The 131,885-nt window shown below is 41.9% G+C and overlaps 1 protein-coding gene across 1 annotated transcript; it reads right to left on the bottom strand.

Moving 5' to 3' along the window:
- Window positions 1-1,837: 1,837 nt before the first annotated feature.
- PHEX (phosphate regulating endopeptidase X-linked) lies at window positions 1,838-115,035 on the bottom strand (the record flags this gene model as incomplete). The annotated part of the gene is made up of 22 exons (XM_082492536.1): window positions 1,838-1,940; window positions 5,551-5,627; window positions 7,625-7,729; window positions 7,825-7,890; window positions 10,892-11,022; window positions 13,183-13,250; window positions 16,408-16,462; window positions 29,380-29,438; window positions 40,404-40,507; window positions 41,984-42,061; window positions 60,903-61,004; window positions 65,464-65,592; window positions 69,914-70,007; window positions 77,214-77,359; window positions 77,663-77,746; window positions 84,054-84,170; window positions 86,373-86,441; window positions 90,337-90,563; window positions 91,643-91,729; window positions 108,274-108,435; window positions 110,657-110,725; window positions 114,924-115,035. 22 exons carry the CDS (start codon window positions 115,033-115,035, stop codon window positions 1,838-1,840), a joined length of 2,244 nt encoding a protein of 747 aa, XP_082348662.1.
- Between the last annotated feature and the right edge of the window lie 16,850 nt (window positions 115,036-131,885).

Raw genomic sequence — 131,885 nt, forward strand, 5'->3', positions numbered from 1 at the left:
CAAATGACAAACTGTAATCCATGGAACTGGAACAAGAGCTGGCTTGAAGGAAGCAAAAGTGTTTTTCCTCTTAAGAAAACTTTCTTTTTCAGGGAAAATTTGACAAAAGAAAGTCCTGGTCCCAAATCACAATATTTTGTTTCTAGGAAGTGGCAACAGTGCCTTGAGTTCAGAAGTCTCAGCTTCCTTCTCTCTGGAAGGTAGCTTGAGGCCCCATCTCCTTCCATAAATTATGTTTCCATGATGTCCCCCTTCTTTATAAAGAAATATAGGAAACTAACCTCATTTGCAAAAACTTAGCTTCAGTTGAACCTTCCTCCACCTTAGCTGTTAGAAAATATTTGATCAAACCTTGTAAAAAAAGTTCATCTTACTAACATTTCTATACCAATAAAATAAAATATAAGCAAATAGAAGAATTTATATATTTTTGTATATATATATATAAAAGTATATACACACACAGATATGTATAGATTTGCAGTAATTAAATCTGTCTAAAGAAGCTCTCTCTCCATTTGAAAAAAATCCACCATGTAAAAATGAATTAATGCACAAGGTATAAATAAATACCAGTTAAATATGTATCTTTCTGATGAGGAAGAAAAGGCTGTTTTGTTGTCCCTGTCTCCTCCTTAGTAATAGTTACGTGTTAAAGGTTTTGTGCTGCAATAAAATTTATTTTTTATGAATCTTGTTAGAAATTAAATCAAATTAAAAACTCAACTGGCCTGTGCATTTACTGTATTTAGTCCCCTAATCCTGAATTGCTCTTTTTATCCAGACAAGTCAAATGCTGCTGGTACTCTATTTTTCAGTCACGTATTGTTCTTTCCTTAAAATCACAAGTCACCCTGTCCTGTCCAGAACATAAAGACAAACATGCACACTATGTACATTCCCCTGTAAGACCCAGACACTAAGAAATCCCTACATTAAAACTGGTATAGTATTTCAGGCTTAAAAATAAATGTAGGTGAAGCTGCCTTCGGCACAAGGTAAAAATCACCCCTTGGGAAAAAAGACTGCCCACACCGTAAACAGTGTTAAATGCCATAATATTTCCGAGTATCATGGTGCTGGGAATTCCCCCTGCAAGCCTCCGGTTTTCAGCATACATTGATTTTTATCATAAGCCGTTCTAAAATTAGAAAAGGCCAAGATCGGAAAAGTATCCTTTCTGTTTAGTCTTAGCAGATGGCAACCATGAGGTGCTTTCTCAGCTTGAAACTGTTCCAAAACCTGAGGCACTAATCTGACATATTAAACCGAATTTATATAAAGTCTTGTGTCTTTACATCATGCGACATCATTTATGGCATGCTGGGCAGTGATAGTTTAAGTTACGAAAATGCTGCATCACACAGCAGATCAGAGCTGGCTTTATAGCAGGTCTCATGAATTTCTTCATCCAGAAAGAATACATTTTATGTGGGAACATTCTGCATAGAACCCCTGCAGAGCAATAGATTAAACCTAGATTTTAGCATTTACCTCATGCTCAACTATAAATCAGGAATTAGAATTGATAATGGCAGTTATCCATCAACAGCAATGACACTGCAGATGAACAGGAGTAGCTTTGTGGAGAAAAGGAGTTCCTTTTTATTATTATTAAAGAAAACCTATCCTCTGCTCCTATTTCAAAAGTTTCTAGGCTCTGGATAGAGAATGATTAGATCCACGCAGGTTATCAGCATGGGTAAGGAAGACGCATTTGAAGTAACACCTCTCCAAAGTTGCAGAACAATATTCTGAAACTCCAGCAGTGGGCTTGAGCTCAGGCGCAGCAGTTCACATTGCAGACCCCTCTTGACAGAAGACCTGGAAGGGACGTCTACCACAGCCGGCAGGATTCTGCCCCTCGGTTCATTGTTGTATTTGTTGGGCAATTGAAAGCTTTGCGGAACTCCTCAAAGTTGCTCATGGCGCCGATAACTCTGCAAAGAGAAAAGTGATTGACGTGCAGATTGTCTTCTGTTAAACACTAGAGGCCTCTAAGTGTCGCAGTGTGTTCACTTCAGGTTGAATTTTCAGGCTTCCCATGTCATTTTTCCACAAATAAAACCAAAAAGTTCAGGAGAAGCACTCCCATTTAAAGTTAATGTGTAGGCAATCTAGTTTCATTTGGTGCTTTGAGAAGAAGCTTACTTTGCTAGAAACTCAACCAAAACCAATCGCATTTTGTGGATACTATGTCACTCAGAACAATTTTGTAATCTGACCCTCAGCAGCAAGGGTGGGAGATCAGCTGTAGCCTTGCACGGTGGAATCCTTCTCCCAGCAGCTGCCAAACCTCTGCAGTCCAGCAGGCAGGAGCGTGTAGGCACATGGCTGTGCTGGAAGTGGTTTGATTTGTTTCTTGCCAGCCCGATTCTTGTAACAACACCCTCTGCCCACCCACGTACACACACAATCCTGCTCCTTGGGACTTTGCAGCCTGAAGCTGGGGTGAGTCGGGCAGAGCCTCTCATCGGCCAGCCCAGCCTTACACCCATGAGCTTCTCAACTCCTCTGATGTTTTGGAAATCCATTTTCTGAGGCTTCTGCCCTGACCAGCTCCCAAACTCTCTTGCTTCCACCACAGATGGTGTGATACTGAAAGAGCAGCGCATCCCTGCCTCACACAAGCCAGACAATGTGTCTGCATTCCAGACTGGCACCTCCAGGCGCAGGGGGAGAGCTCTCTCTTTGTCTGCAGTCGTCCTTGGCTCCTGCTTTTGTGTCTCTATTATTTAATGTTGTCAGAAATTATTATTTTACCATTGCTATATTGGGATTGCGTTGTTTGCTGATTTTTCCAATGCTTTTAAGCCTCTTGGAATTTGCTAACCTGAAATTTGCAATGGTATTAAAGTAAACAGCATCCTGAGTTAAAAGCAGAAAAGTATCCACTGAGATATTAATTGTATGCCTTTCCACCCTCTTTGTTATGCAGTGGGAAGGCATTTTTCTCCATTCCAGACAATCAGCTTCTCAGCATAGCTCAGCATGGTAGAAAACATTCTTATTACATTGATTAGACTTTCTGTGGGTAAGAAAATCTGCAGTCAGCTGGCACAAAAATATCTAAAGGTCAGTTTTGTAGGAAGAATTACAAAATTATATTAGGCTTCAAATAAGATATACAGCTTTACTGTAAAAACATTGCAAATACATATTCAGGTACTGAAACAGCAAGAGCTGGTCGCGCAGAACAGCTGCAGAAGTTGGTGGGAGTTCTGCTTGCCATGCCAGGGATTTCACTCTGAAACTGGCATTCAAAAGTAGCAAAGACTAAATAGTTAATACGGAAAATCTGCCAATTAAAAATAAATAAAACCAGAATCTAGCCAGCGAAAGATATTTATGTGTTCGTGCACGTGACTTTTCTATCCTTGGTTTGATATTGCCACACATTAACTGTGAAATCAGAGTGGGCTGTCTGGATTTCATCCCATTGGACTACAGTAGAGACACCTTCCCCTGAATGGGTTGCCCTGGGCTCCCTTGGCAGTCAATAGAAATATGTACTTGCAGAGTCTAAGTATCCAATTTTATTACTTACAGAAGGAGATATAGATATATATATATAAAATTACTTTCAAAATGCGTATTCTTTTTTGAGTGTGAAGAGAACCTGGGGTGACTAGCTCAGATGTACACACCTATAGTCAGGATACATGTTGCTCACTTCTATCATCTTTTATAGTTACTTTTTATAATTACTTTTGAAAAGGCAGTTTGGGCTTTTTGGATAGCAAGAGCTGTCAATGTTGAAATTAACTGTACTGCTGTTATAAAGGTCTTCGGACATAAAAGAAGCAAAGTTGGGGGAAACAGATAATGCAATTTGTTATCCTGGTTGATAGGATTTGCAGGAAGAGAAAAGCATCACAGTTTCTCTTCGGGTCTGAAAGAGATGCCTGTTCTGAGTACCTCACATAAAAACTACGAAAAGGTTTTGTCTCTGTTTTCTAGACCTGAACTTCATCTAATCTTTTCCGGAATTTTCTTTCTTAGCCGATTCCTTCATGAGTTTTCCTCATGAATACCTTATCCCAGGCTTCACTGTTTATTTTGTGATTTGCACCATCTCATGGGAATGTAGCTATGTAATGATTCAGAATATATAAATATACATATAGGTAAATAAATCTGAGGACTTTAAAAGGCAAGAGATGGCTATTTTACCAAAATCTTAACAAGGGTAGGAATTATAAAAAAAAATCAATCTGTAGGCTGAAGATCAGCCTCCTCATCATCATGATGTATTTTCAACTGTTAAAAGGCATGCCGATTTGCAGCCTGCACTAGTTTTACCCTAGCTAGGCGGTGTGACAGCTACTGCAAAGGTACAGTAGTGCAGGTTTCAATGCAGAGTATAGAAGTCTACCAAGACCAAGCGTACATATCTGCGACGCTAGATTCTATTAAATTTGTGTCATCATGTTTCTAGTTCCATTATTTCTTACCCTATTCTGCTTATAAGTAGCCCAAGGTGTGTTATGCATGCCGTGTTTATATCTTCAGCTTCAGTGTGGCTGTGTCCAGGGAATATGTCAGAATACCTATGAATCAACCTCACAACTCCCCTGTGAAGGGAGTGTTGCTATTTTTACTTTACCAAGAGAGAACTGAGGCAAAGGGGGCTCATCACCTAAATTTAGCCATGGAGAAGGTGGGATCCCAGCTCCCTTTTTAGTCAACAGAAAGCCGTAGGAATCTCCAGGATGCAACTAATCCCATGTACTGGAGACACCCCTGTTATGAACCAGCTTGTGGATTTAACATCCCTCCCCCAAATACAGAGGTATTGTAGCACTTGACTGAGGACAAACACACAATTCTGGGTTAAGTAAATAGGACCGACATGAATCCCAACACAAAAAAATACTTGCTTTTGGTCACACAACTCCGTGGAGATGCGGAGAAAAAAACTCTGTCTTCCTAATTCTTACAAAGTCTTACAAACTTCTTCCTTTCCTTCTTGAGGTTCAGGGGTGTCTGTGGTTAGGAGAGCCTGTGGGAGGCCTTTTGGGCAAGGACACGGACATGCTGTTACAGCTGGACCACAGCTCCTTCAAGCAAAGTGTCTCTTGAAGGGCAACTGAAGAGCTCAATCTTGAACTGAACTTACAGGGCATGTTTTGCCTTGCATTATCAATATAATTCAAAGAACTCACTTTAAAGCTTTTAGTGAACTCAGGCAGATTAAATCAAGGACCCTCCTAATATTCATTGTTTTCTAAAGTAGAATTGCATAGAAAAAAAAGTGATAGATTAGACATTTTAGACACTCAGGCCATGATTATAGAATGTCACAGGGATCAGAGTGTGTTCTGGTTCAACTGCTTTTGAAGGTAGATGCAAGCCCCTCATTTTTACAGAAAAGCATTTGTAATAGTGAAAGATAAGCTAATAAAGCTAGTTCAATTTCAATCTAAGCCAAGAGCACAGTCCAATTTTGTGTTTGCTCTTAAACCTCTCTTAACATGCTAAATTTCTGCACTTGTGTGCTGCAGTGATTGATTCTGTATCTATACTGAGTAAATATATTATTTGCACTACCTGAACTGAGGAGGGCTGTGAGCTCCCATATATATTTGCTCTCTCGCAGATTCTGGTCTAAAGGAGTTGCATCTTACCTAATAAAAGATAAAAAGCAGAAATAGGCACGTTATGTGAGATGACTTCGGAAGTAAAGTAGAATGTAATGTCACTGTTCTTAAGATGCCTATGGCTTACAGAATGCACAAAATAGAAAGACACCACAAACTCCTATTTTGTTTCACCTTTGCTAACTTGCAGTTTTCTGTTGGTATATTTTCTCATTTTTCAAATCCTTTAATGGACCCAGTCTCCACCCAGTGTTATTCTCCACCCACTCATTCCCATCGTCTAAACACAGTCACTTTACTAGCTCTTTTTTTTGAGGTTCTCTATAATGGGAGCTTGCTTTTCAGCATGTGCTGCAGCATCTGACGCCTTAATAATTACGAAGCATACTTCTTGGTCTCAAAGCTATGTAATGTGTACAAAAGGTACACGTAATGATGCTTAACATCTCTAGAATTGGAGCTATACTACCTGACACATTTGTTCCATGTTGGAATGTCAGTTTCTTTTGAAGTTACACATTATGCTGAGGGTGGTGAGGCACTGGCACATGTTGCCCAGAGAGGTTGTCGGTGCTCCATCCCCGTAGATGTTCAAGGCCAGGCTGGACGGGGCTTTGAGCAACTGGTCTAGTGGGAGGTGACCCTGCCCACGGCAGGAGGATTGGAGCTAGATGACCTTTAAAGTGCCTTCCAACTCTAACCATTCCATGATTTTTCAAGTTTCCATCAGTAGTCTGCCATTCACTATTCCTAATGCGATACTTGACCCAATCGTAACTGACCACAAAACAAGGTAGAGAGAATATTCGGACAACTGAAAAATCCCTCTTATGCTGTATCCATTGTGTGAAAAATCTCATTTAAGCAGCCCCTGCCTTACCTGAGCCCCTGTGTTGAATGTTTCCTATCAACAAAATCCTTTAGGCCAGACCACCCATAGGACATGTGGACTTCAGTGCAATTTTAGTCTGGCTGAAGACAACCCTGGCAGTTTGAGTGAATGTGTTGAGAACCTTGAGGCCCGTGGAAACAGGCTGAGCTCAAGGGTACCTGGCATACACTGCTCTCGCTGTGCATGTGCCTCTCCTCAGAGGGTCCACTGGATGTACAATTCATGCACTGGTCCTGTGAGACCCCCAGATCTTCCCTACGGCTTCGAGGTTTTTCTGGGGAAAAACTGACACAGCGTGAAACTCAACTCAGCATAAACAACGAAAGTGGAGTCTTGTCATTGGTCAAAATTGTCAACTCAAGTGGCCATAGACCCACACACTGCTACACTGACTCTTGGCAAAGAAGTGATTTTCAGCCAAGGTTGGTTAAAAAAATACATTGGTTGCATTGGATCCCGTTTCTTCAGTTTTATTCTTTCAACTGGTGGGCAAAGTTTTATAGCTCAAATTTACTCCTCATATAGGGAATTTGTCCCAACTGTCTTAAACAAATAATTCATTTCTGATTCTCTCCCTTGTTCTACACATTTTTCTAAAAAACTCACATCCCCTATCAAGTTTTACTGCAGCATATTTAGTGTACAGCAAACAAAGATGGGAAAAAAAAAACTGAGATTTTCTTCACTGCTGCTTCGTTTTCCTGAACAATATGCTCAGTAAGGAACAGTGGTGGTACATTTGCAGCAGAAGACTGTGGTGGAAGCAGTCAGAAACTGCTGCATATGACAGGCACCAGAAAACTGGGAAGCTAAAATGGAAAGAGGTTAAGGACTCAATACGTGTAAGAAGAGCCTTGCAGTGGAGGGAAGCAGCAAGAGGAAAGAAAGCTGCCATGACAACACTGTGCCAAAACAAGAGTAATTTCAGCGGTTCTGGCACCATGGCTAGATAGATGACAACAAAGAGAGAAAGAGAAAAGAAATAATAGTCCTGGGAGAAGAAGTCTTTGCTTATACCCTTAAAAGTCTGGGTTTGGCTAGTGTAGATTGTTGAAACAAAGCAGTCTCATCTCTGCGCTGTACATTGTGCAGGTTAATAGATGGGGACTCGAAACACATTTGTACTACTCACGTGGGCATAACTCAGAAAGAAAAGCTGGTTGTGTGTGAACTCAAGGCCTGGCAGTAAAGGCTCTTCTTCTCCTCCCCTCTTTTCTGTAATCCATCTCCTGTATGCCTGATAAGAAAGAGATACTGAGTGCCTTTCAGGGACTTTTTCTTTTTTCTTTTTTTCAAATAATACTATGTTTCAGGTATTTTTCACCTACTTACCCTGAAAGCCTCTCGCAAACCACCATTATCGGCAATGTTTTCTGCCAAAGTCCTCTTGCCTTTCACCTGGCAGAATGAAAGAACATCAGTCATTTGACCCATTTCTGAACTTCCTTCTCGATCAACTTCAAGAAAAAGGAGAAAAAATAAAACAAGGCGAGAACAACCTCAGCCATTTTCAACTGTCATATCTCCAGTTAAGAAAACTGGGTTTCAATGTGAAAACTGTCAGTAAACAATTCTCTGTGATGACTTATCCTGGCTCTGGTCCTAGCTCTCTGTAGCACAAAATGTAGTAGATAAAACGCACTCAGGAATCCAGTCTCTGATCTTTGATCTCAGCATCACAAATTTTCCCCTGAAGACTGTTTTTCTCTGGTTACATGTGAGATCCTGTAGCCCCTTTCTTAAACTTTTATCTAAGAGGTTATACTTTCTTGCCTACATAGCTCTTTGTATACTACTGGGATGCTAAAATAACTTTTAAGTCATAACATAAAACAGCGTAATTAAAAAAATGTTAGAATTGAAATTGATAGTATATTCAGTGCTCTAAAAATATCTGTGAAGGAGATTCATGTTGCTTTTCCCCAGTATTGATTCCAAGAGCAAGAGTAACAAGAATAATTTGTGAGAAGCAGTGCTTTCTAAACGTTCTGCAAAAGTCAGTCTCTTGGTATCACAAAGTGCAATATCATTATGAAGAAATCCTCATTTCTGCAAGTGCAGCATTATCTCTGATCACCCAGCCTACCAGGATCTTAGTGTTACCAAACCGTATTTGTAGTTAAGCAGTTTTACTCTCTACCGTGCCTCAAATGAGCAAGGTAATTGAGCAGTTTTGAGCAGAGCTCTGAAGGTCAATGCTGTCCTGCAAACCCTCCGATGACAGGTTCTCCCATGCTGCAGGGATGAGTATAAGGGGGGTGGTGTCAGGACCCACCTTAGTGTCAGGATGGTGAAAGAGGGGAAAATGATGGAGAAGAGGTAAAAGGACCTAGGGGTTACCCAGGTACGTGTGCACAGCCCCACCGCTCAGTGTAGGCAAGCACCTGCATGGGATCCAAAGCATCTTGCTTGATGCTTTGGGTCCAGTGTTACACCCAAGGGTGTGACAAAGGAGAAATGGGAGCAGTAGAGGAAAGTGCAGCACTTTCCTGCCAGTTCTCCCTCCCCTCAGGAGGCTGGAGACGGAGGTGGAAGAGAGGCTTTTAGGAGAAAAGGTGCTGGGGCACCAGGGGACAGCTGCCTTTTTTTCTAGCCTACCCATACGTTTTTCTTGCAGTGGGTTTGTGAAGTAGACTGGTTCAGAGCATAAAACGAGAGGAACCTAGCAGTGGCACTTGGGTCATAGGTCATTTTAATAAGTGGAAGAAGTCTCTCCGCTGATCTCAGGCAGCTCTGGGTCAGGTATCTGAGACTACTCTGTGCAGACAGTTCGTGACAGGACTCAGGGAACACGATAAGCCCTTTATTTGATCAGACGACTTTATGTGATTACTGCACTCTGAAGCTATTTCTATATCCACTTTTTCTTTCATTATGCGTCTTTTCTGGAGACATTTTTATTGTAAACTGAATGAGAAAGAACAGTAAATAGGTTTCTTGATCCACGTAAAATATTCTTACGGGACTAAAAAATCTGCAGAATGTACAAATATTGATGTAAATGACAGGCAAAAAAAAAGCTCTTTGCATGCATACCTCTTCATATAGAAGCTATAAAGTATGGCAGAAAATATCAAGATTCTTTTTCTACCCTCTAACAACTGTTTTAGATTATCGCACAGAAACAGGAGGGAAAAAGCCTTACAGACGACAAGGCTGTGGGTAACAGGATCTCTCTAGTAAGACCATCCACCGGCTTCAAAGGCTGTAGCTACCCTGGAGGGGAAATTCAGATCTATCCCATCTCAAGAGACAATGCAGAAGGTAAAAGGGATGGCCAAGGCAATGGCAGGAGTGTGGGAAGGGCTCAGTCACATCCTTGCAGAAGGTTTTAATGACCTTCTTTAAGTAGCATTTTTGTATTGACAGTTTCTGTCCTACAGATATTCAGGAATGAGCCTAAGAATTTTTATTTGTAAATTAGCTTATACGAAGTATTTCAAGTCTGAGTTGTTGGACTTCAGTCTGCACTACAATATGGCCTTGTTATCTCTGAGACTAACGCAAACAGCTTGGGGAAAGTGTTAAAATTGCTGCTAAGCATTCAATGTGACATCTGTATTCTTAAAAAGCAAAGACATAACTGTATTTCTGATTCTAAAATGTAAGTAGAGGTAGCAGAATTGAGTAGGGGCATGGGTATGTGTTTTATCCTGAAAACTAAGATTAAAACCATATCCCAGCCAACATGAATGGAATTTTAGCTATTGATTTCTGCAGGTCTGGGATTTATCCTACTTACCCTTCATTTTTGACACTTACATAATATGCACATTTTCAGGGAAGCCCACAGCTCTGATAGACAATGAAATAGAAATAATTTCCTTGCGTTTTCCTTCTCAGTACTTTTCTATGAGCTACTACTATCCTACTCCCTTCATTTGAGATACAAATTGGGTCTGTGTGCACACATGGAAGAAATAGCAAGAGTTGAATGTGAAATAAAGTAGGGGTTGTGCATCCATTTTATAGCTGTAATAAATAACGGGCAGAATTGCTAAAGGAATCTATGAAACATGCTATTATATTCTTCTTTTTAAAAAGAGTGGCTGCTCAGTTTTCATTACAGACCTCATCTGCAGAAGACATTTAACACGCTCACAGTAATTAGACCAGCCTTGCTGAGTGGCTTCATCCCCTTCCTCTGATTCCAATATGATGTGATGGGGAGAAGTGGTTTAACCCTGTCACCAGAGTGTGGGTAGTGGTATTTGACTGGACTAATCAAATCTGACAGACAATTTTTGTCACAATTATTCTCTTCAAAAAATGATTTGTTGTGAGAAATGAAGTTGGTAGCCTAATATCCCAATATGTCGGAATTTATAAAAAGATAACTTAAAATAAACCAAAAACCTCCTAGTGCACCACTGCTTCCACTCACTGGTGTTTTACATACATGTAAGCCAGCTTTCTTCCAGTAGTAATTGCTGTATTGATTAATCATGCATTTTGTTTTCTCTTTAAATTTTTCTTCAGAGTCAGTTGTCCACCAAGGGTCTAAATTTCCATTTTTGTCATATTTTCGACCTTAAAAAAGAAAGAAAGAAAGAAAGAAAGAAAACAAATGTTTTTGGAGGAGAAAAACCTATGCTTTTCCAGTTTTGGAATCTATCACCGGCACAGAAATGAAAGGTGAATGTACTCATGCAAATGTGTGTACAAAGTAGATAAGATCAGTGAGAAAAATCTTGACCCCACTCAAGTCAGTGGTGGAAAGCTGGCATTCTATTTATTGTCATAATTTCCATCCTCAGAAAAAAATAGTAATGACTAATGAGTTCTACAGTACATTTTATAATTACATAGTGTGAAAGGCATATGAGCTTTCTTGTAAGTATAATTGTGAGTATTTTTCATCCTCAGCCAATATGTCTTTGATTCTGCAAACGTGATGATAACTAATTTATTATTAATTAATTAATTATACGCTTCACCAGAAAAAAAAAAAAATACGTTTCATGGAAACTTCTGAAGTTTCCATTTTCTGCCTTGAAGCAAAACCAGAACATTTGAACCGTATTCATGGAAACAAAAAGAATACATACATCCCATTCCCCAGGCTGATGGTTACAGCAATGGCTTGTGGAAGATTCAGCCTCAGGTCCCTGCTCCGTCTCATTTATAGGAGATTATTTAATCTCCATCATGTCTCCAAACCGTCAGGGAGGAATCTAAGATTTGCTTCCCCGAGCAGACCGCTATCCCTTGTCCAGGCTCTTACCTTCCAAATATAGAAATAAATACATCTCTAGGGAACTTGTCATCTTGAACAAGACAACACACAGGGAAAAAAAGAAATAAGAACAGGAAAGAAAACATCTTCAGTACTTGGTATCATGTCTACTGGCTGCTCCCTACCTTTCTTTCCCACAGTCATAATGAAGAATCAAATCACAGAGCAAGGCTGCACCCACTCGGGCAGATAAACCTGCTGTGAAAAAAAGTCGTAACACGTCTTCTTGTTTCTACCTTTCTGCAGCAGAAGACTATATAAGACCTGACTGCCGGACTTCTAGGAACACTGGGTCAGCACTGAAGACTAAGTCCAGGCCCTCCACATCCCACTGCAGGATGGAAAAATCAGCCGGTACTCACGTGCTGTCATATCCTCTGCAGCAGGGTCTCTTAACCGTGCTGTGCTCAAATGAAGGTCAGTTCCAGAAGCCAAGTTTATCAAATCAAACTATCCACTCAAATACATGGGTGTACTTGCTACACCATAACCTGTGTGATACGGAAGTAGGAGGGCAGATGGGAGTTTGGGAAGAAACATTTCGCCATTCAGGAGTGTTTGCTTACGCAAAATGTCGTGGAGCAGTGTCAACAGGATACAAGGTTTTCTTTTTGGTTTTTTTTTTTTTTTAAGAGGTATTCAAAATAATGCAACATCAGCAACCTAACTTTTGTGAGGCAGTGAGCTAGAAGCCTGCTTTGCCTTAAACTCCCTATGTTTTCAGTGGAAAGAGGTTTCTCTAGACAGCGAGTCAGAGGGGGATGTCAGTCAGACACTCAAAATTGCTCCTTGGAGGAGGAGGTTCATGTTTCTCCCTCTCCCTGCCCCAACCCCCGCCCCCCTTCGGGAGCCCAATTTTAAAAAGCACTTTACTGAGAGAGCCAAAGTTAGATGGTGGTAATGCCCCACTCCACCCAGTTTTTCAGGACAGTTGGTTTGACATTTTCAGACCATTTCCTTTTTCTCTGTCTGTGTTTGGGTTTTTTGGTTTGTTTTGTTTTTTGTTTTTTTTTTTTTAATATTTTGCAATACGGTTTCTGTTCTACTTTTGTTCCAGTGTTGTATTTTAATATTGGTATGTAATTGTCTTTCAAAAAAAGTCACACTGAAATGAAAAGTTTTCTTGGAAGTATTTTTTTTCAATCAATCAGAAGTTTTCCGCTTCCCCGCAACCAGGGTTTTCTCAATCTGTTGGTGATTTAGTTTCCATTCAAAATAAACAGAAAGTGTCAAACTTGCAGTATTCTTTATCAAACAAAATCTGGTTCAGACAAGCAAGACTGTATGTAAATAAATAAAAAAAAAAATACAACTTTATAATTTTTTTTCACAATTCAGCATTGTTAACACCCAAAACTTAACAATAAAAAAGCTAAAGCATATATGTCAGCTTTCTAATCTGTCAACTCTGTTAAAAAAAAAAAAAAGTTATCAACATATGGACAAATACTCACCATTGCTATCAAATCCATGAGTAAACTCATGGCCAACAATTACTCCTATGGCACCGTAGCTTAATGACCTGTAACACAAAGGATCAGTTTCTTCAAAATGTCCACACTCATGAACACCAAAGGACAGAAGACAGAAGAATCAAACTCGGGAGTGGAATGGGACTAAAAATCATACCTGCACAATTTTGACTTAGCTGTTGAAAGTCTGAATGATAAACTATTACTTGTTTAAAAACAACCTTTAATATCAAACTTTAAAAAGCATTGTGATGGTTCACTCTTCTAACCAAATCCCTAATTAGCATCATATGAGCTTCCAAAATGTCACCTTCAGCTGACTGCATTGTGTATATTCTAACTGAGAACAGGACAAAGTTATAGGTGAAATTATTCTCTTAGCATGATCATGAAAAAAAGGAGAGACTGAAATGGCTTCCGTAATGCCAGCTCCAATCCTTCTTTGCTGGCATGCAACAGACAGGCTTGCAAATGATTGATTCTAGTTTGTAAAGCATTAAATAGACCTCCCTTCTGTTTTATAAAGAGAGGTCATACAATTTCCTTGACTCTGCACAGGAATAGGACAGGATCTACAGTCAGATCTAATGCACTGGAGAAACAGAATAGAAAGAAATATCTTGTATTCCTGATTGATTGACAATTAATTGTATTTTTCGCATTATATCCAAATAAACATGCATCTGGGAAAAATATGGATGAAAGAGAGAAAGATTCAGGGTTTTTTTATAGCAAATGCAGTGGATATTGCAGGGGAAAAGTGTTCTACTAAATGCATCTTTCATTTATTAGGTTGTTCTTTGCAATTTTAATTATTTCAATTATTGAGATGCCATACTTAGAAGTAGCTTATAGTATTTCTAACACATTGTATTGAAATAGGAGAAAGGCAGAGGGTTTTGAAGTAACATGTTATTACTGGACCTAATGATCCATAGCACACTAATTGCTCATCTCAGTCATGCCCAAAAAGTATTATATGATTTAATTCCCCCTACTCCCATGACAATTCTTCACTTTGTTTTTTCTTTCCTGAAAGGTAATTTGCATGTGATAAAATCTTCCCTCTTTTTTTTTTTTTTCCCCCACAAAGTACTATTGCAAACCTTCACTAAAAAATGCTGTTTAAAATTATACATTTCAGCAATGGAAATATCACCCTTTTGTGTGACAAATTTGTAATCTTGTGTAGCACACAGTGATAATTATCCATACTAAATGTACTATGTTAAATTTGTTTTTGACATCTGAGGTACAGGATCTTTTGCAGCTGGAGAACTATGAAAAGAATGGCGCAAAACGTGTAAAGAAGTCGAGAAGAACCAATACCAATTACTAAATACATCTTATTTTTCCTCTAAGATTCTTGGTCACTAGGGGTGGCAGGGACAAAGAACAGGCTGGTGCCTGGGCACTCCTAGGGCTTTCCCCAGCTTCAAAAGATGGGGCGAAGTTTGGAGTGAAGTTTGGCTTTTACTTCTGTGAACCTCCTTCAGCATTTCGTCCAGCTCAACAACGTTTTTGCCAGAAATGCCCCCAGCTCTGTTCATGCTCTTCACTTCTGGGGCACAGCTAGACGCAGATGGAGGAGATTAGGGGCAACCCAGCAGGTACCACGTCAGAGGGGAACTTTCTGGGACTGGGGAGGCTTAAAGGACTGTAAGGAAGCTACCGACTCAGGTGGTCTGAAGTCTCTATTTCAATGTATCTGGCAGTGAAGACTTGTAACTATGAAAGATGGCATTTGAATGGTATTCTATTTCATGTACTGAGATGTAAAGCTTCCCTTTATGCAAACAGATGCAGCTGTTTTATAGTGGTTATGCTGGAACTGGACACCAAAACTCCACTAAATGTTAAATAATTGCTAAATCAGTTTTCCAGCAAGTGCTGATGACTTTTTGATGATATTTCTGTTCCAGTGCCATGTACTGTTTCTTTTAAGCAGACAGAAAACAGATCCAGAATATTTCAAGGACAAAAGCAATCTGTTGTCTGATATAAAACAGCTACATTTGTTTACTAAATTTCATTTTGATATGTACTCAAGCAAAACCAATTTAAGCTCAGGTAACCTTTAAAGAAGAAAAATGAGCAAAGCATAATTCTTTGAAAGAACCACAATTTTATCTCTATGGAAGAAGGTCAGGGTACAGAGAAATCTCTTCAGAAAGCAAAGCTGGAAACAGGTCTGCAATAACCACAGCAGAAAATAAGTTCACCTTAACAAGAAAGGACTTTCTTCTAGCCCTAATTACCGCTTAGAAAGTCACCTGGCTCATAAGAATTCTCTTTGAATGCAAATTCATTTGTTCCTAAATTGAATGTGTCTCTTTACATATATTGCCAAATTTCCTGTTTACAAGGACACATCCAGATTGGAAGATGGCAAACCCAAAATGTTTTTAAACTTTGATTTGTTTTTAACAAAGATTTATTAAAGATCTCTTTCCCCAGTAACTGGCTTTATATAACTGCAAAATAACTTTCAGAAACTGCTGTCAGAAACTTTTCCTGGTCTTATCCTGTCCTAAAATAGAAAGTTATCGAACTGTACAAAAGCGGTGATTTTTCAAAATTAAATATATGTGACCTATAATTACTCTTCCTCAGCTACAGTAGCACATGGGCAATCGCTTATGCACATGGAGATATTCTCATGCACCTCAACAGGCACAGCCGAAGGCCCACTGTTAATCTTAGGTATTAGCAGAAAGTGAACAATAAACTGATAATAAATGGCCTCTCAGGGTATTCTCTTCTGTTCAGGAAGTGTTGGTTACCCGATTTACAATTCCTTTTCATACCTGCCATGTGCACACTGCTGCATCTGCATGCTATAGCATTGAAACACTTCCACGCAGGTGCACTTAATTAGCAATTCCTGTGAGAAATCAGTCATCAGTTTAAGACAACAGCAACACATACAGCTCCCAAGGGAAAGAAAAGTTATCGCACAAAGCAGCAGTTTTCAAAGTCTGGTTTTTCAACAGTAAAAGCAGGACGCAGCAGGGAAGAACACACAACCCAGGGGCCAAGCTTTCCCTAGAGAAGGACAACACAGTATTCCTGTGCACTGCCTATTAGTCTTCTTCAGCAGTGTAGCCTTCTTCTCCACGCCCTCTTCCCTGTCTATATGTGTTTCCAATACCTTTCCCCATTATTACTCATTTCCGGCTGTAAGAAGTTGCCTGGTACAGTACTTACCTAGGATACTCTGTTCCCCAAAAGAAAGGCTTTTGCAGTTCTCCTGCTGGGAATCCTGCAATAGCAAAACCAGTGACAGTGAGGTCCTTAGTTCAATACAGCTGAATAACAGTCACAAGGCCCAAGGGTTTGGGTTTTATGACCTTTTTGGTTTAATATCTGAAGGTTTTGCTAGAGGAACTTTCCCTTGGGTGGTAGTTTCAGAATGCACTAGAGAGCATCTTTGAGAGGAAGCAGAAATCCTCCCACCTTCAGGGCCACAATGGCAACAAGATACTGCACTGCAAGAACTTTATTTTCTTCCGTGGCTACACACATGTCTGTGTGTGTAAGTGCATGTGTTTCTGTGAATAAACACCTGGTGTTTCCGGTCAAAAAGAAGAAAACTATTGGATTGCCCTCAGATGCTGATAGATCAACAGAGAATATATAGGCAAAATGCAACAAGAATTAGGAAACTGTTAGCTTAGTGAGTCTTCTGTGCAGCAAGAGACACGTGGAATTGATAAAATATAAGCCTAATTCTCTGAAAATCAAAGGTAAATTAACATACTTAGGTACTTCAGTAAAGGAGAGCCGTAGACTATTAAGGCTTTAGTCAGTCTAGCTAACAGGACTTACCTGGCTGCTTGTGGTAGACTAACTAGTCACCAAAAACCTGTCAGTGGAGACACTCTACTGAGTGATGATCTATTGATATTGCCCATAGGAACCAAAATTGTTCCTCAAATTCAAAGTCACAGGTCTATTTCTAATTCCTGGACATTTCAGGGAGCTAGCAGATGAGGTCGCTAAGCCACTAGCCATCATATTTGAGAAGTCGTATGTGGCAAGATCATGGAGCAGATTCTCCTGGAAACTCTGCTGAGGCACATACAAAACAAGGAGGTGATTGGTGACAGCCAGCATGGCTTCACCAAGGGCAAGTCATGTCTGATAAATTTGGTGGCCTTCTACAAAGGGGTTACAGTGGCAGTGGACAAGGGAAGACCAACTGATGTCATCTACTTGGATTTATGCAAAGCGTTTGACACTGTGCCACACGATATCCTGGTTTCTAAATTGAAGAGACATGGATTCGACAAACGGACCACTTGGTGGATAAAGAACTGGCTGGACGGTCACACTCAAAGAGTTGCAGTCAATGGCTCAATGTCCAAGTGGAGAGCAGTGACGAGTGGCATTCCTCAGGGGTCGGTACTGGGACCTGTACTGTTCAAGATCTTTGTTGCTGACATGGACAGTGGGGTCAAGTGCACCCTCAGCAAGTTTGCCGATGATACCAAGCTGTTTGGTGAGGTAGACACGCTGGAGGGGAGGGATGCCATCCAGAGGGACCTGGACAGGCTGGAGAGGTGGGCCCAAGCCAACCTCATGCAGTTCAACAAGGCCAAGTGCAAGGTCTTACATCTGGGTCGGGGCAATCCCAAGCACAAATACAGGCTCGGCAGGGAATGGCTGGAGAGCAGCCCTGAGGAGAAGGACCTGGGGGTGCTGATTGACGAGAAGCTCAACATGAGCCAACAGTGTGCGATCACAGCCCAGAAGGCCAACCGTATCCTGGGCTGCATCAGAAGTAGTGTGGCCAGCAGGTCAAAGGAGGTGATTCTGCCCCTCTACTCCACTCTCATGAGACCCCACCTGCAGTACTGCATCCAGCTCTGGAATCCCCAACATAACAAGGACATGGACCTGCTGGAGTGTGTCCAGAGGAGGGCCACAAGGATGATCCGAGGGCTACAGCACCTCTCCTATGAGGAGAGGCTGAAAGAGTTGGGGCTGTTCAACCTGAAGAAGAGAAGGCTCCGGGGAGATCTTATTGTGGCCTTCCAGTACCTGAAGGGGGCCTACAGGAGAGCTGGGGAAGGACATTTTACTAGGGCAAGTAGCGATAGGACGAGGGGGAATGGCTTTAAACTAGAAGAGGGCAGGTTCAGATTGAACATTAGGAAGAAGTTTTTCACTTTGAGGGTGGCAAGGCACTGGAACAGGTTGCCCAGAGAGGCTGTTGAGGCCCCATCCCTGGAGGTGTTCAAGGCCAGGCTGGACGTGGCCTTGGGCAACCCGGTCTAGTGGGAGGTGTCCCTGCCTACGGCGGGGGGGGGAACTCTATGATCTTCAAGGTCCTTTCCAACCTAAACCATTCTGTGATTCTATGATTCAGTGCCACAATTCGGAAGACAGCGGAGCTGAACCTGGTAAAAGTTTAACAGCCCAAAGAACTGTTAAATAAAGCTGTGGTCAAAGTTTTCAAATGCTGGTGAAAAGTGAGGGCTCAAATGGGGAATTTCATTTCCTGTGTCAGGAATTCCCACCTATAAAGCACAGACATGCACCTACTTTGAAGGTTACCTCACCTAGACATCACCTTGTCAATGAGGAACCGGTTTACTTGGGTGATTCACTTGCTTTCCCAGGAACCTTTGCTTCAGCTTATGGGTCTCTTCAAGAAGTCGAGTGGCCACTCAGATCAAAACAAAATCCACTTTCACTTGATTCTGACCCTATTCAGGTTTTTGGTTGACAAATAGGACATGGATTTATTTACATCGGAGATAAATTGTCAGGCAAGATTTTTGTCCTCTCCTTACAAAGTCTTTAAAGAGAGTATGCTGACTAACTCATGTCAAATGATGTGGCAACTGGCAGGTCCTCCTGGCCTGCCCATCTGCTTCTTTCTACTGCTCCTCCCTGGCTGCCTTGACTACCTATTTGCATTAGCTTACGAAAAGTGTGTTTTTCAAACTTATTTTCTGAGTGTTTTTTTCTCTTACTTCTCTAGATGCTGTTTTGTTGTTTCAAGCATGTTATCATTTGCTTTTCCAGTGCTACAAAACACAATTGTAACAGTGTCAAGGACAAAGTTTTCCCGATCCAACTCTCTCTGCCTCCCAGCACACACAGAAGAGTATTTACTATGTATGTTTTTAAACATCTCACAGAAATGGTACACTTATGCAACCTGATGAAAATTGCTTGTTAGTACACTAAGTTAAGAGCTGGTGTTAAGAGCTGGAAATCTACTCTGAACTACATTACCTGGTTCCTTCCAAATATTGAATGTCAGGAAAGGTCTTTGGATGTGCCAAATAGACCATTTAATGAAGGAATCATTAGACTCTGCTAACCCTGAATGATCCTCTCCCCCTAACAGCAGATGAGAGGAACTGTGGCCAAAATGAACAAATGATCCCATATTGAAGATGTTATGAACCAAGGTAGCATAGTCACCCCACAAATCACATTTAGGGATCACACAGTCCTCTGTGCCTGTCACCACACCACGAGGCTATCAAGATCTTGAAAGGAGCTGCAATTATTTTGTCCAGGTATAGACTTGTGTAGTGAATTTGCACTTGTCTGTGTGCCAGGTAGAAGTAATATACATTATTTAATACACATTATTGTAAATGAGGTGCAAATCTTCAGTCAGGCTCATGCATCTAAGAGATACGGTCTAAAGGTGTCTTCATAGGACATTGCTGAAACACCATCAGGTGTGAGATAAGTCATGTGAATGAACTAGAAGAAGCTCCAATCCTGAATCCATACAACAGGGTGATAATTATTTTATTCAAAGTCAGGACCAATTTAGGTAAGACAAACCCAAGCATAGAGCTTGTTGAAGGAGTGGTTTTGGCTTCTGGGCAGCTGTGTGAAACACCTTTGTAGTTTGATTGCACTAAAGGAAGTTTATGAAGTATTTTCAGGCCAAAGCAGTCAAAAGCCACTAGAAGGTAACATATATTTAAGAAAAACTCAGGGAACAGAAACATATTATCAACAATAGGATTTTTTTTTTCTTTTTTTAAGAAAAAAAAAAACAACTAGTTTTGAAAGTGATTCTTGGGCAGGTAGTAAAGCAAAGGTGTCTTATTCTCCACAGTTTAGTAACTAAGTTTATCACTAAATGAGGGAGGGTGCTTGTCCACTACTGCAACACTACAAGGAACAGATTCAGAGTTGGCAACACAGGGCATCCCTCTGTATGCATTGTCTCCCTCAGGCAAGCATCAGCCAGACCATCCTCGGAGGGAACAAGGATAACAATGTCCTAGACCTAGAATCTCCTTGAAATTATAACAGGAGACAGATCACCTGACAATTTCTTATTTTGTGCTGTTTTGAATCCCTCAATTTAAGCAATTCCCTTGTGAAGTCTGTTTCTTGCTTGCTTGGCATATTGTACCTAAAAGAATTAATAACAAAACTCAGAGCTCATAGTTGGCTGTAGAAGCAATAAATACTAATGAGATTATTTATATGCCACTGCAGTTCAAGCAAGCAAAGCACTGATCTGGAGGAGTAAGTCAGCCAGACTTCAGAGAGTTTCACATCTTAAGGAATGGATAGAGGCACTGAGAAGGTACTTTAAGCTAACACTTTACCATAAATTTAGCCTGTAGTGCATCTTTTCATGCTTTCTCCCTCTACACAGCCCCAGAAGAGGGATATGGGCTGAAAGCCTCTTTCTCTGTACACTTTGTCGCTAGTGCTGGCTTGGACCCTACACTCAAGGGCATTACTCACCAACAGCACAGAGAAAGAAAACTGTGTTGTCCTATTACAGACCCCACACAAACCTCTCTGCCATATGTAGGACCTAGACTTGCAGAATCTGCCTTGCCTACCTTCTTACAACCTACCTACTTTTGGAGCAATGTCATAGGACTGCAGCATCGTTCTGAGACAGGCACTGGTGTCACATGTGGCAAGAGCACTGGAGGTCTGTGGACAGCTGGGTCCAAGCTGTCACAGAACAGCACTGATACCCTGCATCCCATGCATCTTACAGGTGGTAAGGTGGGACAGCCAGGCTAGGTCAGCCTCCAGATGGACTTTGTGCCACAACACTTTAGAGCCCAGCAGGTCTGATCGCAGCCCTTTAAATCCAGCAGTTCAACCAGTTTTCATTCCACCTGACTACCGGCTTGTCTGGTCCATTATTCAGCAGTTTGCATTTGAGAATGTTATGGGAAGCAGTGTGGAAAGTCTTCCTAAAGTCAAGATGAATCACATTCACTGCTCCCCCCTCATCCACCGAGCCAGTCATTTCGTCATAGAAGGCTGATCAAGGAAACCTTCTCCAGGATTTACTCCATCATGTACACAGGGACTGATAGGAGGCTGACCAGCTTGAAGTTCTCTGGATCTTCCTTCTTGAAGATAGGAGTGACATTTGCTTTCTTCCAGTCTTCAGAAACCTCCCCCAGTCACCAAAACCTTTCAAAGATAATCAAGCGTGGCCTCACAATGACCTCAACCAGCCCCTTCAGCACTCGTAGGTGCACCCTGTCAGAGTCCACGGACTTGTGTCTGCCCAGTCTGTTTAGATATTCCCTAACCTCCTCCTCCACTGAGGGTAAGTTTCCATACTCCAGACTTCCCCTTTGGTCTCAAGGGTCTGGGATTCCTGAAAGCCACTCTTACCAGTAAGGACTGAGGCAATGAAGGCATTGAGTACCTCATCCCTTTTCATGTCATTTATCACCAGGTCCCCTGCCCCCATTCAGCACTGGACCACATTTTCCCTAGACTTTCTTTTGGTGCTGTTACACTTGCAGAAATATTTCTTGGTGCCCTTCACATTCCTCAACAGATCCATCCCCAGGTAGACTTTGGCTTTCCTAAACCCTGTGTCTGGACCCTTGAACAGTGACTCTTTGCTGAACTTTCCTCTTACTCACCTTACTGCCCTGGAACACAGGGCCATTTCAAGCAGTGGAATATATCTGGCTTACTTCAAATATTTCACTCTAAATTTATGCTGATCCTGAAGCTCTGACAGCACTCTACCTGCATAGGACTACTTTTAACTTAATTGAAAGCTTCTAGATTCATTTTATCCATTATATCAATTTTCAGCCTCTCTCCACAGCAAGGTGCTATAAAGCTTGTTAGAATGTATTTCAAATTCAAAACAATTTTTTTTTCCACTTTTATAGGGCTTTACTGCCATTAATGAATCCATTTGCCAGATAATACCTTTTTGGTATTATTATACACATTTTGCAGACGAACATCCTGAGACTCAGTGTAATATTGTTACTTCACCGAGGAGACACAAGCAATCACATGTCAATCTGACAGTTCACTGAAACGATGCAGACTCATAATGGACGAAGTAAATTAAAAACACATGAGATGGCTCACCAAATCGTGAGGAAATTTGGAGTTCAAATCTAAATATGAATTCAAGCTCTATAGTTCAATTGCATTATTCAGTTATATTGCATGATATTTTTAACTGAGCAAAACAAGATCTAGTAAAGCCTTATTCCAAGTCAGTGCCTTTACAATTTCCAATTACTAGTTGGTTTGTTTAAACAACTTCTGATCGGCTACTGAATCCAGTATGTCATTAGTGGATATGGGAGACAGCTGTACTAAATTGCATGATATACAGAGTACTCTGCCGATGGTTGTACTGGCAATTTTCAGATGTGTTTAAAAGTTTTAACTTGTTTTTCAAGTGTCATTGAATGAATTCAAACAAAGGATATCGAATTTGCAGAAGGAATTAAACACAGGTGACTAGGGTGTTGGTTATCTGAAAACAGCACAAAGGGCAGGATACTTTTTTTTTTTTTTCCCAATGGTTCCACAGACTTCTGTTTGGACAAATCAATCACTTCCCAGTGCACTTTGAGATGACTTTGCATGTACAGCTTGGCCTCTAGCTGCCAGTCTCGATAGGAAAGGGTCTTCTGCAAGTTCTCTCTCAGATACACCAGACATGAGGAAACATATCAGATGCTGTAGAGCATCCCAGACAGCTTTCAACACCTACATGTAGGTGATTAGGATCAAACTCTCTGCCGTAACGTGGACCTGAATCCTATACTTAATTTCAAGTTTTATCCTCTGCACAAGTGGTTAGAAAAGATAACTTGTGTTAGGATAGAAAATACAAATTGTGTAAGTCACGGTAACTGTTCCATGCTATGCATGAATACAAAGCTTAACTTCCCAAGGAGTAGTGAATAAATTCATTAACACATAAAGAGAAGTGATGGCCTTAAGTCAGAGGACTCAGTAGCCTCTGGTTCAATTTTTGGTTCAGGTTCTGCTTCACCTGACAAGAGGCTCTTTGCTGCTCATGAAGAAGAGAGAACCCAGTATTTCCCAATCTCAGTGGGGCAATGTGAGGAGAAACGTGAGGTGGTTTGTGAGGGGCCAAGGAATACTGTGTGCTAAGGGACTAGGAAACCTGTGAAAACACCTGTTTTTATAAGAAACTTTAACCTTTATTTACTAAAGGAAAAAACTCACTAGATTCCCCAGGGAAAAAAAAAAATAACAAAGAAAGAGTTCTCCTGTTTTATATATTCATAGATGAGAATTTTAGGAAGAAGAAATAAAGAATGGATGTAAGGATCACCTGCGACCATAATTAAATAAAAGAGCATAGTAGTCATCGGTAAATAGGGAAAATTGAAAATGAGGGCTCACTTAAGAACACTTAAAGCTTACTTAATAACAGGGTTCAGAAAGTGTTCAGTCCAAATCTGTTACGTTCATTTACCTCCTGGAAACTAATGGCGCACTTGAAACTACTTCATCAATAACCTTCCAATTAGTCTAGTTCTTAAGGGAAGAGAGAGTGCCCCTACACACCGTCCCCTCGTTCTCCCCTGGCCGCAGCACCGTGTGCTGTTTGCCAGCACTTCCCTGGCTCCTGGCAAGATAAGAGCTCTCCCTTGCAACTCACAGCATCAGCAAGCTGCCAGCATCAATATCTGCATGCCGCTTTCTATAAAGATGATACTTATTGCTTAATATGAGCTCTCATCTGTGGTTTTCTCTATGGATGCTAATTCGAACCCAATTTTAAAATTCTGGTTTAGATTATATCTTCTTCCTGTAACATGTAATGAAGCCGCCTTCTAAAGAGGCCTCTTGACTTTCACTAGAGAACCGCAGTACAAGCACAAATGACTTAGAAGGAGCATGGGTATAAACTTACAGAGATAATATCAACAGTAGCTAATTACCCAATACATCTATTCAAGCTTACACCTCATGAGTGTGTTGCTTATATTTGCCTTAGTTCGCTGTAATCTCCCTTTCATTACTGTTCACAACCCACAAACATTACTTTTTTGATATATTCTAGAGCCATATATATTTACACTTGGAAAGAAAATTAAGTACACCAACTGTCTAATAAGCAGTTCCCTTCTATCTTTAACATATTCAAGGGCCAATATTTTAGTGCCATAATGAAATAAAACCTTTTCTTCAACAGAAGCATGCTAGAGTACTTTGATCATCACTTGTATCTATTTACAGCACATATTTATTGACTGCTCTAGAGCTCATTACAATACACAGAGCCTTTTGGAAAGTGTTTTTGTGTTCCAATGATGATAATTAAAAAGATAGTATTCATGCTGCTTAGATTATATGAAGCGTACTTAGATATCTTTTTAGAATCTAAAGGCAATGACATGTACCTGTTGTCTCTGTTAAGTACCTATACTTGAAGGGAAATTGACGAGCAAATGCAAAGAAAATTAAAAATGATCCAAACTAGGATGGAAAAATTATTAACAACTATGATAAACACGCAGGGTTGTTAATCCAAGACACTTTGAATTATGGAAATAAATAAATAGAGCTCATGTAAAGAAAACATCAGGAGTAAACTTGTATAATAATAAGATAAATTATATGTACCATATTTTTTAACTCTGCTCTTTGCAGTACATCTTACCTTGATACATCTACTTATTCCTCCTTTGGAGATATTAAAACAATTGTCAGCCATTCAAATTATCAATAGCTTGGTAATGAAAATGAAATTAAGCAATAGCAAACATAAGAATGTTTGCACTAAAGTGCAGCAAAAGTTGTTACAATCTACTGTGTATGCAAGTTTTGCTGTATTCTTCCAAAATGGAAAATTTCTAAATCATCTAATTTCTACTCTCTATTAATTTTCACTTTTAGTGAATAAAGACCTTTTCTTTCAAGTAGAGTAGTCAAGTAAAAAACGTTAACAGCTTGCCCATGTATGAAGATTGCACGGACTTGTATGGAGACTGCAGCGATTTCTTGTTTAATGCTTATGTCAGTGATACAGACTACAGAGATAGAAGAATTTGTAATTTTTCCATCAGGAGTGTCAGAGACTTCCCTGTGCTTTCAGCACAAAAAGCAAAAGCATCTTCCTAAAGTTCAGAAGTGATCAGGACCTCCACATTCTTCTCCACTTCTGCAGGAACCTAATTATATCTACTTTATGGAATCCATGGTTCAAGGTACTGATTTTGCTTTTTCTCTAAACTCTTTCATTATGCCTTCAGTGACTAATCAAGTTTAGAATTGCTGTGGTTACATTGATAACATCACACAGTACATTTCCCGTTCCAAACTGAACAGTCTTATTTTTTAGAATCAACTTTGGAACCAAGTCTTTTCCAGTTAATGGAGAAGCTTCTTTCCAGATACAATTTCTAGTATGCATTTTAAAATTCTAATTTCTCAAATTCTCCCTGCTAGTGAACTCAAATACCAAGAGCAAAAATAGATGGGCCTTGAACACACTAAAGTCTAGTTTGCTCATTGAAGAGCAGGCTCTTCATCCACTTGAGTGCCCCTATCTGCTTCGTTCTCTTACATTTCCAGCAGTGATTGGTAGTAGACATGCAGTGAAAGAGCATCGGGCACCTGTCTGTGAGGGAATTCTACTAGTATATCTTTCTACCTTCCAGCAATCAGTAGCAGAGGGACCTGTCCTCCTGGACTGAGTTTATATCCGTCTGTTCTTTTGTTCAGAACAGAATGCCCTCTTTTTCAGATCATCTGCTAAGACAGTGACCAGCACAGATCCTCCTAACGCACCCCTCCAACTATTTTGAAAACAAGTAATTTGTTCCTACATAATTTTCTTTTCTCTAATCAGTCGTTAATTTATGAAAGGACCTTCTTTCTTGCCCCATGACAACTTCCAGTTAATAGCATTGGGAAAGAACCTCATCAAAAGTGTTCTGTGGAAATAAACATAATATATCAAGCATACTTACTTGCTTTCCAGATTTCAAAAAACTCTAATAGACTGAGAAAGCATGATTTTTTTTCTAAAAGAAAAGCAAAAACCAAGCCAACGTTGACTCTCCCCCATTATATCATATGCTTATTCATTCTCTTTTATTCATTCATGTTGTGGTCATGACCAGTTTCCTTCATATAGGAGCTAGAATGACTTTTTATGCAGATCCCTCTGGATTCTCTTTTCAAAAATAGGATTTGACTCTTGCCACACCTATTCTTCCTGTGCTAAGGCCACTATAAGATATAAGCTATACATCAAAGCTGGTTGGTTGGCAATTTCTTGTCCAAGTTCCTTTGAAATACTTGAGAGAATATTATCTGGTCCTTATATTTATCACAGTCCATTTTATGAATGTCTTCTAAACTACTGTCTATTGACACTAAATTTGAAAAACTTCCTGGGACTTACCTCCCATAAGAAAAACCTCCAGGATAAGAACTTCCCAAACTCTTCCAATGCAAAGTATTATCTTATATTTATGCCTTAAAGATTCTCCTCTTTTAGTGTATTTGGAAAAAGGTTTTGTTAATACTTCTTATGCTCTTAGAAAGTTGGTCCTCAAAGTCTTTGTGGGCTTGCTATATACTTGCTATATATAGTTTGTGGGCTTGCTATACATACTTTACATTTAACTTGCTAGAGTTCATTCTTATTTCTTATTCTCAAATGACTCTCTTTCGTAGAAATTTCTCTCTGTTGTCTAACTAGGCCTTTAAAAAGACCACAGTTTTTGTAGCATGTTACCAGCCCCTACAGAAATGTCTATGGATTATTACTGAAAACATAGCTGCAAAGCAGTAAGGTAATAACTGCTGGGCATGAGATTGGCCCAGGAGACACAACACGCAATACAAGTGTGCATGGGTTCGCAATCTCAGTCTCCCACCCTGCAGTTCTTTCCCAGCAGCATTAATGGGAACTCAGATGTAATCAGACAAATATTTATCAGCAGCTTCAGACCTAAGCATGTTCCTCCCACATCTTTGTGTGACTCTTTCCCTGCAAATCACACCAGCCAGCAGTGGAAGACCATTTGTACCATGCCTTTCTTTGAATGTTGCCTCTTATTGCGCATTATTTTTAGGGCATGGCAGGGGCGTTGGAACTAGATGACCTTTAAGGGCCCTTCCAACACAAACCATTCTACGATTCTATGATTACATTTGTACCTCGCTCTCTCTCTCAAGTAGGAAAGATTTTTCTTCCTTTTCCTCTTAAGAACAGCCCTAAAAGGACTGCACTATCCAAACTTCAAGGTCAGATGCCAGCAGTACGAGGTCAGCAGTTATGACAGAAAACACAATTGCCTCTACACCCCATGACTGATTAGTTACGTTTGACAGCTCTCTGCTTCGTGACACCGTTAGACACAGCGAGTGTGAAATTTAGCTTCAGTGACTCCAGCCTCTTGTTATAGCTTTCTCTAATGTGCCATGGCAGAGAGGGTGAGAGAGCTGAACCCTGCTGAAACTTGAAAGGGCCCAATATTAAAGAAGACACAACAGCAACGGTTCTTGTTTCATGCTGGCCAAGCTTCCCCTCCATTCACACAATACACCTGAACCAGCAGTGGTGTCCGGTGCTTAGTTCAGCAGGAGAAGTAGCCACCGTGCTTCACACACGCCTCGGAGCTGTGATCAGCTCAGGGAAGTCTGCCTCAAGTGCTCCCTCAGATAACCAACAAAAATGTGGCTGCTTAATGATGGCAGCCCTCTAATTAAGGTGGAACGGTCTAGGACTAGAACTAATTTCAATCAAAAGAACTGTTTAATTATCTTGCTCATTTTACAAATGAGCTTACTAAGACATAAAAGTATTTAAGTGAGTAGTGCGAAGGCAAAAATTGTTTACCGAAATTGGTAGGAGCACATACCAGCAGACCTGCATTGCCAGTCCTCTGCTGTAACCCCTTCAGTGTGATACATTCATTTTGTTCCTTTCAAAAACTACTTCTCTGTGCATCCAAAAGAGATTCAGAGAAAAAAAGGGGGGTCACTCAGAGATTTTTGACACACCTGTCCTCGGGGACTGAGACCATAAAGGTTATGGCAGGTGCTTTCCAGACCCTGACGGCACGCAACAAGAATGGCTCATTTAACTTGCAAAACTAATAAAAGCAAAGAGAAGTGTCAGGGTAAAGATAGCACTATTATCCACAGAAATACTGGTACAGACTTTTAAAGCCAGGTAGAAATTTTGTATGCAAAGTCCCATTAAAGCAAGGGGGAACAAACATCCAAACTCTTGGAAAAACTCAGCTCTTTTACCTCTTGTTCTTCCAAACCAGGATTTATGGTCTCTAAAAACAACCAGTAACTAAAATTAGTGTAAGACAGATTATGCTGCACATAAAAGATAATTTCATCACACTATACAGGTAAGAATTTTAAGTTACCTACCGATACCACTCTTTGTCCTTGAAGGTATTGAACAAATGTACTGGACACCACTTCTTAATTTTTCTGGTCTATATCACAGTCTCCTTCTAGTCATGTTTATTGCTACATATTTATTAATACTAGGGGACTGAGTTGCTATCACTTAATGAGTTACTGTAAACCTACGGAGGTATATATATATGGGTTTTGCTACAGAAAACATAGGACAGAAACATTAAGCTTTATTAAAAACGATTTAAGCTAATGTTTGCAATGGGCAGAGTACAGACACAAGCAGTCACTGCAAGCCAGCTGACATGGGGTAATTCATAATTCAAGCAACAGTAATTCAAATTTGTGGGAGCCCTTGCTTTTTCAGAACTATCCTCTCACTTGAGATGTCTCAGTTGAATTACCAGGTTTGAGCTTTTGATTTTCAATCACAAACACACAAACTGTACTGATATTATCTGCAGCTTCATACATACATTTCCCAAACAGGCACTTTATAAGGAGGCTCAGAAGTCAGATACTCACTGATCTGGTTGGTAGATGCACTATAAAAAGCATTTACAGTAGTTGGGCTTGTAAACCACCTGTAGTAAGAGCAAAAGAAATCAGCTGTCAGTACACTTACACATCTTTATGAATAGAATGAGCAAAGATAAAAGTGAACTCAGTGAAAGGAAGCAAAAATGTGAAAGACCTAGGACACATTAAAGTTTAAGTATTTCCCCATTTCAACACATGCTGCCTATGCTTCACAGAACATTGAAATCTATTGTTTAATGGGTTTAGTTTGAGAGCATACAGTCCATGACTGTTCAACGGGAGCGATTCTTAAGCTTCCTATCACTTAATCTGCTTTATTTCTAAGTGACTACTGTGCTTGTGAGGTCTGCCGTGCCGACTAACCGAAGTTCACCCAACACAGGCTGCAACACTGATAGCAGCTGTGAAAACTCTCTTACATGTCTTTCAACCATGTGTGGAGAAACTCCCTCTTGAAATTAGAAGACAACATTTTGAAAGGAGTGAAGTGGCTTCAGACGCTTTGCTGAACAACTACTTCAACAATTAGGATGATGCCAGCAACACGGGCAGGTGCTTTCTGTGAACCTAAATTCAAAATAAGCAGCTTTACATTCTGTACCCTACACAATCCACACGGCTATCAGTGTGCTCATAAACAAATGCAACTCTTGCAAGGCAAAACATATTTAAAAAGGAACATTAGCATTTCTTCTCATAGTTAGATTTCTCATACTTACTGGAGGGAAACCCAGATTTGAATAGCAAATAGGATTTACCAATCTCAGCCTAAGCTTATCTATATTGACAGTGGTTTCACCCATATGAGTGGAAAATCTCAACTGGCTTCAGAAAGATTGAAATCCCTTCAGATGAAACTCTGACTTCAGTGAGTCCAAGATTTCACTTTATGATTTTATAAAGAAGTGAGATAAAAGAAAACTAATAAAGATTATGATAATTAGTGGTAGTGGATAACCAAGAAGAGTGTGGCCAGCAGGTCAAGGGAGGTCATCCTCCCCCTCTACTCTGCCCTAGTGAGGCCGCATCTGGAGTAATGTGTCCAGTTCTGGGCTCCCCAGTTCAAGAAAGACAGGGATCTGCTGGAGAGGCTCCAGCAAAGGGCTACGAAGATGATTAGGGGATTAGAACATCTCTCTTATGAGGAAAGGCTGAGGCACTTGGGTCTTTTTAGTCTGGAGAAAAGACGCCTGAGAGGGGATCTTATTAATGCTTACAAATACTTGAAGGGAGGGTGCCAGGGGGATGGGAACAGTCATTTTTCAGTGGTGCCCAGTGATAGGACAAGAGGTAACGGGCACAAACTTGAACATAGGAAGTTCCATCTTAACATGAGGAGGAACTTTTTTACTTTGAGGGTGGCAGAGCACTGGCACAGGCTGCCCAGAGAGATTGTGGAGTCTCCCACTCTGGAGACATTCAAAACCCTCCTGGATGCCGTCCTGTGCAACCTGCTCTAAGGTGGCCCTGCTGTGGCAGGGGGGTTGGGCTAGATGATCTCCAGAGGTCCCTTCCAACCCTGACCATTCTGTGATTCTGTAATTCATAATAAGTTAGAAGCAACTCCGGTAAATGTCCAAACAGGAACATCCTGATGTCTTTAGCAATGCATTACTCAGAAGTTTTGTAAAGCCAAATAAACACAATGCAATTGCTTTGGGAAATTTCTTTCAAAGAGAAGAGATGGGAGCTGCAAAACAAAGAGTAAGACAAAGGAAGATCTATCAGAACAGGGAAAATGTGTGATGTCAGTGACATTCACGTACACCATCTGTGCTTTAAAATAGCACCATCAAATGAATGAATTATCTGCAGACCCTGACTGTTTTTCTGGCAACTGATCTCCTCATGTAAAATATGCAACAAAGGGGAGAGTTTTAGAATGGCAGCTTTCTGTCTTTTATCAATAAATTTTTCAGCTTTTCTCATCTTCAAAGCTGAGCAGCTTATTTTACAACGCAGCAACTAGAAAAACTAACCAATGAAAGCAAAGGGTGATGTCATGTAAATATCTTAACCGTCCATCGCATTACAGGCTCTAATTGCCACAGATAACTCTCCCTGATTTGTTTACCTAGGAGATTCTGAAGGGGAGGAGCAGGGGGAGGTTGTTTTCTGATGTGTTTTCTGTTTCCTCTATAATAAAGAGATTAAATGTTAGAGGTAATGTGGTGAGATAATGGAAAATTGAAGAAAGAAGGCTTATGGTGAGGGGATAAAGAAAAAATTAGGGAGCTTAATTAACTACATTTCAATTTCATGTTTGTTCACAGCAGCAATCAACTGAACTGCTTGGAAGGATGCAAGCCACTTGAGCGGTGGGACCTGCTCTCCAGGCTTAGCAGTAGCTCTGGAGGACTCTGCCTTTTTTTGACAAGGAGAGAACCTGTCTGAAAAGGACCCATCTGAAACACTCAACACTTTAAATTAGATTTTACTGTAAGTTTGAATAAAGATACGTAGCGTTGTGACTTCCACCTCACCCTGTTGGCTTGTTCTACTTACAACGGCCTTTCTGTTCTCTCAAACAGCAACTTTTAAGTATCAAAAAGTCTTCCAGCACCATAAATCCTTCCTTTTTGCAAATCCTTCTTAGAGCAAGTGTGTTACAGGGCCTCTCATCTCCAGTCATAGGTTTAAGGGCCTGAGACAGATAGCACATACTTCAAAACAGACTAATGTGCTTTGCTCTTCTCCCCATCCTCTTTGCTGCTGAAGCCCCAGGGGCTCACCACAGCTACTTCAAGACAGGAACCACCACAAGTAGTGGCTAAAGAGCTCTTCACTGACAAGTGACACCTCCTTAACAGTACAAGTTTGCACCCGTTTTTATTAGGTGAAGAGCTAACCGGTGATGCACGTACTTGTCACCACAGGAGCACCTCACTCTGCCCAAGATCAACTGCAAATGCTGTTGCCATTTGGTCCACAGCTACTGAGGGAGGACATCACACCACTGCTGGCCATGCTTTCATACCTATGAACTCATAGACTCGTAGCTCGTAGACAAGCTGCTAAGACTCACCACAACAACCCCATCCCGAGACTGCTTCTTTCTTAATGACCTACCACTGCAATAGGAGACCCCATTCTGTTTCCTGAGCTGAATATGAGCCAGAGACCGATAGCAGTCTCAATTTTCTCACTGCAAAACTGAACTAAGTTCTTTCCAAGTCGCTCTTTCATAACAAGGTCTCAAGAATGACTCTGTATGAAGTTTGTTGTGTTTTTAAGCACCTAGGAACAGGCAACAGCAGCTGTACCAAGGAATCAGGAAGAACAAGAGTTCTCTAGTGACAAGCAGAGTATGCTGCTGAATTTCATATTTGACATTTAGACACTCCGCAAGGAGCATATTTACAGAATCATGGAATTTTCAGAGTTGGAAGGGACCTCTAGAGATCATCTAGTCCAACTCCCCTGCCAAAGCAGGATTGCCCAGAGCACATTACTCAGGACTGCATCCAGGCGGGTCTTGAAAATCTCCAGAGAAGGGGACTCCACAACCTCCCTGGGCAGCCTGTGCCAGTGCTCTGTCACCCTCACCGTAAAGAAGTTTTTCCATGTATTTGAACGGAACTTCCTATGTTCCAACTTGTGCTCATTGCCCCTCGTCCTGTCACTGGGAACCATTGAAAAGAGCCTGGCTCCATCCTCCTCCAACCCACCCTTTAGATACTTGTAAGTATTAATATGGTCTCCCCTCAGCCTTCTCTTCTCCAGGCTAAAGAGTCCCAGCTCTCTCAGCCTTTCCTCATAAGGCAGACGCTCCAAGCCCTTAATCATCTTAGTTGCCCTTCGCTGGACTCTCTCCAGCAGTTCCCTGTCCCTCTTGAACTGGGGAGCCCAAAACTGGACACAACACCCCATCTGTGGCCTCACCAGTGCAGAGTAGAGGGGGAGAATGACCTCCCTCGACTTACTGGCCACACTCTTCCCTATACAGCCCAGGATTCCATTGGTCTTTTTGGCAACAAGGGCACATTGCTGGGTCATGGATAATTTACTATCTACCAGGACCTCCAGATCCTTCTCCTCGGAACAGCTTCCCAGCAGGTCCACCCCTAACCTATACTGATGCTTTGCATTCTTCCTCCCCAGGTGCAGGACCCTGCACTTGCTCTTGTTGAACCTTATTAGGTTCTTCTCTGCCCAGCTCTCCAGCCTGTCCAGGTCACGCTGGATGGCTGTGAGGCCTCTGGAATGTCAGCCACCCCTCCCAGCTTGGTATCATCAGCAAACTGGCTGAGGATACACTCTGTCCCCTCATCCAGGTCATTGATGAATATATTGAACAAGATTGGACCGAGTATTGACCCCTGGGGGACACCACTGGTTACAGGCCTCCAACTAGACTCTCTGCTACTGGTCACAACCCTCTGAGTTCTGTCCCACAGCCAGCTCTCAATCCACCTCACTGTCACCTCATCTAGCCCATACTTCCTCAGCTTCCTAATGAGGATGTTATGGGAGACAGTGTCAAAAGCCTTGCTGAAGTCAAGGTAGATGACATCTACGACTCTCCCCTCATCCAGCCAACCAGTTATAACATCATAGAAGTCTATCAGATTGGTTAAGCATGATTTACCCTTGGTAAATCTGTGTTGACCACTTCCAATAACTTCCCCTTCCTCAACACGTTTGGAGATGACATCCAGAATGAGTTGCTCCATTACATTCCCAGGGACAGAGGTGAAACTAACCAGCCTGTAGTTCCCTGGGTACTCCTTCTTGCACTTTTACACTCCAGCATTTTGTTGTACCATTCTGAGCCACTCTCAAATTGATTTCGGAAGTATTTTCCACAAAAGAGCAGAAATAACTGAGACTGTTTCCACTCAGACTAGAACAACTTCACCTCTTATCTGTCATTCTCCTTCAGTGAGCTCCTTCAAATGACTGAACCTTCAGTGACAGACCTTAACTAATATCACATCAACTTGCTATATCAAGGTCTGTAATAAATAGATGTCACTGTTAAATTTTAAGGTGAAGCAAACTTAGAAATAGCTCACATTCCTGTTTGAAGTCAGGTTCCCTGGGCATTTGCTCTATGCCTGGTTACAACTTCAGTGCATTTGCTCTATTACCAGAAGGATAGAGAAAAACGACAGGCATAAACTCTAAACTCTTATTAATTACAAACTAAATTTTAAGAAATCTAGAATTTTTTAGACTGCTTCCATTTGCTGTTAGCATGTGAAAAAGGGACAGCTTTGAACAATATCCTTTAACATTACCTACCAACTACTGCAGCAGTCAAAACCTAATGCTGCAGACTTGACGCTTGTAAGTTTGAGACTTCTCTGTAGAAATAAAATCTGAAAGCCACACTGAGATAGCAAGTGGGGAGATACTCTCTTCGGTTTGTGTTTCTTTAGGCTACAATTTTCTCTGTGATATCTTCCTTTTTGAGTTATGAATATAGTGTGCTACATTGTTAGTCATGAAAAGGGGTGACTGGGAACATTTACAATACAGGGAAAAGCTTATTAATTTATTTATTTTTCTGTAAAGCACAAGCTGAATTTGCAATTTGTTCTCTCAGCTTCTTGAGTTAGAAGAAATCACTCGGGTGGAGCAGAATTTGGTGTTCAATGTTCCAAGTAAGATTTTTTTGTTTAAAAAAAAATCTTATAAGTAAAGAAAATGAACTTGTGAATGTTTAACACACTTAAGCTGGTTAGAAGTGAAAGGCCACACAAAGTTACTAATGAAGTTGGAATCTGGAAAATCTCTTCCCAATACAGGACTATAAAGAAAAACTTCTAAAGGAGAGGCAATCTTAAAAAGTGTATTACCACTTCTCATTGTTAGTCTGTTTTATACATTTTTCCATGTAGAAATAGAGAATTAGCCTCCAAGGCCAGGCTGTCCTCTGTGTCCCCTGGGGCTGGACAAGAAACTGGGATGGTAAGGCTGGGCCCAGACTCCTGCGCCACAACACTGCTTAAAATTAGGTTCAAAGACCAAGAAAAGGCTCCAGGACCCTCCTTTACAGCCTCTCCCCTTCAGGGCAGGTCCATCCACAGGATTTCTGAGCTCTCCTGACAACAGCCTGCCCAGTGTCTTTCATGGCTGCTTTTCCCTTTTTGCAGAAGGAGCTTCCGCACCGTCCTTAACGGCACCTAACCCAGCCCCTCTCGGAGCTGCCCAACCTGTGGCGAACCAAAAGCCAGGGCTTATAAACAATAGTGTGTGATCAAGAAACTGGAGTAGGTCCCGGAGGAGACCCAGGAATATTCCCATAGTACACATCCTCTGTGCATTGGGCTGCTAGATGCCTACATCTCCAGCACTGGAAGTTGGGTGCAAAGCGAAGAAAGATTTGGCCAGGTCTAAAAGTCTTAGAGGAGATGTTCCTGACTTCAAAGGAGAAAGACTAATAATAACTAGGTGGCATGGTCAAGAAGTCCTCTGATCCCCTGCTATTTGCAAGTATGATGTCAGTGTTAAGGAAGATAGATTCAATGACTGTTAAAAAGGTGTGGGTGTGTGTTTATATATATACACATATACACAGACATGTATGTATATTTGTGTGTATGAACGCATATGATTCCATGGATGGATAAGCAAGCACTACTAAATCCCTGATTATCCTTTATCTCTCCCTTCCATGTGGCCATCACTTCCCCATGCTCTGCCTTTCACCTCCCTCTGCTCTAGTCATGCCTCACCTGGGTTATTATAATTGTCTTCGCGCCTTCCCCTTCCTCCCATACTCCCCCTTCCAGTCTCGCCTCTTCCATTCAGCCCTCTCAATCCAACTTGCACCATTTCGTGCATCATATTCCTCAGCTCCTGCCACAAACCCCTTTCCAACGTCTCTCTCCTGATACCTGAGCACTTTTTCTCTTGTTTGATAGAGCCAGCTGTGAAGACGACAGCCATCTCCCCAGCTAGCTGTTAGGATTGCAGCTGGCATCCAAAGCAGGTATTGAGGACAACAAACTTGAATATAGGAAATTCCATCTTAACAGGAGGAGGAACTTCACTTTGAGGGTGGCAGAGCACTGGAACAGGCTGCCCAGAGAGGTTGTGGAGTCTCCCACACTGGAGACATTCAAAACCCTCCTGGATGCCATCCTGTGCAACCTGCTGTAGGTGACCCTGCTCTGTCAGGGGGGTTGGACTAGATGATCTCCAGAGGTCCGTTCCAACCCTGACCATTCTGTGATTCTGTGACAGCAAGTTGCACCTCCTGTAGCTGCGATGCCTGTGTGGGAACTTGGCCCCCGGGAGCAGCAGAGCAGGAGGCTCAGGCACCCCGATGCCTTATCACAGCTGCTTGGTACCAGTTGGGCTGAGACAGCGTCAAAAGCCTTGCCGAAGTCAAGGTAGACAACATCCACTGCCCTCCCCTCATCCACCCATCCAGTCACACCACTATAGAAGGTTATCAGATTTGTCAGACATGACTTCCCCTTGGTGAATCCATGTTGACCACTGATAACCTTCTTTTCTTCCAGGTGCTTTGAGATGACAACCAGAACAAGCTGTTCCATCATCTTTCCAGGGATGGAGGTGAGGTTGACCGGCCTGTAGTTTCCCAGGTCATCCTTCTTGCCCTTTTTGAAGAATGGAGTGACATTGGCTTTCCTCCAGTCCTCAGGCACCTCTTCTGTTCTCCAGGACCTTTGAAAGATGATGGAGAGTGGCCCAGCAATGACTTCCCCCAGCTCCCTCAGCCCTCAAGGGTGCATCCCATCGGGCCCCGTGGACTTGTGGATATCCAGTTTATCTAAGTGATCTCTAACTTGCTCCTCATCAACCAAGGGGAAGTCTTGCTTCCTCCAGACTTTCTCTGTTACTCACAAACTCTGGGTCTCCTGAGGACTGGCCCGAGCAGTGAAGACAGAAGCAAAGAAGGCATTCAGCAACTCCGCCTTCTCTGCATCATCTGTCACCTCTCTCGTTCAACAGTGGGCCCACATTTTCCCTGGTTTTCCTTTTGTCTCCTATATACTTAAAGAAACCCTTCCTATTGACCTTGACATCCCTCACCAGGTTCAATTCCAAGGCTGCCTTGGCTTTCCTTGTTTCATCCCTGCATACCCTGACAGAATTCTTATACTCTTCCCCAGCAGTCAGCCCCTTCTTCCACCTATTGTAAACTCCTTTCTTCCACCTGAGCTTTTTCAGAAGGTCTCTGCTCCGCCATGCAGGTCTCCTTCTTCCCTTGCCTGATTTCTTTCTCTTCAGGATGCACCAATCCTGAGCTTAGTGATGCTTAAACAGCAGCCAGCTCTCTTGAGCCCCCTTACCCTCTAGAGTCCTCTCCCATGGGATTTGTCCAAGCAATTCCTTGAAGTGATCAAAGTTTGCCCTCCTGAAGTTTAAGGTTTCAACCCTACTTGTCATTTAGTGCATACTGCACTTAATCCTGAACTCAATTTTCTCATGATCACTGCAGCCCAGACTGCCCCCAACCTTAACATCCTGCACCAGTCCTTTTTTGTTAGTCAGTACTAGGTCTAGTAGTACACCTCTCCTGGTGGGCTCCTCCACCACCTGAGTCAAAAAGTTATCATCAATGCACTGGAGGAACCTCCTGGAGTGTACATGCCCAGCTGTGTGGCCTTCCCAGTCCCCCCACCCGTGCCCTGAGCAATGCCTCACCTGACTCCTTCCATTCTCCCTTTTTCCTGTAAGGCAGATAATTGCTAGGGAGGGAGGGAGCAGAGCAGATGACAAAGAATGTTGATAATTACTCCTGCTTTGGTGGATTTTTGTTCCTCTTTTTAGATTAAAAACTCGTTGAATTTCCAGAATAACCTATTTCCACTCTGATATCCACATGACCCGTTTCTTTATCAAACTCTTTTGTCTTGTACCTCCAGGCTCCTCTGTCTGTCCCCTGATAGTGTTTCGCTGGTGCTTTGAGTGAACCATCATTTTGATTTTCCATTTAGTTGACTATGCTGAGGAACGCGAGTCCAGTTTGCGATAATATTGCTGAGAAATTCAGACTGTTTGCTAAATGAATATACTGTTTTAACTTTTGGGTGTAGTATTAGTATTACTTTACTAGCTGGTAACTTATTTCATTTTCTTATTTATCTTTTTCAGTCCACAACTTGGACCATCTATAATAGCTGTCTCTAAATAGAAATGCCATGCTAAAAGGTACCGAACTAGGGAAAAGAAGAAATGAAGCAAACAGAAACAACACCCCAGGGGTAATTCTCTATTAACACAGCGCCAAGCTTCAGTGTAGAGTGAAGATTTGGGGAGTTCTATGAAATATAAAAGCTTAAAAAAAAAAAAAAAAAAGAAAGAAAGAAAAAAGAGAAGTAAAAGCATCAGAAAGCAGGAGAGACTGATAGTTAGAATGTGGCAAGTGCTGATATTTTTAAACTCAGATTTGATATGCCACAGATTGGTGGGTGGGAGTTATTGGTTTATTATAATAAATTTTTAAAAAATGTTATTGGAGGTGGCAATGACTTTCTGTGCCTTGGTACCCCTCAGCAGACACAGCAAAAGCAGACAGTGTAAGGGGACACCACTTTTGGAGCTCTTTTCTATCACCGAGCAGGTGCAAAGGCAGCATAATCTCCCACAAGGAATAATTATGATTGAGGGTTCGGGTGGGGGGTTACCCCCAGCCCCGCAGAAAGCAGAGCATCGCCCTGTGCTGACAAAGGAAAGAGACCAAAAATCAAACTGGGATCTCCCAGGTCTGTATGTGCCCCGTGGGATGACAAGCAGAGCAAGAGAAAGGTGATGAGGGGGCTGCTGTTAAGTAGTCCTTGAAATTAGACGGTAAAGACAAGTCTGAGAAGGCATTCAATCCTGTTGTGGGCAATTGGGTAAAACCTTTTTAAGAGTACCCACTTGATGGGACAGTTCTCAGATTACAGCCTTTGACCCGCCAATTAATTTCCTTACAGGGCAGATTTCCCACCGTGCCAAGAATCTAGGTGGTCTGCGTTAGAGCTGCCGCAACACGGTTCAGGAGGAGGAAGGATCACCGTTGGTACAGAGAGGCAAACGTTATTTCACTCCTCTCATGGACACTGTTGGTCTGAAGAGCATACGCTGCCCTGATCCAGCCCTGGCATCCAGGACTGCAGGAACGCCCACAAAACCATCCCCCGGCATTAACCCTCGCGATGGCAGAGAAAGGTGTGTTAAGAAGTAAAATCCACAATTAACATTAAGGTATAAACCACCCCTTGAAAATATGGGGCCAAATTACAACACTCTAACGAGGAATAGGCTGTGCCTGGCCTGCTGACATCCTCTACCTGCCTCACGGGCAACGCAGAGCCACCCCCAAACAAGGTACGGCTCAGTCTGAGTAGGAATTTCTGGAGCCTTAAGGAAACACCACCACAGAAGCTAAGCAGCAGCACCGATTTCAAAGTCTCCTTTTAAAAGGAGTGATTTTTAAATAGCGTGATTAGACTAATGAAGTTCTGTTTAGGTTTTAATTTGCATTTTAAGGATTTGATTACCCACCAGTAAGAACAGAGACTGATTCTTTCATGTTTTTGATGACAGCACGTGACACAATCTGCACTCTTAGGTTTACAAATAAATAAAAATAAAATATGTAAGTTAAATTACGTCTTATTCCATATCATTGCTATCAACAGCAGGTAACTAACAATGCCGATTGCTGTTACTAATAACAATGTTATCTCTTACTAATGGTTCCATTCTTAGAAAATTTATTTCATAAATCCCTGCTGTACCATTCCAAATTCTAACTGTGACCAAGAGACATAATCCATTTTTAACTGAGATTCAATTACCCTTTTTTTCATTAAAAGTTTAAGCTGCAAGCATATGACTACTGTGCATCAGAACAGGCATATCTATAATTTACCAAAAAAAATATCTACAGCGGTTTCTGAATAACTGGGGGGGGTTGCCAATAGGCTTTTTGTATCATAAGTTGTTGTGAATGTAATTCTATTAAAACACACATTTTATAAATTAAATAATAGAAATTAAAATATTGTTAGAAGATTATGTAAATTTGTCTTTTTTCTACTCACTCTGTTTTTGGAACTTCTTTTCTAAGCCAGTAGAAATCAGATTGGGCTGCATATTTGCGAGTTTGCAACACGTTGCCAAAATAGTCACTTTCTGTAAACTTCAGCTGTATAGATAAAGCACAGACATTTTCAATGCATGTCCAAGGAAACAAAAGCTGACATAAAACAATCAGAACTTTTATTTTAAACAAGATAATCACCTAAGGTTTTAGCCATTATCAAATCAAGGCAAGTAAAATTTTCACACTTGGTAGGAAGAAAAAATATTTTGTCAGCTTAGTTAAAAAACGGTGGCTGAACAGATCTACACGAGAGGCTGCAATACTGAAAAGCTCTTCCCTGCGCAGAGAACAGCTGAGGAAATGAGAAGTACCCAAAGATGAATTGCAGACTGCATGTTTCTAAGGCTGCTATCCAGGCCGCCTCTTTTCCATAAGGAAGTAGGTCTACTTTTATTTTTAAAAGTGCATTTTAAAACCGCTTTCAAAAATGTAACAAAGCCCCCTTTTTCAGTTTGTTTTGTATTTTATTACAAATGCTTTGTACTCCCTGCCCTCCGAGGGTTCTGCCACTGCTTTCTTACTGTTTCTCACATTAAATGCTTGCAGACATAGGGCTCCATGCTTCCATAAGCCTCCGAATCTAATAGGAATGCCACACACACACAACTAACCATGCAAGAAAAAGGGATGTTAATTTTTTATAAATCCAGCTGATATTCCTGTCACCAGTTTCAAGAAATCCCATGACTTGTGAGGGAGTTATATTTCAGATTTAAACTATGGCTTTGCAACCGTGATTAACAAGTGTTTTTCGCTAAACGTTACCACTTATCTGGGCAAATAATTCCATAGGTTGAGTGGAAATTCGTTCCCATCCTCTGTTTCATTGCGTTGCCTTCACAGCACCATCTCACCCTAGTCTGTGTATACCACAGTTACCCCTTTGGAAAATGGCAAAATATATTATCTTCATCATCTGCCTTCCTGCCTTAGTTAGGCTGACCAGATCCTGGGTCAGGAAGGAGTCATCTCCCCCGCCCAGTATCCTTGTCCAGCAGCCAGCACAGTAGGCATATGCATTGGTTAGGACCTCTAGGCATGATTGTAACCATCAAGCATAAATAAAATCATAGCCTGGAGAGGTGGGGAGAGGCTATATAGGGCACCTTGAACTGTGATATTCTGAGGAAAATTGCATTAGTATTTTTGAAGGCAGTTACTTTGAGGATAAATTTTTGGGTTTGCGGTTGTTTGGTTTTTTTTTTTTTTTTTTTGTTTGTTTTTTCATTTTTATAACTAAATGCAAAATTTATGCCAGCGTATGTTTAACCTTTAAAATGCCTACCCAGGCACACTTTACTCCCAGCAGGCCTTGGAGTGATCTCACGTAGACACACTGGCACTGACAATTTAGACATGAGAGCGAGCATACTTAATTCAACATCTAAAAATAACCAGGCAAACCGAACTCCAGAAGCATGTCAAACAAAAGAAGAGCTTTGATTTTAGACAGCAGCAAAACAGAGCAAAGAATGGCTGCAATATGTAAAAGAAGAAAGCTGCAAGTCTGACACTTACTGTTTTGATGTCTTCATTAATATATGTGTCATTCATTATAAATTGAGGGTAACCCACTTTTGCCATAACTGCCTTTGCCTTTGAAAAAGAAAAGAAAGAAAAAAAGCGTTAGCAGATATAACCATTTCTCAGTGTATGGCGTTTTTTCCTCCATTCTTTTTTCACTTTGTCTTATTAAGTCTCCCTGAAGGCATTCTAATTTAACTTCAGACCAACTTGCCTACAAGGTAAACTTAGTGCCACAAATGAGCTTTGTGTCACAACGTGGAGGGTCCAGGTTCTGTCATCAGATTATCACAGTGGGTCTGTTGTCACCTGCAGAGCTTTTGCAGACTTGCAACAGGGTGTTTGAGTGCAAAATCTTAACAGCTGATTTTCCCCACTGCATTTTGTGTTAATCAGATGGTCAAATGCCTGTTTTTACAATGTTTTCCAAAAGATAACAGGAAACTGCCCGTTTTGCTATGGAACAGTAGGTGGTACGCGTCCAACAGTTAAAATAGATTTGATACACAAATATGAGTGAACCTGGGTCCCAGCAAGTGCAGACTGGTGTATTTCCACTGAAACTCACTTCCATTTACACCTGAGGATGGGTGCACACTTTTTTGAAGTACTGTACTTTCCTAAAACCACAGGGCTAATCTTTGGTTCGTTCTCCACTTTCATCCCTCTACTTTGCAGTCTTTGCCCTTCCCCTACTGTAAGTAAAGGTGTTAAAATAAATTTGACACTTCACTTTTCACTAACTGTGGGGTTTTTTTCCTCGTTCAGTCATGCCTTGGTGCCAGTGTTTACGCACCATTTGTGTAAACACTCTGGTGAGAAGTAGTAGTAGCTGTAGACGAGTATTCCCGCTTTGTAAATGATGGAGTAAGTATATAAACTGCCTTAGTAATGTCCTCAAAAAACATCAGCAGGCCACCCAGCCACCCAGAATCTCTGTGGAAACAACACAGTTCCTGAAGAAAAGCAGCAGGATACAAAAGGATAAGACGACATACCAAGAAGTGAAATATGGTAAGTCTACAGAATAAATTAAAGCTGTGGTGTACTAGGGTAGCACAAAGCTTTCACTTTGTATGTTTTCAGGATGCTGAATTTAATTTCTCCTTAAGTCTTTGGAATTCCCCCCACCCCTCAAAAAACGCTCTTCTGGAAATCTGTTCTTCAAACTCAGATGTCCAAACCCAAATGAATATTGCAAGATATGAAGTGCAATAAACGGACTGGCCTTTAAACTGACTGCAGCCGTACCAACCCTGCATTCTGCAAGCAGAGCCCAAACCCCTCTGGGGTCCACCAGCTTCTATTTCCCTCTTGCTGCAGGGGGAGGCTGTTCAAGGGAAGATTCCCCTTCCTCCGCAATGAAATCCTTGCCCCCTTGCCCTCCGCAGTGTCGCAATACAATGGGTCCTCCTATGGCAGCAAGAATTAGAAACGTCTGTTCCACGACTGTCGGAAGCTGATCAAGGACGGCCTCCATTTAACCAAAATTATTTTGTCTCCTCTTTTATTTTTCAAGAAGAAAGGCTTTTTTGCTTCTTCAAACTCCTTCAATTTCTCAATCTCATTTCCAACCCAAAGTCATAATCCTCCATTTGTGACATCACAATTAATTGTTGTTGAGATAATTAAGATGTCACAAACAGAAGATTACAACTTCAGGTAGGAAATTAGCAGCAGGAGCAGATGATCTCTTAAGCAAGAAAGATCCCATTGTTATGCAAATATCCCTAGTGATAAAAAAAACAATGGAAGACAAATGCTGAACAGGAAATATGAAATGAGTCCAATTAACTCTCAACACAATGTTTTCTCAGTTTTCCAGAAGGTAGAGCAGCCTTCCAAGATATTTTAAATGCTGGGGGATGAGGGGAGTGAGTGTGTGTGTGTGTGTGTGTATATAAAAAGCAGGGGGCTGGAGCACAACTAATCTGCAAGTTCGTATATAATTCAAGAGCATCTTTTTTTTTCCTGGTAGTATTGTCAGGTCCAGCTGACTGAACTTTGCAAGGAACTGTAAAATTTCCGTTTTCCATTTCAAATGCTTCAATCTGAGTTGTTACACCAGTCTTGAAAAAGCAAAGTACAAAACTCATCAGTTTTAGTTTTCACTAAGTCAGCTGCTTAAACAAGTTCAGTGAACTTCAAGTGTTCTGCACGTGGTCCAGAGTAACCATCTGAACCACTTAGAGTAGCCTCTGTGTTTTATCTACTTAATTGAGCCTCTTAGCATTTTGATTAAACAGATTTCATTTAAAAACTAACTTATATGATGAAGAGTAAACTCTTCAAAAACAATTTCTAGCTCAACTTGCAAAAAATCAACAGTGGATTTTAAAGAAAAAGTAAGGATTAACTGTGTCAGTACTCTGTCATTTCACCAATGATTTAGGCAGTACAACGTCAATCAGAAATTGTTGAACATGTTTTGGCTCATAAAAGAACGTTTTTGGCTTTGAGCTATATTATATCCTTTAAAAACCCTCAATTTCTAGACTGCCTTCCAAATAAAAGCAAATAAATTCACACCTCACTGGCTGTAAATGCAGAGGACTATGAAGCCAGCCTAGATCTGGCAGCACTTCTTTGCCGAAAGAAGTTGCTAGTTGTCTGGTTGTGACCACAATATGTCTATCTCCACTTCACCTCATGGACATTTTAGGGTCTTTATGGGGTATCTGCCACATCCATCTCAGTCTCTTCTTCCACAGCAGCCCACTGAGAGCAGCAGCTTGGAACTGCCATGTTTTGGCTCTTTTAGACCCCATTCCTTACCCAAACATCTCTAAGGGTAAGGATGATTCCTCCAGGTTCCTTAGTAGCATATCTGACATAGGTTGACCTAAATATCATATATAATCTTATAATGTCGTAGATAATCACACAATTAATATTTAACATTAATTTTGTATTTTAGTGACACTTAAATCCTTTAGCCTTGTCATGGCCCTGCCGCATTTGAAAAGGAAGACGGGAAGAGTTCTCCCAACCAGACTACCTCAGGAATGCTGAGCTCACTTGCCAGACACAAGGCAAGAGTATGTGTGACCTGACAATTGATGTCATGAGCTTAAGATTTCCATGTATGAGGAAAGAATGGTCAGGCACTACTGAAATATTTTCTTTTAAAGCCTATAGAAAACCTCACTAAATAACAGTTTGTCTCAAAGACTTTTTTGAAAGTAAACTCAAAAGATAATGCTGCTCCTAGTACTGTGATATTTTATCAATGGCTAAAGCTGTCGCTATTTTGTAAGACAGATATGTATAGATATACATATAGATTTATATATATAAGGGGAAGTGTTATTTTACTGCATTTGTTACTTAGACTTTGCCACAATGTGCGCTCAGAAGTCTGAGCAGGACACACAGGCAACTATATACTCTGTAATGACCGAACTCTAAGGTAGACTTTACTAAGCACTGTGTAGCCTTACTACCACTGTAATTCTGATGCCTTCTTAAGTGTTCCACTAGTCATGTAGGATGACAGATTCAGAAAAGTACACACTTTGTTACTACACCACCGAGTTAATTTGTTATTAGAAAACATAGGTACATGCTTAAACACCATTACAAAGCTTCTGGACCATCTAAAATCACAAATGAACAACATCCTTTAGGAGCCTTTTTGAGGACATCTATAGCAAGAGCTGACGGAGAGCAAATTGCTTGTCACATGCAATCCACGTCTCACTATACAGGTTCTCCCAGAAAAGGAACATGTCTTAAATTGGTCCTAATGATACGAATGAAGTGGCCAAAAATTTAGAGATGTGCCATCCTCCCCTGAGATCCTACTGACCTAGTGGCCCAGGGCCACCTTAACTCCACTGTGTAGCACATACTGGTATGGGAGGAACAGAGAAATAAGCTTGCTTGATCTGAAGGACCAAGGGTATCTCTCTTTTTGAAGGACTGCCTCCAACATCCTGACTCTAGTCTGGGATGAGGTCCTGCTGGCACTTAGGGCAGGAGGCGTGGGTGGCAGGCCAGAAGGCTGTGGCACACCAATAAGTTCCCTGATGCCGACAGAGAAGTGCATGTGGCTCCTGGTGGAGGCAACTGTTTCCTATAGCCAAAGCAAAACCTGTGAGAGGACACAGGAAGCCCTCTGAAGTCCTTGGGAATCCCTCCAACTGGGATTCCTCCCAGGGGCTTTGCATCATGCCCAAGCCCGTTCAGCTAAGCCCAGCGCACAGCCCAGTTTATTTACACAACAGACAAGTTAGAAAGCATTGTATTAAGAGCGGGTTTCTAAATTTGCATGTTGGAAGTCTCTTGCTTCCTTGGCTATCTTTTCAGTTCACTTGAGTAATATTTGATGGCAGTTCAAAGACTCCTTATTCATACAGCACAGGAAAGTGGAAAACTCTCCTACGACCGGCTTGCTCTTTGATAACGAAGTCAGTATTTTCCCCTTGATAAGATTAAAAGTATGTTTAAGAGACCAGCCTTCCAGGAGGCACGCACACACATACAGGGAAAGCAAATGAAATGTGACAAATATACAGGAACCAACCATGTGGTAATTGCACACGAATCCACCATAAACGCACCATGCACAACTTTTTATGGTTTAAGGGCTCATTTAATTCCTATATCTAATTTGCATATTAAATAACCATGTGTACCGGAAGAAAAGAGACGATGGGGTATCTCCCCCAGCTATTGTTAAGTACTCAGCCTACCTTAGGCTGTTGGGTAAATTAAGAAAACTCATCTCCGCAGGCTTCCTCTCCTGCCACTGAAAGCGAGAGGCTCTCACAGGGGGTGACGCAGAGCAGCAGCATCCTTTAGAGTAAGTCACGATAACAGTTTTCTGTCACTGCAGCCAGAGAGCAGGCTCCGAGGAAGAGGACCTACAGTGGGACTACTTCCTCCACTGCTGATTACGCAAGGAAGTTTCCCCACAGACTTCAACACAGTGGGGATTTTACCATAAGTGTGTCTTTCTGTCACGATGAGAGCATTGCAAATCAGTTTACTACAGAGACAAAATGATGAACAAACTTTCACTCTTGACTTAACAACTTGCCAACGTGGGAACGCACATATGTGTGTCAATGCTACAAAGCATCCCAGTTTCCAGTCTAGTCAAATTCTCACTTGACAACCAAACCTGGTGTATGAGCCTTCTGAGAGCCTATTTTGCCCATCACAGTATGATTGGGATATTTTGTAGGCCTGCTAGCAACACCGAGTACTGACATATTGTACTTACTGTAAAAAAAAAAAACAAACCAAAACAAAACATATATCTCACCCCCGACAAATTTTATGAGTCTGACACAGATTTTCTGTATATCAACTTGACTCACACTAACTTTGTGAAGATCATTTTCAAGCTTCTAAAAATATAAAAAATTAATACAATTACAGTTCACTGAAAAATTAGCATGAAATACATTCTGAAAGCTAAAATCATTCACGGCAAAGTAATGTTCCATTTAATTACAAAGATTAATTCAGCCTTTATGTACGTGTCTGGTCTTTTCATTTTTCATTGAAAACAGATGATTCAAAAGCCATCTGGTAAAATTGCTGCATAAATATCACCGCATCTATTTAGGTTTTACGTACAGAAAAACTCAAAAAACAGAGCGGTGGACCTTGGTAAAACACAGAAAAGTTCCATCACAGGGCTAAAGCCCAGCCCTACAGGTGTCAGTAGGAAGTGACCCACTGACTTGAGTGGGAGACGGGCTGGGCGTACCTTAATGAAGTATTTGATTTCCCATGCAGGGGCCACATGAAATGTCAGGGATTTGCACATCGTCAACTGCAATCAAAAGCGAAGTCACAACTCAAACATGAACACTTGGCCTGAAATAATAATGTTTAAGAGCCCTTGATCTGCAGTGAAATGGCTATAATCCATACCCCAGAATATAGCTAATCATCAAACTATGTATTTTTAAACTGTAGCTTTAACTTTCCTCTTATATTTGCATATCACAACAATACAAACTGTGTAGATTTTTCAAGATTTTCAGAGCTAGTGTTGTTTCATGTAATAATAATTCACATACCACCATCTCACACTGCACCATAACCCTCTCCCCAATATTTCAATAATTGTTTTTAATGTTCTACATTAATCAGTTACAAAGATGGAAAATACAGCTATTTCTCCAGTCTTGGAATAGCTTGAGCCCAAGGCTAACAAAAAAATAAAATTAAAAAAAAAAATAATCAAGTGACTTATGTGAATAATCACACCCAACCACACAACAGAAGTTTAAAATATTATGGCATCAAGTACACATAAAATTGTTTTCGGTTAAATACCCGCTGTGGTTTCAAAAGCAGCTGAGTCCATTTACCAGCTTTGTGCTGCCGAGTGAAGAAAAATGTCCTAGTCCTCCCTGTTCTCCCTTGCTCCTCCCATCTCTTCATACTTTTGCCTGTGCTGCCTGCGCCCACAGCCTGCGTGAGCTGCCTCAGTTCCCTGCCACATCTTTCTGGCAGACTGCTTAGCTCACTAACATAGCAGAAATCTGCCCAAGTTTTATCCCAGCTAATTTTCTGCCAGACCAGTGAGCTCAATCCCTACACAGAGAGACCCAGCAAGTGCTGCAACTAGCACAAGACAAGTGCTAGGAACACATAGTGTGGGAAAGCGGAGAAGGAACGGCAAAGGGATTACGTGTTAAATTTGTTTACCCCTTCCTCCGAATCATCTTTTGAAACCCCAGCCTCACTCACAGAAAAATTCCTGACAAGAAAATATTACCTAGTACGCTTAAAAAGGGACCACACTATACATTACCTTCCTATGAAAAGGAGGGGTAAAGGGACAAAAAAATTTTCTAAGCAAACTGGTAGTTGAGATTATATATTCAGTTTTAATGTCCACTAGCTAACAAGATAATATTGCTAACGATAAAGCTGCAAGCACCCAAAGGTTTAGTAGGACTGCCATGCACAGAACAGAGTCAGAAAAAGCAACAATGCATATTAGTGCCACTCTTTCCTGTCCAAAATGCCTTTTGCTTCTGGGTCTCCGGAAGACAAAGACTCAATCATCTGTTCAAGCAGTGTGACAGTAATTTCACTGGAATTAATTTTTTTCAGTTTAAACTAATCCTGTATTTTTATTTTTTTTTAGCGATAGAACTGAACTAAATCACAGAAAATAAGAAACAATCTTACTTATACAAAAATACAAATTCACTGTGATATTTTCACAGGCATAACTCCCTAGTTCAATGCAACAGTATAAATAATAGACCTACTCATATTTTCTCCTACCAGCTTGGTTCCAAACTTGTTCTGCTGCCAGCAATGCTTTAATTTTGCTGAGAAAAAAAACATTCCTTTGTCCATTTTATTTTAATTCAATTTTCCATTAGTAATCACTATATTACAGTTATCATGACCCCATTATTTTATACATAGAATATTATACGTGACAGACATAAATGCTGTCTTTCATGAGCAGAAGCACAGGTCTGTAAATTAAATACATTTCTCCATGGCGCACAGCAAATATCTTCCTCTGTGATTATACGACACATAAATGCATTTACGCAGCAGACCATCACAACTGAGTACCTGACAAAAGATGTATTTATCATCTAACTGTCACTGTCCAAAGCTCCTCAGTCAGTTTTAAGGGCCTCTGGGTTCTCAGTGGAGCTGGGATCACGCCTGCGGAGCAGAAGAAAGGATGGTGCGCACATATGCAAACTGACCCTGCCTGTGCTAGGTCCAGCTATGGCATCACTTCACCACACCAGCAGTGACGGGTCCACTCCAGCATGGAGATTTCTGCACTGAATTCCCCTCTACGCGCCTGCGGATCACTTAGGGCATGACTATACCGGGGTGTGTGCGGACAGCTAGCAGCTCCTCCAGCTCCACTTCAAACAAGCCAGAAGCAAGTGTCACGGTCTGAAGACACAGACCGTCATTAGTATTTGATAGGACGAGGGAGAACGGCTTCAAACTGGAAGAAGGCAGGTTTAGATTAGATATTAGGAAGAAATTTGCTCTGTGAGGGTGGTGAGGCACTGGAACAGGTTGCCCAGACAAGTTGCGGAAGCTCCATCCCTGGAGGTGTTCAAGGCCAGGCTGGATGGGGCTTTGAGCAACCTGGTCTAGTGGGAGGTGTCCCTGTACACGGCAGGGGGGTTGGGACTTGATGATCTTCAAGGTCCCTTCCAAACTAAACCATTCTATGATTTTTATGCAGGTGTATATATATAGATATATATATATATACATATATATGCCCGCCCCAGGGTATGGGCTGCTAAGCTGCCTTTGACATGGCTATAATAGCTTGTGCTAAGCTGAGTTAAGCTTACACTTTAGAAGACTGTACCTCTTCATGCCTTTATTTTCAGGCAGTGTTCTATGTTTTCCAAAACAATTGTCTCTTAAAACAAAACAAACAAACAAACAAACGAAAACCAAACAAGCAACCAAAAAAACCCCCAGAACTCAAAATTCTCTTTATCTGTCTTTTGAAATTACATTAGATATCCTTACCAACCTAATTTTGCACCAGAATCCTAAGGATTTGCAACAACACAAAGAAAAATCCACCTTTGACTGGCCTTTGGCACACTAGTGAGCTGCAGAAATAATTATGCTGCATTTTTTGTAGGAACTCCTTCCTGGACTCCTTTCACTGCTCGCTGCCAGAGCGCCTCATCAGTCGACCCGTATTCCCACCGTCGTGCCACCTCTTGATAAAAGCACGCTCACCTTGCTGCAAGATCTTTTCTGCTGTTTTTGTTTTAACTCTGGGAAAACAGCCGGTTTAACAAAAAACACTGCGCTGACAAAGGGAAAGTCCCCAAGGACCCAAAAAACCTGGTGTGCTGGAGATCTCTGGCACCAAATGCTGAGAGGAGAACAGCCCCAGGGACCAGGAAAGGGTGAGGAAGCTCTCTCCCCACCGCAGCTGTATGGGACATGAGTTACCATAGCATTTCTTTTGGCATTTTATGCAAAACTCTGAATAACCTGTTCCAGAGAGGGACAACTTCTGACCTTAGACTCCGCTTGCATCAGTTTATATTCATTTAACATTTTCAAGGTTATCTTTGCTTAGCAAAGGTTTCAGAGCAACTTCTTTTTTTTAATGAATAGAATGGGAAAAATTCTCTTTTCATTTCTAGCCACAAGTGAGCATCAGACCCAGCCTCGATACAGCTGAGACCAGCCGTGGCAGAGACTCACTCTTACACTACTTTAAAACTGAAATAGGGACGGAGGACCTAAACATAAGCTTCACATAAGCTTCACTTGGCTCAGGACTTGCAGGTTTTCTCTCTGGGGAGAAATTCCTGTTGCTTCAACAGCGACCCCCAACCAGCAGTGTACCAGTAAGCATGCCACTACCAGTTGTCCATGCCTTATAAGCACGTGGGGGGAAGCAGATACATACATAGACAAAAATGTAGGCTGCAAAATTTAGAAAAACCATATACATTATGTGCTCTACTTTCTACTCCAGGTCAAATCTCTATTCCAAACCTTTACATATTTTTATACTTAAATTATATCTATGTATTTAGTTCCACATTGATGGAGCTCACCACTTACCCAGAAAACCGAGCACGAGACACCTCACAGCTCCCTCCCGAAGGAGGTCAGCTGAGGAAGCCTTTATTCCTAGACAGAGTGCCCTGGCTTCTGAAAGACCACTAAGGGAACAAATTCCTGAGTCTGATGACCTCCTTGTGGCAAAGCTCCTCTAAAAGTAAACTCCAGCAATACCAGTCCCTGAAGCCATTGAAACATTTCACAGCTTTCCTTCAGAACCTCCGTGACTAGTACAATACCTGAGCAAGGTGAAGTGCTGCTAAGGCTCCTGGTCCCGGACAGCCCGGTGCCCGAGGCTGAGGGTCCATGTCGGAGCCCCATCCCACGGCCCTGCCTTGCTGCCTTTCCTGCCCGCTCCCAGCGAGCAGGCAGCTTTCCTCTCGGTGGCTCAGGTGGACATATGTAGGACATGGAGAACACCACAGTCAGGAGATGCACATTCATTGGAAATAAAGAAGGAATACCAAGTAATACCCGAGCATGCATTTTTAGACTCCTCCTGCATACAGAGAATGGGTCTCCCATACCGTAATATCTGTTACGGTTGAGCTGGGGGGACTATAACATCTTTGTCACTGTTCCTCTACAGAAGGCAGTTTTACTTGCAAAAACAACAAAGATAATGAAGTTAAAGCTGAAACCACCCAAGACTTCCCGGCTTGGTGGAGGACTTGCTGCCCTTTGGAAGAATTAATCTGGTTTATAGCATACCAACGCTTTCATGTTGCATTTCTGCCTCAAAAGCTTCAGATTCACCCCAGTCCCTGAGCATCTGCAGGTGTGTCCATCCATCTGTCTCCCTCCTTCTATTTCAAGCATTAGATTTGTCACAAGTGTTTTGATGTCACACACCCATTTTGGCCTTATGGCGTCGTGGCGGAGTCTGAAAAATGACAGCTGTGAGATCAGGGTTAAATACAATTTCCTCTCTCTTCACCTGTTTTCCACTATCTGTTTGCACGGTGCTCAGGTTATTAATGGAACTGACATCCCTGCACAACTGAGTGAGCAGTAGCAGCAGCCAGATAACAAGGGAGAAGATGACAGCAGCGATCTAACCCCAGAGATAAGAGATACGCAAACATGCCATGGCTATTAGTTTCAACTCTGGCCAATGGAGAAGAACATCTCCTGTGGTTACTGAACAGGAAAGCCCAGTCCTTCTGAGAAGATTGAATTAAATTCAAAATGTGAGGGAGATTAATCTTTGAGTTCAAAAATTAAAGTTTGTGATGAGAAAAAAAACATTTGACTAAAAAAAAAAAAGAAGAGTGTTGTTGATCTTATGGAAAAAGAAGACCTATTTTTATTCAGAGGGAAGCACAGAAAACTTCTACACTAGAAGTACCTTGCATTCTCTGTAGGTTCCAAGTGAAAATTGCTACCCTAAACACTGGCATTTTCCAAACAGCTATCTCAGGGATGGTGCGGGAATGGTGGCCTCAATGTCCTGACCAAATTCCAGACTAGGCAAGAAGAGCAAACTTTTCAAATCCCCTACATCTTTTCTGAGCTGCACAGCATCTACTTCACTTCCTACTTCCCATCAAGTTGTCCCCTTCTGTTCACACATCCACACACGTAGTAGGATAAAGATGAGTTACACCATGAAGATAAGCTCCTGGTGATACTTTTAATGCCCAAGGGAACTGTAAACTTGTAGAAAAAGAGTCAAAATGCGACTCTGCCTCTTCTGAACTCCAATCCATGTTTCAACTTTATCAGGAAACTTGCTCATTGCTCCCTGCAATGCAACTGCTATAACACAGGCAGAACATTAAATTATTGCATCCAAGTACCAGTCCAGACAGAGAACACCCTAATTTCAGAAATGTCACTTCCACAAAAGAAAAGTGCCGCCAAGGTTCAATTGGCACTAAGCAGAAGTACGCTTTCCAGTTTAGAAATGACAAGGTTGTTTCAAGATGATCCGAATAAAGCTTTCTAGTAAACCCAGTAAATTTGGAAGACAGCAATCATCCCCATTGGCTTTTGAACAGGAATGAACAATTAGAGCCTTTCGAAATTTCTCCTTCTTTTCCTAGTTCTTTTGAAGTGAGTCTGGCAGCTTCTGTTCACGCTCGGAAGCAGCCTTACACTTTGTGAAGTTCTCCGGCATCCTTGAAACAAAGATATAAAGTCCTCTTAAAAGAACCAGTAAAAGGTGTCTTGGGATCTTCGGTTTTGAAACTCCATACCCCTCTTTTTCAGCCTTGTGCTGGCCTTCATTCTAGAAAAAGCCCACTTGAGATACGGGAGGTGTTGAGACTCAGGGCTAGTTCCTCTGTCATATTTTTGCATTATTTTGCATAGGATGGGTCCACAGCCCCCACAAGGCACAAAAGGCATTTTTTCTTTTTGCAGAGCACCCGATGCCCACTCTCAAGATCGGATGCTCTGTCATCTTTGTGCAAAATTAGCATGGCATTAAGCAAGAATAATTTCAGCTGCTGAAGCTGTGGTGTCTGGCCTTTTTGTCTGGGTATGCCTCAGATCTTAATGAAAAGTTGTTTTTCAGAACTGTATCTAGTGCACGCCCTGGACAGCCTATTTGAACAAACGCAGGAGGCTCCATACTGCCTGGATGCATAGCTGTGCCGGGGTTATACGTAAGCAAGAGTGGGCACCAGAAAAGAACAGGCAACGATGATTTCTCTGGTTTCCCCGCTACGAGAACGTAGGGGGAGAAGGTGACATTTTCCAGACAAGCAAAAGGAGATGCTCTCTCACACAGAGCACAGTGAGGCAGTGGAGCTCATTGCCACGGGAAGCTGTGGAGGACAAAAATTGTCGTGGGTTCAAAAAGTCATTAGACAAACTCACAGCAGAAAAATATGAATAAATACAAAGACACCGCTTCTGGCTCAGGAAGCGACTGAGCTGCAGATTGTCAGAGGCTGGGAGAGCATAGCGGGAATGTATCCCTTTATGCTTGCCCTGTCCTTATGTTCAGCTCTAAACATCTGCTACTATTTGGCCACTGTCCGAGCCAGACGTTGGACCTCTGGTCTGAGCAGTATGACTGTCACGTTCATACTGAAATCACCCAAATGGGAAGAGAGACCATGGAGAACTGGGAAAGATGGTAGGGACTCGGCTAGCTGACCTGAGGGCTGGATAGAACCAGTAAGTTCCAGCTGAGAAGCAAATGGCTTCAGTGGGATAAGCCATGGACACCTATCTCATTTAAAGTACCTATACTTTGTTAAATTGGGACTTGTACAGATGGCTTTGATTTCCTAAGGGCTATTGGCCTACATTGCTCTCCATTATCTAGAGAGGTTTGCTGTAGCTCTCTGAAGCACCAGAACAAACCCTGTAGGGTAAAAAAAGGTACCTAATACTGCCTGAGAGAGACACCTATAGCTCGGCACTGTCCTTATATTTTCCTCTGGTTCTCTTGCCTCAGTCTTCAGACTCAGAGAGACGCGAAGAAAACAAGTGTTGCGTATACGACTTCCTTAGAGAGGAATAAAGCCAAGCAGCAGGCAAGTTCAGTAGGCAAAAAATGATTGCGCAGTGACCTTGGGATTTGTGCTCCATGACCTAAAGAGGTTAATAATGTTACAGAAAAAAAAAAAATCTTATTAGAGAAAAACAAGCTTTTTTTGGCTTATCATCCCTGATTTAAAAATAGTATTGCAAAGCAAAAAAAAAACCTTCCTACAATACAGGCTGTTACACAGGAGATTTCAAAACTTTCAGAAAACATGATTTGTACAAATGTCTCTTTTTCAAGCCTCCAGTTAAACCCAAGCACAAAGGGCATTTCTGGAAGAAAAAAAAAAAAAAAGTGATTAATAAAATAATGGCTCCTGCCCAGGAAAGAGAATAATTTTACATTTCACTGGTGATCTTCCAGTGAATTATGCTTTGAAGAGCAGCAGCAATAAATTACCATTTTAAAGATGAGAGCCCTGATCACACAAGTCATGTCAACGGAGTTTCAGTTGCGGGTTCTCCCTTTTCCCTGTGGCCCACCGGTACAAATGGTCAATACCATTCGGCTGACATAGCGGGCTGCAATCTGCACCTTCATTGTAAGGGAAACAAAAGGCTCTTCTCTCTCCCCCTCCTCCTCATCCGCCATCCTTCTCAGAGCCTGCAAGGTGGCCCAGAGCTCACCAGGTGCCTGGGCAGCTGAGGAGGGATCTTTCTGTGCAGCTTCTGTAACTCGCAGACCACGTACTTGAAGACTGTTGCCAGACGCACCCTTGGAGCTGCGCTCATTTGAATAGTTTCTCTGTTCTTCAAATGAGGGCAATATTTAATGACCTTTACAAAAGAGGGAGGCTAAAAGGGCAAGAAGAGGAACCTTTTCCTTTTCTTTTTTTTTTTTAAATCAGAGTTCCCCATTGAAAATTCGGGAGGGTAAGAGGTATAGTTTAAGCAAATTTCAGATGACAGTCAAATACAAAGCAATAAAGCAAGGCTTGCACAGAGCAGAGGAGGAAGGACAGGACGGAAAACAGAGCATCACAGCACAGAGCCGAACGCTCCTCTCCGACTCGGAGCTCCTTTGGAAGCAGCATGAGCTCCATCCAGAGAGCTAGGTGAGAACTGCGCGTGAAGACAGACGAGTCACCTAACCCTGTTAAAATCTTTCTTTGCAAGACTGGCTGGTTTAAATCCATGTTTCGATCACAGAAAGAGAGGAACAGAGGGAGGCAAGAAGGAAATTATTCGATGTTATCTCATTATATTGTTTTGTTACAGAGGGAAAGTCAAATCTTAACTCCAGACTACACAAGGGCTAAAAGGGTGATTCTCGGAAATCAAGGCTGCAAGACAATTGTTCCTTGTGTCACATGGACTAGTTGATTTGATCCTTTTAATATGGTTTGGGCTCATCAAATTAGTAGTGTCCCCTCTGAGTAACTTAAAACAACAGAACAGGCACAGAGTCACAGACAGAGAAATGTTTCAGTGATTAGATGGAGCTGACAGGCTGCCTAAAGCAAAATTCAAGCATCGATTCTACCAGAGGGCCTTTTGTAAGTCCTTCAGAGGTCGATGGTCCCTTTGATTGCAAAGCATCAGGCTGACAGTAAGGTATACAAGTTTGACCTCAGCCAAGTGCAGAAGGAAGGTGGGCATCAGTCAGAAAACAGGCAGCAGAAAATAAGCAAAACTGGGAGTACCCAAATGATGGAGAGGATTTGCAGTTAGTTCTCTTTAAAGCCTGCCAAGTCATTTGCATTACAGTGTTGTCATCTAAAGATATAATCAACTTAAGGAACAAAATAGTAGTCTAAGATGAGATGTTTTTCTAGGAAGGCTCTCCATGCTCACAGTCCAGACATCCAGACCCCACATTGACCTTATTCCTCTTTCAGGAAATGAGTAAAAAATTTGCTAGTGACCCAAATATGCCTGAAGTTAACTGCCTTTCTTTAATTAACTGATAATAAGAATAGAATAGAATATAGAATATTTCATTTGGAAGGGACCTACAATGACCATCTAGTTCAACTACCTGGCCACGTCAGGGCTGACCAAAATTCAAAGCATGTTATTAAGGTCTTTGTCCAAATGCCTCTTAATCACTGGCAGGCATGGGGCACTGACCACCTCTCTAGGAACTGTTCCAGTGTTTGACCATCCTCTCAGTAAAGAAGTGCTTCCTAATGTCTAGTCTAAACTTCCCTTGGCACAGCTTTGAAACATTCTTATGTGTCCTGTCACTGGATCCCGGGGAGAAGCACCTCCCTCTCCAATTCCCCTCTTCAGGAAGCTGCAGAGAGCAATGAAGCCGCCCCTCAGCCTCCTGTTCTCCAAACTAGACAAGCCCAAAGTCCTTAGACGATTCTCATAGGACATGCCTTCCAGCCCTTTTTTACCACCTTGTTGTCCTCCTCTGGATGCGTTCAATGACCTTCATATCCATCTTAAATTGTAGGGCCCAGAACTGCACACAGTACTCCAGGTGAGGCCACACCAATGCTGAACACAGAGTGATAATCCCTTCTTTTGACCTTCTGGTTATGCAGGGTTTGACGCACCCCAGGACACGGTTTGCCCTCTCGGCTGCCAGGGCACACTGCTGACTCCTGTTGAGCCTGCTGCCCACCAGCACCCCCAGATCCTTTCTGCAGGGCTGCTCTCCAGCCACTCCTCTCCCCACTCACACTTCTGCCTGGCGTTACTGCATTCCCAAGTGAAGAATCTGACATTTGGACTTCTTAAATTTCATCCCATTAATCATTGACCAATGATCCGGCCTATCTAGATCCTTCTGCAAGACCTCTTGTCCCTTCAAACAGTCGACAGCACCTCCCAGTTTAGTGTTTTCAGCAAACTTGCCAATGGTGCATTCAACTCCTGCATCCAGACCATTGATAAAAATATCGAACAGAACTGGCCCTAGAGTTGAACCCTGAGGAACACCACTGATGACCAGTCACCAGCTAGATGTAGCCCCATTCACTACAACCCTTTGAGCCCTGCCAATTGGCCAGTTCTTCACTGAGCGCACCACGTACCTGCTTATCTCGCAGTTGGACAACTTGTCTAGAAGGACGCTGTGAGGGACAGTATAGAATCATAGAATAGAATCAGAGTATCCAAAGCCTTACTAAAATCCAGAAAAACTACATCCACCACCTTCCTTTTGTCCACTAGGCAGGTGACCTTATCATAGAAGGATAGCGGATTAATAATGAAGTAGGTGCCATCTTTTATTCTGGAAATAGAAACAAGCAGAATATGCTCACACAGGACTGAAATTTGTTTCCGAAAAGAACATCTTACATCATGGATCTGTTCTCCACAGAGAACTAGGACAGTTATTTTATGTGTTATTGGGCTCAGCCCAACAATAATTGGCTAAAACACCACACTCTGCCTATAGAGAAGATCAAAGCAGAGAGTCCTTTCTGGCTTTTGTCTGAAAGAAGGTACCTCCCACCGCGCCCTGTCATAATACTAGTGTCTATTTTGGTAGTGGTCCAAAACAAAGAGTAAACCTGAGAAGAGCCCCAGGATGATACAACTTGCTCTTCAATTCAAGAACAAACTAAGCTCTTTCCTAAATCGTGAAATCCACAGCACTTGCACTACCCTCACAGATGCGATGTTTGCTGACAAAGAAATGTCACTTTTACAGATCTGTATAATAAAGAAATATTGGTTTGTTTTTTTAAACAACCAAATGATCCCTACTTCAAAATTCCTGTTGTCTGTGCTACTTTAATAAAGTGTAATTATTAAAAAAGTGACAGAATAATCTTCTGGGATCATGAGATTTAATTGGAACAGAGTAACAGATTTTGAGGGTTCTGTTGTATTATAAATCTTAGGTTTCCCCAGGGAATTATCTGACCATAGATGTAATGAGTCTATTTCTTGAATTAAAAACATGCCCATTCAAATGTCTCAGGACAAATCCAACATCTATCATTACCAACAAATAGCATTTAATAAACACACACAAACTCTGTGTCTGGAAATCTACCAAAATGTCTCTCTAGACCCTTTCCTTCTGGCCAAGTAGCCATTTCTGTGAATCTAAACTTAAAATTAGAGCCGTAAGTCCTACCGCAGCGTTATTGCTGCAATTTCTAAGTTATTACATAACTCTGGTGCCTTACAAGCTCAACCTTGTTCCTATGTCAGTAAACTATAAAATTGTTGTTTAAGTCAGTGAGAATGGATTTAATCCATTTGCTATTTGTAGTACCATGACTTGTAGTATTATTTTTATTGTACCACTTGAATTTAGTTCGTCATGCATTGTTTGACCCAGACTTGCCCCATTAACTTCAGAAACTTTAGGAGATGCCTAAATTGCAAGCAAAGTGCCATAAGCTTCCTAAATGTGTCAAGAGAGGGAAACGGGAACTGCTACCTACAAAAGATCTAACCTACTTTCTGAACAAAACTTTCCCTAAATTGGGAAAGGGAGAGCTTTTTAAGGAGTTTATTAGTTTGTGGCAATGCTTGTATTGTTTCTCTGCTGAAAGGCAGGTAGCAAAATGGTTAAACAGATTGTTTGCTAGAAAAATCAACATCAGACATGCATATACCTGTCAAGGTATATAGAAATACCTCTGTTAAGGAAATAATTAGAAAATCTTCCTGCGCTTATTTTGCACCAAATTTGTCAAATATCTAAATTACAAATCATTATATTTCTAAGGGTATTTCTAGTAAAAAAACAAGCATAACAGCCATTAAGAAATAATAACTGCAGTCCATTTACCATCAGGTTAGCAGGAAATAAATGGCATCTTACTATTGTTCTCTTGCTACAGAGTTTATTGGTGCATTTATGCAGCTCTGTTTCATTTGCACATCTGTGAAGAGCACTGCTGTATAAAATGTAAATGGGCTGTATATGGAATTTAAACCTTTCCAATGATAAAATGTCTCAACAGCCTTTTCATCGGAATTACCAAAAAACTTTGAAGTCCGTGTTTGTTTTTAAATCAAAACGCCTCTATTTTTATTCAAGCACAGAGAGCGGGAACAGTTCACCTGCATTTGCATGTCACTTTATTCAAAGAGAGTATTTATTAATTCACTGATATCCCATTGCCTCAACAAATAAGGACACAGTCCTACACATTGCCCTCCACTCTTCTTTATTTACACCTCTTCCAACTGCTGCTCTGGGGGCAGAGCTCTTCATTTGGACAAGCTCCCTTTCCAAGTATCACATGCTGTAAACGTGGGAATAGGGTGCAAAGGGAGCTCTGAGTACCTCCTCCTCCTCCTTCACCTTTACCTCCTGCATTTTATTTTCACTCCATCTGAGAGTAATCGGGACCAGTGACATCATCTTTGATCATAACATTTCATAACTGGGATTACTCTACCAGGAGATGGGTGTTTAGCTGGGATGGTCATTGCACTCCTGGAAGATGGCTTTCAAGGTAGGCCTCCCACCATGACATTGGAGAAGGTACGAGACCTGGACTATTCCCATATACCCTTCTAGGCTGGATCCTCCATCTTCACACTCAATACCCTCCGCTGCCCCAGATGTTTTAGATACTGCTTTCTGTTTGTAGGTTGGTGTGCCCCTGACATCCCAATCAAGATGAAGATGTTGTGAAGAAAAGACACTGTACAGGCAAATCTGAAATGAACTCACAGTCTACATCAGTCAGAGCCAGACGGGGAAAGACGGAGGCAACGGAAGAAGAACAAGGTAACAAAAATAACTTCAGCAAAGAAGCAGGAGCTCAGATGGTTTAGCTCCTAGCAAAATAAATGTGGCACATGTCCCTTCACAAAGAAAACGATGGATAATTAACTGGAACTGCAAGTACACTCCATGACATTCTGTTCTCACTCAAGTCAAATCTTCACCGTAACAGGATTTTACCCATTCAACATTTATATTTGTTACCTTCTCATAAGCTTTTCTTTTCGTTTCAGAGTCCATCCAGTCATTTTCCTTTTCCAACATGTCAATAAAAGCCCAGCGAATTCCTTCAGTCAACTCCTCCATCTGCAAAACATTTAGCAAACCCCTCCCCAGTAAAATATGTCATGGAAGAATCATTATAAGAAAAGTTTTGCTGCATGCAGGAGCAATGGATTTGGTTAGACAACGAATGATTCCAAATCAGACAGCATCTGCTGTTCTTTCTCGAAGGCTGATTTCTTTTTTTCTCCAGTCCTCAGACACTGCTGAAAAGAAGTTTCTATCCATTTTATTTTCCTTCAGGTGTACCACACAACTTGTGACATGAAAGGATCAGCAATGAACAATTGTGAGAATGTCTGTCTTGAAATCATAAAAAACAAACCAAAACTGGGAGATTTGCAGTGATTTGGGGAGATTTCTGACACTTTGGTTCTAGATCGCTAGCCCGTGCAGAAGAAGGAGCCAGCTGCAAGGCATTTGCAAATAAAACCTTTTCTGCAGAGAGAGCATCTGTAGCCTCGTTTGGTTTATGTCAGACTGAGACATGCCTTATTAATACTGCCAAAGGACTGAATTCGGGCTGCCAGTATCGTGATCCAAATACAAAGCAGCATCCAAATACTTAGCCTGTGTTTAGCTGTATTTGGGAAGTACTCCTAACCTTTCCTTACTGCAGGGATAGAGGCCATGGCTCACAACACTGAGCAGCCTTAACTGCTTCTGTGGTCTTGAACCACCAGAGACAGCTTGCATCTGTGCAAAGTTGGGAAAAAACACAACCATTCTAGCTTGGCTGCTTCTTCAGACACCCGTACAAAGCCATGAGCATATCACAAGCAAGTAAAAAAAAAAAATGTAATAAATAAAGGTATGCTTGGGAGTGTGCACACTAAGAAAACCCTGAAATGACAGAAAACAGGAAACCTAATGGCCGAGAGAAGCATCATAGAATCATAGAATGGTTTAGGTTGGAAAGGACCTTGAAGATCATCGAGTTCCAACCCCCCTGCCATAGGCAGGGACACCTCCCACTAGACCAGGTTGCCCAAGGCCACGTCCAGCCTGGCCTTGAACACCTCCAGGGATAGGGCCTCCACAAGCTCTCTGGGCAACCTGTTCCAGTGCCTTGCCACCCTCAAAGTGAAAAACTTCTTCCTAATGTTCAATCTGAACCTGCCTTCTTCCAGTTTAAAGCCATTCCCCCTCGTCCTATCGCTACGTGCCCTAGTAAAAAATCCTTCCCCAGCTCTCCTGTAGGCCCCCTTCAGGTACTGGAAGGCCACAATAAGATCTCCCCAGAGCCTTCTCTTATCCAGGCTGAACAGCCCCAACTCTTTCAGCCTCTCCTCATAGGAGAGGTGCTCCAGCCCTCCAATCATCCTTGTAGCCCTCCTCTGGACATGATCCAGCAGGTCCATGTCCTTATGTTGGGGACTCCAGAGCTGGATGCAGTACTCCAGGTGGGGTCTTACGAGAGTGGAGTAGAGGGGCAGAAACACCTCCTTTCACCTGCTGGCCACACTACTTCTGATGCAGCCCAGGATACAGTTGGCCTTCTGGGCTGCGATCACACACTGCTGGCTCATGTTGAGCTTCTCGTCAATCAGCACGCCCAGGTCCTTCTCCTCAGGGCTGCTCTCCAGCCATTCCCCGCCGAGCCTGTATTTGTGCTTGGGATTGCCCCGACCCAGATGTAAGACCTTGCACTTGGCCTTGTTGAACAGCATGAGGTTGGCTTGGGCCCTCCTCTCCAGCCTGGCCAGTTCCCTCTGGAATGCATCCCTCCCCTCCAGTGTGTCTACCTCACCAAACAGCTTGGTATCATCAGCAAACTTGCTGAGGGTGCACTCGACCCCACTGTCCATGTCATTATCATATCAGTCTAAAGAGCAGAAATGACCTCATGCCTATGCATCCGACTGGCAGCACAGCAATTACCTGTTTCTATTTATATCAATAGATGAACCTCATGACACGTAGCCACTGAGAATGCTGCGAGAGCGGGGCAATTGTGGGGGTGCAGCCATTGCTGGAGTCCTTTAGCACAGACCAAACCAGAGTTGAGATAGCACAAGGCATGACAGATAATCGTTACATGAAGACTTACTGGATCTTTGTATTATCAGTTATGTTACATTTAAAAATAATGAAAATGTCAAGTACTGGAGATTTATGTAATTTTATTCTACAGATCTGGTAGCTCTGAAAAGTCATTAAAAGTGGGGACTAAGCCCTGGAAAGTAACGTTACCTTTACCTAAATTGCCATTTATGTATCAGATGTATATTTTAATCTGAAACTGTTCTTTATTTGTGGCGGAGCCAGACAAAACATAGCAAAGCTCCTTTGATTATTCAATTTTCAACCCTTTTCAGAAAACATTTTCTTATTTTTAGAGACAATATGGAACAACTGGAACAGGTCTAGCATTAAATATGACTAAAGAGTCAACATTCACAGTAAACTGCATCCCAGGGAATAGGGTAACTTAAAGATATTGATGACAGAGCACTGACTCAATTAACTTAGTGCACTAATGAGGTGAACTCCCTGTATTTGGAGGTTACAAGTTCAAACTCAAGCTCTGCAGCTGGACCCTGGTGTATACTTAGGCTTTATGCACCAGCTGTAGCTGCAGGGGGCAGGGGGAGAAATCTATTCCTGTTATCAAAGTTATTACTGAAACTGCTCAGGCATAGCTCTAAGAAACACTGCAGGCACTCTGGGTTAGAAACAGTGCTATATTTAGACACAAATAATGCCTTTCTTGATAAAAGGAGAGAAGTATCTAAGGTATGAAACATCAGTGACAAAACACGGGGGGAGGGAGGGGGAAGAATTCATATTATCCATAACTCAGGATTTGCTTATCATAGACAGATATATGCTATGAGCCAGGAAAAAAAAAAGGGGGGGGGAATCTGTACAAATAAGAGCGCTTTTCTCAAGTGCTTTCTTACTGCTTAAGACAGAAAAATAGAACTGAAACCATTGAAATGAAAATGATAACAGCACAAATGCCTAACTTGAAAAGCATACTTCTAAATGGGTTGCAACAAATTTCACCTGCATCTAATTTTAATCTCCATAGGCAGTTCACTATAAGTCTGAATCTTGTGATTTACACTATAAATTTTATGTGCATTTCTTACTACAGATGCTACTGTGAATTCAGATAATTTTTCAAAGATTTGGCCTGAAAAGAATTTGCATGCTAAATTTTAATTAGGTCACGTTTCAACAGAAAATCGTTCTTCACTCTATCAGCTTCTCATAATTTTCCCTCACATATACAAACATGAAAAAATATCCGTCCCCTCCATAAAGTGTACATTACTTATAGTCCTTCTCTTCCCGCATATTCTGTGCAGAGGTCATACTGTTTAATATCCCAGAAATATTTTTGCCACTAAACTGCCAAACAGCACATTACAAACTTGGTCAAGAATGGGGGAACTGGATCTCAGAAAGGAAACTCCAGCTGAAGCCAGGTAGCAAAAGCAATGCAGAACCTGAGAGGGAAACACACATCGTAAAGATTTGGACAAGCCAAATCAGAGTGTTGGTCTGTCTAAAACTGAGTCCTTCCCTGAGAAAACAGCGAAACTAGATAAAGTCAAACAGACACACTCGGGCTACTAAGCCAGGGCCGTGCAGGACTATCACAGCACTGCTGCTCCCAGGGCAGGACGCTATTTCAGGTTTCCTAAATGGTTGTGCCTCTCCTGCACCAAGAGCTAAGTTCAATGACTAAATTAGTTAATTTTAAACTGCTTACTGTTGGAAAATCAATGGCTGGAAAAGCAGCTATTGGAAAACCCTATTAAAAAATGAACTCCAAATAAGTCATAAAGTATTGTGAAGGGCAATTAATCATTTGAATATATTATTAAAGGAAGTGATAATGTAGCTATGTTTAAAGTTTTAAAATGAGGATGAACATCCAGCTAAAAGCTATTCTCTGGACTCAGCAGCATGCAAGAATAACGTCCTTCACTGTTGGGCAATAAAGATTCAAATCACTAATATAAACTCTCACTATGTGGCTCTAAGCGCCTCCCAATTTGGGCCAGACATCAGTTACACTTCTTTTGCTTAGACTACAGGTGTAGCGCAGTCAGCTTTAAAAGGGTAGCCCTGAAGCAGAGAGATCTTGCCCAGTTTTTTAACTATTCAGCAAAAACTTTACAGTAAAGAGTTACACAAGCTATACTATACCATTTCTCATCAATACCCCTTGCTCTGTGCCTGCACAGGCTGGCTGTCATTATTTACACACATTGATGGTGTTCAGCCTGTTTTTGATCTGGCTACATAGTTGTCTGAAGGGCTGCGTATGGAAGGAATGGGCAGATGGACAGAAGGATGACATTTCTTCAAATTTATTCCATTTTCTCCTTGTCTTTTTATTATTATTATTCAATGAAAGCATTTTTAAGAATCTTGTCCTTTTTTTAAACTTTGGTCTAATGTCAGAAGCAATTTGTGAGGAGGAAGCCACTAATTTAAAGTTTCTAGGCAGAGATCCGAGGGGACTCACCATGTCTTTCTTGTCTTCTTGAAAATGGGTGTTCACAAACATCTTACCCACAACGTAAGGGAGTGCGCTTTCAACAAGGTCCACACATTTATCCCACTGAGGCAGCAAAGTTGTGGTTCCGTGGATCACCTGTTGGCAGGTGCATGTAGTAGGTCATAACATCATACTGTTTAAGAAGAACAAGTCTACATCCACATACAGTATAGTCTAGAGCATATTTGTCAAATAGCTACCAAAAGGAAGCAATAATGATACGTTGCAGTTACGTCTATTTTCACCAAGTACTATGACAAATCTTTTGAACTCCACAAAATAGCTATAACATTTTGACTTAGAAACAGTACAATGGCAATGACTTAGAAAGGCTAGGCTTAGAGAGTTAGTTGCAGGAAGGAATTCCCAAGTGCCAATTTTAGAATAATCTTGGTAGTTGTTCTGTGTTAAGCGGAGAGACGCTTTCCTCTAGAAAATCCCTGCTCTTAGATATCTCCCCAAAAAGCTTCTCTCTCTCCACTGATTAGGTGAGAAGCCTAAGGACATCATCCTCATGAAAATGAGGTCAGTCCTTATGAATCACGTCCTACAGAGCCCTCCACTGCCATGAACTTATCTCTGCTAACTAATGCTGGCTAACATTGGTATGTGCCCACACCATTTTGCCATTTACCTGTCTGGTTACTCTTACCACAGGCTGTTGCTTTCGGTCCCTTTCCCAAACAGGATATTTTCAGGAGAAAACAGGTTTGTATCACCAAGAACACTGCGCACTGAATATATGTTTGTCTCCCCAAAATCTCACTCTATGTTATGGTAGAAAGATGTTGGTAGAACAGCTTGCATATTTTACTGAAGGAATGGTGGTTAAATAGACACTTCCAGGCTCTGATAATGTCCCTGCACCACCATACCTGAGCTTCAAAACAGAAACAGTCAAGAAAGGTCTTGACTCAAGCACATTGCTGCCTTGGTTTCTGTTCTTATGGGAAGAATGTTGCTGCCGTGGATGCTTACCCAGTTAACATTACATTTTTCTTGTCAAGGTAGAAATTCATTTAAAAATGAAAAAGTACACACAAAAAAAATACAAGATGGGACCATGTAAGCAATAACAATGATGATTTAAGAAACTTTTGTTGTTTTCAAGGTTCAAAGAACTCTCTTTCCACTTAATGAACTTCTTAATCTTTTCCACAGAGAACAAGCAAAATCCCAGTTCAGTAGTTAACACCTGTCGGCTGTGTAAAAGCAGAGTACAGTCAACACCAGACCACGTCAAGCGGGATAGGGTTTTGTCCTTTTACAGATTATACAAGCCTCTTAAGCACCGATCTAGCAATTTCTGAGCCTCTTTTTCCCAGTTTTCTCCTCCTTTGAGCCCAAGATTAAATTTCTAGCAAAACTGAAGGGTTTGGATTTGTTGCTTTCCAACAGGAAAAGATTTCATTGGAAAATTCCAGAGTAGCTTAACCTTCAGCTATTGGAGGTCAGATATTTTGGTAGTTCAAAGATTGATTTTCTCCATCATAGTGTCTGTAATTAAGCTTAATCAATGACTCATTCTTAAATACACCAGTGAATTGCATTTTCAAATGCTTTTTATTAATACTGTATGCGCACTAATAGATTTTCAATGACAGAGAGAACATTGCTTCTATAAGAAAACCACATTGGGCAAACCAATACACTATAAGGTAATAGTTTCCTCAATAGAGCCAAATTTGAAAATACACTCCTTTTCCAAATTCTTCAACACTCATATATATACAACACAGCATTCCAAAAAAAAAAAAAAAAAAAGAAAGAAAAAGGGAAAAAAAAAAGAAAGAAAAAGGGGAAAAAGAAAAGAAAGAAAAAGGGAAAAAAAAAAAAGAGAAGAAAATTTCTCTCCAGGATCCAAGCAAATCCACAATGGAGCTTTTTCCTGATGCAGAGGAAGAAGGGGAGTCATGGCATTAGTCATCAGAGCTTGAAATTCCTTCCGAAAGCTCTGACTATGCATCAGCCACAGAAAGTGTCAGGAGACAGAGCTGGCTTTTAGACTGTGACATATTATTATTACAACATAATAATTATCATTATTTTGAGGGAGGCTTGACTGTAAGGAGGACAGAAAGGCAGCAGAGGCTGAGAGACCAATAAAAATAGAGCTGAGAGGAATAGATTATCTCTCACAGCTGCTTTATTGATATTTATGTTACAACAGCCCACTAGAACTCCCTCAAAACGGTCCTCCTAATATTAATGTGCCACTCTAAACCACAGTACTCCAGGTAGTAACAGTGACTATAAATAGCAGGTTTCAAGCCCTCCCAGTGAATTCAGAGCTCCACAACACAAATAACTGATCTCTTCCCCAGGTGCCACTGCACATTTGCTAGGACTCAAGGCACCACTGCAGAGGAGCTGCTAGTAGTTGCTGATGTGGTAATCAAAGCACTTTCTCTGGAGTCAGCAAGTTTGTCCTGTTTCTCAACCTGAAGTTTTTCGAAGTTCCATCATGTCTTTTTACCTCCCTTTGCAAAGAGCTTAAGTGTCTTGATGCCAAGATTTCTACGTGTAAGATGTAAAAGCCAGCAATGGAAAATGAGAATTCGGTGAAAAAGATACTATGCTTATGATGGGTGAGGCTGACTGAATTATGAACGAATCAATAAAAGGTATCCTTTGCTTTAAGGGTCACTGATTCATCTCATGGTCATGTCTTTTTAGTAGTCATTCAATGTTTTCTTCACTTCCCTGGCAAGAGGTTGGTGGGTCCCTTTTATGATCTCAAAGGACCTGTGTGTCTTCAGTCCCCCAACCTCTGACTGGAGAAATCTGTTCAACGAAGCCTTTGCCTTGCACTCCATTTCTCATGTCCTTTCTGCTGATCTGTGAAGTCTGTTCCCTGAGCTGTTTACTGAGCTTAACTTGAGCTATTAACTATTAGCTATTGCTGTTTTCTGCACTTTACTAACTCTCCATCTCCAGGTCCCTGGGCAGATAATGGGAATGAGCTGCTGACTCACTGCCCTTACTGTGCTGTTCTTAAGTTTTCACAACCACTTACACGAAACCCTTGATGACGTTGTTAATAAGCATTGAATCAACTTGAATTAGATTTCTCCTTAAGCTTCTGGAGAAAGTAACCAGAGAAGCGACACCAGATAGTTACCATATCAAAGCCCACAGTATCCAAAGCTTAAAGTCTCCTTTCAGGAATTTTTCTGGCCATAATATAACTCAATATAACTCAGTATTACGCTGCAGACTGTCTGATGGCCAGCATCGTTCTATTTTACCTGGCTAGGAAGGAACGTCCCAGGAGGGGACACACTGACAAACTTGTCGCTGTGGTTCTGACAGCCAGTTTCTCACATTTTTGCATGAAAAAAATGGCATCTTTAACAAGACTGATTTGAATATGATTTCAAAAGTGTAAGAGATTGCCTTTCCTGTGTAGTTTCCATCAGGCTACTAGAGTTTATTTTTAGGTATGTTATCAACTTAGAACTATTCCAGTACTACTCAAGGAAAGACGTTATGGGTGCTTCAATTAGCCACCTGCATGCCTCACCAGGGAGGACAGAGTACCCACGCCTCCTGTACCACATCACCGGCACCATCGTGCCAGCCCCCTGTTGTCATGATGTCACTAAGCAGCTAATTTTCACAATGACAAACAAAAAGTTCAGCACCTAAACTAAAATCGCTTGGAAACAAGACAAAGCACCTTCCAGTTTCAGTTTCATCCCTGGTTTGCTTAAAGAGCCCTCACACTGCCCACAGGATTATCAAGGTGGCTTTCTATTCAGGGTTCACTTAATCAAATACATGTATTTTACATAAATGCCCATACTACTTAATAGATAATTACTCTGCTCTCACAGCTTGGGACAGTGACTAACATCTTCCGGGGTTTCTGCAACCCCAAGCTGGAAGGCACCTGATCTGCTGCTCCGTGGCAAAGGCTGGTGTATGGATGTGCTAGAGCTCATGTAAAGCTGGCCCTAGAGCATGAGAGGGGTTTGAGCAAGCTTAGAAAAGCTGAAATCTTACACTTGTGTTTTACCAGAGCTACATTCACACATGAGTAAAGAGTAGTTTTTTTCAAAAGCTTAGATTTTAGCCAAACAAGTTTGGCCAGCAGGAATAGCCCTGGTCACAGCCCTGGCACGTAACTCAAAAATTTTTCATCTTTTAAGTTTCCGCATAAGAAGACTAACTTTTTTAAATGGGGCTTCTCAAAAACTCATTAACATAATCTAAAAGACACGTTTCCTTAGTGTCATGTACAAGAATATGTATGTCTTAATTGTTTTAGAGGGAGTCTTCAACAAAAAAAGTTTATTCAAGAAATTTATGCAGCATGGAAAACATTTCATGTTTTGCAAAGGTATAAGCAACTATAAGGGAAACCAATAGTGTTGACACTAGTACCATCATAAATGCTATAAAAACTCTAACTTACCCGAGAAAATTCCAGCCACCGATACTGAAAACGTCTACTGAGGTTAAATAACCTTGAATAAACCATCCTCCACACCAGATAGTTGGCGAGAGTCCTGTTAAATCAGACATATTTTTATCAGACATCTAAACGCACATGATGTACCACAAAGCACTCACAAAAATATCTCTACAAACATTTCAACTAACAGTGGAAATTTCACCTTGAAAATTGACAAGTGATGACCAAATTGATAAGTCCCTATTACACAGAAGAATCTGTATGATTGCAGCCAGTTAATATGTAATTGTACCATGATAACCATCTTCTAGGAGATATTTATAACAAGTCCATCTCCTAGTATGTCATTTTTAGGTAATACCTTTTTCAAAAGGCCATTTTCATTTTCCATAGAAGTGGCAAGAAGTGTGTCATAATAATAGTTGTGCAAAAGTTCTATCCGGAGATAAGAAACGAACTGATTTTTCTTTTGTAAGTCAAAGTGAACTTATCCCTCCTCATTAGTAGGGCACGTAAATCCTAACTATGAAACAGAATAGATAACAGTCCATCCCATATACACTATCATTATCTCATATTTGTACCTGTCATTAGAAGTTATCACTATGGTTTTAAAAGTTCTTACTACCCAGAGTTCTTAAAGTATTACCACTCTTATTTTGCAGATGGATAACTGAAATACCAAAACAGAGAAGTCTCAGTAACAAGAATGTCATAAGAACTGAAGCTGAGAGAACCAGGAAGAACTCGTTCAAAATTCCCAGGAGACCTGACATCCATGCTCCTTCTCTAAAACTTCAAGCACTTGACTGGAGGATTTATCTAGTCTAGACTGAGCTCTCTCCATGCTCAACAGTGGCTGTAAGAGGTAAAGGTGCATTGTGAAATACACAATTCAACTTCAAACAGTCTCGAAACAAGTCCAATAATGGTCTACACGTATTATTCTCATCTTGTCTTATACATGACATTTTTCAAGGATAGTCATTGCTCTAAAGTTGTGGATATCCAAATGTTGTTTGCTCTACAATGGGATATGAGTAACATTTTGGGCAGGCCGTAGATTTCTCCTTAGGGAGGAAAACTGCTCCTTTGCAACCAAAGATGCTGTTATGGACCGTTTGAACGACTCCCCCATCTCTAAAAATCCCATTTCTGCAATCTCCCGTTGCCATAGGTGTGGAGCAGTGTAGCTGTTGCTACGGTGTCACTCCATTAGCTGCATTCATGGACACTTCCCATAATGTCCCCTCCTCTGAACCACAACAGGTTATAAACACACTTTGTGGGTGTGTTGTCTTCACAGCAGCATTTGCCTGAGCCATAACTTGCGTTTTGTATCTACCCAAGCTCCAGTCCAGCCACACAAAGCCTTCAGCTCAAGATAAGTTGTTGCTGGAAGCTTACGCTCCTGGTCCCTCAGCCGGGGAGGTGAGAATGAGGTGAGAATGGAAAGGTTTAAGGCAAACTATAGTTACATACTGTCTTTTAGTGACTGAGCGCACGATAACCCAGTAACTCCAGCAGAGCCACGTATTCAAGTGGGACACTACACCAAAAGCAGATGGGTGGCTGTGCAGCCTCCACCAGCTGGCTGAGCCCTGCACTGGGGACCGGTCTGGTCAGGCACAGCGGCCAGTGGCCAGGGAAGGCAGGTGCTCTGCGGTGCCACCGGATTTGGCTGTCCCTGCAGGCTGCTCCAGCTGAACCGAAGCTAGCAGAAGCGTGACAAGTGTGCACACTCACATGAACTCGCACAGCAGCTGTGCATCCCTGACAGCCTGGGCAAAGCCTGGTTTACTCATCAGTTAAGTCTGCACACGCTTATAGGTCAGAAATATGGTCAACTCGTTTCACACAGGAAAACTTGAGGGTGCAATCTCAAGCCAACTGTCACCTCAAAGGCCTGATGCTCACTAGTCTTTGTGGTCAGTGGCAACTTCTACAGGGAGGTAGAGAATCACTGTGATTTGTAAGTCCTGCCTTTTATATTCCTCCTTATCTCGCACACTGGGAATATTCCCTCTTTTAGTACACAGATATATCATAGAGTACACATAAATCCTCGTAATAATCATAGAACATATCTAAAAAAGCATTTCAGCATGAATAATGTACATTTATAACACAATACATGTTCAAAAGCCAAAACTGTTAGCTCTGCTTAGATGATCAAACCATTTTGAGATAATGCTTAGGGTCATTAAAAATTCATTGCAACCTAAGAAATACCAGAAAGTATAGACTTTTCCCTTAACACATTTCTGACAATGTGGAATTTCCTCATTCAGTGGCAACTGAAGCACTCTAAAAGCTCTCAGCTCTCATTGGTTTTGTAAATGACTCAAAATCCACAAGCCTCACAACTACCTGCCTCAGCAGAGCTGAATAGCATCCATGCTCCTGCATGCTCTGTGGATCTAAAACAGTGTTTATGCAAGTCCTACAGATTAAAATGTTTAAAGATTTAATTTCAATCAAAAGTCTTAGGTAAAAACCTCAGCTAAATAGACTGCTATCATAAACCAATTATGTGTTACAATTCAGTACTTAATTGCTACCAAAAAATCAATTCTCCCTTCTGTGTGCTTCTTGTTCTCATCCGGCAGTGTTTGTCCTTACGTTTGAGTCGGGGAACCTCTGTCAAATTGGTAGTGAATGAAAGACTGAAATTTGTAAAGAATGAGTCTCAAAAAGGTGACTTATTCAAAGACACTAGTATCAACTGGAATTCAAAAACTTTTGTATCAGGCATTAGTAATGAAAACAGTTGTCAGTTTCAGGAAAAACCCCACAATTAATTGAGGTTTGGTCCTAAAATCGAGCTGTCTGATGAGATTGTAATAATTCCTGATTGTAATCACACTAGAACCCACAGCTGCATATGATGCATAAAACAACAGGAAGGTTTCACTTCAAAGCCCAGCGGCCGGGCAGCAAGGTTCTTTATTTTGTTTTTCATAGAATTGTCTAGGTTGGAAGACACCCTTGGGATCATCGAGTCCAACCATCTACCCTACTCTACAAAGTTCTCCCCTACACCATATCCCCCAACACCACACCTAAATGTCTCTTAAGCACATCCAGGGATGGTGACTCAACCACCTCCCTGGGCAGTCTATTCCAATGCCCGACCACCCTTTCTGTGAAAAATTCTTTCCTAATGTTCAGTCTAAATCTACCCTGTTGGAGCTTGAAGCCGTTTCCTCTTGTTCAAAACAAACAAAATCATATTTTATCTGAATTTGTTATATTGAATACCTATTTTGAATTTGAATTTGAATACCTATTTTGGGGATGATCATTTTACCTTTTTGGCTAATTATAAAAACTTAAAATCAATTGCTCATCTTCATTTGGTTTAAAAACTGACACTTTTTGGTTATGAAATGCCTCCGGTGCATATCTTGGGGTGATTTTGATCCCGGTTTCACAAATAAGTTTACTGAGGCTCAGAGAGGTTAAACCCTTCACATGGAGCAAAATCCAACACACAAATAAAACATACAAATTCTCTCTGCTTTTTCAATGGGACCAGAGCATTTGTTGTTGTAACCTTTCAGAAGAGTACAGTACATAGTCCCCTATTTTAACTTCAAAACGACTCTTACAGAAAGAAGTGTAGGCTTGCTCTTAACCAATCTGACCATTATGGTGATACACACTCCCAAAGGAAGTGGTAAAGAGCTTGTTTGCTGGGACAGTTAAAATTATACCAGTGCTTATGAATATCTACTAAGGAACTCTCTACTCTGTCTGGGGAAAAAAAGTAGGCTGCTTGTTTAAAATTCTGTGAGTTTGTAATATTTTTATCAACAGACACGGTGGCAATTAAAGAGGATAGATTTAATATAAGATAGATGGACAAATTAATTGATATTTTAAGAAAAAGATCCCTTTCACTAATTTTGAGATCTGTTTGAAAACTGTATTCAGAATTGAGTCATGAATCAAATTATAAGTACTGAAAAACTTCTGCCTGTATTGCTAGAGGCACTCGTTCAAGTCAAATTATTGTGACTTCTCTAATTTTTCAGAGGCAGTCTAAGACTAGAAAGGAGATCCAGTGCCCCCATCCCTCTCTAAAGAAAATTCCTCTTATGCTGCAGGAACTGCAGATTACTTCTCTATTAATTGTCCCATACTGCAAAGGTGGGGTCAGATAAGGCAAAGGAAACCAGTTATTCATTCTGACATCCATGAGAACGATAAAGCTGCTTCCTTCAACAGCTGCAAACATCTCCAACAAGGACACAATTTATTGTATCCTATTTATGGTTCACACATAAAGCACCAGCACACAGGTAACAGGGAACGGCTATAAGGGGCTCCTAACTTCTGCCGGCACAGTCCCGTCTCCCCCCTCCTCACACGGCACAGCTGTATCGGAACTCTGCCATTATCTCATTTATACCACAGCTACATCTAAGTTTTCAACAAACAACTCTTCTCCCTGTAATAGATGTAAACACCATTAAAAATTAGTGGGGACACTAGAAAACTGAAGGAGTCCCTGAAGACTTCTTACAATGAAGGTGTGAGTTACTTCAGCACTGAACCCCTGACACGAGTTAGGCTAGTGGCCCAGGGCTGATAGGGACTCCTGCAGGCGAGTTACTCGGCTTCTTGGGCAGCTTGCTACAGAGCGCCAGCGGTGCCCCGGCAGGGGAACTTCAGACCTCCGAACCACACCGCTGCACATATTTCAAGCCCCTCGCAATAACTTGATTACAGGCAGCAGGGCTGACAAGTAAACAACAGCCTAATTCTACTAAATTCACTCCACCCTGCCAATGTGCTATTTTCTAGTAACGGTGCCGTGCGAATGATTTCACGGTTCAAGACTGCTCAGCAGGTTCTCCGAGGGAGCAGTTTTCAATATGATGATTGTGACCCCATACAACTTGTCACCTCCATCACTAAGAACTGCTTCTGTAGCCAGACTTAGTTTTCCCTCCACCCTTCCCTCCACCCGAAACAGACTTCATGGAGTACTTTGCCAGATCACTGTGGCACGAACCACCTTTTTGTGCCATTTTGAATAGTAGCCATACCAGCAGGGCGCTCATCTGGAACGGGGACACATAAGGCATTGGAATAAAAGTATACTTGGGGATAGAAGGTTTGTAACTGAAAAGTATTTGAACTTGGCAAAAGGGCCTGCATCTCGTAATGACGCTGCATCTCCTGAAATGACGAGAACTTAATTCACATTCTAATCAGTGAAACAAATCTAAAATTTTGGAATGCTTTACTAGGAATTTGCTTGGTCTAGATATTTACTGTAACAAACTAAATTAATGTTGTTTGCATTAGTTTAACCTTTAAAATATTGTATGGAGAATAACAAATGAGATTACCTAAAAGAAAATAACCTTGTTAAGCTTTCAGAGTTCACCCTACAGGGAAATGTTAAGACCTCACAGTTAGGAGTTCGTATTAAGATGATTTCCTCATTTTCTCAGGCCAGATAACAAGGTTACTTCTGGAGCAGACTATGACATTTTAAGTAACGAACATTATCATCTAATAGATAAACACGATCTTTGCTATCATGCAGTGACTGTTTGGACGGAATTTATGTACAAGAATTTGAAGTCTGCTTAGGCTGAGTTTAGCACCATTTGCCATTTCTAACATTTTATGATGCAAATTTCTTAGGGTAAGACAGAGCAGAAAATGCCTAAACCATTATAAGCGATAAGATATGCAGCGTGAATACACTGGAAATCGGACACTGCATTTACCCACCCCTCCCGCCCCCCGCCCCCAACCGGTGGGAGTCAGGCAGCTGGTCCTGAGCTTTGCTGAAGACTGGCATTGCCATTCTTTCTGGTCCTTACTCCATCCTCCTTCTGCCGTGACACACAGGCTGGCATAATTCCTCTTGAATACTCTGTTGTCTCGCTACATGTGCGCCCTCCAAATCGCTGCTTTATCCCCACTGATGTTACGAACTCTGAGTTACAAAGCATGACCAGCCCAAACCATTTAGAAGACTTTCTTCAGTAGATTAAGATTGGTGGCACACTAATGATATTTGTCTGAATTTTATAAAGAAAGGGTGTTTGATGATCTGTAGGCAGATCAATAATTTTTATTTTTCTTATTCTTTGATCTGTGCGTTATTTTTATATGTACTATATGTTTACATAGTACATAGGTACTATGAATTAATGTAAGCATTCTGTCACTGGGGACATAGAGCAACAGTATAAGAATAGTGCTTATGAATCAGTCTTTTTTTCTGAAGTGTAAATTTAGTTGCGGCCATACTGTACAATCAGCAAAGAATGATTTTTGGAGACAACAGCCTAACAATATTTTGCCAACAATGTTCAACAACACGCCTCAGCAGACAGCAAATTATCACAGAAATCAGCTAGATGCCATCAATAATGGTGTTTCGAAATAGGATGTCATTGCCACGTACAGCATGCTGGCCAGAGCTGTCTTGCTTCCCTGTGCAAAGCACATAGAATCATAGAATCATAGAATTAGTGAGGTTGGAAGGGACCTTTAAGATCATCAAGTCCAACCGTTAACCTACCCTGATAAAAACACCACCGCTTCTAAACCATGTCCCTAAGCACCTCATCTACCCTTTTCTTAAACACCTCCAGGGATGGTGAATCCACCACCTCTCTGGGCAGCCTATTCCAATGTTTAATAACCCTTTCAGTGAAAAAATGCTTCCTAATATCCAATCTAAACCTGCCCTGACATAACTTGAACCCGTTTCCTCTTGTCCTATCACTTGTCACCAGGGAGAAGAGGTCAGCTCCCATCTCTCTAAAACCTCCTTTCAGGTAGTTGTAGAGGGTGATAAGGTCTCCCCTCAGCCTCCTCTTCTCCAGGCTAAACAACCCCAGATCCCTCAGTCGTTCCTCATAAGGTTTGTCCTCCAGACCCTTCACCAGCTTTGTAGCCCTTCTCTGGACACGCTTCTCTGGACATCTACTATGTTTAATCTGAGCTACCTGCATTTTACAACTATGTTCTACAGGTGTAAATGATTCCACAAGATGCAAGACCCTATACAAGTAAGAGATGCTGAATGCATCTGCAAAGAGCAGCTTTTCTGCAACCTGTGTTTTCCATAAAAAAGAAAGGTGGTGAAACTGCGAATTCTCCCGCTGCACACAAGCTAATATCTATATGCTCATTCAGACAAAATGAAACAGACCTTTTGCCTGGAGACTTGATTCCAAGAATATCTGAAGCATCTGAAAAACACATGAAAAGCCCAGCATTTGATGTCCCCTCACAAGTGTGGGTGAAACCATCATAGGATCCTTACTTTTTCCTTTCATTTTCTAGTATCCTGAATAAATCTTTGAAGTACTGGGGAACACGGACAATCACATTTTCTGAAGGACCTATATCTTTGAGCTCAGGATAGAGTTTGGTGTCAATCACCTTCTTGATGTATCCCAGCCAGTCAAACTGCAATGACAAAGAGAAGGCTGGTTAAAGCAGATCGTGAAGAGAGGTTACTTATTAACTAAGTTGCACCTTTGAGACAAAGGGTTTCAAAGTTTTACTTACTAAAAATTTAGAAACTATTGCACTTTGTCATTACATGTGTTTTCAAACCTCAGTAAAGTTGTAACTGCATTTAAAAGAACATATATTGTAATTGAGTACACACATTCCTAACGATATTCATTTAACATGCTGCTCTGTGCGCTAACGACAATTTTAATTATATATGTTAAAAGAGTAATTTTGCAATTATCCCCAACCAACCTGTGGAATCATGGCACTAAGCTCTGATACGTTCATTTTATTGTACATCACCTCACTTGTTCGATTTTCATATGGAACCATGATCTAGGGGAAAAAAAAAACAAACAGAAAACAAAAACCATCAAAACAAGGATTATCTTGCAGGGACCTGCTTTAACGTCATTACTGTCCATCATAATCCCAGTGCAGAAATATCTCACCACCTGTTTTCCAAGCATTCAAGGCATTAACTTCCCTTTCTGAGGATGGCATTTAACTAGGAGTAATGGAACACAGTTCATTATCAGTTTAACTCATTACTGGGGAATTTAATAAGCTGCATGCCTTCTTTGAACATATGAGACTAATTTTAGCTCTGATTATACTAAGGAAATGCATGTTGATTCATAAGAGAGAAAAGCACACCTAGACTATTAACACTTACTCATCTCATCACATCAGGTAGAAGCCAACTCCAAACTGTATGGCTTAAAAGGTCAAATTTGAGATAGGTATGCTGGAAGCACATCTCATCTCTTGGATTTGAACATGTTCTTACTATGGCCTGACTCCATCTGAGGGAAGAGCCAAATATACACCAGTTTCTCCTCATTTTACCCCAGCATCCTGATTTCCATAGCAGGAAAATTGGGTATATAGGCCAGATACGAATTAAAGCATTCTCCAACCAGGCCTCTCATCTGGGTGACCAGAGGAGCCAGACCTCAGGATCATCTGTAGTGTCAAAGTCCAAGGATATAGCAAAAGAAATTCTAAATATAAAGCAAGTCCTTTTATAACTGAAAAGGGACGTTCAGATTCCAGGATGGCAGAATGGTTCATAAAAGAAAAACAAGCCAAGTACAAAATATAGCTCAAAATTTTCTCAGTGTTCAAGAGATGCAAGAATCCTCAATGGCAATTCCAGCCTGTCCTGGTTCCGGCAAGGATGGGGTTAATTTCCCCCAGGAGCCGGCAGGGGAGGCGAGTATTCCATACCACGTGACCCATGACCAGCTATAAAAGGAGCTAGCCGGGGAGAGGGAGTCAGTCGCCACTCGGGGGCGGGCTGTGGCGGGTCCGGTCCGGTCGGTGCGCTTCGCGGCGATACTGTAATCGCGTTCTTATATTCCTTCACCGGTGTTATTGTTTTTCTTTCTTCTTCCCTTTGTCTGCTCTGTTAAATTATAATATTTCAACCCACGAGTTCTTGCCCTTTTCTGCTGATCTTTTTCCCACGGCTGTGGGAGTCGAGCGAGCGGCTGCGTGGTTCTTTGTTGCTGGCTGAGGCCAAACCACGACACAGCCCCACTCTAAGGTAAATCCTATCCAACAAGGTGTATGCTGTACAGTTTAAAGAGGACAGAGGTTGATGCCAGACGAACCAGACAGCTGGCAGTTCTCCAACCAAAATGCTCCAGTAACTGTCTGCGGTTTTACTATTGCTCAAGCCACACAGAAACAAACAACAAAAAAAACTTTCTTCTCCCTTTCTGCAAGTTTCATTTATCTGACAGATCTTTAAACTCTTCCTGAACCCGCTTGCTCCCTTCCTCTCAAAACTTTTCCTTTTCCTCCAGTAATTCAAACCTAATTGAAATCTTCCTTGTACACAACAAGGTCTCTCAAAGCATGTCAGTCCTTCCTATATCCAAAGTATCCTCCCTGTATTCTTGCTGTCTCTTCCAGAGCACAAAATTTTTCCATTATATACATTCACTTAAAACAATTGCAGAGGTACACAGGATACAGTAAAAGCCTAAGTAAGAAACAGGAGTATCTCCTTTGAAATCACAGTAAGATGTCTATATAAATCATTGGGCTCATTAGTGTTTATGCAACAATCCATGTCCCTGGACTCATTCCTAATATCTGGATATATTTTAAGAGGATTATTCATACTACAGGGAAATTAGGTAGCCATGAGCAAGTATGGCTTGCTGCATAATGGTACGCATTACTGATCCTAAGGGCTGTTATATGATCCGTGGTATCTTATATGGCAACTTCACCAGTCCACTTTGTGGATTAAAGCTCTGTAAGACATTTGTTAAATAAAGCATTAGAGCTACCAGAGGTAGTGATGCGTCTTCTTACCACATCCCTGATAATCAGAAGAAACATTTTCTGGTTTTCAAGTCTACTGGGTTACAATGAAGTATCTGCTCATTAGTCCACCCAGTCTAGGTAACTGAAGCTGAATATTGGGCTTTAATTAGGTTTGACAAAATAACATCTCTTTCAGCAGAGAGATGGAAACACTGATTTAGTGCTATTGTGGATGGCCCTCAATTCTGCACACAGACACACCATTAAGAAACATCACTGCTTTTCCTCCTGTAGACTGCAACAGCAGAACACGGGGAAAAGTCATCTGCTACATCACCTGTCCTGTGCAACAGGCTTCTCTGTTAGTAGGAGACCCAGCATTTCACAAGGGATAGCTTCTTTCCTTGGCGGTATGAAGAAATACTCGGCTCAGCTGGCAGTTCTGCAAGTCACTGTCAAGCCTTGTAGACCTAACTTTTGCTGGTTTCCCAATGCTGAGGCTAACTCTTCTCTCTAGCTATAGAAGAAGTGGAAATGACAGTGTACTTGCAGCTCCCTGGAGCAGGATTCCTGCAGCAGTTTTACTGAAACAGGGATACGGGGAAGCAGAAATGCTCCTTCAGCCTGCAACAGTCCCAATGTATAAATTACGGGGCAAAAAATGTTACCAAGTAAATTGGTCAGAAGCAAGCATCAGTTTTAAATCTGCTTAGCTTTACTAAATTCAGTTGGTTCCTTAAATTAAAACTCATGGACTTTCTCGTCCTCTCTCCCAGGATGCCCCATGAAAGCAGCTCAGGAGCTAACTGTGGTGCTGCTGTAACCACCCCACTCTCACTACCAAGCACTAATATACCACCTCAGTCTTGCACTGCTTTTAGACTCTTCCTCGGAGAATCAGCCCAGAGTGCTTCTTGAATACATGGTAATGTATTCAAAATGTAGCTGCACAGCAGGGACTCAAATTCTGCCCAACATTAAAATTTTAGATTCCTAGAATTGTTTAGGTTGGAAAATACCTTTAAGAGCATTGGGTCCAACCATTAACTTAACACTGCCAAGTCCACCACTAAACCATGTCCATAAGTGCCACATCTACATGTGTTTTAAATACGTCCAGGGATGGTAACTCAACCACTTCCGTGTGCAGCCTATTTTTTAGGAATTTTTCCTAATATTCAATCTAAACCACCCTTGACACAACTTGAGGCCATTTCCTCTTGTCATATCACTTGTTACACGGGAGAAGAGACCGACCCACACCTCGCTACAGCCTCCTTTCAGGTAGTTGTAGAGAGCAATGTCTCCCTTCAGCCTCCTTTTCTCCAGGCTAAACAACACCAGTTCCCTCAACCACTCCTCATAAGACTTGTGCTCCAGACCCCTCACCAGCTTTGTTGCCCTTCTCTGGACACATTCCAGCACCTCAGTGTCTTGTAGTGAGGGGCCCAAAACTGAACACAGTACTCTATGTGCAGCCTCACCAGGGCTGAGTACAGGGGGATGATCATCTCCCTAGTCCTGCTCACCACACTATTTCTGATACACACCAGGATGCTCTTGGCCTTCTTGGCCACCTGGGCACACTGCTGGCTCATATTCAGCTGGCTGTCAACCAACACACCTAGGTTCTTCTCTACCAGGCAGCTTTCCAGCCACTCTTCCCCAAGCCTGAAGTGCTGCATGGGGTTGTTGTGACCCAAGTGCAGGACCCGGCACTTGGCCTTGTTGAACCTCACACCATTGGACTCAACCCATTGATCCGGCCTGTCCAGATCTCTCTGTAGGGTCTTCCTACCCTCAAGCAGATCAGCACTCCCACCCAACTTGGTGCCATCTGCAAACTTACTGAGGGTGCATTCGATCCCCTCATCCAGGTCATTGATAAAGATATTAAAGAGAACGGGTCCCAGTACTGAGCCCTGGGGAACATAATTTGTGACCGGCCACCAACTGGAGTTAACTCCATTCACCGCCACTCTTTGGGCCTGGCCATCCAGCCAGTATTTTACCCAGTGAAGCGTATGACCATCCAAGCCATGAGCAGCCAGTTTCTTCAGGAGAATGTCATGGGAAACAGTGTCAAAGGCTTTACTAAAGTCTAGGTAGACAACATCCTCAGCCTTTCCCTCATCCATTAAGCAGGTCACCTTGTCATAGAAGGAGATCAGGTTAGTCAAGCAGGACCTGCCTTTCATAAACCCATTCTAACTGGGCCTGATCTCGTGGTTGTCCTGTATGTGGCATGTGATGGCACTCAAGATGATTGGCTCCATAACTTTCCCTGGCAGCGAAGTCAGACAGAGAGGCCTATAGTTCCCCGGACCCTCCTTTGCTAACTTTCAGTCAGCTGGGACCTCCCTGGTTAGCCAGGACTGATGTTAAACGATGGAAAATGGCTTGGTGAGCACTTCCGCCAGCTCCCTCAGTACACTTGGGTGGATCCCATCTGACTCCATAGACTTGTGTGCATCTAAGTGGTGTAGCAGGTCGCTAACCATCTCCCTTTGTATTATGGGGGCTTCATTCTGCTCCCCATTCCTGTCTTCCAGCTCAGAGGTCTGGGTACCCTGAGAACAACTGGTCTTACTATTAAAGACTGAGGCAAAGAAGGCATTAATTCCATCAGCCTTTTCCTGATCCTTTGTCACTATGTTTCCCCCCGCACCCGTAGAGGATCGCCCTCCTTTTGTTGCTAGTATATTTACAGAAACGTCTTTTATTGTGTCTTGGGCTTTGGCCCTTCTAATTTTCCCCCTGCATAACTTCACGACCTCCTTGGAGTCCTCCTAAGTGGCCTGCCCCTCCTTCCAAAGGTCATAAACTCTCTTTTTTTTTTCCTGAGTTCCAGTCAAAGCTTTCTGTTCAGCCAGGCTGGACTTCTTCCCCATCATCTCATCTTACGGCACACAGGGATGGCTAGCTCCTGCATCTTTAAGATTTCTTTCTTGAAGAATGTCCAGCCTTCCTGGACTCCTTTGCCCTTCAGGACTGGCTCCCAAGGGACACTGTTAACCAGTCTCCTAAACAGGCCAAAGTCTGCACTCTGGAAGTCCAAGGTAGCAGTTCTGCTAACCCTCCTCCTTACTTCTCCAAAAATTGAAAACTCTATCATTTCATGATTGCTACGCCCAAGACGGTCTCCAACAACACATCACCCACAAGTCCTTCCCTGTTCGCAAACAACAGATCTAGTCGGGCATCTTCCCTAGTTGGCTCACTCGCCAACAGTGTCAGGAAGTTATGTTCCATACACTCCAGGAACCTCCTAGACTGTTTCTTCTCCACTATATTGTATTTCCAGCAGACACCTGGTAAGTTGAAGTCCCCCACGAGAACAATGGCTAGCAATTGTGAGACTTCTTCCAGCTGCTTATAGAATATTTCTTTTGCCTCTTCATCCTGTTTGAGTGGTCTGTAACAGACTCCCACAATGATATCTGCCTTGTTGGCTTTCTCCCTGATTCTTATCCATAAACACTCAACCCTACCATCACCGTCATCAAGCTATAGACAGTCAAAACACTCCCTAACATACAGGACTACCCCACCGCCTCTCCTTCCTTGCCTATCCCTTCTGAAGAGTTTATAGCCATCCATTGCAGCACTCCAGCTGTGTGAATCATCCCACCATGTTTCCGTGATTGCAACCATATCATAGTTTTCCAGCTGCAAAACGGCTTCCAGCACATTGGTGTAGATGCACTTCAGCTGGGCTATTGGTCTCACCACCTTTTTGGGGGAGAAGCCCTAATTCCTACATGACAGTTCTCAGACACTTCCGTGGTTTCTAGCACATCAATAACTCTTGTGTCTTTGCTGCCACGTGGATGTCCATCCCCTACCTCCACTGAGGTGGCAGACCAGAGGACCTCTCTAGCACAGTGTCCCTCAAACAGTAGCATGCCACCCCCAGGCTTATCTCTAGCAAGGCTGGTTGACATATCAACAATTTAAAGAACCAGGCTGCCCAGAGAGGTGGTGGAGTCTCCCACTTTGGAGACATTCAAAACCCGCCTGGATGCCATCCTGTGCAACTTGCTGTAGGTGACCCTGCTCGGGTAGGGGGGTTGGACTACATGATCTCCAGAGGTCTCTTCCAATCCTGACTATTCTGTGATTCTGTGACCAAGAGTATTTGGCGAAGATTATTTTATTCTCAAGGGAAAATAACAAGTTTAACAACTAACTGGGTGAGGAATACTGTTCATCCTTTCTTCATCAGGTTCTGCTCCTTCCCTTCTACTTCCAAAAACCACTATCGATAAGGCTGTTGATATAATGGCTTTCCATTTTAAAAAAGGATTGCACTTTTTTTTAAAAAAAAACAAAGCTAGCTCCAATCCCACATTAGATTACCAACCTCGGCGATTTTAATTTCCAGTCTTAGAACTGACTTCATATCCGATTCGGCTCGTGAAGCGTTTGCGCCCAGAAGCACTGCTGTATCAATCATGAACTGCAAAAAGGCATCTCGGTACTGTAAAGAAACAAAAAGAGTGAAATGACCACTGGATTTGCTTGCACACAGCTGTAGCAGTAGACCAGAAATGCCCAGCTATAGCATGGAGTGTAATACTTTGTACTTTCATGCCCTAGCAACCAAAGTTGTGCTTTCCTTACCTTGGATGCCTGCTGTCATCAAGGAAAAAAGGAGAAATAACACTGTTAACATACTGTGTGTGACAGACAGAGATACCTGCTGTGCCTCACGGAGTATAAATCTCAGGAAATGCAAATGACACTTCTGGATTACACTGACAATATTTACAGCTCTTACAATGGGATTAGACAACAAGTATGTGTATTGGGCCTGTCTGAGGTGGAGTTAATTTTCCCCACAGTGCTGTGCTTCGTACTGGTAGCTAGAAGGGCGTTGATAACACACCAGTGGTTTGGGTACCGCAGAGCAGTGCTCACACAGCATCAAGGCTGTCTCTCCAACATTTCCCCCCTTACCAGTAGGCTGGGGGTGGGCAAGAGTGGGGAACAAACAGGAGGAGATATAAGTCTGTGTGGAGTTACAGGGCTATGACCTCACTGAGATCACAGAAACCCAGTGGCATAACTTGCACAATTGGAGTGCTGCAATGGATGGATACAGGATTTTTAGGAAGGACAGGCTGGGAAGGTGTGGACGGGGAGTTGTCCTTTATGTGAGAGACCAGTGTGAATGCATGAAGCTCTATCTGAGCTCCTCCAAGTTCAAGAAAGGTCCATTCTAACAAGTAGAAAATCAAGCAAAGATAGTAGGCGGCTTGCATGAGTGTACAAGGAACTCCTAACTAAACTCAAATATAAGAAGGAAGTGTGTAAGATGTAGAAGCACAGACAGGTGACCCAGGAGTACAGAGTTGGTGACAAATTTTGCAGGGATAAGGTTAGGAAAGCCAAGGCCAACCCGAAGTTGAATCTGGCAAGGGACGTGAAGACCAACAAGAAAAGACTCTACAAATACATAACAGCAAAAGGAAGACTAGGGAGAACACAGATCAGCTGCTAAATGGAGCAGGATGGCAAACGACACTGAATAGGCCAAGACACTCAAAGCCAACTTTGCTCCAGTCTTCACTGGTAAGACTTCAGGAATCCTAGGCCCCTGAGACCAGAGGGGAAGTTTGGAGCAAGGAGGGTCTATCCTTAGTGGAAGAGGATCAGATTAGAGAGCGATGTGGACATAAGTAAACCCGGGAGTCTGATAGGTTGCACCCATGAGTGCTGAGGGAGCTGGCTGATACCATTCTGGATAATATTTGGAAGGTCATAGCTATTGGGAGAGGTTCCTAAAGGCTGGAAGAGACCAAGTATCACCCCTATCTTTAAGGAATGCAAGAAAGAAGATTCAGGGAACTACAAAACAGTCGGCCTCATATCAATCCCTGGGAAGGTGACGGAGAAAATCCTCCTGGAAACTATTTCCAAACACATGAAGGACAAGATGATCAGGAGCAGTAAGCATGGATTTATGAAGGAGGAATCACACTTAACCAGCCTGATAACCTTCTACAATTACATTAATATCTTGGTGGATGAGGGGAAAGCAGTTGTTGTTCTTCACCAGGTTGAAAAAGTACAGGTTAGAGTAGTGCACAGTGAGGTGGATTGAAAACAAGCTGAGTGATCAGGTCCAGAGGGTTGTGCTCAGCAGCACAAAGTCCAGTTGGAGGCCAGCCACCAGTAGTATGCTCCAGAGGTCAACCCTGCTTGAGCAGAGGGGTAGGACAAGATGAAGTCCAGAGACCCCTTCCAAGGGGGAAGAAAAGCAGGGAAGACCCCAAATCTTACAAAAATCTTTATTTGAGAAACTTTGCAAGAGTGTGCAAAGCACTGTGCAGAGCACTGGAACAGGCTGCCCAGGGAGGTTGTGGAGTCCCCTTCCCTGGAGATTTTCAAGACCCGCCTGGATGCAGTCCTGAGTAATGTGCTCTGGGCAATCCTGCTTTGGCAGGGGAGTTGGACTAGATGATCTCTCGAGGTCCCTTCCAACTCTGGTGATTCTGTGATTCTGTGTTTGTGGTAGTCGTGCTTGTAGTGGTGGTGTTTTCTGATAGAAGATATCCTGAAAAATCCAAATCCAAACAAACCACAACCCTTTCTCAGTATGGAGCTCAACAAAACAAAAGCAACAATGAAAAAAACCAAGGAGAAAAATGGTCACTGATTTCCAGTTAATAGTACTTACAGATTTGGCCTCTGTGGTGTTTTCTAGGTAGTCCTCTCGAGATGCAAGAGAGAGGCTTGCTTGGTCGAGCTGTTAAAAATAACAAGAACCAGCATTTAATAGGTACATTTATTAGAATGCTAAGGTAGCCCTATAAGCAACCTTGGAAGGGTCTATGGTTTGCTGGCAATTATGGTCGATATGTGTAAATATCTGATACATAATACACTGCACCAGCCTGAGTTCCACAGGATTTCAAAACAAGAGAAAAATGCTACACTGCTGAAAGACATTACCTAAATCACATTACTGTGATCTGGGGAGCCTCAGATGCCCCCTGCAATATCTAAGCCACCTACTACAGCAAAGAATCACCTACATAATTGATGTGTTTATGGCTCCTTCGGCGAGCGGATAATGCAATAGGACTGGGTTTACAGGATCAGACAGTTGGTGCTGACGACCATTCATCCTACACATATTTCAGGGGCACGAGGGTCAGTCTGAGACAAACAGTAGTGTATGGACCAAATGCCCATTAGGTGCAGGAGCAAGTTAGCTGCTGTGTATCTGGAAAGCATCGTTAGCCTTCTTTGACTGAAACTGAGGTTACGCTTCTGAGCTTCACTCTAGACCAGCACTGACTGCTGTATTTGGCTTTTTGAATGGATGTACTGAAACAGCTGGATACCAGCCACAGAAATGATTGCATCAATGCAGAGGAAATCGTTATGTCTCCAGTACATTAGCTAAAGATGTCTGACATATCCAGGTGGATCTTTGACTTTCACTTATCTTTTTGATCTAAACACAGATCAAATTTGTTGGTCTACAGTCACCCTAATATTGGAATAAGGTCCTCAAGGTAATTTCTAAATCAGTCCTCAAAGTTCATTGAGATCTGCACTGAGTCTTTTGAGTGAAATGACTACGTGGGAGTATTTGCATACTGCTTCAAGTCGCTAACCAGGCAAAACTCATAGCGCAGCATATATCTTCAAATTACTTCTGGAAACTGAGATTCCCCAAAACATTTCAATGCGGTAAGGTTAGGTTAAGGTATGGAAGCCAAAGCTGAAAACATAATTCAACCAGCTTTCAAACTCTGAACAAGATACTGATTGGAGCAGAAACAACAGTTTTGATGTTCTAAAATTATTTTTTTGATGCTGTATTTGTTTCTAAAAGATAAGTCTAATGAAGAGAGATTGTATTTATTCATACAATTTCACGTCTTTTTTTAATCTAAATCCTACACCATTTATATTTCACGTTTTCTACATTTGTAAAAATTACCTAAATAAATACAACTTAGAATTTAAAATGAATGAATAGATTTCATCTTTTCCTCTACCAGCTGATGTTCTCAATCTTTAAAATACACCATAAACAAATAAAACAAATCACCCACTGGAAGGAGAGCAGCTGTGATGCTCAGTGCAACTCTGATTCTTCGAAAAACAGTATCATCTTCCTTTTTCAGCATATTGAAGCAAAAAGAATATACTTCTATGCTTTGTGTATGTGTGTCCGGGTAATCGTTAACTCCAGATTATTTGGTTTATTTCAGTTATGCGATTGTTGCATCAAATGCTCAACCAAATTTTCCTGGCTTAAAAGTTAGATTTGACAAACCGTCGAAACAAAGAAAGCACAAATATGAGAAATAAACAAAAAAAGTTAACCAACTTCTTCAGCCCTCAAGAAAAAAAGATCACGTTGAATACCAAACAAAGTTTTATTTGCAGTTTTGACTTTTTCCTGATCCATTCATGATTTTGCAATGCTGAACAAAACGAATTTTGCAATAGAGCCATTTTCATAAGCAGATTGAAATACTCCATGGTACATCTGCACCCCTGGGAATTTGTTAAAACACAGACAAAGTAGAATACTGGCTGATGCATTCCGCAGATCAAGTTCTTAATTGAATTAACAACAACAGAATACCCTGCGGAATAATATATTATTCATAACATGTAGTGCTTCAGTTATTTAGATACCTAATTCTTAGGTGCCACAAAGCACACTGAGTGAAGATACTGCTAGGTGTAATTCCTTTCCAAGAGACCAGCAATAAGGATATATATAAAACTGCCCAGCCCTTCACTGACAGGTGACTTGGACTGAAATATTATGATGGGACATACCTAAATACCTCTCCTGATTCTGCTGTTTCCATTCTTTTAACCAAATCTCCAGCCAAAGCAATCCTGACAGGATCTGAACAGCATCTTAGCAGAATGACATCTTTAATACAGCAAACAGTTGATATACTGTTGACTTGACTATTCAGCAAAATGTCCTAGAGATGGGGAAAAGTTACCCTCCAATTTTATACCAGTTGAATGCACAATGTATTCTTGTCTACATTCCTACAGCTAGCCAAGATGCTAGCAACGTGAGGATCATAGATCCTATTTTGCTGTGATGAATGGCATCATAACTTTCTTCTTTGTCCCTTCTCTCTTGCCTTCATAAACTATTTTCTTGTAGCAGTGGAAGGCTGGTCTACTCTGGCTACTCACCTCTACTTCTGAAACAACAATACATTTGGCCCAGGCACTCAGTCCTGCCATGGTGACATCTCACAGTAATATAATCCTCTCTGGGGTTTTGTCAGACTACAGTGAGGCAACATTTCTTGGGTTTTTTTTTCTCACTAACCTAAACTGTTGTGTAATGCCATGCACTGTGAACAAACTGGTAATGCTTTGGTCCAAAAGCAATAGCATGGCAGTAGAAAGGTAAACTCTGTATTTCAGGTTTAAAAGTGTTTGGGATACATCTGTGTTGTAAGGTGTCGTGGTTTAGGCCAAATCCACCACTGGGGACCTGAGGGACCCCAGACGGGACCGACAGATGCTCCCCTCTACCCCTCTACAAAGAGAGAGGCAGAGGAGGAAAAAGAGACTTAAGAGTTTAGAAGAAACTAAACTACTTTAATGAAATATTAATAATAAAATAAAAAGAAATAATGAAAAATATATACAAAACCGTGTCAAGCTCCCGAGATGACAATCACGTCACCGGCTGGCACTGGGGCAGTCCCAGGCTGGACTCAGTGGCGGACGGGAACTGGATTCCGGATCTGGAGTCAGGATTGGGATCACAGGCAGAGAGAGTCCTCCTCAGACGTCGGCCATTGAAGGAAGAGCCCGTGACCCTTTGGTCCCTCAGCTTTTATACTGAGCATGAGGCAGATGGGATGGAATACCCTGTTGGTCAGTTTTGGGTCACCTGTCCTGTCCGCTCCTCCCTCCAGGTGGGACCCCACTATGCTTTTCCGCTTCCGACCCTCCAACGTGGCAAATAACAAAGTTGGTTGGCCTTGGCTGTTATGGCAATAAGTATAAGCAAGGTCCTCTCTGCTTACCATGCCTGGGCATCAGCTATAAACAATTGGTCTTATCACTCTGAGAGAGTGAACACTGTCTGCACAATATGCAGTTAATTTCAGTTGTTAGAAGAGGCCCAGCTAAGAAGCGAAGTTACTGAACAAAATTGGTTCTGTTTTACCTCAAACCAGGACATAAGGTGTTGTATAAGCAGAAGATAACGGGTTTCCATCTCAAGAAAAATAACACAAGTTCAAAATATCTGCTACTGATGCACGATTCTTCATCTTCACAGACAAAAAACATTCTTCATGCAACTGATGAGTCATAAGCAGCACCCTCAGGACTAGATATCCCCCTCTGTCATTTTCAGCACAGAGACCCTGGACATTGGTCCACTGGGAACATATTTTACGTTTTTATGCCATTTGAAAGGAGAAAATATCCCGTACAGATATGTTTTTCAATAGCATGTGGTTCCTAGTGGTTTCCATATTCCCACAAATTGGCACCTATGTACATCTGTAAGTCAGTAGATGATAGCAACGATATTCAAGTGTAAACATTTGGCATGTAAACATGTTTTTAAAAAAAACGCAACCACAAAATACCATGCAAAGTAACCTATTAGACATGCTCTATTGTACCTTCAGGATATACCGATGGGAGATTTTGTCATCAGCAGCCACATATAAACGGATGAAGACAGAGTTACTGTATTGACCACGAAGAGTTGCCAAGGCTTGGACTAAGCTAAACCTCCTTTCTGACCACAGCCCTTCGGGTCCAATGTTGGATTCCAGCACAGGCCAGCGGAAGGGCGAATGCCTCAGTATACTTAACAGGGGTTTCACGTCGGCTTTTTCAATTTTATCTGAAATGTCGAAGTGTGACAACAATTACATTCCAGACAATTCAAATCCAGCAGCAGCCACACAAGACACAAAGATTTATTGGCGTTGATCGATTTCTAGGCAAGATGAAACACAATAGCTGAAACCCACAGCCTCTGCTCTGCCTGTGAGCACAGAAGCGTGCGGGAGTCCAACCCAGTTTATCTGCACCAAGAAGAAGAGAGGCAAATCGGTGCCTTTCAAAAAAGACAAGGGCCGGAATTAAGTCAATTAAATAAACATTCCTCCCTTAGGAACAAGCACGGAAACCTCACTGTTTCTGAGAGGGGGTTATTGTACACAGCCAAAGCTAGAGGGGTCGGTGTCTCGGCACCAAGGCTGCAGGGCAGGCTGTCTCAGTTGCTGACAGTCAGTCTCAGGGTGTGCTGGAAGAAAACCGCGTAGGAAATAAAGTCTGAAAGAGTCAGAAGGACAAAGGGCACTATGAAGGATGAAGCCCACTCCCTCCCAACTCACCTTTCACCCATGCACCTACATAAAGGTAGCGATGTGCCCCAACCTAGTGTACATCACCTTATAGCAACGTTTACAAGCTCAGGAAAAGCACTCTGCAAATGTGGCTATAGTGGTGCCCGTCCAAACTTGCTTGACGTGCAGACAACACGAAGATAAAGAGTCCCGGGCTGTCTATACCCAGCTCTGTGTTTTGATCAAATGGATTTAGAGAAAAGTAGAAGGTGCTGAGCAACCGGCTCTCGAAAGTGTATGAGAATTTCGTCAGAGGGCTCTTCTGATTTACCAGGCACTACGACCACAATCCCCGGGCACGGTTTTGGCATCCTTTTGCACAGATAAATATCCCCTCACAGTTCCCTGACAAGCAGAGGTCTCTGTAAAACTGACTTCTCGTGCCTTGGTGTACCTCAGTCTCAACAGCCAGTTTCAGAAATGTGTAGGAGACCTCTGCATTCAGTCGAGTCCAAATCAGCGAAATCTGTGCGTCTGCACAAAGCTTCACAGAGCTCAGCAGAGAGAAAAAAAGCCTGCCTTTACAAACACAGGTAACGCATATGCGTCCCTCTCAAATCAGGCCACTTACTCTCATTCATGCAGGACGCATAAAGGATCTTGGCCTTCTGTACAGCTTCACTGTCTCGTCTCTTGCTGATGGGTTTCTCAAGCAATGCTGAAAAAATAAATGAAATTTTTTTTCAATACACTGGAAAATGTGGGATCTGTCTGTTTGCCTGTCTCAGCATTTGCTTTAATTATAGCATTTGTTTAATTAAGGATGAGGTTCCACATGTATTTTCTTAAGCAGTAACACAGACACAATTGCACTTTTTTCGATCACCAAGAGAGAATAATTATTTATTTATTTATTTTTAACAGAACTGATGTAAAGCCAGTTGACAGATAATGCTTTTTACTCATCCTCATAAAAGAGCCACCCTCAGCAAACCGAGGGGACAGGGAATCGGGAATTCTTTCAAGTGGCTCAGCCTCTGGTGCTGGTACGTTATGAAACTGGGGTCTAACAGAGAAGGTACCAGGATCCCAGGAGCAAGACAGCTGGTCTTCACTTTTACCAGCTCTGCTGCTGCTGAAAGAAAGCAACAGAGAACTGCCCTGTTGTCTGTCAAACGCACACAACCTCAGACTTGTAAATGACACGGAAGGCCAAGTGTCCAACTACTATTTGAAAAGCTGCACTGTATAGCTCCCCCACGCTATAGGTGTCAACCTCCTTGGTGCCTGAAAGCCAAACTAGCTTTTCTAAGCTGTCATCTCTCTACCTTCCTTGCATTCCTCACATTATGTCATGGAAGTGAAGTAGCATGAAAAGCGCATCTGAATCTCATCTGCCTCGAGCCATTTTATCCCAGTTGTAAATCGGCCATGATGCAGTTGCAGATACATATACTAGAGCTAAACACAGAGGGAGCTTAGCTTCAGTGAGATCCATCTGCTCAGGTGCAGCACAGCACGAGCACTTCCACGGCCAAGAGGTGCAGGGCAGTACTAAGGCAGAGCACAGAAACGGAGCTAGAAAACCCTGTCGGACCTCACCTGGTTTTGAAGACCCAAACACATCTTGCACAGCATTACCTTGCAGTTACTGGGACCATTGGAGAGAGCGGCTTTGCTGGAACCATCCAAAGTCCCTCCTGTTGTATGCTCAGGCAGAGCCAAAAAGCTTTGAAATATTCAAGAGTGCCTTCTCTATACCATACTCCCCAGTGCTCTGGGTTTCAAACGAGCAAAGGCACAGTGCAGGTCAGCTTTGTGCGGTGCTGTGCCTGAGCTAAGAAGCTTGCCCCGCACAAAAAGGAGGAACAAAGCGCAACGCAAAAGTCCCGGTGGCCCTTTGCTTTGGCAGGCCACTGGGACTTCATAACACCAGCCATGGCAAAACCAAACCTCTTCCACACGGAGCTTTATCAGGTGTCAACACAACGTTCTTCTCTGCCAGTACTGGCTGGGGTGATGCAGAGTGCTGAAGAGGTGGCGTTGCTGCCGTCCGAGAGCAGTGCTCTCCTGCAAACGGGCTGCTGCTCGCTCTCCAGCCCCTGCCCTTCCCAGCAGCTCTCCAGAGTCCTCTCTCCAATGTCACCCCTCACAGGAGACAAAAGCCCAGCTGGGTGACACCACTAGATTCTGTAGCTGACAACAGTCTGGGTTTGTGCTGTTCCACTCAGTATTAGGAGCTCAGGGCTGGCGGTAGGATTTGAAGACACTTATTCCGCAGGATTTCCCTAGCACCCTGAAGAACCTGCCATGCCGCACCTCTCAGATATTCCCCACCTGCGCTCATGTGAGCACTCAGGGGACCATACTGCTGACCTCAAAGTGTTTATTAGTCAAAGAATACCCAGTGATGAGCAAATGCCATTTGTTCTCTCCCTCCAATTGCTTTTCTCCTTAAAAAAAAAAAAAAAAAAAAAAAAGAAAAACCCAAAAAACTGAAAAACCCCAGAACAACAAAAAACCCACCCAACTTGTTTGCTTGGATCCTTGAGAGATGTAATGAGATCATTCACTTTTAGTTATGGATAAGATTTTTCCTAAAAATACTGCTGGAAAGGATTCCCAATAGCTTTGATTTCAAATCCTCAAATTGTTAATATTTCTCAGCTTGTTAAATACAATATAATGCCAATCATTGACACATATCTTCAGTGTGCACAGCTCTTAGCAGAATAATCAGACCTATTCATGTTTTAAGAATGGCATTTTAAAAGAAACTATAAATGAAACCTCCATAAAACTAAGGATGAAAAAATACACTCCTATTAAAGCCATTCCAATAACTTCTGTTCCTTGCCAATGAGCTTCACAGCCATGAAATTTTGAAGCTAATAAAATTCAACAGCTAAAGCCCAGCTAAAGCTCAGGAGAGATACAGAGGATGAGATCCAATAAAATAAAATAAACTCTAGGAATACACCTACATAAAATCCTGTTAAAATCAGACCTGGTGTTTTCCCATCAAGCTATCTCATTATGTGACAGAACGAAGCTGTAACAGTCCCTGCATTATTGCAAAGAATGATTGGGGTAGATGCTGCCATGTTGCTCAGAATTCTTCATTTTATGAATAAAATTTTTTGATTCTGATGACATCAAATCCAGTGATCAAACATGAAAGCCTTAATAAATGGTTGAATCCTGTGGACAGTGAAACTGGGGATGTGATCCATGAGTGCTCTTTAGGCTATAGAGGTTCCTCAGCCTTAGTCTCAAGTTTTCACAAATATTTAGAAGCTCAAACCTGGAGCACTGGTCACCTCCACTTGATTACCGCATTAGGTAGTATAAAATCTAAATACGAGGTTTAGAAATTCACTTCTTATTTAATTCACAAATACATGTGGATGTTACGTGTCCTTGAGTATTTAAATTCTTCTTAAAGAAGAAAAGCAAGAAAAGGCGTGAAGCGATGCATACTAATCAAAAACACGGGTAATCAATTAGTCTATCTACGGGTCGCTGTATCCATGGAAAGGAAGTCAATACTGTGATTGAAATCAATGGAGATGCATCAAGCTATCTTTAAATTAGCAATGTCAGGTACTGTGAGCAGCCTGGCCGTAGTAGCAGGCTGCGACAGCCCCCTCCTGCACTGAGCATCTCTAATCGTGTGGATCGGTGCACGCTGAGCTCTGCAGTGCAGCGTTTTGAAGGGCTGCAGCTCAACAGTCTCCGCTCTCCGAGGAGCTCTGCAAGTTGAAGAGACCTACCTCGGGGCTATCCTGCGCTCTCCCCAGCACAGAGAGGCACTCTCTGAACAGCGCTCCATCTCTTGATGTGCGACGTGGCATTTCAGGCGCTCAACCACACTGAGGCAAATGCCAGCTGGTGACCAACAGAGAGCAAATCCAGCCCCTCTGCCGAAATTCAGCTTCTAACTATAGCTGGCTGGGAGGACTGCCTTTCCACCTTGAAAAAATTTAACGGCTTCAGATATTTTCTGTTTGGACACCAGAATGAAAGCAAAAGTTACGAGGTCTTCCAAGGGACAGGAAGAGAAAGACCACCCCAGATCAGTTAATGTTCAGCCTGGTGAGATACCTACAGACCTGCTGTTGAGTTCCCTACTCCACCTTTCCAAACGCCTGCTCTCACCCCTCACGAGGGGATTGTGTGTATTCATGCAAATCCACTGAGAAGTTCAGTCTAACAGTTTTTTCTAAAATCCAGTGGCTGGAATTAAAAACTGTGGCCAAGTTAGGGAGATCAGGGTTACCAGTATCTTGACTAAAGCAGCTCATTCAGGGCAAAGAAGGACATTGAGTTTATTCTTCATGCAGCTTTTTTCTGTTTGGTTTTTTGTTTGTTTGTTTGTTTGTTTTTTTTAACTCAGTTTTCTTGTTTCAAAATGAAAAGCTCTGACTCCCTAAAGTAATCTTCCATTTTAGGACTCCAAACATAACTGATTGCAACTTGAATCTTTAGACGGTTTCAATAGACTAAAAAATATATCCTTCACCAGATTCACTGACTGTGAAAAAAATTTTATCCAGCTTCGATCAGCGTCTTTTAGCTTTATCTTTAAATAAGAATTTTTAGGAACAAATGGCTTTGACCAGGAAACACACAGCACTCCAACAATATGTAAAAAAAATACAACACCAAAAACAAAACCAAAAACTTGAAATAATAGTTCATTTCCTAGCTCTCAGTTAAATGTTGCAGTGCTAGAGATGGAATGGCAATCTAGCTGAAGAGGTTAAAAAAAAACCACAATCTGAGCTGATTTACAACCCTCTGGAAGAGCACAGGATTATTACTAACAGCAACCACAACTTAACCACTTATTGCTGCTACTGACTTACAACACTACCCTGCCGCAAATGCCAAGCCAAATATCATAGCCAAAAGCCACCAGGACAAGCAGAGGGAACCAGCATATCTTATGCCACCTTGAATACAAAGTCTGTGATCGTGTTTCCCCAGCCAAACGCAAAGTACACATTTCAATGGCTGTTTTAGCAAAGCAGCTCTTCTTCAGTCACGTCTTTTACTTCCTTTGTTTTCAAATTAATTCCAAAGTCATTCTCTTTGGGATAAAAGGGATCTCGGCCCACGCTACTGATCTTAGCACCTCATTGTCCATGTTTCCGTACGCACAGGATGCCCAGATGCAAGATTTACGTTTCCCTTCACATAAAACTTAGTTATGGCAAGTGTCAAAACCTATTGGCAATTCCACTCCGCAGCACTGAAATAACATAAATCATCTCATCAAGCAACTACCGTTTGCACAGTCAGAACCTGGTTAAAGGTGTTGGTGATATCCTAAACTTTCTGAGGTTGCAAATTGCTTCATCATTCATTTTCCTCTACCCGGGAGCTGAGGGCAGGGAGGTTCTCGTGGCAAATCAAAGTTCTTGTCCTTCTGGCAGCCCAGGTGGGGCGGGTTTGCATCACTGCTCTCCCTGGCTCTTGTACGAAACACAAAGACTCGGCATTGCCCACAAAAAACCACGCCATAGCTGGGAACGATGCTCAGCTGTCTGACTGGTAGATGCTCAGACAGCCAGTTAAGGAAAAAAAAGTCGCAGCCTGGGGGGGCGGGGAGCCGGGGTCAGGAAAGGAAGGAAGGAGGTTTATACTGAGTTGCCTTCAGACGGTGCTTTTCCAGGGCAAGAGGGCTAAAAAAGGCAAACTTCCTGTGGTTCACTACCCTACAGTAAATAGCAATCATCTGCTGTTAAAAGTGAGAGCAAGGCACTTTACGAAGTAAGCTGTGCTAGTGTGTGCGTGTGTTTGTTTAACTGCATACTATTCTGAAACTGCTAAGGATAGTCTTGTGGCTAAGTGTTACCTTTAATCTCACTTTCCATTTCTAGCCCTTGTTGATTTTCCAGCCTACTGTTTCACACAGCTTCACTTTGGTTTTCAACCACCGTATTTTATTTATGGCACTGAGAAATCCTGTACCTTTCTCTCTTCTGACTTGGAGTACATGAAAAAGGGATTGTACGGCCAGATTTGCAGGGAGAAGAAACATGCATACCATTAATTCAGATTAGGAATAGTGATTCAATTTATCTGAAGATTGTGTATATTCTGTATGCTATCAGACAGTTTTCTACATGCGCAGTCGAGTCGCATTCATGAGAGAGACTGTGGTGCACTAAGCTTATTTCTTATTCTAGAGAGAAAAACGTAAGCTTTCTCTGCACTTTCCAACCTTAGGTATGGAGAATATATTGTGCTAGTAAAGATAGTAGCATTTTTTTCCATTCATTTTTGCCCTTATCCTTTTAGAAACATTTGCTGTATGTGGAAAATGCAAACTGAAGTGTTCGCACATATCTGATATGACAATGATCTGAAATATATGACAATGTTTTGCATCTTGAAGAAAAACAACTGCACGTGCAAATATCCCAGTGAGAATATGCTCGGACTTTAAACAAGAAAATAATAAAAAAAAAGCTGCACAAGAACCCCAAGGGGACATCCCGTTTCCTGGAAAGTTGTAACCCTAGAGGAGTTGAAAAGCTAGAAGCAGACAAGTAACTCAGTATGAACTCCCAGGGCAATGCTAAAGCAAACAGCAGTCTTAGATAGCAAAAACACAGAAGTATCGAAGTGGGGAGATGATCTTATTGTTGTACACAGGCTGGTGAGACAGACTGGAACGCTACCTGCCCTTCGGCTGCCCATATTTTAAAAATAGTGTTGAGCAGCTGGACAGAGTGCAGAAAAACATCACAAACATTTGGGCTTTTCTTTGGGTGGAGTGGATTGAGAAATAGAAGTGGGGGGGTGGGGACAGGGGGAGAAGCCATGCCCATGCAGTGACGGAGTACGATTTCTCTTACAAGAGATGGTGGAAGGGTGATGGGATTACAGTATGAAAGTTCTTCACCAATAGAAAATGCTTGGTGCCAAAGTGGTCTTTAGTCTATTGAAAAAAAGGCAGAATGAAATCCAACAGTTGGAAGATGAAGACAAATTCAGCAGTGACAGTGATTAACCACTGGAGCCAAGCAACCAGAGGAGATAGTGGCTTCTCTGCCCCTTAACGTCTTCAAGACTTGATGCTTTTTTGGAAGATAAGCTTTAGCCCAACGTGAATTATGTTTTATCCCAGTGCAAGCTATTGAGCGGCACTACATCGGTAATGTAATTGTCTGTGATACAAGAAAGGTCACAGGAGATAATCTAACGGTTACTCCTCGCATTGCACTCTATACATTTAGGATAAGGATCTCAAAGCACTCTTAGACACGTGGGACCAAGGAGATACAGCCATTATCCATTGTTGCAGATAAAGAAAGTGAGCCACAGAGGATTAATTCCTCCTTATCTAACTCATGTTAGAATCCTACTGATTGGAACAGTGCTCCTTTATGAGCATAAAGCTTGCTGACCTGGATCCAGCCACCCAAAGAGCTTGATCCTTTGGAGGTGGTGAATGCCCCTCAACCCCTGAAATCTGTGACAGTGGGAGTTGCTCAGCATTGCCCAGATGATGCTCAGTACTACAACTGAAAGCAAATTGTAATGCACTGTTTTCAGGAATGGATCCAGAAAGCAGCCCAAGGGCTTCCCAGGAACCCATGCCTACTCACTCACTGGGCCAAAGGCAGAAGATGCTCTGTCATCAACTATGTCCGCAGTAAGGCCCTATCAAAGCCTTATGCAACAGCATGACCTCCCTTTGGCTAGCAGTAGCTAGCAACCACATATTTGCTCCATGTTGCATGTTTATGAACTTCTTCAGTTTCTTAGACCAAAATGCAGAAACTCTGCTTGTGGAAAGGGAGTTTCTTTGCAAATACCTGATGACAGAGAAGGTGGATTTCTCTTTCAATTCTTGAGCAATAAAGGCTCTGTTCTTCACCCTCCCCTCTATGCTGCCATGCTGCTATAGGCGTCAGGTTTCTAAACTGATGACAAGAATAATTAAAAAGAGGTGTTCACCCATCTCTAGCTATCAGTCACAAGCTTTGTTTCTTTCCCAGGTCAGCACTATTATGTGCTACCTCTGTGAAGAAACAAAACCTGAGTTATCTTTTGGAAATCTGCAGGGGACCCTCTGATGCCAGCAGCAGGATGTTTTAAGGATGTCCTGTGAGGAATTTCAGCTTAAAAGCAGAGAAAAACCTACTCAAACCTTGGTTTGGGTTTGGCAATCAAACCAAACACACAACATTTGTGTGCAGAATATCATTCCCTGAGGTTCCTGAGCCATAAGATAATTATGATTAATCTAGTCCTCATTAAGAACGTCTAACCCTTTAATCCCGTACTTTCTTCACACTAAAGAGCTATGGCTAAAGAGTTCCTAAAAACCAACCGTAACCCCTAAAACCCAAGTAGCCAGCTGCACTTGTGCCACTGAGGGTATCTAAGAGCTCCAGCTGTATCCTGAAGACATTGCCCTTTCTTCAAACTCCCAGTGCACCAGGTTTAAGAAGTCAAGTCGAGTAAGTTTGCGGAGCGATGATTTGGCCAGGCTGCCAAAGGGCACGCAAAAACAACTTCAGAACCACGCTGCTGTTACGGAAATCACAGCTAGACAAACGTACAGTCTTAATTACAGTAATGTGAGCTTACATGTTCCAAGAGTGATTATTTCAGAATGGTTTGGGGTCAGCTGACGTTCGTTTAGAGTATCTGGTTTCCAATTCCTTTTTTTCTGAGCCTGAAGCTAAGGGAAGGAGAGCTGGCAGTGCTAATGTTTTATGGATGAAGGCCTATGAAGGGCACAGTGTTCTAACCTCAAAATTAAAGCACTGGCCACAGCATCTAAAATTATACATAAGACTGTTGTGATCGCTTGACCAACGGCAACTTCCCTGCCTTGCTGCATGAAGATATGAGTTTATAGACTGCAACACAAACAGTCCAGGTTACAAGACTGTCAAAGAAGAAATTCTGACATATATATTTTTGTTCTCCTCAGTTTGGAAGCCTGACCCCTATAGCTGGAGAGGAGTACAGAGGGGAGTGTGAAGAGTATGTGTAGATATATACACACACATATGTATGTTCTAAAAGGAAGTGACAGAATTAACAGACATATTTCAAAGCTTTACATATTTCTTTGGAACGAGTCAAGTATAGTAAAGGCAAGATTATTCTTATTCTCTCTCAGAGCACTCTCCTGAAAAAGACATGGACATCTCCTGCTGTGGGACGCAGCGTTTAATGTTTCAGTACAACTTTATCCCTCTTAGGAGGTTTATTAGCACAGGTCAAACTCCCACACTAGTGCACCTGCCCGGCTTCCATTTCAGAGCTGCTTTGCATCTAGAAGCCTGGGGAGAAGAGCAGAGCAAGTTGTGGCCTGTCTGGAAAACACCACAGAGACAAACCTCAGTGTAGGGCGCAGAAGCCTACTTACAGCTCTCTTCTGACACCAGAGTAAACCAATTTCAAATACATAACTTCAAGGTTTGGTTAAATTGCCTTTAAAACACAAGTTCTTCTGAGAATTTATCCTGCTATGCAATTTTAGCGTACAGTACAACCCATTTCCTCTATTAACAATTGATAGCAATACTTAGTTGTTGAGGTTTCCCTAAAATATGAACTAACCTAAATTTACTTATTTTGGTAAACTACCAGTTCTGCTAATTGTTCTGCAGTGCTTCGTGCTAGTTCAGGTGTCTGGTGCGCAGTCTGACATGCGCAGTGTCTAGGGTCCTCTTTACAATAAGTAAGCTGCAAATAATTGTTTTTTAAATAAAAGTTTGTTTCCAGGTTTCCAAAATAAGAAAATACATTGTTGAAAGATGTGATTTACGCTCCCTCGCAACTAAATAGACAAACAATGAAAAATTTTCTCACCACTGTAGTTAAATAATTTTTAAAAATACCAGCACCTTACTGACATTAAGGTTCCTCTTTTTTTTTTTTTTTTTTTTTTTTTTCCCTTGGTGGCCGTAAACATTGCTCAGTTTCAGAGGACTGGAAGAAAAGCAGTCAGAGCCTAATGTACTATGAAAATTATTTAAATGCATTTTATAAACACCTATTTTGAATTTCTAATGCATTATGGTCCAGACTTCTCTACTAGTTTGCTAAATATATATATGGAAAACCAAACTAACATCAAAGGCTTGCAAAAATCTTTCTCTGTATGCTCAAAACTATCCTTGCCTAAATAAAGCTTTTCCCTTTGAGTCTAAAATAAAATAAAATAGCAAATCAATACACTTTTCTGGTGCTTATAATGTAGCTTTTAAGTTTTAGCAAAGCATGTATTATTTCCACTTTCATGTATTTTTTGTGCCTTCCTTCATCAGCCTCTACTACTTTTTTACCTTTTTTCTCTCAATTCCCCATTGTAAATAATCAGGTCACCAGAATCATCTTACTGGAGTACATAAGGACCCAAAATAACCACTCCAAGCAACTTTCATAAAGGCAAACTCCTTGTTCTCACAGGAATATGACATAATGCAGAGTACCAGACACAACTGGGATTGTCCCACCACCTGCCACATTGCATATTCCCACCTCTTTGGAAGGAGGAAGCATCCAGGATGCCAATGAATGGGGCTATTTGCCCCTTCTGGAAGGCCTTGTGTTGGCTTACACAGCCTCAGATATGCCTTAAATATAATAGCTTCCACATTTTCAAACAATTAACCATTTATTTTTTTTAATAACAATTACCAGTGTATTCTGCAGCTCCAGGAGCTCATTCCTCAGAACTGTCTTTTTGGAGCTGATGCCTTAATCTAGGCCTGCCTTGTTTTGATAAACTGTGTCTCCCCCACCCCTTGTTTTATTTTGTGGGGTTTGTTTGTTTGGTTGGTTTTTTTAAATGCATTTAATGATGATCAACACACCATTAATCACTTCAGGCATGCATGTCTTGTATTTGATACAATTAATGTCCATCAGCCTATTTCTTGATGGCAGCGTCCATCTCACTGTGGTTAGACTAGTGACTCTTGAAAATAACCAGCCCATCATTATTAATTCCTCTGACATTCTGATAGAACATTTAATCATTATGAATTAATTTTGCATTAATGAGGATGTAATTAATATGCATGCCCACTGGAATTAATGAAGATTTAGTAATTAATCGATTCATATAGGTTCTAATTCCCAAGGAACATAAATCAGGTAAATCAAACGAATTTTCCCAAACACCAATTTCATGAAAGGATGCTGTATTTACACAAGTAAACCCAACTAATATACTGACATTTTAGGGTTCCCCTTGAGAAGAAACTCCCCAATCCTTTTCTTGAATATCCATTTCGGCAGTATGGAAGTTCTCATGGAAATGGCATTCCAACAGCTGTGCTTACATAAATGCTTCCTAATGCTGCTCAGTGCCCTAATATACAGCACATTTCCTAAATGACAATACTGTTTGTTTCTACTTTCAGCATTTTGTAAATTCTCTGAGTTTGTATATGAAAAGATAAGCACATCACGTGAGTTCTTTCAAAAATCAACAAGCATAATTGTACACAAACTGTAACAAAACCAAAGATTGTCTTATGGGGATGTGAGAGCCTATGTTCATAAATCTGATTTCAATAATAGATCTCAGTCTTTTGAGCAATATTTCCCCCTCCCCTCCCCTGCCCCTCTAGCCTCCCAGTATTTTGCTGGAAGGAATAACACATGCCATTACAATATCAGGAACAAGAGTTTAAACTTCATTTAAACCAGAAGATTGCAAGATACCCGGTTGTTACAATATTGGTGGAGCTCCAAACTAAATAGCAGCATTAAGCTTTACTTCATTATATTAATACTTTCAACACATAGTTGCACACATTTTTCTTTGTTGGTCAGAAAATGGGAAATCTGATGTCGTGGATTGCTATGTCTTCCAAGGTATGAATCCTTTTTCTGCAAAATTACCAGTCCAAATTACAGTTACATAGTAATTTTGAAATTCAGTATCTGCAGATATGAACATATCATTCTGCAGGCAACCGCCAAAACAGAGGTTCACTGTAAATCCAGGGGGAATATTGTGCTGTGGAACAGCAGTGAGCCGTAAGCCCCACTCCCATTCCAGCACAGAGCTCACAGGAGGATGCCGCTCTGGTCTCCCGATCAGGGAGATGCTGTGGGAATCCTGTGGCTCAGTTACTGTGCTGTCTTAAAACCTCATTTAGGAACCAAAATTATCTCCTTTCTGTACTCATGGTTTCCCAAAATCACCCACTGCAAATACAACTTTCATTTCAAGCAGCCACAAAGCCTGGAATAAGTCCTGGCTTCTCCACCTTTGACTCAGGTACTTCATTTTACTGAAAAGCTATTAACTTGTTGCCCAGAGACATTTACCTGACAGTGCCACTTATGTTTTTTCTTAATTTTAGATGAATAAGCCATTATAGGAAAGATCTGGACTGCTGGGGGGAAAAAAAAAAAAAAAAAGTCTACACCATTGAAAAGAAATCCATTAGTAGTAAAAAAGACCAAGCAAAAGAGCATTAAGCCCTGTTGCTGTTTGCTGCTATCGTATTATCCAGGAGGAGCTATCCAACAAGAAGACATTGGAGGCAAAAACATAAATAATACCCTCTGAGTTTGTTTTTGTTTGTTTGTTTGTTTTTAATTACTGCTGGTATTCTCCCTCTTACTTGGGACAGCTCTTAAGCAGCTACCTCTGAAGAAAGAAATCACAAAAGACAGGTCAGCTAATAAAGAAACCTAGGGATGAGTGTCAGTAGCTACATTACAGATTTCATGGGCCACGTCCAAGCCATCCCAGTGGTCCCATCCCACTAGTTGAAAGGTGAGAGAAGAGAAACCAGCCCTAAGGAGCCCTGCGGCACAGGGTCCTCAGTGCAGGAGAGCAGCCACTCAAAACCAACAGCAGACGCTCAACACCAACTTCTGGGATTTGTCTAAAAGGACTATCCTATGGTGAAATAGTAAGATACTTTCACCTTACTGGTTTTACTTTAAAAAGAATTTCTTTTCTAAAGAAAACCATTGCAGCTTATCTTGGGAAAAGTTGCCTACACTGCCAAGTTACTTTGTGTGCGGTCTGTCTCATGTTCTTTAAAAATCCACACACCATATCCTTTTAAAAGTCTTCCATTTCTTTCTCTTTGCCCCATTGGAAATTCCTCACTTTAAATTGACTGGCATTCAGAAAATAGCCACTCTAGAAAGCTTAGGGCAGCAAATTAGTCTGAACTAGGTGTATTACTGGGCCAGGATCAGTATGGAGACTTAATCTGTAAACTGGTTTCCACAGACATAAATTAAATTTAAAAGGCCTGGAAGACATGTTCACAAACGATTCACGTAATTTAAATCAGCTCCTTTGCAGTGCTGAGATTTAGGAATGTTTGTGCAGTTTTGTTCTTTTTTTTTTTTTTTTTTTTTAATTTATTGCTTCCTGCATGGTCACTTAAAAAAAAAAAAAATACAAAACCCAACCACCAGCTGTATATCATTGTTCTGCAGGCTTCAGAGAAAGGAAAAGAAACTGCTTGGTTCACAATCAACATTCACCACAGGTAACAGGCACTGATTTACTTGCCTTAGACTTCCAGTTCTGAATTATTCACAAAAAGCCACTTGCATTTCAATGGTAAGACAATAGTGCTCCTAAACTCTTAATTAAGGTCACCAATCAAACTGGAATAATTCAGCAGAAACACAAATAGCTTTGCAGGAAATTTTATGGTAAGTGAAAAACATTTATTAACTCTCAGAGACATTGCAATCTTGACCTGACAAGGCTGAAATAGTTGCAGTTTGAGATAGCTTTTGTTCATACAACAGGTGTCACAGTCAAACTGTTTTTTCCATTTTGAAGGACTCCAAGAGCTTCCTCAGAGGCCCATTGGCACTGAAGTTGGTTGTTATTAACCAACAAGATGCACTTTTTAACATGCCTGCAGAGTATCTGCAGATGAAAAGCTGGCTTCAAGTCAGGGACAGCCTGGTCCAGCCAGGAATGGTTAACTGGAAGTAGGAGTACCTCAGTTCTCTGCAGGAACCAAGAAAGGAACCAAGAAATTTTACCCAAAATATTTGATGTCCATTACCTGGATCTGGGTCATAATCAAAACCACACATCTCTGCTTTTGACATATCTTTGGCTATCTACAGTTGTCTTCCATACGTTCCTTCACAACGCATGGAATCCTGCTGTTGCCGATGTCCAAGGAAAGACCTACCACTGCTTTCACCGGGCTAGGATTTTTTCCATTTTGTATAGCCAGGAGATCAAAGTGAGTTACACATGTGGTTTGTGGATTCCTCTGAGACCAAAAAAAAGAAATCCAAGTGACCCTCAAACAAAGGATGGAAAAGAAATTAAAGGGGAAATTATATAATTTTAGTTTTAATCCATCCTAAGACAGCTAGAGAAAGCCATGGGAGCATTATATACACATTTTTTTCCTGCCCCATTACAAACCCAAGTCTAACAAAAAAATAGGATTTTTAACTTTCATATGAGGATTTGCAAATCTAGAAGAACCCTGAAATGAACGTTTCTTGTCCCATTCCTTCAATGACCCCGAGATATGCAGGCAAAAAATCCACCACCCAGTAGTTCTCAGCTGTTTTCCATTGACCCATTGTCATTCCTCTCTTTGGAATTCCCCATTAAGGCACCAAAAACCTTCACCAATACAGAAAATGTTCTACCCTTTCTTGAAGCTGACACCTGCAAAGTCCTATGCTCTTGCGTGTCTGCAACCTCAAAAAAAAAGAAAAAAAAAAAAGAGAAAGGAAAACAGGAAAAGCTTTGCTGTCAAACCTGGTAATACTTAATGCAGGGTTCGGTACAGTATACAGCCACACCTACCAGGTTTTGGTAATGTAAAACTAATTCTTACACTTGCTACCCATTATCAACTGGAAGATCTCCTTCCGTAGCAACTGCCCCTGAACAAAAAATGTAACCAAGGCCATACACAGGTCTTTGCACAAATACCCAAACTCCTTTTCTGCCTAAGGCTCGGGAACATTCAGGGACCAGAAAACACATTAGATGTTCAAATAATTTATTTTAAGTAACAGCGTTTTTTAACATATTGCCTGAATAAATACTTCCATCTATACCATTCCATCAAAGAATATAAAATATGAAAAATGTGGCTTTCTGGCGAAGCCATGTTATCGCTTTAAGATTAATAATAGTCTTCTTTAATACGATAAATACTTCAGAACATAGAACTTGCATAATAATCAGCTCCTTAAAGACTGGGGCTTTTTTAATCTACTCGGTGTCAAACAGGGACATTTACAATGAAGTACAAAGTTCCACTAAGAGTTCTTTAGGAAGGAGAGATTAAATTGGCTTCCAAGGTCTGGTCAGCCATACATATGTTTCTCTGTGCAAGAGCTCTTCATCTTGCTAAAACTTTTGATAGCAAGGTTATGGTCAGCCACAAATATTCATTCAACTCAGCGTCAAGTTTATTTGTTGAAGTAACTCAAGTTAAAACACAAATGTACATAGAGACTGAAGTTAGGCCTTGTTCTTTCAGCTACCAACACTGACCTCCAACTTTTTTTTTTCTTTTCCTTATCCTTTTGTAATTGCCAGGAATATATTTATTAAGTAAAAAGTTAAGGAGAAGATGACAAATGTTATGTTAAATCAACTCCTCTACACCACCCAGCGTTTCACATCTTTGTCCCTGTATGCGGCCAAGGAGCAGTTGAGGCCTCCTATTAAAGCAGTTATCAGGCACTTCATTACACCCTTTTTTTGATATGGAGTCTCCATTAAGCAAATACTTCTCCCTTAGATGTTTCTTTCTTTGTCTTGTATTTTCCTAGCTATGGATTAGCAACTTCTAAAGGGACTGCAGTAAGAAAACCATATAAAAATGTGGCTTAGCATGATGTCCTTGATTAGGCTCTGTAAAAGGAGGAAATTAAGGCTGAGAGTCACAGCTTGCTACTCTATATTCAATTAGGACTGGCTTCTTTGTGGCTGTGGTTCATGCAGGATGTGCAGTTATCTAATACAGCCCGATTCTGGCAGCAGAACAATTAGAATGCAAAGCATAACTTAAAACAGGCTCTGGCAATATTTTTTTCCTTTGGTTGTGACATCTTCAGCAGACTTAAAACAGCAGTCATCAGATCGTATCCTATGCTGAAATTCCAAACTCATATCCTGAAACCGAATGCAGCTTTTAAAATACTTAACGATGCGAAAATTGAATATGATATGACTGAAGAAAGCAATCAGGGAAGGGCTTTGATGCCTACACATGCACATATGTACGAAATCTAAGAGAAAAATAAATGCTATATTTGAGCACAACATCCTAAAACTGACCTCTGTTCTGTGGTGAGCTCAAAGCAGGCTCTTACGTCAACTAATAGGTCAATAACGTGCTCAAGGTGTGCAATGCTCAAGTGCACCAACAACGATAATAAATCTTGCACGTCCCCCTTCTTTTGCATGACTCGCTTTGAGCGAAGACTGTAAGAATCTGGCAGGGTTTTCCTACCTAACAATATAATCATCACCCTTTCTCCTCAGTTGGTCTGCACAGCTTCCTGATGAGGTGGCCTTGCTGCAGAGTATAGCGCTAATTCAAGTCACACACAGATTAAAATACCTCTCTTCCTACACATTTCCACCCCAGGGCTATTTTTTCCTCCAGACACATTCTTAAGTGGTCTTCTGTTTCACTGATGATAGCTCATGTACTTCAACGGCAGCTTGATGGCGACGTGAAGGAAGAACATTACCCAAACAACCACTGTCTACGGAAGTCTGTAAATTGCCTCCTGCCAAGAGCTAGGTAAGGATGCTGGAAAATATCACTCTGGTTTTGTCTTATTATATTCTTGTCCTGCTATCGGCCACTCTTAGAGACAGATTGCTGTCCTAGACTGATGTTTGTGTGGATCCGGGACATTCTTAAGCGTGCATGCTGGGCTCCTGCACTCTGGTCTACCTGTGTATTGCAAGGGGGAAAGAGTTCATATCCTGCCCCTGGATATAAGGAGTACCCTTTTCTCCCTCCATCCTTCACTTGCAGAGTTGCCAGCAGTTGTATTCGTCCCTCCAAATTCTGTTTCTGCTAAAATTCATTATCTCTCAATGTTATTTTCAATAAAAAAAAAAAAAACAAAACAAAACAGCAAAAATATACTTAAAGGAGACCACCAAGTTGGGCTGTTGGATATTATCCAATAATTCAAAAGCAGCATGGAGTCTTTATTCATTTCAAAACCGGCCACTTAACAAGCTGCAGTGACAAGCCAACCAAACGCTTTCAGAAATGACATACTTACCCTTTAGTTTGAGGTCCACATTGTGTCGCAGCCAAGGATAAACACCATAGTTTGACATGTCTTCAGGAATAGGGTGATTATATATCCAGCCATCACATGCAAATCGATAAAAGTTCTCACACGGATCTACGGATTGATTTATCTTGCTTAAGATGGCAGCAGCTGTAAAAAATGACACCACATAGATTCGGTGGAACACTTTTTCCTAAACAGAGAATTACACGAGGCCACAGTCCAGAAACAACGATTAACATTTACCAATCTCTGCAACGTGATGCTGACCTCACTTGCAAGCTCAGCCTTGCTTTTCTAGGACTGATGCGTGCCATGATCTCTGCCATTTTTTAAAGAGCGGCAAGAATAACACTCAGCTTCTCTAGTACCTAATTGTGCCCATGCGAGAAGCAAATAAAAAGACAAAACATCTGCAATGAATGTTCTTGAGTGCCGTACAGCAATGACAACTGAACCTAGCACTACAGGGACGTGAACTGCTGGAGCCAGACACCTGAAGACAGGCTATCCATTGTTGTCACGATGGAATTAATTGCCTGAGGAATTTAGTAGCAATACATATCAAGCAGATCATAATTAGCATTCCAGAAATTATGCACTGTTTATCTTTACCTGAATAGCTGCACAAGAAAACAAATCAAGTCCTGATCTACCATCATTGGAAAAGATAATTCAGCTCCGTTTTGCGACTGTATCTCTGCCAGTTGCTATTGCTGGTGAAACTGGTAAGAGAGATCAGTCTGATGAGCCAGACTTAACTTTTGAGTACCAAATCAAATGCACTATAGTGATTGTGGTATAACTCTACATGGGTCGAGTAACAAGGAATATGTGAATACTGGATGTTTTTTGGCTAAATGACCAAGTGTTTTGAGGCTCATCCAAACAACATTTAAAATCCTAGCAGGAAATCTGATAACTTTTACAGAAATCATGGTACTATTTCTAGCATCCAGTAACTCTTCTTCATCCACTTAGAGTAACTCTTCCTACAATATTTCTGTCTCAGCTGTAATTTTTTCTCTCACATTAGAAACCCTCATACTGACTAAATTTAAGACATTTTGGTCCTTGGCAATTTTCTGTCACTCCTGAAAAGCTGTTCAGCGAGGCAAGGCTCAGGTCTCGAGACACTACGTAGTTACTACACTGCCCACTCTGAGCTAAAACAGTCGGTGTCCAAGTCTGCCTTGGTGCAAAATACCACCTTCTGCTGAGTTTACCAAAAGAACCCACGTTATTTGGTATACATGAGAGAAGAAGAAAGCCAATTCGGATTCAGACTTCTTGAGAGCCTTTTTTTTCGTTCTGAAGCTCGAGAGGAAACCCATATACCTGGGGTGGGGGGGACAGGACGGATGGACAGGACAAGTTGGGGGTGGTGGGAGTAGTGTTTTGATTAGTCATCCCACCTTCAATATTTGCAGTCATTCGAGAATCAGCTCTGGATGGTCATGCCCAGGGGAGCCAAGAGCACGATCAGTGCAGCGCAGAGCAGAAGTAGAATGACAAGAAACATCCTGGTAATGTTGAGATCTGCAATTTATTTTCAATTTATGGAGCCCTACAGAATTCGTCAGCATTTTGAACACATGCCGAACACCTCATGGTATCAGCTTAATATGGTTCAGAATGAAAATAAATACTCTTATATGTACACAATGTCCACTTTGTTTCCAATAAAACAGCTCTGTGGGCAGATTTCTAGATGTGGTAAATACTGTTTGATCTGTGCTCTCATTACATTCAATGATAAAACTCTCATTGATTTAGTGTGAGCAAAACCAGCAAAACTGTCAAAGCTGCCCTGTGCAAAATGGGTGTCTCGGGTCCTGGTCCTTTAGCTTGCATTTAATACTAATGGACGTCCCACCTCTGTGAGGGCTGCCACGTGTATCTCTGCCTGGAGAAAAGCACCTGCCAATATGCAATTAGGTGCAGATTTTGAATCATAGTCACCACATTACAGTTGTGCAAGTCTGCAAGAGCCCTAAAGCATCTCTGGGCTTAACAATTCACTTGCTAGTTTTCTGACTACTGGGAAGGAAACAACAAAATACACCTGAAGGTCAGGTTGCCCAAAGTTTGGTTTCCTATTAAAAAATAAATAAACCCTATAAGAAACTTAGAGTTAACCTGGGTAGAATAGAGGCAAAACAATTTAAAACATGACTTTTAATTGTAGAAAATAAACAGATCTGTAGCAACTTTAACAGTGACTTTTAAAAAAGTTTGGGGTTTTTTTCCCCCCTCATTATTAATGAAGTTTTCTGAGTAAAATGTATCATGGCACAAACTTGAACAGTATAAATATGTCATTAATATACTATAATCACAATATTGTAGAGACGATAAAATTGTTGCTTACCAGCTTCAATGCATTCTGAAGTCAAACAGTACTGTTGCTTCGGGTGAAACTTTATAAGACCTTGGCTAACTGCAAAATGGAAAACCATGATGAGATCATTTGTCATGAATTTTGACCATTGCAGCCAAATGTTGTGTACTTGATCATTCAAACGCCAGCGCAAGCTCTGGCCCTAACGCATCTCTGACTACATTGATTTAAAACAGTTAGAATGCGTATTAAGTAAAGACTGCAGTTCGTGACAAGTAATTTTCCCCTCCTGTGCCTGCTTTCTCCTTCCTCTGCCTTTTCTCGTAGGCAGCACGGAGCACGGGCTGTCTCTCGCGGTACGTTTGCACAGTGCCTGGAGCAACAACACTTCAGCCTTACTCACGGATGGATGGCGCGTGCCACCACAATACAAAAAAATTAACCGTCGTTGCTATCATCCTCCAGAGATGCACCTTTCACAGCTGGTGACGCAACACGGAGCTGGGTCTGGCCACCTTCTGCAGGGCTTCCACATCCTGCAGGGTTTCCACCGCTCCTCCCGAGCTGCGGGGCTCGCGCTGCCCTGCCGCACCTCCTCCTGCAGCACCACTGCGCTGCCCGGCCCCACCGGCACGACCCAGCGCCCACAGGACGCGTTCAGGGTCCCCTGAATTCCAGCCTGGAATAAACCAGGCAGCAATGGGCACAGGGCGGTTTGTAAGGCACAGCTCAGTTTCTGTCTGAACTGGCTCCCAAAAGTATTGTAATTAGATTTGCTTCCCAGAACCTTGCTGACAAGAACTATGAAATCGCAGGTTAATTTTGCTCATCTTTTAAAAACGTGTATTACAGCTGCCACTGAAAATTAAGCACAGGAATTGCTAATTTCAGACACTCCAGTCAGGCAGCAAATATGCAGATAATTGATGCTTGGGATAAGTATGGGAGAGTCCAGAGAGGTAGATGAAATAAGACTCAGTAGATGTGCTCAGTAGACATAAAGAAACGTCACGTTATATCCATTATCTTAATAACTCGGTGCATGGCAAAAATAAAAAATAAAAAAAAAAAAAACAAGTAAGAAAACTCCATAATATAATATATTAAGGTATCATAGCTTTACCAGTGCTGATAGTTATAAATCAATTTCTCCTGTAGTTATATATGCTCAAAAGGGACAGGAAAATGTGAAATGGTATTTCAGCACAGAAAAATTTTACTATAAAATACCTAAAGCTAGTATTGAATATAAAGCTATTTCATCTATTCCAGCCTCACAGTTTTAATGACAATTAATGGCAGAAATGGCTGGATTTCAATCAAATTTTCTTAGAAACTGAGAATGTAAAACTATTTCTGGACAGATTTACCAAAGCTTGCACTGAGTGACTGAAACACCACACCTCAACCACCTTTGAAAATTAGCCAAGAAATACATGAGATTTTGAAGCATATAAAGATTCTAATTGGAACACTGACAAACAGTGGAAAATAAAGAAGTGGACGACTCCAGAATATGATTTAGAGCCACACAAGTACAAAAAATGGGTAATGTGCCTATTAATTAAGCATTGCACTCCTTCCAACTCACCTTTTCCCCCACTTGAAAGCTAGCTTTTTCGAACCCATCCAGGTCTTGGAAGTTGGCTAGGTTTTTTTTCTCTTAACAAAGCAAAGAGAGGAGGGAAAATCCCATACACCACTTAAATTGTTTGCACTTGATGGAAAATGAAGGAGAATGAAAAAGTGTAAGTAAAGAATCTGAAGTGGCTCTCGTGGTTTTGATACTTGTAAACAGAAGCAAAATACCATTTCAACTGGTTTTGTTCCATTTACAACTTCATCATTAGAGCAAATGAAAAAAAAAAAAAAAAGATCTATAGTAATGTTTCCCTTTTAATTAACAGCTAATTTTGATTGAAAAACTCTGCCTGGTTTTGTTCTCTTGCCTTTTTGTTGTTGTTAAGAGAACTAACCATTACATTATTAACTACAGTCGTGGTTATAATGCTCAGTGTCCCAGCTTCTTCCTCTTTAAGCCTGTTTCCAGATTCTTAAGCAAACATACACCATAATTAAGTTCCCCCCAAAAATGTGAAAGGGAAAAAGGTATAAAAATATGCAGACGCAAATACCGTGGATGTTCCTACAATCTGAGAAGTCCAAAGGGCTACCAAGTCAGGAGGAGAGGCTACCGAATTGAGGTTCAAAGCTGCTGGACTTTTTGCCCGAGGGAACAGGAGAGCGATCTGCTTCCTTTTGCTCTGGCCCTGGCTCTCAAGGAGGAGACAGCTCCTGTCCTGCCACGGCCCACACCACCGTCTGAAGAGCCACCGGCAGGACCCTGCGTGATGCCAAGTGACTCCCCTGGTAGCTCCACGTTGAAGTCACAGTATGGCTACAGCCGGTATGAGCAAGTAACAGTAAATAAAAATACATGATTCTCCCAGATTCCTCTCAGAATTGTAGGAACTCTGAGAAAAAGAAATAAGCGAAGCAGGAGAAGGCTACTTTTCACTCCTCAGGCTGGAAAATTGAAAGGAAATTGTTTCAGGTTTACCAGAAACAGCACGTTTTGGAGATCAAATAAAAACTGAAGAAAAAAGTTCATCTTGAGGTGCCTGAAATGTTTCGCACGAGACCAGAAATAATGGTTTCATTTTCTACAATTTAACAAAGCTAAAAAAACATTAAACTCAAACTTACAAACAAAACACAGTGTCACAATGAAACTTGGAAACATTGCATTGACAAAATGTCAAACCAAAACCATTTAACTATTTTCCCCTTATTCTTTTGGTTGAAAACCACAGACGATTTCCAAACAAATCCTAAAACCATTTTGCTTGACCCAAGGCCAGCATTTTTATCTTCTTAGCAGCCATGCCAATGAAAATTTTTACACTGAATCCCTGGCTATGGAATAGACCTCAACACACTCGGGAAACTATCTCTAAGAATTTTCATGTCTAGTCTATGGTTAAAGCACTTCTACCTCTGACAAGCTATGGTGGTAAACGTCTATTGCTTTTTACAAGCAATGAACAATCTAGTGCCAAAAAAGAAATAAGGTCTCTCCATTACTTCCCGGTGTTTGATACTGTATTCTTTAAGTGAAAAACATTATTATTCATCTAGAAACAATATTTTGTACTAACAAGTTGAAGAATCAATCCTGTTCACATTCATAAAGGGTTTTGTTGAACTGAGTGGGATTACTCACAAACACAAAAGTTACTTGTCTGCAAAAGTCGGTAGAATTTGCTCTAGCAGCTGCTCTAGAGCAGAAAAACGCTAACCGATTGCGAGCCTGGTGCTTTAAATATCCTATAGAAAACCTGGCATTATTTTCTCTATCACGATTATAAATGAGGCAGACCTTTCAAACAAGATCACAAGATGATAAATGAATGGAAGGAAGGGCTAAGTTCCCTCCAGTACAGGGAAATCTGTGTTGGTCTAAAGAAATGAAAAGTTGGGATGAATTATTCCAAAAGAGGATCTGTCTCTGCAAGTTCTTACAAGATATAACACCGCTGTCTCTTCTCTGCCAGGTGGTTTTGGGTACATTTATACTTCTTCACATCATTTTATAGGTGTAGACATATGCTACCATGTGATATTCCAACAAAACCAATCTACAGATGATTCCAAAACCCAGAGAGGAAAAACTAACTCCTTCTCTATGGTGTCCAGTTACAGCTTATAAATCTGATCAAAACATTTTAATTTCATCCCGGATGCACTCTTTATGATTTTTGCAAAGACCACTTTGCAATTCATCATAGAGGAACAGAAACATCTGAAAAATGTGCAAGCATATGCATTATTGAAGTCTTCTACAGGAATTTTAGTCAAGCCCTAAATGAAAACCAAATGAAGGAAAACCCAAAAGATTCCATAAAATGTGTGCACTACAGATTCATATTCAGGAAACAGAGAATATTAGCCCACATCGGTCACAATCTGTGAGTTCGCAATAAGTATTACCGATGTGCATAATCTCACCCGTTTTGCCCCGTTCTGCGAAATAACCCCATTCTGGCTAGAACACATTCAACTGAGTATCCAAATTTAAATACAGTATTCAAAAAGTTGAGCTCGCGTTGCATCTTCCAGCTCTAATGTTCCCACAACAAAACCCTTTCCCGACACATTTCCATTTCAGGATAAATATAAAATGGAGGGAAAAGAAGAAGAGATCAAGATTCTCCCCAAAACATGTTGCGGAGCACTCACGCCCGCGCCGAGGGGACAGGCTGGGGAGGGTTACGTTCAGGTTTGCCTTTTCACTTACCCAAGAAAAGCGCAGTGCCAAGCACAACGGTGCCACTCACAAAGACGCCGAGGGCGATCCGTGTGGCTTTGCTGGCTGCTCTCCTGGCCTCGGGTACCGTCTCCCCTTCCATCGGGATGGCTTGGGATGTGCTCGCTCTCGCAGAAGTCTGGTTTTTCCTCCGCTGCTGTAGTATCAGTATTTCAACTGTTCACAAACTGCACCCATGAGCTCTCCCTCCTCCTCCTCCTCCTCCTATTTACAACTCCAGGTTTCTGTCATGAACCATTTCCTAGGCACTTCCTGCTCCCCCCCCCCCCCAAAGGAAAATCATGCGTAAAATAGTAGCTGTCTCCTACGTTTTCCTCTGACCAGGAGGAGGAGGAAAGGCGAGCGGTGACCACTGTATGTACAGCTCCTGCTGCCCGTAGAGCCTCTGTGAGCCAATCCCTCGGCAGTCCCCCTTATCAGGGGTTCCGAACACGAGGATTTCACAACGTTGCGGAACAGATGTTTCAGCTATTCAAACATATAGCTGTAAACCCTTTACAACCAAAGCAGGATTGCTGACAACTTTTACGAACACAAGACTGATGGAAGGCTCTCTTTTTTCCCCTTGTGCTTATTTAAAAAGACTAATTATCTGCTGACTAAAGTTTCCTCCTCTTAAACCATTCCTGCTGCATCATTTGGCTTCACCAGAAGATATACACGCTCAATGGACAAATCCCTTTTCAAAGCTTCCTAAGAACTCTTAAAATATCATGTAGCACTTTATTTTGGGAATTTGGTATGTGACACCGCGTGCCAAAAATCACAGTCATGCAGCACAAAGCAATAATCAGCACAACCTACAGAATAGTGCCGCTTTAAAAGCTAGGGTGGTTTTGGTTTTTTTTTTCCCCAGGCACGATATTTCAGTCCTTGCTGATACACAATGAATCTTAGGAGGTGATCCTATGCTTCCAAGTCAAGTACTACTATGAGCTTAGTGGAAAGTATCTATTTGGCACTTCAAGATTGTAGGGATTACAAAAAAAAAAAAAAAAAAAAAAAAAGCCTTATTTATATGGACTTCTCAGTTTCTGGCTTAGACTTGATGCTCTCTCCAAGTGCCAAGGTTTCCCCATTCATCAAGTAACAAAATTAATCATTTAAAGGTGAATTCTCTGAGCTGACTGTGACATTCAGCCCTCTGAGGAGTTCTTGCTTCCTCCAGAGCCGGACTCCCATGCAAAACATACGGATGCAGGGAGAGGCAGCACCATGCTCATGCTCCCAAAAACGGTTTATGTGTCTGAGCTACTTCTATGTGGATTTATGAGTTCTTATCTCAGCTTCCCCCCTTTCTGATAAAAAACCGTGCAAGTAGAGGGAAGAAAGGCACATGTCACAAGGGGTATGTGATGGCAAAGCTATCAGTTTTGAGACTGAATGGCTTTTCCCTGTGAGCACCCACGCACAAGTTGTACTGGATCCAAGATGGGCATAAAGGGAAAACCCACTCCATCCACAAGACATGGAGTTTGGAGGTCCTGAAACCCCTTCACTTCTCAACCCCCTCTACAGCCTGACTGGCATCCTGCAAACAACATGCCCTCGTTTCTTCTTCCCGTCCCTTTTCACCAGCAAGCTCTGGGAGGGTATTCTCATCTCCGCTTGGCATAGAACAGGAAAAAAGCATTCGTTTGTTTTCACCTGCCTATTTGTCCCACATTTAACTCATGATTTTTGACAACCATCAGCTGAGGAAGAAGAGGGAAATGATGCCATAGAACCAGTAGGACCATGTACGTCCCAGTACAAGCATTCCCATTCACGCATGAATGACTCCATGGGTGTGAGCAGATCCCTGGTTATAAACAATCCCCAGTACAAATCTGTTACCAGCACAAGTTTGAGAGGGTATTTAAGTGACGTTGGTGCCATCGAGTCTTCATATCGGAGATCACTAGTTGTCTCAAAGGTGCTGCCAGAAGGGCGGGGTGTTGACACAGAAAGTGTACAGTCTTGCTGTGATCTCATCGCTTAATCAACTTTGCCCGTGATCCGAACACAGAGTAAATCTCAAAAGGACCCTTTGAGAAGCATTTGCTATTAGTTGCCCGATCGTTTCCCTTCTTTGTCAGTATTGAACCACCGACAGTACAAATACTCAACAGTTATTAGATGTCTGCATACTGTCCGCCAGCTTTATATCTCCCCAACCAATATCAAACGATCACATCCCTACTCAAATTCCCCCATACTTTTTAACTTCAAAGTTTTGCTCCCTAGAGAAGTACTAGCATGTACTGAATACCATCATCTGTTAGTGTGTCACTAACAGCATTTTGCTTTCAAGGCATGACCTCTTTCTAAGACAACATCAGGCCAGAAACCAAGAACAGCTTCCAGCAGTGCAAAGCAGCAACCAGTTACTTCCTTTAAGAAAACTGTGAGGGGAAGAGTTGAAAAGGGAGATTGGGAAGCAGAGAAGAGCAAGAGGTCAGGCAATTCAGTCCCCTCTCCCAAATAGCCGAAGAGAATCACAGAATAGTCAGGGTTGGAAGGGACCTCTGGAGATCATCTAGTCCAAGCCCCCTGCCAGAGCAGGGTCACCTACAACAGGTTGCACAGGACAGCGTCCAGGCGGGTTTTGAACGTCTCCAGAGTGGGAGACTCCACAACCTCTCTGGGCAGCCTGTGCCAGTGCTCCACTACTCTCAAAGTGAAGAAGTTCCTTCCCATGTTAAGATGGAACTTCCTATGTTCAAGCTTGTGCCCATAAGAAGATGAGAGCTATGGGAAAATGGAGATATCCCAACAAGAACCAGCAAGCTCCGGCTACAGGACTCCTCTGGAGAGTCAGCCCCAAGCAGTGCATGATCTTTCTGGCAAGAAAATCACAAATCAGCTTCCAGCGACAGAATGACTTCTCTAAGTTTAGGTTTGTGGGCTTATTTACACTGTGGCATAGTATGTGACACAGCACGTCCTTTCCTCCGGCTGTAGGGCCTGGTTGTAGTCAGTAACTCATTCTGGTTTCTCCAGAATGTACAGAACTATGAAATTAGGGCTAAAACACTAACAGCTGCAGGCAACAGCTGCAGAAGTCCATTTCTGGCAGTATTTGAAAGATGCACAGAGCATATGTGAATCGGCTTCTGATACTGCTGATAAGTAACAGAAGTTTGTGGAATTTGATACGTGTTTCTGATGAACGTGCTAGGATTTGGTTGCCTTGCTCATCATAACTCCAGCAGCTCTTTGGCAGGTACACGACACGCAGCCACGCTTACAGCTGGAACTGCTAACAGCACTCCTGGCTATTACGGCCCAATAAGGCGCTTAACGAGGCTGTGCAAAAATGCTGTTAAAAAGTTCATAAAACATTGAATAGACATGGGGGGGGGGAGTAATAATTAATTGCAACATGCTCTAAATCACTCTTCATTCACTCAGAATTGCCTCTGACCAAGAACCCGCTCAGACAATGGGATGGCTCTGGCACTTATGATGCCAGGACAATGTGCAAACATTTCCACCCAAACCCATATGCAAGAGCTGGCAAACCCTCTGGAACATGCTCCGGGCTGAACCACAGCAAGACTGTCCCAGCTTCTAGAAAAAATCCGTCTACACATGTAAGCGTCCGTACACACACGTGCATGGACACTCACAAACACATCCACATTACCTTGCTGTTTCACAGGCAGATGCAATTCCATCTTCCATCGATTATGCCAGTCAGGCAAGAATGCTTGATCAGAGCTAAAATCAACAGCACTATGCCAGCTTCTCCCCACGTAGCTTGGTTCAAGGAAGCTCCCATTTCTTGCGGTTTGATCATTCGATAGACACACAAAGCCCCACGTTTTGCCTAGTTTTCACTGGCAACAGACAAAACCAGAGTAACACAGGTGTCGCCGAACGTCTCAAGCAACAAAACAGCCGGAGGTCGACACACGTTCGGCCCAAGCTTGCTGAAAGACCTTCTTGCAATGAGTCTGAGCACTGTAAAACATTTTGTCTTTCTCGTATTTAGGTGACTTCAAAATGTATTAAAACAATTATTGATACTTTTAATGTGGACAGAAAACAGTTCAGTTTTAAGTGTAAAAACCAAAATAATGCATGTAAAACACATTAGGTTACACTAATACATTAGTTTCAGAAGACATTTCCTCAGAAGACGCTGTCCTCATGGTGCATACTGAAGACTTACCCTATCTGGGAGGCAACTGACAGGTTACCTTAGAGGAATCCATTAAGCTTGACAGAAGCAGTTCACAATCAAAGCATCAAAGCTTTGGTGATGCCCTATCGAGCATTTTCAGCTCACGGTAAAAGGAAGAAAATAGCCACTGCATTATATGAATATAGCTGCATCCACTGTCGGATGCAGAGCCACCAGATACAGCTTGAGTGGCTTCAGCAGAAAAGCGGAGGTATATGCTGGCTTTGTTGAAAGAGATTAATTAGCGCAGGTCAGAGTACAGGCCGTATTCCATTTCCTTTCAAGTGTTCCACTATGGGGCCTTGAACTGTTTTTTCAAACTACGCAGCTGTTGTAGCCAGAACCGGCCAACTGGGCTTTACATACACACGATGTGCTTGAGCAAAACCCAACACGTCGCATTTGAAGACAGCTTGACCATTCGTCCTCAGATCTCTGAATCTTATAAATGATAGTCTCTTGGCTACAACCCCCCCTCAAATTTCCATGCTCCAGCCAACAGCAACCACACTCTGGCACAAGTAGGTCCTTTATTCATGTGACAGATACAGCTGGAAATAAATAACTCCATTGTTTTCTACTGGTACAGCCACATCACAGAAGGTTTCCGTGCAGCTGTGAGAATGTGGGTCATTAATTAAGAGCCAACGCAGAGCCAGCAGGCCTTGCAGGGCTCTGAACATTGCTGGTGGCAAGCTTTTCCACTAACTATAACTGCAACTGTGGAGAGAACACCCTGCAAAGCAGAAAACTTTGTCCTCCAACACTTAATTCCCCAAATGATTTTTTTTTTTTCTTTTTTTAATTCCAAGTAGGCTAGGCTATTCTTATTACTCCAAGAAAAACTTGTCCTTGCTACAGTAAACATTGCTTTCTCTGACCAAAAGGTGCTTGTATCTAACCCAAACAGCAACTCACTACAAAAGCAAACATCTGGGATGATTAAAGTTAAACCACTCAAGTCTGCAAGCTTTTTTAGAGCTGCTTTTGAAAAATCACTTTAATGAAACAACGCATATGTTCTCGAGCAGAAAGAACTGCTTTAGGTCTTCCGGCAATTTTTCTTCAAGAAGCAGATTAAATTATAGCTAAACAAAACACTGCTTCTCCTGAAGGCCACATTCACACTATAACAAGAGTGCGTTTACATATAGCCATCACATGTGCATACTCCTCATCTGTCATCCCACTGTATAGGTAAAATCTGGAGTCCATGTCCAGCGTACGTGCCGACAGGGACGGTAAAAAGGCATGTTAGTTGGGGATTAAGAAATATATAAAATACTCTGGAGTAACTCAGAGCAAAGTTTTTGTTTTTTTCATGTGATCTAACTGTGAACAGCAGCTGAAAAGGCATCAAAAGAGACATTTCTGGGAAATGTGACATTTCCGGGAAACGTGATATTTCCAATGGTCACAGCAGTAGGTGCAGGGGTGTAGACAGGATACAACTATCTGTTGTCTTTAAAATATTGCATCGGGGCCACCAGAGCTTTACCCACTTATTTTGCTCTTTTAGTTGTTTGCTCACAGATGTCAAAGACTATTGATATGAGCAGCAGAAGAAAGGAAGCTTGGTTTCCAATGTGTGTGTCTCATGGATGAATTTTCAAGTGTGTAATGAGATATACATTCACGGACATTTGAAATCAAAAGAGGAGAGTGTGGAGCACCAGGCAGGTTGGTGCCAAATACAGTCACCACGAGTTGGTAGAAAGTAGCGGGGGGTCTGACACGAGCAAGAGCGCAGCTTGGGCAGCGTGCTTATCCGGCGAAGTCAACTGAGCAAGAGTCGCATAACTCGCTTATCTTGCGAAGGCCAGGACAGACGCAACGGCTTGCGGTCTAACACTCAAATCGACTGAGTGATGCCTGGGGTGAGGCGGAGGCCCCACAGCCCGATGTTACTTCAGTAAAGCTGGGAGAGCAACCCTGCCTCTGTACCAAAAGTCATGCAACCCCCACGCCTCTTTCTTGACTGACAACGCAACGAGCCTTGCTGAGAGCAAACCAGCACACAATAAACGCCTGAGCCCCACCTCGCCAAGAGTATAAATATGGCATTCAGAAAACTCCATTTCCAGGACAAGAACTCCCACTGCTGGATGGATCGACAGGCCTGGACCTCTCCCCTCCCCAAGCAGCGACACCTCTTTGGTAAGACTCGCGCCTCCCGCCACGTCAGATGTTACCGGGGAAAATACTGTCAACTAAAGCGCTGAACTATTAACTCGAGCTCAATTTTTGCAGTAAGTGCATTTATGAATGGCAATTCCGAACTTCTTGTATCTATCACCTTAATAAGTCATCTTTTTCAGCTTTGCAAAACTGTCTCAGTGAAAGTCCTTGGCACGGTTCTGAAACAGGCAAACGTTGACTCTGATAAATGGCTATACCCCAGTCCTTTAGACATAAACCACTGACTAAGTCTGGGACTAAGACTGGATCCAGTCGCATCTAGATCCCTCTCTGAGAAGGAGTATAGAAAGCAAGGGGATCCTTCTGAACCTCACGACTCAACGGGAGGGCTTCCCTCAGCCACGTGTGAGACTCATGCTCTTAACACACAGGTACCAGACCTGCATGTGGCTGCTTTCAGCACCTATCAAGAAGATCCCTCTACTGTGCCCTCCTGTCTCTGAGAAGCATGATTGCCTCTCCAAAAGCAGGGGCTCCAGCCTATTCTCACTCTTGGGTCTCCAGCACCACAAATCCATCTTCAGAAGAAGCAGAGCTCAGGGGCAGCTGAAGCCAGGACCACAGCAATTGCTCCACAGAGGTAGCGCTGAACAGGTAACTGGGGGCACCCTGTGACTGCAAGAGGGTATCCACTCACTTGTTTGTGCTAACTTTTGTAGAAAACCTGAAAAAACTGAGCAAAAACTCCTCCAAATGGTTTACTACCCAAAGCAGTAGAGCTCTGCAGTCCTGTAGGCACCAGCTCCGGTGAAAGCTCTCCTTGCACAAGGGCTGTTTGGTCACATCCCTCTGCATGACAAATTCTCCTGTGCCTACCAAGGGCTATACTCACACTGAAGCCTTTGTAGCAGAAACAAGAAACCTTTTCACCCAGGCAAAAAGTTGCCAGAATTTAATATCTTTGAGCCCAATTCCCCTCTGTCAAATTTGGTTGAAGCTGGCTGACAGGGTCCAGCATTACTGAGCAAGGCTGGACAGGAGGGAAAGGGGAAGACAGAGCAAGGGAAAGCACAACTGCACAGCCTCTGTTTTCAGGGGAAAAAAGGCTGGCCAAAAGAAAAAAAGAAAAATACCCAACAACAACAACAAAGAAACAAACCCAACCTTGCTCTTCCAGGAGCCAGCTCAGGAGCCTCCTAAAGCTAGTTTTATTTTACTCAAGTGGATTCTTTTTCTTCTCCTTCATCTCAAAATGAGATTACAATTAACTTTGCACACAGTTAAAAGCCAGAAAAATCCCACATCAAATACGATGTCCTAAATACAATGCCCCACGACAACATGAGATTTTATGTCTTGCGTTCAGTGGAGGTATTTCCAGCTGTTGTCTGTTCTTGTCGCAGTCTTGGTGCTACTCCAGTAATTGTGCCCATGTCTAATAATGATCTACAGCAGCACCTCAGGAGGTTTTAAATGCATTTCGTCATAAAGTTCTCGGGAAAGGCGAGGCCGGAGTCAGCTCAGGTTGAAACCACAGCATGAGGTCCCACAGGACAAGATCGTCAAGACTAAACATTTGCTTTCCTGAAGTCACAGAAATTCTCAAGAACCAAACAGTTAGGCACTAAATATAATTATCTTTACAAACCAAATTGCTATGTCTCTGACAGCCCTTCCCTGAAGTTTCCAACATCTCTATTTAAAATAAAGTATTGGTTTTGTTTGGTTTTTTGGGTTTTTTTTTCCTATTGACACAAGGCTATAAAACACAGATTTGTCACTGCCTTTCATTTTTATGGATTTATAACCAAAACTGATTAAAACCAAAACAAAACTTTGAGTAAAACCTGTCGACACTCGCATGGAGTATTTGCTGTACTCACATATATTTCTCAAAGTCAGTGCTTCAGAGTTCCACTGAAATTGAAATGAAGAGTATACTAAATTCAAGCTTATTGCGATGCTTGGGTAGAGGATTTAGCTAGGACCAAAGAAAAACATGTATTTATTTTCTTCTTTGGTGACTTATCTGCATACACCGGAGTAGCGAAGTAGGTGTTCTGGATTGCTTGGTTTCAACTTCTGGTATCACAAAAAATTTGCATGAGGAAAGCACACATCTGAAAGGGGCTTAAGCAAAAATGTCAAACGTAGTTTCTGCTGTGAGCAGAATAATTTAAGAAAAACATACCTCTGTAAAAGGCAAAAATGGAATAGAAACTTCGCAGTAAAGTTAAAAAATGCATTAGAAAAGGTGGTTGCAGCTTGTAAGGGGATCTAAGGACTCAGGGAGGGTACAGTGCTGAAGGCATCCACAACTTTGCCTTCTTAGCCATCACCGGCCAAAAGAAGAATAAATGGAATAATGAAAATTTGAAGGGAAAACTCTGACAAAGAAATGTGTGAGTCTGCAGCTGCTGCGAGGCTGCAGGATGAGAAAGTCAGTGGCAATACACTGCCTCCGTCTTTAACTACCTCCGAGGAAAAAGTGAAAGGCAAAATGAGCTTCAGAATACAGATTTCTGTACTGAGTTTGTCACAAGCCCCCAAACTATTTGTTAGATATCAAAAGCTGGATCACTGTGCGATAAATTTTCACTAGAACCTGACAACACGTAGATGGACTAGGGACACTCTGATGAAAGTGCCTCAGTATGGCGTCAACTAGCTACTTTTAGACATTTAAGTAACTGTGTAAAGAAATTAGCGATTTCGTTAGCAAAGCTAATAATGATGACAAAAATAGTGGCGATCAAGCACGCTTACAGGGAAGGAAAAGCACGTTGACCAAAGCTAAATCCTCCTCTAAAGCTTGCAGAAAGGATCACGATCTTCTGAAAAAGTTTCCTTAGCTGCTTCAACATGCACTTCTCAAGCAAATGACAGAACCTTAGTCCACTAAAAGACGCTGGTGAATTCACAGGTCTTTAGCAATTGGGTGTTATTTCTGCTCATAGTTCTTTGAAATTACTGCATGATCAGCCTCTTCCTCGGTTGAGCGGGTTGACTGAACTGGGAGATTCATTACCCAATTTAACAACAATAGTTAACTCAAACTCTCACGAAGATTGTGCTGTTAGTAAAAAGTGATAGTCATTGTCAGTGTCTTGCAATTTGGACTATGACCAGAAATAAGATTAGCCAGAACGTACTAATAGCATCTGCTTTACCTAGGCAAAGCTCCACAGCCAGGAAACACGTTTCCAAAAATGAACTAGGAGTATCATGGCCTTTGAAGCAGCAATTAATGAGAGAAAATAAGAGCTTGTACAGGCATATTCCATCTCCCCAACCCCAAGAGAAAGCGCTCACACCTGGACTGTGTCTGGACTAAGACACACAAGAGAATTTCCTACTGGCCTCCCAAACATGACTTGACTCCGCATCCGGGCACAACCCACACCCAGGTTCAGGGCGGCCAGGGACAGAATACTGATACAAGACCTTGATGAGAATTGCAGCTTGTTAGGGGCAACAGAGAGATCAGGATCCCGGGCTGTGCTGTAGCCAGCCATGACGCAGTAGTGATGCAGCCCAGGCTTTCAGCTATTTCAAGTGAAAGACTTCCACTTCCTCACAGGTCTTTCTTACACCTCCTAGAGCCCAACCAGGACCTGCTCCTCTTCCACGGGCACTTCTTAACTTTATCTGCTACCACATCTTTGCCTAGAAAAGCAGTCAGAAAATGCAGTGCTGTGTTCCAGCTTTCCACCGAGCTGCTGACCTTTAAAGCCAGAGTTACTTCGTTCCCTTTGCAGTCACTACTCACTCCTTTCAGAGCACCGGAACAGGTTATCAGGAATGATGCAAACACAGCTCATTTCATTGTGGGTCAATCGGACAAACTCACAGTCCCATCCAAACTTTCACACTGGGATGCCACAACTGCACTCTCAGGCCATTGCAGCCTTTGCCCTTGGAAAACACAGTCTTAAGAGGAATCACGTGTTCTCATCTTCATTTCATAAAATCATACGTGGCTTGCTGGTTTTATTTTAACCATCTATTTTTCTTCACTTTATCGGGGGATAAAAGAACCTATAAAGCACTATTTTTAAGTTACATAAAATATTGAATGAAACGCATCCACTGTTGCGTGAATCTGGAAGCACTATAAAACACTTAAAGCTATTAAAACGTATTTTGATTGGCACGACATAAAATGTATTTCAGCGCGCCTGAAGTTCAGATGTATTCACGTATCGTTTGTTCACAACTGAATGCTCGAGAGAGGCCAAATTTCTGCCACCCGCTGAAAAAACGACTCACCCGCTACCACCAGGCAGCCGAGCAGGTCCCGAGCAGCCAGCTCACAAGCGCGACCCAGACCTAGCCCGTGCTCTTCTGCTCTCCCGAGTAACACACGTCCAGTATGGAGAAGCACCCCCTTGGAGTGCTTCACCGTGGCCCACACAGCTTCCTTCCAGCTGTAGCTCACTGAGCAGCTGCTTACTTTTGTAATAACGTATTACTCCTCCTGCACGTGGATCTAAAACCACGGTGCTGATTTTGCTCACAGTGAAAATAAAAATTAAGTAATAGGTCTTGCATTTCGTTCTTTTTAAAGAGTGCGGCAAAGTACATCAACAGCCGGGAAGTTCACGTTGCATGAAATCAGTGCTGCCCATATATTCTTTAAAACAAACCCCTCGTGAGAAAGCGTACCTAAAACTTTAGTGGCATTACCAACGTCATTTTTAACCTAACCTCAGAAAACAGAACAAACCCAGTCCATTTACCTGAAATTAACTGGGAGAGCTAAGTTATTAACAGAATTTTATTTAAATTTTTTGAAGGTATGAATGGCAACAAGTAATTGAAAAACAATACACACCCCTACCAAAGCTACAGGCAGAGTGACGACACAGATAAAGCTCTTAATTTCCATTAGATCAAAGTGACATGTGGTTTCTGCTGGATCACCTTTTAGCTGCTCCCGAAAATTCAAACTATTTGAAACTTCTGGATGGCCAAAATCAGAATATCTCAAGTTGGAAGGGACCCATAAATGATTCAGTAGATGCGATTAGAGAAAAACAGTAACAAGAAAAAAACCAAGGGGTAACTCCTTAACAAGTCCTCCCCTATATTACTAAAGCAGGTGTAAATTATGATGCCACAGCCTTTACTTTGAACATTTTTCCCTTATCCTGCACCTTCCTCTGACCTGCTCCCCGCCATCACTTGTTCCCATGCCTGCACACCACTCAGGTCTGTCAGCCCAACTGCTTGTCTGGCAACACGATGAACCAGACAGGTCCATTTTAAGCACAGATTATGTTTTCGTCCATTCATTTCAGCAGCATAGCTGAAGCGAGATCAGTTCCCCATCTCCCTTTAATGCCTCTGCTTGCTCGTTTTTAACCTAATCAGTTTGCCACATGGCCACAGGAGAGCTGGCTGCAGCTCTCACAGCAGAGGAGGTAACGCAGGGTGAGAATAAAGAGGTAGGAGTGTAGAGAAGATGGCTGGAACCATTTACATGGCATAGCTACCAAAAGAAATGCCTTCACAGCAACCCCTTCGTGCAAGCTGTAGCGCTGAGGGAACTAGGGCTGAATAGATTTTAGAAAACACTCCGTTATTCAGTCAAGAAAGTCTGAAATATTTTTGATCTTGGAGAAGTTATGGCTAATTAAACTTTCATACATCTCTGCATATTCATGTGCATTTGCAGCACATCTAGAAATAGAAGTTCAAAGAGACAGGTGACAAGGGGGACTATACCTTCTTGTATCAGCAAACCTAGTAGTTAGATCCGTCTTGTGAGCAAACTTCTACAATAGTTCTAGCATGACCCATAGACTAAAAATACACACTATATAAGAACGGCTTTGGCAGCAGTTCAACTCATAGAATCACAGAGTGGTTTGCGTTTGAAGGGACCCTAAAGACCTAGTTCCAACCCCCCTGACATAGTCAGGGACACCTCCCAGTAGACCAGGTTGCTCAAAGCCCCATCCAGCCTGGCCTTGAACACCTCCAGGGATGGGGCATCCACTTCTCTGGGTAACCTGTTCCAGTGTCTCACCACCCTCAGAGTAATGAATTTCTTCCTAATATCTAATCTAAATCTCCCCTCTTTCACTTTAAAACTTACCCCCTTGTCCTATCACTACACTCCCTGATAAAGAGTCCCTCCCCAGCTTTCCTGTAGGCCCCCTTAAGGTACTGGAAGGCCGCAATAAGATGTCCCCGGAGCCTTCTCTTCTCCAGGCTGAACAGCCCCAACTCTTTCAGCCTCTCCTCATAGGAGAGGTGCTCCAGCCCTCTGATCATCTTCATGGCCCTCCTCTGGACTCGCTCTAACAGGTCCATGTCCTTCTTACGTTGGGGGCCCCAGAGCTGGACGCAGTACTCCAGGTGAGGTCTCACAAGAGCAGAGTAGAGGGGGAGAATCACCTCCCTCACCCTGCTGGCCATGCTGCTTTTGATGCAGCCCAGGATATGGTTGGCTTTCTGGGCTTATGGCACATTGCCAGCTCACATTGAGCTTCTCATCAGCCAACATCCCCAAGTCCCTCTCCTCAGGGCTGCTCTCAATCCCTTCACCCCCCAAGCTGTATTTGTGCATGGGATTGCCCCGACCCACATGCAGGACCTTGCACAGGCCCACCCCTCAAGCTTCTCAAGCCTGCCCAGGTCCCTCTGGATGGCATCCCTCCTCTCCAGCATGTCAACTGCTCCACACAGCTTGGTGTTGTCAGCAAACCTGCTGAGGGTGCACTCAATCCCACTGTCCATTTTGCCAGCAAAGATGTTAAACAGCACCGGCCCTGAGGCGCACCACTCATCACTGCTCACCACTTGGAGACTGAGCCATTGACCGCAACTTTTTGAATCCAGCTGCCCAGCCAACTCCTTATCCACAGAGCGGTCCATCCATCAAATCCATGTCTCTCAAATTTAGAGACAAGGATGCCATGCCGGACAGTGTCAAATGCTTTGCACAAGTCCAGACAGATGATGTCAGTTGCTCTTCCCTTATCCACCAACACTGTAACCCCCTCATAGAAGGCCACCAAATTTGCCAGGCACTATTTACCCTTAGTGAAGCCGTGTTCATTGTCACCCATCACCTCATTTTTCATGTGCCTTAGCAAAGCTTCCAGGAGGATCTGCTCCATCATCTTGCCAGGCACAGAGGTGAGACGGACCAGCCTGCAGTTCCCTGGGTCTTCCTTTTTTGCCTTTTTAAAAATGGGGGTTACGTTTCCCCTTTTCCAGTCAGTGGGAACTTCACTGCACTCTCACAACTTCTCAAATATGGTGAACAGTGGCTAAGTCTTTAGACTTAGCTCAAGAGAACAACCAATCTCATTATTAGGGATAAAACTTCCAAAAGTTGTATTTTCATGCGTCCAGGCTAAGCGCTCAGCAACTTAAAAAACACTGGGACTTAAAAATGGTTTTAAACGAGGCTGTCACTTTCTCTACTTACCTTGAAGAGCATTAAATTCCTCTCGTCTTGTTTATTGTCTTCCCAGTCACTCACATTTAAAGTATCACCATTTTTATTTTCTTTTTTTTTTGTTTTGGTTGTTTTTTTTTGTTTTTTTTTTTTTTTTTTTTTTTTTTTTTTTTTTAGGTTTAAGGTGTTCCAGGAAGGCATTCCTGCAGCTTCCACATGGTCCTCCAGAAGAATCCAGGTGACCAGTGCCCACTGCCTCACCCACCCCCCATCACTAGGGAACCCATAAACGAGTTGTGGGCTGCAGAATTCCCTTGTGGTGAGAACAGTGGTCTACCCACTTCCACCAGTCTCATTTTTTTCCCCTCTCCCTGTCCTGTAGCTGTGTGTCCTGTGCAATTCACCTGGCACTCCTACAAGGGAGGTTTCTGGGTGAGCGCTGCACCTCACATGAGTTAGCCCAATATATCCAGTGCTCCAGGACTGCTCTGGTCTTACTGCCCAGGTGCAAACAGGGCCCGCAGCAAGTCTGCCACACAACGCAGCAAAAGGTTACTGATAGAAAAAGAGCCCAACAGCGTGCACACAACTTGGGGATAGACAAACACACTGCCTAATATCTGCTGCAGTCTTAGGCACGCTCAACCATTTCTTCATTTCATGTAGCCAGAGGTGTGGCATCTGATCCCGGTCACCACAGAGGTAAAGGCATACACGACTTCACTAAGTAGAAGGTCAAAATCCCAAAGAAGTAGACTTGAAGTGCATCTCGACTATAACTTCTTAAAGGCACATGGCCGTCTCAAAGCCAGCTCCAGAAATTGTGAGCCAATATTTTCCCTTTCCCTAGTATTTAACTGTTAAATATATGGTAAGAATTTTATCATGACAGTAGAAACTTTTTTACTACATGACACAGGTAAAAATCTCAAAAAGGACGCTAAACTTTTCAAAAACAGGAGTCAGTGCATGTTCCTTTAATTATTCTGTCAGTCTTCAGTTTTAAACAATAAACTGTCAAAAATTTGTTGCCTGAAAAAAACTCATTTTCAGTCATCCTTTCACCCCAAATAACTAACTAGTGGTTACGAAACATCATCGAGCACCTAACTGTAACAAGAGATGCCAATCATTAGGAAGCAATTTCCCAGGATGTCCCATTGTGAAGCTGAAGAGCAGAATCTGGACAAAACATGGAATAAAATAATTTTAAAAAAGCAAAACCATCAGTTTTGATAATTAATTAACAAAAAGTTAAACAGGGAAGTGTTAGATAACATTAGCAACTACCAAAACAAAAAAAAAAGCTTCACACAGCTGTGTGTACTCACCTTTGTTATTTTCATCTACTACAGCTATTGTTTTAAAATTCCATTGTTGCTTGCCTTTGAATCTACAAAGACTATTCACACTAAGATGTTTCCATTATACATCAATAAAATACTTTAGTCTTTGGGTCTTTCAAAGTAAATCATACCAATAGTGCTGCACAGGCAATGTGGCACGGAATGTGTTGTGCATTCATCACTGAGGCTGTGACACTTATTATCCTTTCAAGTAAGATATAATGAAGTTGTCATAACACTTTTGAAGTCAGATGAAAAAACCTGTAATAGCTGTAGCAGTGCTTCTGGTTTGTTTTCATATGTTTGCTGGTTCCGATTGGTTTTCCCAATTCCATAAGCTGAAGATAGCAGACACGCCACTGGTACGGTTCTGCCTTCTACTCTTCCGTGCTCACAATAACAACCCATGACACAGTTAAATGCCACGGATCCCTTTCCTTTGGGCTTCATGAATTTTGTATTTATTTGCTTGGGTAATCTGTCTACCCTAAACACACCTTAATCTGAATGGTTTCCTTTTGTTCACCATTTCATTTCCAGCAGTTATGTACTTTTCCTCCTAAAATACGTAGGAGCCATCTTGCAATCAGTACTCAGTAAAAAAAAAAAAAACAAACAAACAAAAAAAACCAACAAACATTTCCAGTCTCTCCTCCTTCTCCATGATGTCTAGAGAAGACAAGCTAGGCAGTGTGACTGGCACTCCTTTTTCGTATGCCTCAACATGCTCCCCAAATCCCCACCACGTCTGTTGTGCTCTCCTGTTTCTGGTTCCTCTTCCTGGCTCATTTCCCCAGTTCCCCCCCCCATCTTAACTGCTCTTGCTCCTGGATCCTCTCTTCCCTTGACACTGCACAGGACTACTTGCCATCATGCTTCCAATTATGAAGTGCATTCTTTCTTTCCTTCTTTTTTTCTTTCTTTCCTCTTCTCTCCTTCCTTTCTACTTTCTCCACTTCTACCTCTGAAGCTCAAGTTCACTAAAATGTGTGACCACTTGAACTATTCACATCCTTCCACCATTCCCATTCCACATTTCTTACTCCTTGCTTCCTAAAGCATCCCACATTTCAAAAAGGCACTTCCGTGTTGCTCAGTGCTATTATTAATCATTCCTGCACTCACTTCCTTTGCTACTTCTCTCACTTGCTCCTTCAATAATTCCAACCACTGTTTTCTTCTGTCGGCAAGGTTTGCCAAATTCCTCCTATTAGCCTCAGGCAACATCATCTGCAGTCTCCTATTCCTAAATTAAAATACGAAATTGAGTACTCTTCTCCTTCTTACTTGTCCCTTCCAGCAAGCTGTCAACACCTCAAACTCTAAACAGTGAAAATAAAAACCCAAGAGATATTTATCTTCCCCGTCAGGCATGTAGGCACTCTAAAATTACTCTTTATCCTACCCTTAAAGTCTGTACATGAGACCTTTTTTCCCCCCTCAAAAAGTTCAGCCTTCCGCCTTCTTTTTCCCAACTACCAAGCCATTTGCTATCACTGTACTTAGGACAGATGTAAATACTTCTCCTTTCCAGTCAGCTGGAATTTATGTGAACCTATCTACAGTATCTTTTAGAAGTCACATTCTTCTTGCATTCTCTGACATTATTAATCTTTCTGAATCACACCCCAGAGTAACTTCTTCAATGTGCCTGTCCTATTCATGCCCTTCTCTCTTCCTTAAACTTCTGTGCCAAAACTTGCGTCATTCTTAATGTCTCACTTATTTCTCCTAACCTAGCTTTTCTCTACACCACACAATGAGTCACACTGCCCCCCAAGCCAACTTGCCACTTCAGCATAGAAACTTAAACTTACACTTACAGACCTCCATAGAATTCACATCTACAGTACTCTACAGAAAGTTAA

Source organism: Vanellus vanellus (genome assembly GCF_965231255.1).
Source record: "Vanellus vanellus genome assembly, chromosome: 1".
NCBI lineage: Eukaryota > Metazoa > Chordata > Aves > Charadriiformes > Charadriidae > Vanellus > Vanellus vanellus.